The 121,896-nt window shown below is 41.0% G+C and overlaps 1 protein-coding gene across 2 annotated transcripts; it reads left to right on the forward strand.

The window, feature by feature from the left end:
- Nucleotides 1-44,618: 44,618 nt before the first annotated feature.
- Nucleotides 44,619-120,853, forward strand: tpst1 (tyrosylprotein sulfotransferase 1). 2 transcript variants are annotated; one of them, XM_033631858.2, is made up of 6 exons: nt 44,619-44,836; nt 69,769-70,804; nt 93,025-93,223; nt 116,469-116,519; nt 117,150-117,218; nt 120,369-120,853. In XM_033631858.2, the coding sequence occupies exons 2-5, from the start codon at nt 69,948-69,950 to the stop codon at nt 117,183-117,185; spliced, it is 1,143 nt and encodes a 380-aa protein (XP_033487749.1). In that variant the 5' UTR covers nt 44,619-44,836; nt 69,769-69,947; the 3' UTR covers nt 117,186-117,218; nt 120,369-120,853. The 2 variants fall into 2 exon arrangements, with proteins under 2 accessions (XP_033487749.1, XP_033487750.1); XM_033631859.2 differs by lacking the exon at nt 116,469-116,519.
- Nucleotides 120,854-121,896: the final 1,043 nt, after the last annotated feature.

The raw sequence follows: 121,896 nt of genomic DNA on the forward strand, positions 1-121,896 counted from the left end.
TCTGTTACTACGGTAACTGACCGAGAACTTAAGTTACCTCTCTCTCTCTGAAACAGGCTAGAGTTACCCCTCTTTCTCTGGTTTGAGTTACCTCCCTTTTTGAAACGGAAAACTCAGTTTCCCTCATTTCAGGGTTAACAGACTCTGAGTTTTCACTAAACCTGCTTTGTGAAACGGACCCCTGGTCATATTCTCTGTGTTGTTAACTATGTCATTGCTGTTGTAAAATTAAAATATGTCATATCAGCGTCGGTTGGTGAACCATCCATAACAAGTACTGACATGTATATTTATTATAAAAACATGAAATTATACTGAGAGTATTTTCCTTAAATTAATAAATAACATTACAAAGTACTTTGTGGTGTGTTGTGAGATGCGCTGCTCTGCTCTCATTAGACATAGGCCTATTAATAAAGTTGCACTGACAAACAGACAAGAGGAGCGTGAACAGCGCAATTGCATCCTGTCCTAGGCCCCGATCACACAGAAAGCGTTTATCAGCTGGAGGTGGCTTTTTCCAATTGTTTTTAATAAGAATGAAGCTCTTTGCTTGCAGTTTTTGTGTTGCTACGCACCTGGCATTTCTGCACTCTAGGCGCCTGGCGTTTTTGCCGGAGCACTCTGAACTCCTCAAGTTGAAAAAACTTCAACTCAGGGCGGAAAAGTGCTGCACGTCATTTTTTCATTATCTTTTTTCCCATTGTCCAATCGGGTGATTTGAGAGGCGGGCCTTCTGTGGTGGTCATGACAGCAAGTTTACAGTTGGAAAACAATGGAGGAGAAACTAGTGGTAGCGGTTGCTGGATACCCAGAGCTATATGGCCCGGTGATGGACAGCAGGTTGTCAAACTGCCCCTGAGTCATCCTAATATACGACTGGAAACAGCCATCATGGAGGCGAAGCTCCTGAACCAATTGGTGGTACTCCCCCTGATCCACCCTCTTTTTTAGGGTTTCATGTACCCACACAGATCTCCGTTTCCCTGTGCCTAAGAAACTATTTGCTGACAGCTTCTCACCGTCAACTAGAGTTACAGCAAGGACCCTCTGCCTGAACACTGGCGTAATTAGCTACTAATTACTGTTAAAAAAAAGAAGGGTAGATTGATCACACAGGAAGGTTAGTGTAATGAAAAGATGGGGTGGTTGCCTGGCAACAATAAAGTGGCACAGCAAGCTTTTTTTTTTTCTTTGCTAGTCTTATTAATTGTTTAAAAAGCAGTGCGGTGCTCCTGGTGTCTGCAAAACACTTCCTGTGTGATCGGGGTCCCACTAATGTAAGTCATTTTCTGTTAAATTTTTGCTGTGTTGAAGTTTGTTTTATCAGTCAGTCATGTAATAACTTGTGACTTAAATGTATAATATTATGCATTACACCAGTGCAGCACAAATCAGAGTTAGTAGCGACCCAGCTCGCTAACTTTAACTAGCGCTATTAGCCCTACTTTGTACAGTAACTGTTCTGCACTAGAGAAAATCAGTTGCTGACTTATTTTTATCTCTTTGGAGACCGACAACTACTCATTAAATTGACAATTACATAGCAAAGAAAGTGGTAAAACAAACTTCAACATGTCGTTATAAGATAAACATGTACAGCCGGTTGTAACCCAGTTTCTCTTTCTCCTCAGGTCCATCTCGTGTCCGTCCCATACAGTCTGTCCGTTCCTTTCGGCCAATGCATGATGGGATATATTGCTTAGTGAGTGACCATCAGTTGTACACTACTTTTCGCAGTGCGTTGTGAGATACTTTGAGTCCACTATATATAGTATAATAATTCCCACTACACATACGTACAGCACTACAAAATGGTGAAGTCACTATATAGCAGACTATACAGTGAGTAGTGAGTGATTTTGGACACAGCCTCTATAGTATACTCTGTACTAATGGAACACTTTTGTCTAAAATACATTTTAATGGAAGATAAGTGATGGCAAAATTGAAAACTATCTGCCTATACAATGTGGGTGAATGCAACTTTGTTTGTATAAAGTATAAAAGGTCATATTTGAAAACTCAACAGTAATAACTTTGACAGTGCTTCTGGAGAGAAATATTATTGTGTTTTTCAGCTATTATTTGATGCTTTAAGCATCACAAACAAAATGTCATTGACCTCCATTGAACTGGACAGTGGCATTAATCTCAGGAGTGCGTATATTAAAATCTTGGTGAATAAAACCTGTCTGGATGGCTAGATATGATAAGAGATAAATTAGAAAATGTTCCTTTTAATGGAACATTACTCTTACAGTACACGTCACATCTTGAAAATGACTGCCCATTTAAAGTGATAAACTGCAAGATTGCCCTTTAATACAAGATTACCTGTCCATAAAACAATGTAGCCAGAACTGTGACGTTGTGACTCCATCCATTTAGCACTGGGTACTAGTTTAATTATTTGCTAACACTGTCCATGTGTATGCACATGTGTGTACTTGCCTGTATTGTAGCATTGGATATATTCTGTTTGTCAAGCTCCATTTAATTGTGTAATGTGTGTACTGGACATGTATCTCAGCCTGGAGTATTGATTGGTTTGGAAGTTCACCATTGTTTACTATCTGTCATGCTGTAAGTCATTAGTAGCTATGTAGACAGATGCTGCCTCTGTTAGTCATCTGTACTCATTAGTGCATCGATCTGATAAGATTAAGGTTGTTGGGTAAACATCGTAACATCCATGATTTCCTGGGGCAGGATTTTTCCATGTTTCCATTAGCTGCTCTGATGTCAGATGGTATCATTATGAATATATCTTTCATTTTGTATTTACTACGTAATATTTACAATTCTCAGGTGTAGGAAGAACTCAGTTTACTACCTTTGTGGTTCACAGTGTCTGTTATATAGTTTTTCTTTAGTTTTTTGTATTGACCTTGGATAAAGCAGAAAAAAAAGTTAATCTCAATGTCCATATAGTAGCTTTTCTGGCGCATTCAATCATGTCACATGATCTTCATCAGCACATAAGGGTTGCTGTTTCCAAGGTCAAGAATAAACTTTGAACCTCTAAAAAAATGGATCTTTGTTGGGATTGTTTGTTAATTTTGTTAATATTTTGGTTGTTTACCTGAAGATATCTACCACCACAAGACTGATGAAACAATCTGTATGCTCAAGGTTGGATTATCAACCAGGCAAACGTCCCAGGGACATAGCATTCCTGGGGCCTTAAGGTTCAAGGATTAATGTACAACAGGCTTTTGGAATATGCATTGCTAAAGCAAAACAAAAACTGATGTGGGCTGTGAAGTGAGTCCTGTTTTAGTGGCCATGCTAGTGGGCTGGCGCGGAGGGAGAGACTCAACAGTTAATCTGTCCACTACTGGTCCAGACTAGATATCTTCAAAATAATAAGAAATATCACAGTGATCCATCCATCCGTCCATTTTAATCTACTTAATCGCAGGCAGCAGGCTGAGCAAAATATTCCAGATGACCTTCTCCCTAGCAATGTCTTTTTAGTCCTCCTTGGGGATCCTGAGGTGTTCCCAGGCCAAATGAGATAAATTATCCCTCCAGCATGTTCTGGGTCTGCCCTGGGGTCTTCCACTATTTGGACGTGCTCGGACAACCTCAGAAGGTGTCCAGGAGCATCCTGATCCAATGCCTGAACTACCTCAATTGGCCCCTTTCAATGCGAAGGAGCTCCAGCTCCACTCCAAGCTTCCTCTAAATGTCTAAGATTTTTGCTCTATCTCCGAGGCTGAGCCCAGCCATCGAACAAAGAAAACTCCTTTTAGCTGCCTATGTCGACAATCTGATTTTTTGGGTTACCACCCAAAGCTCTTGACCATAGAAGAGGGTAGGATAGACTGGTAAAGCCTAAATCAAGAGCTTGGGCTTCTGGCTCAGTTTCCTCTTCATCACCACAGTCCAGCAGAACTGCCACATCACTGCTAATGGCGCGCCAAACCCCCTGTCGATCTCACACTCCACTCATGAACAAGACACTTGAAGTCCTTTGCTTGGAGCAGTAATTCACTCCCAACCCAGAGGGCGCAATCCAGTGTTTTGTGGCTGAGAACCATGTTCTAGACTTTTGGGTACTGACTCTCATCCCAGTGGCTTCACACTTGGCTGCAAACCACCCCCATGCATGTCGTAAATCCTCATCTGAAACATCATCTGCCAAGATCAGAGATTCAATTTTAAGGTCCCAAAATTGGACACTCTCCTCCCCCTAGCTGTGCCTTGAGATTCTGTCCATAAATATCACAAACAACATTGGGGACAAAGGACAACCCTGTCCCTTGTCCCTTGTCTTGGCATTAAGATTAGTATAAACATTCATGACCCCCAGAGGATAAATCCTGCTGACAATGGCAATCACCTGACTTTACCTCAAGCATTAACTCAGAGTACCATTGTGGTAAATACAGCCTCACAGAGCTACTAGCGTGGCTGCAGACTCATGCTCTTGTTTTTTAATCTTATGAGCCCTGACTTGAACAGTCTATCTTATGTAGTCTAGCAGCTCATTCATACTTATGGTAAAACATGTGCATAGATAAAGGATCTAGAGTGTATGTATTTGTGGCTAATTAGTTATTGTAGAGAAACAGGTACTTTCGATGGAGCTCCTCATTAAAATAACAATCTTTTAGGCATTTCAAATGTTACACTGGTTGGTAACTGACACGAACAAACGCTGTAGGTGATGGCTGATGAATGAGGTAACTCTTACAGCTGCCTCATTGTCATGGCAACCAGCACAACAAGGTAAGAGTGGCAGATTTACAAGCTCATAATTCTGTTATGATTTCTATGCCAGAGTCAGTGCGTGTTCCATGTGTGGGTCGGGCTGTGTGGGAAACATTTAAAAATAGTCCTGCTCTTGTATTTTTGGAGGATTGGCATCTGAATTCAGGACATATGCAGAAAATCTCAGAGATGAATCAGGACACTGTGTGTTTTGCTAAAGGAACAGGATGTCTGTCACTCTGGAATATATTCCACACACATTCAGGTGCAGGCCATATGTACTGTCCTCGAGCTGAGAACATAATCACCTCGCTGGTGTTCATTCATGTGCTTGTTATGGGTAACAAAACAACCAGAGCAGTGATGTAGTACTATGTATATCTCTGTATAAGTCTCTATCAACATTTATACCATTACAAGGAAGATACAAAAAGATCTATCAATATTTACAAATGTGCTTTTTTAAAAAGCAGGAAATCACTGACTGAGGCATTTGAAAAAACATCACCAGAGTGATTTGCTACAAAACAAGTCTCCTGTTGAACCTTACAGATGGATGAGATCTAAAGGCCAAAACACACCGGTGCCGTACGATGCACGTCAAAACAGCCGCCCCCATTATTTTCTATTTACAAACCCACACCGGCGGCGGCTCGACGCGCGTCGACGTGCCGCACCGCAACACTTTACGCTATTGTCCTATTTTTCCAGCGTCGCTGCCCTTGAAAAAGCGCTTTTTTGTACTTCCCAGCTCCCGTAGTTAATTAATAACATAAAGACAACTACAATAAGCAATGTACCGTTGTTGTCTAGTCGTCGTGGTCATCCTGCGTTGTGTGTTTTCTTCTTGCGCCCCGTCTTCTTCCTCGTCTTTTGTTCTAATTGGCGGTTGGCAACCAGTACCGTCATATGACGCCGCCGTCATATGACGCCACCAGTATGTTTTGGCCTTAAGAGTCTAAGAAGGTTTCAAGGTGTATTTCTCTTTTCGATCTAATCATCTAGACCAATGATACTAAACTTACGGCCTGTGGGCCAAATCTGGCCCTCGATTTGGTGCTGTGTGGTCCACAGACCATTTTCTGATCAACAGTGAAAATAAATTGATTTACATTGGGATTTATGTGTACTTTGAATGTAAATAAGGAACCAGGGTGCACAAGAAGAGTATGTTTATCAAAAAAATGTGGACACCAAAACAGATGTCCTCAAATCCTAGAAATGTCCAATGTGTTTTCATCCCAACTCATCAAATACTGCCGCTTTGTCAGCAACTTAAATGTCAAAATATGATACACTTGGTACCCTCCTGCATCAGCTTTTGATGTTCTGGGACAGCGTGTCAGTTTACGCTTATTACATGCACTCGTTACATGCATACAGTCTTTTTCAAAATAAACTTACAATGTATGTAAAACACCTAATTTTTACATTTATTTCCTTAAGGCAACAAAAGCATGTTGGCTTAAAAAAGGTATGGTTGTAACTAATGTCATAAATGTAATGTGACATACATCATGTGACATACGTCACTGCCATAGCCCACACATTCTCACCCCGATTGGTTGGGTTTAGGCTACAAAAGCATGTGGTTGGGTTTAAAAAAAAGAATAGGGTTGGCTTTACATTCATACGGGAAGCGAACACCGCCCTCCCAGGTGAAGGACGGTGGTTGGATCCATCCACCACCCCACCAGCCTGCTCTACTTAGACTTTTGCCCCTTTACCTTACGTAGTTGTCCCGCTGTGTTTCCCCCCGACACCATTACACAATAACGGTGACCAGCCGCATATCATGCCGATGTGAAAGGACAGCCTTTTTCATCAGTTTCTGATGCCAAAAGTCACTGCCCAAGCGCCAGTATTCAACAACTTTGTAAGAGTGAGAGTGACCTTGCCATAGCATGCTGCACATACTGGTACACTAGGTAGTTACTAAAATAACCCCACACAGGAAATGAACAGCGGGCTCTTGGATGAAAGTCCGGAGTTTGTTTGACCCATCCACCTCCCGCCCTATAGGGACTTTCTCACTTTTACACAAAGGTACTTGTCTGTGGCACTAAAAACTGCTGTGGTGCATTTCATAATGCCACAGAAGGTGCCTTTCTGTGCTGGTATCTGATGCGAACGTCCACTGACAAAGCAATGGTACTCCATGAGTTTGGCTGTTGCCTGCTGTACCAGCAACTGCCGCTGCCTGGTGGAAACATACCGCTGCAAAAGGTGCCTTTGTTGTTGTCCGTATCTGATGCCAAGATCATTGACAAAGTGGCTGTATTTGACAAGTTGGAGATGAGAGCAGGCTGAAATGCCCCTGTGCACGACTGATCTATCTGGGCATATTGCAACTGGATTTGCATCATTTACACATTTTATCTGATAAAAAATTTATTTACTAACTGACCCCAATGGCATCCTGACATTTTGCAAAAGTGGCCCCTGGACAAAGCAAGTTATGTACCCCTGATCTAGCCTAAAAGTGAAAGAACTGCCACGCAATGCTTAATTGACGACTAGAATCCATATAATGGCGAAAACACTGTCTGTGGGCTTGTCTGTGTGTCTGTGTGTCTGTTCCACGTTTTTCTCCTCACTGACTTGGTCAATCCATGTGAAATTTGGCACAGTGGTAGAGGGTCATGGGAGGATGTGAATGAAGCAATATTACATCAATTGGCCAAAGGGGGGCGCTATAGTAACCGATTGAAATTGCAAACTTTGAATGGGCATATCCCATACCCCTATGTCGTTGGCACATGAAACTTTGCACAGAGATGCCTCTCCTCATGAGGAACAAATTTGCCTCAAGAACACATAACTACCGCTTATATAGATTTTGAATTTTGAATCGCCATTTTGAATTTTTTGAAACACACTTAAAATCGATCTCTTCCTAGGAAGTTTGACTGATCTGCATGACACTCAGTGAACATAATCTAGGGACCAATATCTAAAGTTCCCTCTTGGCAAAAGTTGGAAAACTTACTAAAACTGAGCTTCTATAAGGCAATGAATATTGTGGAGGGCGTGGCTCATCACATAAAAGTGTATAACATCTCAAGGGTTTCACCGATGACCACACAACTCTGTAGGCATATGACCACACATAATCTGAGGGGACCCCTCTATTGACCTGATCAACCAAAATGGGGGCGCTAGAGAGCTAATTTCTTATCTAGGCCTAACCGCTATATCGATTTTTACTGAACTTGGTAGATATGTAGAACAGGACGCCTCAAGGTGACTGGAGAAATTTAACTCTAACTGGCAACTGGGTGGCGCTATAACAACAGAAAAATGCTTAAAAATGGCTAAAATGCGACCGATCGCTGTGGCTCCCCCTGTGGCCCAATGTTGTTGTTTTTTCTTCTAATTTTTGGTATGACTAAGTCATGGTATGGTATGCTGTACATAATCACGGAAACTGTCAGTGTGTCATTCTGTCTGTCCCACGTTTTTCTACTCACTGACGTGGTCAATCTATGTGAAACTGCACATAGGCATTGAGGATTGGCATAGGTAGAAGGTGACAAAGCTACCAATGGGTATGGACTAGTATACATGTATTTATGACATTTTGGATGACACAGCCTTCATCAGGTGTGATCAGTTATAATCATCACAAAAAGCTCCTTTTGGATGCTGCGTAAATTCTCATATGGGAAGACAACAAAAATAGGTCCATTGGGTCCATAAATCAACTCCTGAGTCAAAGAATTAGAAAAAAAAACTTTAAGTTTATGAACATAAAAATACACTATTCATAATTTATTGACAGAATGTATTTTTGTCAACCCAACCTTACGACCAAACGCTGATCCAGTATGAACATACTTTCTGTGGATACTAGGCCATTTTATCCATTATCTAAGTCTAAATCTGAACTTCTGACAAGTTGTTATATTCTGGAATACACGCTACTAGCAATGCTAACCAAGTAATGGGAACTTCAAAAACAGCATGTTTATGGTTTATGGTCTTTTCACTGCCATTCATTCCCATACATTGCAATCCAGTGGCCCTGCGTTGTGTTTCGAGAGACAAGACATACATTTTTAATGTCCAGTGCGACTCCCCGCCTCTGAAAACTCCCAATAAACTTTTAAACTAACTGTGTTGATCTTAAGTGGGGCCAGATTCAGTAACCGCATGGCTTATTTCTTTCAAATCTGGAATCAGACAGCCCACATACATAATGGCCCATCCACCAAGCTTCCAACGCTGTGAACCAGTACAACCCCTCAACAACAATCAAAAACGCCCTGGTGGACATGTACCATTACTTTCTCTTTATCAACAACGGTTTATACTCAAATGTACCAGAACAAAGGAAACACCCAACTTAATCTCAAGCAGCTAACCACAAAACTGTCTTTGCATGATAAGCCCAAAGTGGATACAGAGTGAGTTGTGAGAGCTCTTTGCTGATACATTGTCATATAATTTATAAAGAAATGTTGGTATTTTGTTCTGAATAAAACCAGTAGACAGTAAATTCAGACACTTTGCTATCATGTGATTGTAGATAATTTTACTTCTTCTGATGTGTGTCTTGGTAGTTCCATTAAGAAAATATTAGATCTTTAAAAAGATTTATATTTGGGGCACATTTGCTTGACTACCAAGGTGTTCTTTCCCACTTCTGATTTTGGATTCTCTGGCTGCAGTTACCAGCTAAATAGCAGTGGGATGAAAACTCTGAAATTCCCTTTAGAGCCCTTGCACATTGAATTGTACGCTGATTGTTTCCACTCACTACAAACTGATATGTCTATAACATAGAAACATGCTGTATCAAGCCAACAAGCCTTTTAGTGGTAGTTCTGGATGTGAGTTGTAATGACCAGGCTTGTGGAGCACATTTATAAAGCCGTATAGTGGAGTAATACTTTGAATATGACCTGCTTGTCTGAATATATACGTGGCAGTATGGGGGTTATTTTTGTATCAGAAGCTGTTTGTCATCTGCTATCACTGCACACCCACAAGTAGTGACTCACACAGCAACATTACACACTTTATTAATTTCGTTGTTTACTGTACTCCAGACGTTTGTGAGTCTGCAGAGGGTTGATTTCTGAGTCCACTGGCCTGCGTGCCGCCCTCACTGCTCACTGTTCTGAATCATGCTGTTGTCATATTTTGCCAGCTCTCTGTCTGTCTTTTCGCCTCACTTGTTTCCTGTCGGGACACAGTTATGACAGTTAACAAAGCCCCTGCACTGTTCGTAATCCCTTACTCTTTCTCTTTCTCAATAGGAGTTCAGTCAAAGTTCAGATGAGTGGAGAGCTAAATGTCTCCCCACACCACTCATCACATTCTGCCATTCCTATCTCCTGACACTAACTGTGGTTAAATACAGATATCTTCGGATGCAGATGGGGATTCTAAAAACATATGCATAGGTACAAAAACTCCAGTGTGTCATGGCAAAAGCTACGTTGCTGAAGTCCAGCATGTTCTCAGCACCACGTACTATTTATCTCAATTTATCAACTTCAGTGAGGTACACTGTTTGTGTGACATCTGTACTTATATGTACCTGATTTGAACAAAATCTGTAATAATCATAAGTGGTTTATATTTTCAAAAATGTCACTCGCCGGGGTTACATAACTGAAAATAAGTTCAAGTCATAAACTAGATGGTTTAGAATATGCATTAAAATAGGCACTGAAATAATATAAATGGAATGTTTAGTGTATATTAAACAGAGGTCTCTGGAGAATATAGTGAAATGACTTGAGAGCAATTGTGAAAAACTGTACTATTGTAGCGGCACTGTGATGCAGTGGTTAGCATTGTCACCTCACAGCAAGAGGGTTCCCAGTTCAAACCCAGGGTGGGGGAGCCCCTCTGTGCAGACTTTGCATGTTCTCCCCACATCTGCATGGGTTTTCTCCGGGTGCTCTGGCTTCCTCAACAGTCCAAAGATGTGCAGGTTAATTGGTGACTCTAAATTGGCAGTAGGTGTGAATGTGAGTGTGAATGATTGTGTGTCTCTATGTGTAAGTCCTGTGATAGTCTGGTGACCTGTCCAGGGTGTACCCTGCTTCTTGCCCAATGTCAGCTGGGATAGGCTCCAGCTAATGGTAACACCTGTCAAAATGCACTTGAAACAAAACTTTTACTTGTTGCTAACTTTCAAAAGAAAGCATTCAACAGTAAAGCAGGCAGAAACCTAGAAAAGGCAAAAAAAGAGAGAAAACACAACAAAAAACAGAATTTGAAAATACACCCTCCTCTTGCAGCTCTCTATTCTCTGTCTGAAGCCCCTCTCAGCAGACAACTACAGGCAAATGCACTGCTTCATTCAGCAACCTAGTGTTTCCAATACATTTATTTACGTTTATTTATTTCATTGCAGAGTTGCACACAGCTCATTCGCTGTGCCCCTCCTTGTTCCAGTCTCTTGTTGTTTATCAGACCAAAAACAAGACAAAAATTAGCTGCTGGCCACTCATCCATCCCTTTGCCTCACTCCCTTCTGGTGTGGATGGCTTCCCCAGGAGGAGAGCAAGCAGCATTTTGGGAGATGGTCATTTGATTGTGGACTTTCCACGTCGAGGTATGACATACATGGTACCCTGGGTTTGTTGGTTGTTGAAGTTCTGGGATGCTGCATCAACTTCTGCCTGTTACATGCATTGTCTGTTTTCAAAATTACTTCAGTTTTCACAGAAAATGGACAGTTTGTATACAGTCTCTTTCAAAATAAATGCACTAAGTCAGTACAACTTTGTGAATCAATGTTTTTTTTCCTTCAACAACAAATGCATGTGGTTACCTTTTGCCAACACATGTACGTGGTTGGGTTAGGAAAAAAGAACAGGGTTTGGCTTTACAGTCATAAGGGGGGCAAACGCCTGTCTCCGGGGTAAAAACAGTGGCTGGTGGACCTATCCACCACCCCTCCCACCTGCCGTACTTGGACTTTTGCCACCTAAATTTTTGTTGCTGTCCTGCTGTATTTCCCCCTGGCGCTGCCAAGCACCGTCAAACAATAACACCATCCAGCCACAAATCGTGCCGACGTTAAAGGATGGCTATTTTCATTGGCATATAATGCCACTGACCAACACCAGCATTCGACAACTTTGGAGTGAGACCGGGTTGGGAATTCAGCCAGTGCAAGCCCCCAGTCCTGGGTGTCACAACAGGCTGGTGATGTGCTGGGTCTAACTTGTGTAACAGCACCAACAGAAAGTTTGCTGATCTGGCAGGGGGTTGGGGCTGTCAGTCCTTTGTAGCTGAGGTTTGCGCTGGCTGGATTCGGGTTGCTGCGGCCGCTGCTGTAGTGGTCTGTAGCAGCAGGGAGTGAGGCAGAGGAAACGCTGTGATACAAGGCTCTAGCTAATGTTAGCTACAAAAACATGAAGCTGCAGCTAGGGGCCTTTAGCTCTGGTAAACAGAAGTCTAACCTGTTAGCAATATTTTCTCTCTGTTTTTGAAATGCTCGTCTGACATTGATTGAGTTACCAGCGGCAGGTATGTTTTGTTCAGTCCTGCCAGTGATGTAATAGTAGGGAATGTTTTTCTACAACATCAACACTGTTGCAGTCTGAATGGTGTAACGTGCACTAGTTTGCACATCAGTGTTGCGTAATATTTCAACATGCTGCCTCTTGTGCACTAGCTGTGTATGCATTTCTGCAGGGAAAAAGAAATATTCACATTTTAGGATCACTAAACGTCTGACTCAGCCTTCACCAGCTGCTTGTAGTATTTTGGTTCTTGTTTCAACTTCCCCAAACTTTTTAACTATGTTTGCAAGTTAAGAGGAAGTAGAAAATCTCAAAACATATGAGTCAGAGCGCTCTGTGAGTTTGTATGGGGTTTGTCATAGTTGATTGGGCAAATAACTGAGCTGTGTCAGCGCACTTCCTGCTGGAATGTGGGGCATTGGAGCTCTGGGGGCTGTGATGGAGGTTGAGGGGAAGGTATACGGAAGATGACATGGTGACAACATTTGGCAGCACATCCAGAGATTTTCAGGTTCTCTCAAATTTCGTCTCTTTCTGCTGTGTTTTGTTTAAACAACATCTGTGAAACACTATTTCTGTGGAATACTGGACATTATGTTGAATTTCCAATGTGAATCATTTCATTAAAGGTAAATCCACTCCCATCTGTGATTAATACAAGGCCTTTAACCAGCCTTTGGTGTGTTTGTACTGGTTCGAGTCTCCTCATTTACTGGAATACCATCTTTAGATGAGAATTTACAGTAATAACATGAACATCTGTTGAGCTTGCACAGATTGTTGAGAAAGATACTGTAGTTCAGTTGACTCTTGTCAAGCTGCAATTCTGTGAGTGCTCTGAGGTCTAATAGATAATAGATATACTAAGAGAACTAGATACTGTGCTCCAAAATGTAGCCATATTCATTCCAAGACAAGTGACTCTTTTTTGGCCCATATGCAGGCAGACTTCCTGCCAGCTCACTGCATACATACATTTCACAGAAATTATTTACTGATACAGCTCTTCAAGACTTTTCAAAATTTATTGGAACTAAAGACTGGTTTTAAGTCATTTGGGGATGTTTGTGATGCTCAGCAAAGAAATAATTCACCATTTAAAAGCTTTTTCTTTAGTAATGATGAAATGTGGCCTCTACACCTAAATAATCACCGACCAACCCAGTGCTGTTCCGGGTGGCTTGAATTAAACCTACTGTATAACCTTGATTACATTCTCACAGAATATGCTACAAAACTAGTCTTTAACATGTAGTCACAGAGGTGATGTCAGCCAAAGATCAACATAGTTGCCACATTAACATTGGCATTGTGCGTTTCGATGTGACCACGGATATGTTACATTTGTACGTTATTACGTATACGTTGAAACTTCACTTTTCTTTATGTTTCAACAGTGCTGTGGTTAACATGGTTCAATTTAGGCACAAAAACCACTCACTTGTGGTTAGGAAAAGACCGTGTTTTGCTGGCACAATCCTGACTGAAAAAGCCACAATGTCTCTGTGAGCAACAACCATTTTTGGTAGCATTATCTGGGCGGGAAATGCAGCAATGTCTCAGTTAAAAAACAACTGATTTTCATTGCACTGTCCTGGCAGGAAACACAGCAATGTCCCAGTGGACAAACAACCACTTTTCATTGCACTATCTGGGCAGGAAATGCAGCAATGTCTCTTTAAGAAACAACCACTTTTCGTGGCACTGTTCCAGCAGGAAATGCAGCAATGTCCTAATGAAACACAACCACTTTTCTTAGCACTATCCGGGCAGGTAACGCAATGATGTCGCTGTGGAAAAACAACCACTTTTCATTGCTCTGTCCTGGCAAGGCATGCAGCAATGTCTCTGTAAAAAAACAACTGCTTTTCCATGGCACTATCCTGGCAGGAAATGCAGCAGTGTCCCCATGAAAAACAGCTACTTTTTGTAGCACTATTTGGGCAGGAAACACAGCAATGTCTCGGTTAAAAAACAACCACTTTTTATTGCACTATCCTGGCAGGAAATGCAGCAATGTCTTAGGGGCTGTCCACACCAACGCAGGTATTTATAAAACCATGACTCTTTGCTCACGGTTTGGCCTTTCATCCACATGTAACTGCAATTTTGGGCCCCTGTAACCAGAGTTATTTGTAACTGGAGTCCAGGGTGAACTTTTTGGAAAAGTCCGGTGTCAGCAGTCATGTGTGGACAGGATAACCGCAGTTATTTTGTCTCGTCTCCATTGTATGACGTCACAGTGTGCGACGTAAACAGAAACAGCTGTGTTATTATCCGATCCAGTGTGTGCGAGAGGCGATTTGAGGATGGACCTAAACAAAATACTGCTGCTATTTAGCAGCATATCAGCACTTTGTGGCTGTATCATACAACTAACGCTACTCAGTGACATGATGACACAGTGATTTTCACGAAGCTGCTGAACTCTGGAGTTCGTTCTGTTGAGTGGGTGTGGGGGGGGGAGTTCAGAGATTGTTGTTGTTTTTCCGGTAATGACGTTTTACTGCCTTCTGATTGGCTACAATGGCAGTTAGGGGTTATATCGCCGCCTACTGCTTTGGCATGTGTATTACATTGCTTGATAGTGGAATTTGCGGTGTCATGTGGACGGAGGTATTTTATTACACCGCTCGTATGGACGCAGATTTTTTAAAAACTGGAGGCCAAAAAAGTTCGGTTTTAAAAATACCCGTGCTCGTGTGGACTAGGCCTTAGTTAAAAAACTATCGATTTCTGTGGCACTGTCCCAGCAGGAAACATAGCAATGTCTCAGTGAAAAACAACCATTTTCTGTGCTACTATCACCAGTCAAAACACAGCGGCAGGTTGCTAAAAAAAATGTGACCAAGAAGCTGCTCGAAATACAGCATCAATGTGTTGCTGGTTTTGTTGTTAGTTGGTTTCAAACATTGGTCTGTAGCTTGGCAGGCGTTTCACCATCCACCATCCCCTCCACCTCACTTTAGAAACATTTATATGGTACGTATGTAACATGCAAATGTGTAGAAACTTACAATGCCAACATTTTAGTCTGGCAACTGGGCTGCAAAGACAGAGCACCAATTGACAGGACTGTGACATACTCATGACACTTAATCATTCAAGTCTGAGTTGGGCACAAAAAAAGACAGCTCTAACCCAGTCTTTATGACAAGAACATACAGAGATCACAGGGAGGCTTAAAAGATGTAAACAGTCATTCTAAAGTCATTTTGGATATAATTAAATGTAAGGTCAGTACATGCCTCTGTACAATTTTAATGTCTACAACAGTTGGTTGTCTGGAGGCATTTAGGCATTTATACAGAGAGGAGTGACTAGTCTAGACATACAACATCAGAGAAATACTGAAGAAAATGTCCTAGCAGGAGTAAAATCACCACTTCCTCAGCTCTAACTTCCATCGGCCCGGCTATCAGTTACTGCAACGTCAACCCAAGACGTGATTAGTGGTGGCCCTGTCAAACTTAATGAGCATGTCTGGACGACATATTGGACTTTCTGAAGCTATCTCCCCCACTCAGAAAGTGGACTTGGAAGCAAAATCTCTGACATGGCACAATCAGGAGGTCCTTATTGGAGGAGTCTATCGTCTTGATTGAGCTCAAGTTTCGCCAATGAGGCACCAGCCAGGGCCAGAGCTCCCTGGGGAATTAGCAAAGTGGGAAGGAAATACAATAAAATGTCAGGGCCAATTAAACTATAAATGCATTAGGTTCAGATCACCCGTTGCTAGCTTATTTGCAGCGAAAGGATTCTAGGAAAGTTGCTGCCACCCATTTTGCATAATGTGAAAATGCTGTAAGTGTTTGCTGCCTGGGTCAACATGCTGAACATAAATTCTGGTGCAGCAGACTCCACCCTGGCCATTATGGCCATTAATTCACCTCTCTGTGGAAGGCCCAAGACATGGAAAAGATGAGCAATGTTTTAATGGAGTGCAGAATTGGCTCGATTCACCAATGTGCTTCATCACTCCCATCAGCCATTAGCCATTACTGTAACATTTTAAAATTTTAACACATTAGTTATCATACAGGCACGTCATAAGTGACAGGCAAAAGAAGTAAACATAAATATGACTTGCTGGCTTCCCTGACAGCAGATCGATGACTGGCTTGTGTGTATGCTGGCTCAGACAGAAGCCATTTGTGTTTACTGATTGATGGCTTTGTTGGTGGTCTGCTAGTCACAGTTCAAGGATATAGGAGCAAACTTCCTGATATTGTTAAGGGTTCCATAATGGACCTATTATACTAATGCTTTCTATACAAAACATAGCTGATCATTGAGCAGGGTAACAGGACATCCGTATCCACAATGATCAGTTATTCATATCAGATTCATTCCCAGCCACCCTTACCAAGCTCTCCTCGGCCATGAAGGTTGGATGTAGCCCCTACACTGGCTAAACAACCAAAACTGGATTTTTATCGTGGACAGCTTCAGCTACAAAAAAGTGATGAAGCTTTTGGCTGGATATGTGGTGAATGAAATGTTGCTCCATGAGTGGCTCTCCATATTTTGGGCAGAGCCTTGGGAAAATACTGGTCACAGGCAACAGAAGGTCCCCTGGTAAGTAGAAGCTATCTAGCAATAGCTACACTTAACTGCGATTACCCTAATATTCACACAGAAGCACACATCTCAGTTTTGGGGGGATACGCAAATACCAACTTTATGGGGTGTAATGGAAAAGTAATTGGCAGGGAGTAATAGGTAAAATAATATTATAACTTTTAAAAATAAAAGTAATGAGTAATGACTAATATATTACACTGCTTAGTTTAACCAAAACCGTGATTTTTTTTCTTTCCAGTTTTCTTGAAAAGACACAATGCATGTAACAAGTGGAAACTGACATGCCATCCTTTAGCATCCAAACAAATCAACCTGGTCTCACAAAGTCGTCGAATACTGGCACCGGTCAGTGTCTTCCAGCATCAGGCACTGAGGAAAGAGGCGTACTTTCACGTTGGCATGATTTGCAGTCGGTCCTCGTTACTGTTTAATAGCGCCCGATGGCATCAGGAGGAAATACACTGGGACAACAATGAAATATAACGGGGCAGAAGGAGTAGGGCTGGTGGGAGGAGTGGTGGATGGATCCAACAACCACCAACTTTCACCTGGGAGGCCGATGTTCACCTCCCATAGGACTGTTAAGCCAAACCCCTGTTCTTTTTTCCGAAACCCAACTACATGCATGCATTGCTGAAAGAAAAAAATGTCAATTGGCATCATTGTAGCAACGTAGTGCATTTATTTTGAAAGAGACTGTATGCAAACAGTACATTTCCTGTGAAAACAGAAGTGTAAAGCAGACAATTCATGTCATAGCATGGCATCCCAGAATGTCAACAACCAATGCACCCAGGGTACCTTTCACGTTGTATGTCAGCGTGGAAAGTCCATGGCCAAATGTCAATATGTGACGAAGCTGAAGTTGAACTAATGCTAGAGGGGTACCTAAATGGACCTTTTCCACTATCACTTTTGGCCACACTGAGTCAAGCCATGCCACACCAAGCTGCGCTAAAGATGGACCTTCTTCAGAGTATGCTCAAAAGCCAAGCTGCCTGCCCTCTAGCATGTAGCAGTAACGTCTTGCCAACTGCAGAAATCCCCCGACGTCGCTGCTTCTACCCCTCAAACAAGTATGTTGTTTGTTTGTTTGAAGGTTTTATTTCAAACATGTTAAAGTAACAAAAGGAAGAAAGAAAGAAAGAAAAAAATGTGAGCAATACAGTAAGTCAAACAGATGAAGAAAAAGAAATATATACTTGACATGTTCGAAAAGGGGTGGCAAGACTCCACTCACTTCTGTCTGCAGGAGACCAGAGAGAAAGACATTTCTAAAAGTCTCTTTGTGTTCAGCTCTCAGTACTTTCTGCTCAAAAACTTCACATTTCCTTATTTTGCTGCTTCACAATAAAAGTTTTTACATAAGAAAATAATGGGGGACTTTTGTTGAAGAATCTATAAGAAATAGAATGTGCTTATTACTGAACTGGCAGAACTTTGTTAGCAGCTTTTCTTCAGTAAAGGCAGGTTTAATGATACTGCTGGGAGGAAAGTGGAAGCGGAAACAGACAACAGGCGCCTACTGCACCTCTGCAAACAGCTCACCTCCTACAGGTAAACTTTTTTTACCCGCCCTGCTGTGGAAAAACACATGCAGCAAAAATTACAGGGGATAGATCAGCCCACGACTTTAAAACATCATCACTTAAGACAAGACACACCATCAAGTATGTAGCCCTGATGTACTGGAAATGCACCCGCACTGGGCTGACGGCCCAAATCAAACCAAGCCATGCCAAGCCAAGCCAAGCCAGCACGTGAATGTCAAAAAGGGGTAAAAGTACCATAGTTTGAAGAGTAGGGCCACTGACCAAGCTGCCATATAATGAGTATGGAGTGAGAACAGGTTTGTCAGAATGCAATATTCTTAATCTACAGCAAAATCAAACTTTTTTAGTTTTGTATTACTTTTTGCAAACATCCTCCATGAAATGTTGAAACCCCATTATAAATGTTGCTTTCCTGATATTAACCTTGGATTAGGCCTGAATAAACAAAAATATTGTTAATTTAAATCAGCCTTATTTTATGTTTGAATACAAATGCAGTTCTTTTATGTCTCTGCTGGGACAGCTAAGTACTGCATTTTCCAAAACAGACAATCACTGCCATCTTCATGGAGTGGTTCATGACCCATCCACCAACCCCTTTAGTCTCTATTAAGACAGGCCTTTCACCCGGCTTTCACATGATACCATTCAGGACAGCTATATCACTTGTGCATTGAGACATGGTTGGATGACACGTCTAGTTCATTTGTTACATTTTTTTGTTTTTGTCTTCTTTGGGGCAGCACAAGAAGCAGTAAACACTACACTGACATTTTATCAGCTGATATATTAGAAATAATTTTGTAAAACTTTGATCTGACCTGAAGACAGAATCTACATTATATTATTATGAGCACAAATGCTTCATTCTACATCACAAACAATAAACTGCCCTTTCTTCATAAGGCAAGAGTAGTCTGAGTCATCAACTGTTTGGAAACAGGAGCAGAGTGAGACCTCTCTACATACACTTATAGACACAAGTCAGGCAGCTGGGCTCCATGTAATTTAGTGCAGCATACATTGTTATACATGACATGACACAGAACGAACACTGACTGCCAAGATCCAGCCTATAGATAGTATATGGGCTGATATGCTGCTGTAAACTGACACGACTGCATAATGTCAGTTCAATCAGGAGAGACTTCATTTAGGGCAATTATTTATTACATAGAGGATGAATAATGGTAAGTTCTTTGGCAACTGGACCCCATAGTGACATGTATATTTAGGGGGTAGGGATTCCATGATTAGTTTAGCAATGGATTCTAGACACTAGTGGTGGTGGTGGTGGTGGCGGTGGTGCTGATGGTGGTGGTGGTGGTGGTCATGGTGGAGGTGGAGAGAGTTGGCTGAAGATGTGGACGATGGGATGTAGAGCAGGACTGGGCACAGCTGTGATGAAGACTGGAGTTGAATGAGGTGGAGGAGGGTTGCATTGATTTGTCCTGAGATGGAGGAGAATGGTTTTTTAAAAACTTGGCAGCAATTACATGATTAGCATAGGGAGATCATGGTGAAATCTGGTTGGATGAATTTATAGCAACGTCCATAGTCAACTGATAGAGTAGAAGCCGGAGAGCGCAGCAGAGAGATTTGTGCATGAAAACTCTCTTTAAAAGTCTTCCTGACTAAAATTTACACTCAATTTTATTCATCTGAGAAGTGACAAAGCAAAGACTTTTGCTTGTTCACATGAATGTGAAATTTTATGGCTAACCCAGGAATAAAATGGAATATAGAGACTGATACGGTGGGGGATGTGAGCTGGAATTAAGCCCAAAGCTGCTGTGGTGGGGACATTGCATCTGTGCATGGGGCGCCTGCTCTACCCACTGAGTTACTGGGGTGCCCCCTGATCATGTGCTTTTGTTGCCTAAATCCAACCATGTGCATGTGTAGGCAAAAACGTAACTGTCAGAAAAGGAATGAAACGTCAATTCACAGTGCTGTACCGGCATATTGCATTCATTTTGAAAGAGACTGTATGCAAACTGTACATTTCCTGTAAAAACAGAAGTGTATTTTGAAAACAGACAATGCATGTAACAGGCTGAAGTTGACATGCCAACACACCCAGGGTACCTTGCACGCCATATCTCGATGTGGAAAGTCCATGACCAAACCTCAATATGTGACGAGGTCGGAGTGATAATGTGTTGGTAGTTCTTATATTGTTTTTGAAATAAAAACCACTTATGATAAATAATAAATTGCTCTACTTCAATTTGTCAATATTGTGACACTTTACTGCTGTGGTGTAGTTTCTGCCTTTAAACTGCCGTGGAGGATTTCATGATTGGTTCATGATTGGCTAGAGTGCAAAATGTTGTTCGTTCAGTAGCCAATAGACTTTCAGAGAGGAGCAGCACCAAATGCCTGGGGAAAAAAAGACAAAGTCCCGAGTTCCACGTCCAGGGGTATGTGGACAATGGAGGAAAGCTGACAGAGGGCCCTGAGCCATGGGCATGAACCCTGTCACCCTCCCACCCTTCCTCTGGTTCTTTAGCAGAGAAGCAGAGTGCAGTCTGGGTCAGTGGGGCTTGCTGGATGCTGCTTAGGGGCTATGCAATAAAGCAAGGCGGCTGAGAGTCAAGTCAGGGCTTGTGGAACATGCTGGAAGCTTTTTGGGGCTGGAGAGGCAATCATAGAGGGTGAGAGGAGGAGAGCCAGAGCATGCTGGAGAATCAGAGGGAGGACAGGAGGTCTGCAGGGTTTGTGCCCAGGGCCGAGTGCCCACTGTTGGCTGTCCTTCAGTGTTCACACTGAACCCTTGGATGTGGAGCCTCCACTGTGCTCTGCAGGCCCTGGCTCACCTCGAGCCCACTATAGCCCCAGTAATGTCTCAAACCTGAACAAACAAAACATAAGAGTTTATAAAATATGTTGTTTTGTGACAAATTAAACATAGTCATTTAATCCATAGTTGATATAAAAAGTACAAACATTTACCTTTTGTCAAGGTCTTGCTAATGTCATTCCTCTGTCCTCTGCCATGAGGCTGACATGTTTGTGCTATTTATGCATGTAACCTGACAGGATCAAGAAATATTGACCCAGCAGTAATGACCATTCCTCAGAATATGAACATGTGCATCATTATGATATCATTTGCTGGCACTTACCAGCCAGTTTAGGTACACTCAGATAATAAATTAAACATCTCTATCAATCACATTAATTTCCTGCTTCCTGGAGTTCTTGCTGCTCAGCCAAGGGTAACTTTAGGTCAAACCATTCCCTCCACAACAGTAGAAGAGCAGTACTATGAATATATACCAATACCAACTCTTAGAGACCTTTCTCCAAACCTCAACCTTCCAAATAAACTTCTGAATCTTTTGAATCCTCATATACTGCTCTAATATTTCCCAACAAGTCTTTTAAACTGAATTACAAAATATGACATTTCTCAATTCCTACCTAACAACCAAAGATATTGCCTGAAAGCTCCTGACCAAGGTAGAAATATGTCAACAGAACTTATCAAAAACAAGAGACCATCATGCATTGAAATCACACCTTCCAGGACACCAATCCTCAGCTTAAAAAAGGATGGGTAACAGTTAGCCTATGTGGTATGATTTATAATATGAAGTAGGCTACATGTCTCATACATTTCCTTCACATACTCTTCATCGTGATTGTAGGTGCCTTTTTTTTTTTTTTTTTGCAAACTTCATGTTGCATAACATCATTTCATGTTATTGCGTGGCTCCAAAACAAACTAAAATGGGAAAGGACCAGTGATCTCATTTATAACTATTGCTTACGCTCAAAACGAGACCTGATCTATATAATACAGATTTGATGGGAGAAACTTTGACCCATGCTTACGAATATTTTGGAGGCGGGAATTTAACAATGTAGATGGTAAGGTGGGAGCCTGACTGCAGAAATCATCGAAAAAATTTTGGCGCACGACAATTTTTGCTTTCGTCCATACCAATTTTTTTATTATGGATCCTACACATTGTTTTATGATAAAGACCCCAGTTAATTTTACTGTAACCTAGGTAAAAACTCTTTAAATTTCTTTAGTCACTGTGGACAGACAGACAGACTGCAGCAGGTGATGGAGAGTTGAACAGTGTATCAACTACATGCTACATAATGCTTTTAGAGATGAGAAATTTTCAACCTTAGTAGTAGAAGCACAATGTTCACAATTGAAAGGTAATATACTCAGAAGTTACATTATAAAATTTGGAAATGCTGACTCCTAAAATGAACCTGTCAAAAGGTCAAACACTTCGGGGGTGTAAGTAGCGTAGTGGATAGTGCCAGCGCCCCATGCACAGAGGCGTTGCTTCGCTGCAGCAGCCGCAGGCTCGAATCCGGCTCATGGCCCTTTGCTGCATGTCAGTCCCCAGTCTCCCTCAGTCTCTCCATTTCACTCTCTGTCCTGTCATTAAAGGCAAAAAGCCCACAAAAATAATCTTTAAAAAGGTCAAACACTTGTACACTTGTCACTGACCACATACTGCATGTGCATGTACTGCAATCAGTTCACTTCAGTAATGTTAGGACTGTTAAGGCTCAGAAAAACAGCAAGCTTGAACCCAAAAGCACAACCTACAGGCAGACAGGTTAAGATAAATGTTCCAATATCCAGAAAGGGGTTAGGCAGATAAGATCAGTCTGTGGACCAGGTAGGCAGAGCAAAGGCTGAAAAGGTAGGGCAGATGCAAAACAGACACTCTGTTAAAGAAAGAGTGGAAATATCCTGATATATATGCTGCAAGACTAATGAGGGGAAAGGGCAACAGGTGAGCAGGTGGGTGAAGATGGTCAGGTGATGGCAATGGCAGGAACAGGGGTTCCTGCAGGGCATGTATGTCAAGGAGAGTTAGTATACAGCAGGGAAAACAGAGCAGGCAACGGAATGAATACTCAGAGCTGGCTCAAGTTGTGACAAGTACAGTTCGTGTTAATATTTTCTGATCCATCCCCACCCCTTCACGAGAGTGCAGATAACTATTAGTTAAAATATAACATGTAGACTGATTAGCAAAGGTATGTAGTTTTTTTCCTATCTTTATTCAAGAGAGCGGTATATCAATTTGAAAGCATTATTTATTGATTTCACGTTCAGATTTTGTAATTTTGTCCCTCAAACCCTGCCCTCGCACTCACATTGCCTCTGTTTGCGCTTAGATCTACTCTGTTAGATACAGTGTTGCTTGCACAGATTTCCTGCTCCAGCTTCAGCTTTTCTCCTCGCGCTCAAGCTGCTTCTGTGCGCTCGTGGAATTTCTGCTCTCAGATTTCTGCCTTGCGCTTGGATTTTTTTGTGTTACAACCCTTTCAAAATCTCCCAACCAATAGAACACTAGGTTAATTGTTGACCAATGAAATGATCCCTGCCTCCTTGTGGGCGCGCTCGCTTTAGTTTTAGAGCATTCCGTCTGGGCGGTACTCTTTAACCAGGTTCATCCACTCCCGCCCTGCAGGGCCTTATTAAATGGTCTTCCCTTGCTTTCTTTATGAGTTTTGGAATAAAGGGACTGTTAGTTTACACACATGCGGCCGTATTGTTTATATATATGTATATATATATATATATATATATATATACAGTACAGGCCAAAAGTTTGGACACACCTTCTCATTCAATGCGTTTTCTTTATTTTCATGACTATTTACATTGTAGATTCTCACTGAAGGCATCAAAACTATGAATGAACACATGTGGAGTTATGTACTTAACAAAAAAAGGTGAAATAACTGAAAACATGTTTTATATTCTAGTTTCTTCAAAATAGCCACCCTTTGCTCTGATTACTGCTTTGCACACTCTTGGCATTCTCTCCATGAGCTTCAAGAGGTAGTCACCTGAAATGCTTTTCCAACAGTCTTGAAGGAGTTCCCAGAGGTGTTTAGCACTTGTTGGCCCCTTTGCCTTCACTCTGCGGTCCAGCTCACCCCAAACCATCTCGATTGGGTTCAGGTCCGGTGACTGTGGAGGCCAGGTCATCTGCCGCAGCACTCCATCACTCTCCTTCTTGGTCAAATAGCCCTTACACAGCCTGGAGGTGTGTTTGGGGTCATTGTCCTGTTGAAAAATAAATGATTGTGCAACTAAACGCAAACCGGATGGGATGGCATGTCGCTGCAGGATGCTGTGGTAGCCATGCTGGTTCAGTGTGCCTTCAATTTTGAATAAATCCCCAACAGTGTCACCAGCAAAACACCCCCACACCATCACACCTCCTCCTCCATGCTTCACAGTGGGAACCAGGCATGTGGAATCCATCCGTTCACCTTTTCTGCGTCTCACAAAGACACGGCGGTTGGAACCAAAGATCTCAAATTTGGACTCATCAGACCAAAGCACAGATTTCCACTGGTCTAATGTCCATTCCTTGTGTTTCTTGGCCCAAACAAATCTCTTCTGCTTGTTGCCTCTCCTTAGCAGTGGTTTCCTAGCAGCTATTTGACCATGAAGGCCTGATTGGCGCAGTCTCCTCTTAACAGTTGTTCTAGAGATGGGTCTGCTGCTAGAACTCTGTGTGGCATTCATCTGGTCTCTGATCTGAGCTGCTGTTAACTTACGATTTCTGAGGCTGGTGACTCGGATGAACTTATCCTCAGAAGCAGAGGTGACTCTTGGTCTTCCTTTCCTGGGTCGGTCCTCATGTGTGCCAGTTTCGTTGTAGCGCTTGATGGTTTTTGCGACTCCACTTGGGGACACATTTAAAGTTTTTGCAATTTTCCGGACTGACTGACCTTCATTTCTTAAAGTAATGATGGCCACTGGTTTTTCTTTAGTTAGCTGATTGGTTCTTGCCATAATATGAATTTTAACAGTTGTCCAATAGGGCTGTCGGCTGTGTATTAACCTGACTTCTGCACAACACAACTGATGGTCCCAACCCCATTGATAAAGCAAGAAATTCCACTAATTAACCCTGATAAGGCACACCTGTGAAGTGGAAACCATTTCAGGTGACTACCTCTTGAAGCTCATGGAGAGAATGCCAAGAGTGTGCAAAGCAGTAATCAGAGCAAAGGGTGGCTATTTTGAAGAAACTAGAATATAAAACATGTTTTCAGTTATTTCACCTTTTTTTGTTAAGTACATAACTCCACATGTGTTCATTCATAGTTTTGATGCCTTCAGTGAGAATCTACAATGTAAATAGTCATGAAAATAAAGAAAACGCATTGAATGAGAAGGTGTGTCCAAACTTTTGGCCTGTACTGTATATATGTATATATATATATATATATACATATACACACACACACACACACACACACACACACACACACACACAGTGGAAACCGCTTATAGTGATCACTTCCGTCCAAGTCAAATTGATCTCGATAAGCGGATAAGTATTATAACCAATTTTTTTTTCTTTTTCTGAATTTCTCATGCAGATTACCATCTAACTGATATTTGTATATTTGTTACATGAATATTCCTCTCATTCACCAGCTTTCTCGTTGTGTATACATACATATTTATATATATATATATACATATATCGTCGGGGAAATATGTAATCTTGGTTGCCAGTGTTGTTAATTTCTCCCTAATTTCAGATCATATTCCTGCTGGAACATATCTAGTTGTTAAGACTTGGTTTAGGAGCTTTCCTTGGGGATTTTTCACAGTAGAAAGTGTCGCTATTCTCTGTTATAGTTTCAACTCAACTTGGCCATTTCATTGGACTGTCCAGGGGAATTGATTTATTGACCCAAGTATGTCCGACTTTCCTCCAATAGGTGGCGATATGCTCTTTCAGCTTGTTAGTACTGAATCTTTTTCTGGCTGGCCTATTACATCACAGACCAAACAATTGACAAAAAAAAGTTAGCTATGGTTAGCTGGTACCATGGTGGACAACTTTAGAGCTCTGTATATTTCGTCCATCCAAAAATGCACAGCTCTGGATGTAGATTTTGCCGTATTGTTACTGGCTTCATCTTCATCTGTTACACATTTGATGCCATTTGGCTTCCAGGTCAAAGCCTGAGGCAGAAACTGTGGAGCATGCGCAGAGCACCTCAGCCAGTTTGGGTCTGATTGACTGTATACATGCAGGAGTAATTTGACTCCCAATCACATTATCTAGTGTGTTTGTCCAACTTTGAGAAATTTGCTTTAGTACAATTTCAGTCGGACTAACACAATAAATTGATTTTCTCTAATGTCATGTAAACGTACTGAGTGATTCCCCCGGCTGCAATAATGATGCAGAGACACAGAGATATGGCAGACCCAGAAATGCTGACCAATCAGAGCACACTGGGCTTTTTTGGGAGGGGAGCTAAAAGAGACAGGTGGTACAAAGGAGCTTTTCAGCAAGAGGATTTACAGGGGTTCCTTCACAGACAGTGTAAAAAAAGGAAAGTTTGTGAACATTAAACTAAGTAGACATGATCTAGTAAAGACCCAAAATATAAATCACTGAGCCTGAAAACTAGCATAATAGGTCCCCATTGATCTCACAATTCAGTCTCCCCACTGCTGTGTCCACTGTACTGAGCAAAGATCTGCACTAATGGTATATTTTTCTTGTGTTGAAGCTTGAAGCTTGAAAGCCAGGCAGCTTTACAATCTACCACAACACCCAAAGAACGGCTGTAAACTCCCATTAAGTCACACGAGGACATGCCTACATCTGGAAGGGGTTGGGCAAACCCTAATGTTTGTTGTGCAGCCAGTGGCTTCGGCAATTTAAAAGCTTTCTGGAAGTGTACAGAGGCTTGATGCCCAAGACGGAGTCAGAAGAGCTTCTGTTTGATGTAGGGTTAATGTGTGACAGACACATTAGAGGAAAATGCGCTCTTATCACAGTCATTGCCAGTGAGAGCAGTATCACTACTATAGACTGACAGGCTAATGAGAAGAAACATTAGGATGCCTTCTACAGTGATGGCCAGCACTGGTGAGAGGAGGCTAGAAGCCTTTCTAACAGCATCAACTTAACAAGCAATGCAAGAAAGAAGCAGACTGACTCTCTGGTGTTTTCTCAGTCAGTCATTAAAGAGATGTGCTGTTTAGCACAGGATCAGATAGCACCTCAGCTACTCTGTATATGGAATTACTTGAACTCTATAAAGTGATTGAAACTGACCTCAGTCCATACACTGTGATTATGTGAGGGTGTCCATCAAAGGTCTGCCACAGAAGTTTAGACTGGGCCAAGGAATGCGTCAGCTCCAGTTAGTTATATAATATAACTCATTAATAATGCATCATAAGGGGCTGCTTGACACACATTTCTGACCATACAAGTCAGCATCCAAACAAGTGGACAATCAGATCCTCTTGGCAATGATGAACTGGCAGCTTATGAGGTTAAAAAAAAGCTCTAGACTGAAGCTGTTTATTACCATTCCCGAAAATAAAAAAGTGTCTGTATTTGTCATGTAACATGACACGCTGACAAATAATTTGTGAGAAACTGGTTCGCACACTCTTTTGATAGCACCTCACCACCCAGGTGTAAAGGCTTGAATGGTAATGACATGGCTCAGCTTGGAGATAGTACCCCTCAACGGATAAATGCAAGAAGTGCGTGACTTTAAAACAACAGATGAAAGATAAAGCCCTAATCTGCTAAAAATGAAAAGATTGTCAGAATGTACAAGAGCAAGCATATAACATGTAACCACTTCCATCACTTCTTGTGTGAACAACTATTTATACAATCATGAAAATCTTTGAGGAGAGATATGTTTGGCCTCATCCCCTTTTTTAACTTAAAAACTACAGAGACAGACAAAAGACAAAGAGACATCAGGGAGATGGTGTGATGTAGTCAGAAGGACTCTATGACATACAGGCTTCACGTCCTGCCTTTGAGTGTGGCATTGCTAAACAAGCATAATCACTTTTGCATTTAAAAGTTGTTTGTTTCAAGTGTGCTGAGCCCTTGACATAATTTTTTATGTTAAGTCAACAATTTTTTATTTTTGAGTTAATCTGACCAGAAATTATAAAGCCAATTCTGCCTAATTAGTATAAGGCCAATAAACAACACTATCATGGTGTATGACATCTTGTAGTGTGTTTCGCCTGAATTGGGTGAGTTTCCCAGCATGCTGTGAGACAATATATTTAAGGCCATAAACCAAAGAAGACTGTGTTTAAATGTGTTCTAAATTATGCACATTACCCATTACACAGTGATTAATGTTTTTATATTTTACAATCATTCTAATGGGTTACAGTTAATGTTGAGTTAAGTCGTTTACACAATTAGTGACGTCCAGCCTGTGTGGATATTAGAGTGTCTAACATTAAGTTGTGCTGAGGTGAAATAAAGAGCACTTCCTGGTTCAGAATTCATCTCTTTGCCTTATTCTAGCAATCAAGAATCAAGCTCTACACAATACATTTTCATAGTTAAATGACATCATTAAAACATTGCTGTAAAATGTGTACTCAATGTTTTTATGTTCATATGACATAGAATTAAATGCTTAAATAATAACAGAGAAACGTTATGTTAAACTGACAGACAGGGGTCATATGTCGCATATATTTTGTGTCTGGTGTACTCAAATCTTTTATGTCACTATATTGTACTAAACTTAAAGTTTTGAGTGCAAGCTGTTTCCAAAAAAATGTTAAGTTGAGTGAGCGAATTAGGGTCTACAGTGCTCGGGAGGTGTACCTGGGCCGTCATAGTTTGACATGGCAGACAGTTTAATTTGTTTTAGTAATGAGAGCATGCACAATACCATTTAGCCATTAATGATTTTATTATTTACAGTGCTTTTCCTCCTGTGACATATAAAAATGTCTTCTCTGAGAAAGGCCTATTTTTGGAACCATCATATGAGTTGTTCTTAAGTTATTTTAAGGTTATGTTTTTGCATTTTTACAGGACAGCTGGAAAGAGACAGGAAAGTGGGAGAGAGAATAGGGATGACACGCAGCAAAGGGCCAGAAGTTGGAGTCAAACCTGGGCAACTGCGTAGGGCCTATATGGGGCACACACTCTGTTGAGCTAGATGTTCCCATGAGTTCTTCTTGAGTTGTGAGGATTTACTGGCTCTGCCCCTGTACTGTGGATTTACTCTTTTAAAAAGGCAATTAATTATGCCACAACTTAATTATTAACAGAATTCCATTGCTTTTTGGTTGCAGTCTTTCTCAGTGTGTCCTATATGTGTGGTTTTATTTTTTCAATATTATGCCCAAGTGGTAATAATTCTTATTTTGAGAACTTTTTTTTAAAGGATGCTGTAGCTGAAGTCACAGGACAGTTATATATGTGGTATGATACTGTCCCAATGCAATAATTGCGAACAATAAATCTCCTGATACTGTAGATTAAATCAACAATGAATCATCTCTATTGGATGAAACTTTCCAGCATCTTGCACATGGTGGCCAAAGGTATCACAGAGTAGGTGTTTTCAGCTGTCAGCTACAACTTTGATATGTATGCATTCTCAAGCTGTTCTTGTGCACTGTACATACGTTTTCTACAAAAAGTAATGCACCAAAATTTGCACATATCTCACATAATAATGAGCCAGTAATTCGTGCGTAATCCACATACTCGAGAAGACTGCAAACACATGACCAGTGCCCTGACAGGAGTAAACAAGGACACGGTCCAGAGTGGTCTGTAAGGAGGTAGGTTGGGGGGCAGGCGGCCTACAAAACACAGGACTTTCCCCAGGAGACTGGTGTTCAGAACTGTGTGAACTTTTAATGAACTTTGAGTCATTTTAAGGTACGCCCTTATCATGTTTCTTTTCCTAAAGCTAGACTCAGTAACTTTACTTGCCAAAACCTAACCAAAGTAAATTTACATTAATTTAGTAACTTTACATTAAGGAAGTAAAGTAATTTTTGGGGCGCTAATTCCTAGGATTCCATACGAACCATTGAATGAGAGTAAGTTGTAATTCTATTGTAATTCTATTTTTGTGACATATTGTCAGCACTGGCCTAACATACTGTTAACATTAAAATGTATATTATTTTACAACTCATTCTCACTCCTAACTTGTCACATATCAACATTTGGTCATGGATTTTCCACATCAAGATATGACATGCAAGGTACCCTGGGTTCGTTGGTTGCTAGGATGCCAGATCAACTTCAGCCTGTTACATACAGTACATTGTCTGTTTTAAAAATACACATCTATTTTCAAAGGAAATGTACAGTTTGCATACAGTCTTTTTCCAAAAAAAAACCACACACACTATGTTGGTACAACACAGAGAATGGAATTTTTTTTTTCTTCAACAACACATGCACGTGGTTGGGTTTAGAATGAAAGAGTTTTGCTTTATATTCATACCGGAAGTTAACACCGGCCTCCCGGGTGACAGTTGGTGGTTGTTGAACCGATCCACCAAACCCTACTCTGACTTTCGCCCCCTTAACTTATGTTGTTGTCCTGCCACATTTCTCCTTGACACCACCAGGCGCCGTTATGGCCACATATCATGGCGACATGAAAGGACAGCTATTTTTTTGGCAGCGTCTGATGCCCAAAGTCACTGACCATTCGTTGGTATTGGATGACTTTGGAGCGGCCAAACTTCTCCCAGGAGGAAACTGATGTTTTGGTCCGGGAGGTCTGCTCGCAGTGTCTGAGTATACGGAACTGCAAGCAGACCTCCACGGGCTGATGATGCAAAGGTAGCCTGGGAGGAGGTCACCACAATTGTAAATCAATGTTGCGTTTCTCTCGTGCACACGCGCTCTCTCATTCTCTCTCGCAGTGTCACTCTGTTTCTTTTCTTTTAACCTTTCTAAGATGACAGATGCTGAATATATACTCCCTATCTGATGCTGTGGCTGTTTGTGGTTGGCTGAGAGGGATGTGAACTCATTAATTTGCAGCTGTGTTAATCAAATCAGGTTGGGTTTCCATTACGCGTGCCAAACGTGCCAAACGGTGCCAATCCCCTTTGATCTGACATCAGATGTGACGGGACAGTCGATATAGAGATACATTTATGTGCTGATTGCAGATAGTTGTATTGAATAGTGGTTAATGTGCCTGACATTCTGGAAACCTACCTGTGAGGTTTTGGTGATGTGTGCGCACTGTCCGCCGGTCAGCCAAACTTCGGCTTACACCGGCTGCACTCCTCCTGCGCTGACAGTAGACCTGGTTTCAGCTGGTGAGCTTTTAGCGCACCTTTGGCGAAGCCTTTTGGCACGAAACTGTCAAAAACGAAACCTCCCCCTGCTGCGCCGCCACACCCATCTCAGTGCACCTCGGTCTGCCAAACTACCAAACTGAGCGCACCTCGGGTTGCGCTGCTCGAAACTAGCTCTGCGCGGGGTTCGCCACCCTGCGCTGCGCCGGTAAACTAGAGCCCTATGTGTTGTTCATTTTTAAAACGGCAAAGTTCCTGCGAATTAGTAATAAAGATTAATCTCTCATGCATTTCAATCAGGAGAAAAACACATTTATGATTTGAAGGTTTTCTCAAATGGTCAGCAATACCACATGAATGTTCAGTTCATCAGCTAAACTTTTTGGAGAATATTTTTAAAAAATTCCTGCATCAAATAATGCCCTTGAGTGCCATGATTTTTATTTTCCTTTTATTTCAACACATTTATACATTTATAACCTTGAAAAGCTTGTGGTCACTGTTTCTGATGATTGTGTAACTGTATTTCTTTGCTGTGACATATGAGATGTATGGATTCTAATAACTGGGATACTGCTGGCTTAGGAATAATATGGAGTCATTATTCATCACTCATCCATGTCTTTTACTGTGGTCTCACATGCCTGCTGTACCCCACCCCCTCACCCCTTTTCACCATCTGCCCAAACAACAGACAGACCCCTGATCAGCTTACTGTGAGATAAAACCTGACCAGACTCACAAGCCTCGCACTTAACCCGTCAAGACGTGTGTGTGTGTGTGTGTGTGTGTGTGTGTGCGTTTGTGCGTGTGTGTGTGTGTGTGTGTGTGTGTGTACATGAACTGGTCTTATAGAGAGAAACATTTTTTTTTCAAAAATCATTTAATTGTTCAATAAATCATCATTTATTTGTCACATTAACTCATACAAGGTGCAGCTCTAGTGAAATGTGATCCCATCAGCTCCTTAAACTTGGGCATTGCAATTTAGTGCTCTATTGCCTCCTCTTACAACACCCATTCCCAGACAGCTGGGAGACTGTGTAAAACATAAATAAAGACAGAATGCAATGATTTGCAACTCCTTTTTGACCTTTATTCAATTGAATATGGTTCAAAGACAAGATATTTAATGTTTAAACTGGTATTTTATTGTTTTTCGTAAATATACATTCATTTTGAATTTGATGCAACATGTTCCAAAAAAGTTGGAACAGGGGAAAACAAAAATACTGGAAAGTTGTGGAATACTCAAAAGACACCTGTCTGGAACATTCTATAAGTAAACTGATTAACTGGAGACAGTTGATAGTATCATTATTGGGTATGAAAGCAGCATCCTTTAAAGGCTCAGTCGTTCATAAGTAGCATAGCCATGAGGTTCACCACTTTGCGAAAAACTGCTTTGGCAAATAGTCCAACAGGTTTAAAAAAAATTCTCCACACACAATTGCAAGAAATTGGGGGATTTTTCTATCTACAGTCTCATCATATCATATCATCAAATGATTTAGAGATTCCGGAGAAATCTTTGCAGGTAAGGACCAAGATGACACTGCATTAAAAATAAACACAGTACATCACTGCATGTTAAGACTCTACCATGCAAAGTGAAAGCCATATATCAAAAACATCCAGAAACACTGCTGACTTCTCTGGTCCAAAGCTCATCTGAGATGTACTGACACAAAGTGGAATAGTGTGCTGTGGTGTGGCGAATCTACATTTCAAATTGTTTTGGGAAATTATAGACATCGTATCCGCTGGTCTAAAAAGGAAAAGGACCATCCAGATTGTTAACAACTCATTAAGCATATTTCCCATAAAGAATTATTGCTTTAAGTAAGTACAGCAGTTTTCTGGGCACTTAAAAGTCCAGTGTGTGGGATCTAGAGGGATTTAGTGGCATCTAGCGATGAGGATTGCAGTTTGCAACCAGCTGAAACTTCTCCAAGTTAGAATTCCGATCATTGTTGAGGAGATTTTTCACAGAGAGCTGATTATCCACAGAGTTCTCTTCCTCTCCAAAACAAACCAACCAGGTTATATAAACCAGTAAAAACAGTGAATAGAGCAGTTTCACTTTACAAAAATCAGTGTTTTTCTGATGCTGTCATCATGAGATGTCCCTGTCTGGAGGCAGAGTTTGGTTTGTCCATTCTGGTCTACTGTAGAAAAATGGTGGTGCAACATGGTGATCTCCTTGGATCAGAACCCACTCCCTTGGTAGATATAAAAGGTTCATTGTTAGGTAACAAAAACACAATGGTTCTTATTCACACTACAGAAAACATACTTATTATATTATATTCCATTACTGCCAATATATCCCCCTAGATCAGACCTTTAAGCAACAAAGTGACATTTCCTCTACATGAGTAACATTTAATGATTGTGAATCCCACAAGCTTGTAGCTACTGGCCCAAAGCAAATCCCACCTGGTACTAAACTAAGTCTTTTTTGTCTCCTAGCTGAATTAGAGTGAAAGCTGTGCAGACTGAACCTCTTTGTCTTCCTCCATTGTCACTTAGAAGGCAAACAGCTTGACGACACAGACTGCTTTCGTCTTTGTATTTTATGCAGGCCACTTCACCTTGTTAGACTTTGAATAGTTGGGTATCTAGGCCAAGAGCTCCTTCTCTCATTTCCTGGCATCCTTTGCTGGCAGGGGTTGAAAAGCTGTTGACTAATCAGCACAGATGCACTGCTGCTAATTGGGAAGCAGCCGGAGGGAGCTGGTTGTTTCAGACAGAAAAGCCTCAGGGGCTCCAAAGGACACAAGCACAACTTCTGACATGCAACCATGGTCAAAGAGCTCAGACTGTACATGGCCTGTCTTTGTTTGTCTACATTGTCTTCCTTTGGTTCATGTTGAATGAATCAAATCTTCAGACTCTACTCTTCTGCGTACCAGAGGAAAAGGGTAAGACCATAACACATTTGGCAAAATATATTTGTAACTCAGGGACTTTCACAACTTAGAGAGAAGTGAAACCATCATAAGAATATAACATCTGTTTGGCATTAGAGGAGAGATAGAGATAGGAGCCAGCAGATAGAGATTTTACACATATCAACATTACTTGATGAGGGGCAGCCTAAGGGGAAGAATGTTTACTCACCCATTTTCCTATGAATATACTACAAGAAGTAGTACTTTATTTGGCTCTTGGATTAATCTAAGTCACCTTGAATGCTTGGATGATGCAGTAGCTGTCTTTTCTAAGGATACTGTAAAATAAAACTGACATCTATCTTTTATCTAACTAACATCTTTTCTCAAATATTGTGTGGTTGGAATTAGGAAGATGTGGTCTTTGAAGTAACAATTACTGTGTTTTCAGGCCAGGAGATCTACACAGGCTGCTCACTGCACACTGTCTTGTTTGAACCATGTCGAGCATGTTCAAATAAAACTTTTCAACACTTGCACTGCTTATAACTATGTAAGTAAGATGTACAGGCAGATGACAAATTAAATTACCAAAGCTGGGTCTGTGCAGGTGGCAAGAGAGCAACACTCTACCAGGAAGGCACAGGGAGACGGATAATACCACTGATTTCCACTGCCTCTCCCACTGTTCAACCTTGTTTTGCTTTTCTGCAGGTAATCCAGGCAGTGCAAGCTCAGTGGTGACATTTCCGTGCAGTTTCTGACAAAGTCATTTGTTTCTAAAGTTAAGGCGTTTATGTCTAATAACAGGGAGCCATATGCTTATTGGTTGGCACTGGACATTTGCTACATTGTATTTACATTTCATTTCTAAATGTTTTTCTGTATCACTTAAAGAAACACTTACCTTTCTGGAAATTTCACGCTTTTCTTTGTTTAGGTTAAAATGCTATTAATAAGCTGATGGCACATTAAAATGTAAGTCAATTCCACCAGAAATAAAAACTCATAATTGTACCATTCTCATATGGTTCTAAGAAAACTCCGACCAATCATTGAATTCTGTCTGTCTTCCCCACATGGAGGCCTCCGACTGATATAACTGCTCGTGTAACATTGTGATGTGAAAGGACAGCTTTTTTGGTCGGTGTCTGGGATCAGAAGTCACTGACCAAGCACCGGTATATGACAACTTCTGAGTGAGTGAAGGAACAGGTATTATATTAAACTAGAGGACCTAGGGCATCCTGGTAACAACCATGTCACGCTATCTTGTCAGAAAGGAGGGCAAATAATGTTCCAAAGTTACATTAAATTTTGACTAGGAAAAAAAGTAAACATTGCCATTTTCCAAAATGGCATATTTAAGTATTTCTGCAGAACAGTGGATCCTAAACAGTCTTTGAATTGCATAAATTGAGTATGACTGGAAAACTGAGAGATGACAGCCATATGCTTCTTACAATATTTCAGTTCTGCACACAGTTTTACCAATATCTGATAAAAGTAACCTCAAGATTAAATAAATAAATGAAGATAAATGCATTTGTTCACTCATGAGTTAATCTGAAATACTTTCCCTTTGTATCTCAGAATAAATAAGAATTTTTCTCAGAATTACTTATTTTAAAGTAATGGGTTAGTATCTGATAATAATGAGAAACTTTTTCTTTGAAATAACAAGTTAGTATCTCAAAAATAGGAAACTTTCTTTAAAATAATTAGAAATGTTCTCCAAATTCTTATTTGTTTCAAAGAACTTATCTTTAAGTCTGTATCTCAAAATAATGAGAAACTTTTTCAAAATAAATACTTAGTCCCTTTAAGTCTCCTTCTTGTTATTTTGAGAATATTTCTCATTATGACTTACAGGACTTTTTTTCATCACACTGGCAGAAATGGGCTTCCATACTGGGTCATAAAAAAACAAAAACGGTATATGCTACCTCTTGCTCCTACTTTTCATTGTTAATGTTACAGATTACAACTCTTCATGAACTCAGTAAGTTTATACAAGATTAGACCTAAATGATTCCTGTTTACGTAAAAGACAGGAAGAACTAATTGAGTCAAGTCACGCCAAGCACTGGTGATAAGAGCAGCCCCATCAAGTAAGCAAAGAAAAACTCCTTTAACCCTTTAACAGGAAAGAAGCTGGAGAAATCCTTAGGATGGACACACACAGGGGGGAAACCCTGACAGGTACAGTTTCTGGGCATTATCACAAATACAGATCAGTGGTGCGAGTTCAACCAGGCCCAAAGTTACTGTATCAATTACCACTGACGTACTCAAGTCCACCAATGCCACTTTGGCTTTAGGGAAGATATAGCCAAACTTCTGTAATGTTTCTTCAGTGATGAAAATGTGAGTGGGAATACAGTCTGTGCCAAAGCTGTTGAAATTATTGCTACATGCGAGTAAAAGCACAGAGCATTTTAATTTTCAGCACTCTGAAGTTAGTTTCATCAGCTCACATAATATTAATACTGGTGGGATGTAGATCAAAGTGTGGAGGACTTCTAACTTAATGATTGAAATGATTTTCAGGCTCTGAAAGACCAAAGCAGCATCTATTATCATCACTGTCTGTACAGTGAAGGTGTTTATATGAGTTTTGGTTTCAATGGTCCTTTGAAGCACAGACTGACAGCAAAGAATAATTACAGATTTAAAAGGCAGCAATCTGGGACACAATGCAAAAAATCTTAATCTAAAAATGCCATAGACCATTTCATTCATTCTTACTATTAATTTGAAATCCTCGTTTTAATGAAGGCTATGTGTGCCCAGTGCAGATTTTTGTGGTTTTCACTGAAGTAAAACAAAAGACGAAATTAGTCATTTGAGTCACTTGAAGCTATTCTGACTTTGGTGACCCCCTGAATGTCCATCTAGTTTACAAGTTTTCTCTTATCCTGTGAAATATGTGGCAATTACAATCATTTACCGTCCTTGTTTTATGGTGGCTGATCTCGTCCTCTGCTCGGAGGGTAAGGAGCTCCCAAATCTCAATGTTTTTCCAACTTACAGACATTTTTGGCCACTGTTCTTCCTCTTTGAGTTAGCTGCTAACTGCTTCCACCTGCTTTTAAAATCTCCCACAGTGGGCCACACACATAGCACATTATCAAAACATCATATCCATCCCATCCATGATCCTGTTCTGTCGGGTGTCCCTTTTACATCCCAGCCAACATTTGTAAGTGGGGCCCATGTGGGTAGTAAATGGGTGGTAAAATGGGCCTTATATGGGATTGTCTACAGGTTCCATATTTGCCTCATGCCCATAACCCCTATGTGTGGGTTTACCCAGATCAGATACCCATTTTTGGCCTATCCTACCTGGATACTTACCTGGATACCATATGGTACCCAGGTACTCCTACCATAACCTATGTGGGGCCTACGTGGGTAAACCCACCCATGTGGGCAACTGTCATGTGGCCAATATGGAACATGTTTACAATCACATATAGGGCCTATTTTTCAGCCCATTCACAACCCACATGAGCCCCACTTACAAATGTTGTCTGGGACAGACACTATTTTGGCACTGCTACTACCACCATTGCTGGCTCAAAGGTGAGATAACTCTGTCCACCCATTCCACAATCGTAACTTTTATACAGAATGGCGAGGCGGCATAACGACGTGATATTCCTTTCTTGAACAGGTAGTGTAAAAGGGGCTTTAGAGAGCGACTAGCAAAGCTATAGGCTCTTCTTATTTCATTGCTAGTCTTGTATCCATCTGTATTGTGCAGTGTGTTGTGGGACATTTACCGTCTTTTGCAAGGCTCTCAATACTCTGCTAATGAAAGATGTTGATCAAGATTGTCAGGTTGCCACTGCCTGTTGTAATGCCACTGCCACTTAACTTTCAGTAATGTTCTTTGTTTCTTGGTCAGTCAGCAACATTTTTGTTGCATCTCTCACAACAATGAACTGAAACCACCTAACCAACGTGATGCTCCATCATCTTTGTTGATGTTTGGACCTTCAGAAATTTGCAAAGTGCTCTATGATGGAAGTCTTACACTGTTGTTTTGCATATATTACAAAGAGAGATGACCTAATAAAACATTGAAAACAGATGAGCTCACCATCTGAATTTAAAAAAAGAGTCAATAAATCCTGATCTTTTCCAGAAGGAAAGAAGAATTCTTTTACAGTGCTGATATGCCAGTTTGGCACAACACAAGGCTGTACTGACCAGTACTTATCATTAGTTAAAACTTTGTTACAGCAGTGTTGCAGAGGCAAACCAGGACATCAGTGAAAAGTCCAGAAGGACGTGGGAGTTGAGACCATTTCTGGTTTAATTACTAAGGAACTGCTACTGGTTATAATCAGCTTGTCTCAGCAGTGTCATGTGTGGGAATAGAAAAGAACTCATGGCTGCAGTAAACTTTGTTTAAGCACAGTTACAGTCAAAAAGAAAAAAAAAGACACACTTGTCTTGCATTAAGAGAAGTGCTGCGTTGCATGATCTTTGTTGGTATATCTCCAAGAAAAACATGGACCCCACAACAGCAAACACTGACACATACATTGAAGGTAGGGCCAGTAAATTACTCTGTCAATCAAGGCTACATTCCTTTTAGAACACACAGGCTGATGCTCCTCTCAGGTTAAGAAAACCTTGATGAATGCAGCAACTCTTAGTGCCAAATTACCAGCTCCATGCTATCCAAACCGCAACAGATAATTAGATTGACATGTCAGAGCTAAATATTTTCTGTTCCTTTTGAATAGTACAAAATGAAGCTTGTAACATTATATATCCTGAACCTGTTTGTGATCAGTCAGCCCAAAAACAAAATGAGATGAATGAAGAAGTTTTTGTTTTCTGTCTGTTTGTAATGATATTCCCAGCTGAAATTACAAGTCAGACATTTGGAAAGTTCACTCAGGTGATAACATCTCAATCAATTCCATCCAGTGCAGATAAATATCTGTTTAGCCTAGCGTAGCACAAAGCCTGGACTCAGAAGCTGCTAGCTAGCTGCAAATGTCTTCTTTACAAGTTATATCTAATCTGTCTCTGGGTTTGACTGGTGAAAGGTCTGGTTCTTTTATACAATCAGATTTTTATCAATAACATAGCATTCCTTTTTTCTGCATTACAGTACACCTAGTTTAGTTTAAGCCAAACTTTTTGGCCAGTGCCCTAGTTTGTGTTCTATATGTGATTTCTTACCTCAACACCTTGACCTTTGAACCTCCTCCCAGAGGAGATGGGCATTGTTGGACACCACACATTTCCTCCCATTTTCTCATGACTGCCATCCGTTCTCACACTTCAGCAGCCCCCCTGAGTAAAACTCTCCAGGGGGTGCATTGTGGTGGCAGTTATTTTTTGCTTTCATCTACCTCCACAGCCCTTCAAGGAATGATGAGTTGTACCACCTCGAGGGGGAATCTCAGATCAAGGAGAAGAAATCAGCAGTGGTATAATAGCCTACTGCCCACATCTCAAAGGAATGCAGTCAGGACTCATTTCCACACTGTGCATTGTTTCTGCTGTAAATGAGTCTCACGGGAAATATGAGTGTTGGCCAAACTATATAATCAGATCAAACCACTTGTTATTGTTGCAATCAACACTATGACACTGAGCATCTTATTCACTGGTCCATAGGTGTCAACTGCCCATTCACTGTCTAGATATTTGGTTGCAATAGATCAATATATGTTTAAATATTTAAATAAATATCAGATATCCAGTCATCTGATATGATGATGTTCCTGCTTGACCGCAACTGCAAGTTCCTTTTTTGTGTTATTCCACTTTTTCTCTTGGTTGTTTTGAATTATTTTATATATAAAAGAGGTTGTAAATCAAACAGTTTGAGGGTGGAAATGAAGATGTAGTGTCCTATAATTTATAAATTACTGCTGGGACAGAAAAAAGTTGGAGGAAAAACTAAGTGCTTTTCATTTTTAGTCTATTAAAGTGCTTGAACAAGGCAAGTTGAAACAACATCAATTAAAACAACAATGCCAACAACAAAACAAAACGAAACAAAACAAAAACAGTAACAGTGGTATAAATAAAATCAACCTGTATTAAAAGCCAAATTAAAAAGATAGGTCTTTAATTTCATTTTAAAAATAGCTAGGGAGTCTGCCATTCTCAGATCCAAAGGGAGAGTGTTCCATAGTTTAGGGCCATAAAAACAGAAAGCAGCTTCACCAGTTCTCTTGTGGGACACTTTACGAACAGCTAAACGACAGTTAGTGGAAGATCTGAGAGTTCTTGTTGGGGCATAGTGTATTTCAAAACGTTAGAATCAGTATCAGCCTTCAGAAATGCCACATTGTTCTAACTCTAGTTGCTCTCAGTTTTCCCTGTGTCTGTGCATATCAGTTAACATACACTTTTGAACTCTGAGCGCTGGAGATGCTGAGTGCTGGTCTCTGCTGACCATTCACTGTGACTGAAACCAGAGCGTCCGTAATAATGGCATCATTGATCACTAGCCACCTTTTTTCTGTCGCTGCTTTCAAAGCATCCACTGCCATGAGAAATATTTCCGAAACAGAGAAGCAATCTTTATCTCAGTGAGAGGCTTGATCTGCCCTCCCCTCACCCTCCGAGGCCTGATGTGCTTTTAGTCTGCCTCAGTCTCTCTCTAATGTGTTTGCTTGCTGAAGGGCTTCTGTCACAGCAGCTGCTTCACCTACCAATGTGAATTCAAAGAGACATCAACTCATGTAATGGAGGGGCACAATTTTGCACACAGGGAGCTGTTTAATCTACTGTACAGTGTCTTTATTAGTCAATTTTACATTATATGAAGTATGAAAGACGTTCACATTTCAGTATGGGTATTAATCCAGACAGATTCCAGAACATGAAACCCCTCCTGGTAGTTCCAGAATCTGATTTTGTCTCTGCTGACCTGCCTTGTATTTTCTGATCCGTGATTATCTGTATTAAAAGTGGCAAAGAGATTGGAACCAAGGATTACCAACTGGGCAACTGCCCTGCAGCCCCTTAACCCCAACAGTCCTGAAAACTCCTGGTTAACTGTGTCAGTGGGTTTGTACTAATTTATTGGAAAATTTGTTTTGTAATATGCACAACAAAACGTATATCACTGACATGATAAAATGGCTGTGTCAAAATGTAGTTTTAAGTTTTGAGTATGAAATTATATTATTTATTATATACACCCAAAGACTATAAAAATAATGGACATAGCTACCATGATGTCACCTACTGTGTGCAACCTCCAAGGCTGAAAAATGGAGTTTACAGCAGAAATAAACATGTTTACAGCCTGGCTAATTTACAGCGTAGCTAATTTCAACATTCATGACAACTGTGCAGGGGGATGAGGTTGTTTTTTTTTAATAACTTACGTTTACATTTTATAAAGGCCCAAAGTTATACATATTTAAGGGCGGGGCCGCTTGATTGATATTGGTTGTCTACGAGGCGTTGCTGTACTCTGCGAGTCAGAGCCACACCTCACTCCTCCACAGCTCCACCCCCTCATCCAGATACACTTGTGAGTCAAAAAAAATAAGACTGCAACAGCTGAAATGCCGAACTCGCCCACCCTTATTTATGCATAACTCTAAGCCCTAAAATTGGCTATAGAGACCAAAACCATTTTTTGTATCAGGCTGTAAACATGTTTATTGCTGCTGTAAAGTTGGGCATTTTAAAGCTATAGTGCGTAACTTCTGTCACCTCCCAGCGGATAATGCGTTATTACAACTAATAAACCGACGGCACTTCCATGTACACAGAGTAACACTCGCCACACACCGTGCACACAGAGTAACACTCACCAGTCGCCACACATCGTGTACACGGAGTAACACTCGCCAGTCGCCACACATCGTGTACACAGAGTAACACTCGCCATTCGCCACACACCGTGTACACAGAGTAACACTCGCCAGTCGCCACACACCGTACACAGAGTAACACTCGCCACAATCCGTGTACACAGAGTAACACTCGCCAGTCGCCACACACCGTACACAGAGTAACACTCGCCACAAACCGTGTACACAGAGTAACACTCGCCAGTCGCCACACACTGTGTACACAGAGTAACACTTGCTACACACCGTGTACATAGAGTAACACTCACCAGTCGCCACACACCGTGTACACAGAGTAACACTCGCCAGTCGCTACACACCGTGTACACAGAGTAACACTCGCTTCACACTATGTACACAATGCTATACAACGTGGCAAACATCAGGCGGCTAACATTACATTACGTTCATAGCACCATTTCCAAGAAAATAATAAAGTACTAGGTCCAGTACATGTAACAGCAACTCATACTACTCATAATATAATTATAAACCAAGTCACTTACTTATCCAACAGCAGCAAAGCAACATCTGTGTCTGCCCTCAGCCCAATTTCTTCCTTCAGGGCTCTCCACCGAGGAAAAGCGACGCCAATACAAATCCTTGTTTGCCTTCTCCGTCGGTCACTTTCCTTCTTTGCCAATAGACCTTCAGCCAAACATCCAGGCTTTTTCATTGTGGTAGGATCCACTTCTGAACCGTGTCTCAGCCGCTTCTCCTCCATGTTGCTTTCTCTTTCTACCTGCACGCTACCTCTTGCTATGACACTCTCCGATCTTCCTCCCCCTCCCTTCTTGTTGTGAGGAAGCATTTCCTGTGCGCCAGCGCGGGAATGTCGCCGGTCGACACGCATACTAAAAATGATATATATTGAAAAATACCGCGAGATGTTAGAGGGGCCGATTGGCTTAATCAGCATTGTGTCATCTCCTCTAGAGGTGGCTTGGGTGAAACGGACATTTACGGACCTGTAGAAGTTACGCACTATAGCTTTAACATGGGGGCCTATGGGTACTGATTCCCCTTTGGAGCCAGCCTCTAGTGGCAATTGAAAGAACTACCGTTTTTGGTACATCTGTGTTGGCTTCATTTTTCAGCCCAGGAGGTTGCCTCCTGTATACATCTGGGAAATAGTAGAAATATTAATGGGTATGTGGTGACCTGCCACTAAGCCAATACTGGGCAAAAAAGCCATAGTGGCATGGCAGGGCCCTGTATCATGTTAATGCAACCATGATTTTGACTGTTTTATGTATTAAGCTAATGGTCTCTCTTGTGCTTCTGTTGTAACTGTCCATTTACAAACATATGTGTGTTTTTAAGGAGGACTGTTGTTGTAGGAATATTCTTTGTTCTGTTTAATGACACCAGTTTATGGCATTGACACCTGCATGGCTTCAAGTTCATCATGTTCACAGGCGTTATATGGCTATGGTATTTAGGTGGGGAACAACACCTGAGGCTAACCACAGACATGCAAAACTCAAATGATTCAGTTTTCATCACATGACTGACTATGATATATGTAGCAAGAGCGAGGCTCTTGGTGTTCAAAATTGTTCTTGTACTCATGAGACCCAACACAAAAATCATCAAAAAAAAAAAAATCCCAAACGATTATTCAGCAGGGTCGTGTGCTTAAGTAAAAGGAGCAATACCACCATATAGAAATACTCAGTCACAAGTAAAAGTCCTGCAAAATCCTTAAAAACTTTACCAAAGTACAAGTAGGCTACATAAGTATTAGCATCATCAAAATATACTTGAAGTACCTAAAGTAAAAGTACTCTCTTTGCTGAATGGCCAGTTTCATAATAATATAACTGGATTATACTTATTGTTGCATTAATGTGGTCATTACTTTAATGTTGCAGCTGGAAAAAGTTGAGCTCATTTTAGTTACTTTATATACTGATGGGTACCATTCCTAATATTATATCATGATTCATTAGTTGATGTATATTTTGCATTAATAACATACATCTGCAAAGTATCATAGCTGTCACATAAATGTAGTGGAGTAAAAAGTACAGTATTTGGCCCTAAAATGTACTGGAGTAGAAGTGTGAAGTGGCATAAAATGGAAATACTAAAGTTAAGTACAAGTACTTCAGAATGGTACTTAAGTACAGTAGCTACTTGAGTAAACGCACTTGGTTACTTTACACCACTGAAATTCACTGTAGTTCATTTAATAATTTGGTATTTTAGTAGTGTATTTTGTTGAAAATTTCGAAATACTGTGATATATATCTATATAATAGAAATAATTACGTTTAATTGATCATTGCCTTCTCGCTGAACCTGAGATGCATCATAAATGTAGGCTACTGTGCTTTTAAATCTCCTGTAGTTCCGCCCTACACCGTGTGACCAATCAGCAGCTCTGACACACAACCCTCTCTGAATTATAGACTAATCACAGCTCGTCTTTCAACACCAGTTGAGCAGCCCAGTTGTAGCAGTCTGGATGGTATCACCTTCAGTCTACCAGCGCAACAAGCCTGACCACCGTGCGACTGACACGGTCTGCGTACACAGAAAATGCCCCGAAAGTGACTCGAGAGGACGGCAGGACTGTCCGGACATTGGCACTGGATTCCCCGGAGGTTGTCTGACCGACAGACCCGAGTCTCCTGCGCCGTATCCGCAGCATTAGGTAGGTTTTTGGCGCTGTTGTGTTGTTGCAGTGTCCCTCTCCACTCCTTCCCTTTCGCCCAGGAGCTGCGACAATAAAACGCACATTTTTGGCTGGCGGGTTTGAGTAAACGTAATACGACGTTTTCTTAGCTTTATCACAGCTGCCTCTCCTCATAAACACGGGTTACATAATTGCTAGTGTTTGGCATGTTACCTTTCAAGACTGGAAAGAAGACCCCGGTTGATATAATCGTAATTTAAGCTCATGTCAAGTAAATACATGTAGCAGGGATGTATGTTGACAGATAACACCGTTACATGCCGCCCTCAGGGTACCGTTGCGCTGAACAAATCTGCGTTGTTTATCGACAGACGTAGTTAGGTTACACACCTTGAGGATCAGTGAAGACATTTTACAAATGTTAAAAGAGGCAACTCCATACGGCTGGGCCACCAGGCAGTACCCGTTTCTGTTAAATTCAACTTAAAACATGTCCTCGGTGCTATTCTTAGTACCTCTTTCTGTCCTAAAGAGACACAGCTGAGCTGACTTTAAACCAAATCTTAAGTTTAGATTTTATGTACATTTGCAGCCTTGGTGGTTTATATCCGTATGCCGATTTAATCAGAGGACCATCTCATATACGGGACCTTACATTGACTTTGTTTGAACTGTGCTGCTTTGCTGATGAACAAGTCATCTTTTAATGCAGTGTTTTAATAAAGTTTGGTTTGAGGTTACTTCTAACAATGGATAATGGAATGTGTTGGGCTTACATATGTACATGTTTGGGCCTGTGGGTGCAGCAAGGGTTGGAAAAAATGACCCGGCCTCAGTTAATCACATTGGTCAAGCTCATGCAAAGCAGCCTGCACAATATCTTAATTTGAGGTCCACACATACTGGATTATTTTCTTTCCTAGGTCCTGACAGAGGCCTAACAAGTTACACTTTATCCTGTTGTTGAACCAGAGAGATGGGGTCTCAGTTATGTGCAAAATTCAAAAAAATTCACATTTAATGTTTCCATCTTTCTTCAGACAGTAGTGTGTTAACCTGCCACAGTTTCCCAGGCTGCTTAGTGAAATCATTATCACCACTGATAGCTTCATATCCATCTCCATTGCTATAGAAGATGTCAAGACTAGCAAGAAAATATAGGAAATTTGTGGCTCATCTCTCAGAAAAAAAGTTCAGTGGATTTAAAAAAATGAAAGATACAATTGTAGCCTGCAGGCCTACAAAGATGAACGTCTCTAAAAAAATTACTTTGTAGCAGTAAGTTGAGTGAACAGTTTCTAGTGGCCAGTGAGGGGCATAGACTACCAGTGTCTTGGTAGCCAGGAGCACATCTGCTGTGTGCAGGTGGTCTTGGGGGAAAAAGACTCAAGTTCAGTTGAATTCAGTGTATATCTCAGTGCTGGCCGCTCTCAGTGGGTCGGCTTCCACAGCTGCAGAGCTGGATCAGTTGGACTCAAACTCTCTTATACTCTCATTTCCTTGTCTGAAAAGGACACCCACTGCTGCATCACAATTATTACATTCAGGCCAGCAGCTGTTTGACCGCTGAGCCCAGCCAGGGTTTCAACTGCAGAACGGGGCTCATATTTATGAAGTTGCTCAAAACAGCGCTTACTGCTCAAGGACTTACTGACATGGGGGCCCCCATTCATCAAACTTCCCAGAATGGTAGTGCTGATGGGCACAGACGTCAGTAGATCTGCACAGCTTGTTTTCACTGTGAAACACTTGATTGATTGATGACAGTTTGTTGACTGATTGTGAGAGAGGACAAAGTCTTCAACTGTGCTTATGTCATTGTCCGCATCTACAAAGTTTACAGCAGTGATACTTAGCCTCACACCAAGAATTTTTTATTTTTTTGTACTTCTAATACATATTAAGTTGCGTGGCAACTGCCTTGACAACAACCTACCCGTAAGAGCCTTCCTCATAAAAGCTAAGTATTCATAAAAGCAGCTGCTGCCGCTACAGTCCAGGGGTCTCATTTATAAAACACTGCATAGGATCCGTACTAAAAATGTATGCACAGACAAAAGCCAAAAATGGTGTGCGCCAAAAAATATTCTACAATCAGGCTTCCACCTCACCATCTGCATCACCAATTTCCTGTCTCCAAAATGTTTGTAAGCATAGGTTTCTCCCATCAAGTCTGTTTTACAGATCAGAACTTTTCTATGCCTCATTGGTCAAGCTGTGATGATGGGCAGCTGCTTCGAGAACATCACTGTTAGAGGTGCAAGCTAGCTTGGCACCATGTAAACATCAGCATACTGTAGCGAAACAATGGAAATCACTGAAATTACCAAAGATTTCTACATATTTGGACAATTTACCAGTCATCTGAAATTTGGTGGAAGTGTTATCGCAGGCCCAGTTTTTCTTGTAGTTGTCCTTATAAGTTGCTGTGTTAAGTGTTGTGTTGTACAACTGCAGGTGGGCGTCAACTGCTTCATACTGCCATGTTGGTGCTTCTGCTTTCTCTCTGCCGCTTTCCCCTCATGAAAATTACTGTAGGCTGCGAGTTATCGCACAGCGGTGTGAAAGCAGCTTAAGGTGCCGGAGTGCATAAAAAAGCATCGAAATAGAGCCTGTTTATAAAAATAAAAAGTACCAGAGGAGGATCCCTGGATCCCCTTACAGGTGTCCAGACTAAGCTCCAAATGTCATCAAATCCTAGAGATGCCCCTGCGTACACGTAGGGGTGCTGCTGACGGGCCCTTAAACTTATGTCATTTTGCAAAAATTGCCCTGAGGCAAATCAAGTTGAGTATCCCTGGTTTCCAGCTTATATCACAATATTTTTTGTTCTTTACTGCTTTTTATAGCATTGGCAATTTTATTTGAATTAAAGCTACCGAGCACAAGGGAAGTAACATTGTACAAATTGATGGGAAACAAGAAAACATGAGTGATAATGAGAAGTGTCCAGGAACAATTGAGCTCTGAGCCAACAAGTTTGGTTACCACCTCCACATTGGTCAGGTTTTTCTGGTGAGCTGCTGTATCTCTGAGAAATGAGTGGGCCTATGTGTGTCTTGTTAGATGTAGTGTAACTGCACGCAGGCAAAGCTCAAAGTGTTTGATGCAGACTAGCTCTTTTCCATCCAAATGACCAACTGATAATAAACAGAAAAGCAACATGCTTTCTGTGAGCCGGCAACCTGCAACTGCTTTCATCAGTTAAAAAATAATAGATAATCATTATTGTAATAATTTAATTTCCTGTTGTTGTGCTAATCGGTTTATGGCTTTTTGGTTGCATCATTAATGTTCAGCAAGCTAGTTTCCTGTAAAGGGAAATAATCGCAACATGATGAAACATTGAAATATGATGAAACACATTGCAGAAACCTCAAATGATGACATGTCCAAGTGTCAGTCTGGCCTCTAACACTCAGAGATGTTGATTATACAATGAGCTGATCAGCTGATTGACAGAACAGTATCAAATATTTTGATAATCAACTAATTAATGCCATTTTCAAAGCAAAAATACCAAACTCTGATTCCAGGTCTTCCAAATGATGATTTGCAGCTTTTCTCTGTTTTATGTCGTTGTAAATGTCACAGTTTGAAGTGATGGACCGTTGGTTGGACAAAACTTGACATTTGTAGACATCATAATTGAACTTGACAGATTAATCTGTATGAAATTATCATTAATTGCATCCCAGCAAAAATAGCTGCCATTCACTTTTGAAATTTTACAGTAATAACTAAAATAACAGTAATAACCAAATTATTATGAAAGAGCAATGCAACTGGGAGGAGGGGTTTTGATTGCTGCAAACATAGTAGAGCAGGCTAGGTGATATTACTTTACTAATACTTAGCCAATATTGGCTTACTTACTAAAAGAGATTGATATTGTTGTATTATGTTGGCCACTAAGTATCAAGAATTGCTTAAAAATAACAAACAAAAAATAAACTAAAGGATCTGCATCACAATTGTAATATTATATTTATTTTAAAATTTACTATATGTAGCCGCTTGGTACAGGATTTTTTTTAAAACTTCAAAATATTTGCATCAGTATACAGAGAGGGAAATAACAATTTCAGCATGCCAACTTTTTGCATTAAGAATATTTCCAATGCAGCTATTCACATGAAATTTAGTCTAGCCATTGATATTAACTTAATTAAAATTATTAACTTTATCAAAATTATGTGGATTGTCATTGTAACATTCCAATCCATAAAGAAATGTGGAATAAATTGGAATGACACAGGGGAAAAAAGTATTGAACACACTAACCGAAATGTATTCTGGTCAGGGCTCGACAGTGCGAGCGTTTCACTCGCATTTGCGACTAAAAATAGGTGTGTGCGAACTGTAAAAAATATTTAGGGGCACATGTGCACATAAAAAAATCAGTCGAAGCAGCCTATATTTTTGTCAATAAAAAAATACGATAATCTAATCGCAAATATTGAAGGAACTCCAGCCGCCTTCCCTCTTCCCCATGTGACACGGTTATGGGCGGTTTTCCATCCACTGTTGGCATAATGAATATAAGTCCCACTGTTGGCAGGGTGGAAATATGTCAAAGTGTGGCGGAGGCAGGGACAGTTTTTGCTATGGGCAATGTGGGCGACCGCCCAGGGCGCAATCTATGTGAGGGCGCACGAGCGCCCTCCAAAACAAAACAAAACAAACAAACAACAACAAAAAAAAAACTCTAGACGGTAGTCTAGAAAACCCAGTTTTCTAGACTACCGCTCATTTCCACGTCAAGTTAGTGGAGTGGCCGCTGGGGCGCCCCTATTATCACGGCGGTTGTGGGTTGAACGGGGGTCACAGACAGGAATATGGCGGAGGATCATAGTGCGCAAGATAACGGCTTACCGCGACAGAGAAGGTCCAGTAATTTCCTCTTTCGCTGGTGTCATGACTGCCCAGTAGTACCTGGACAACCGAGCCGTGGTGGCACAAAGGTATGTAGCGTGTCAGAGGAGAAACGAGCCGTTAACATTTCTCTCTTGTGGCAGGTAACGGTCCACAAACCTCACCGCACTTTAGGGACTGTTCTTTACTTATGGAGGGACTGTCAGGGGAGGAGGGTGGCTGGTTGATTTTTATCTTATTTATTTATTTTATTTTGATCCCCCCTATGTTAATCACTTACTGATGCAGTTAGGGACCTTTCTCCATGGCCAGGCTGTCGGCTGGGTGGGAATAAGTCAAAGTGTGGCGGAAAAGAGGGACCGGGAAAAGAGGCTCCGTTCTCCCCGCAGTTAGGGACCGTTTGCCACGGTACCGCTGCTGGGCAGGGTGGAAATAAATCCTGCAGAGTTTCAGAGGACCCCGAGAATGTTTTAGGATAGTAATAACATTATATAAGATAATCATATTGCAAAGATAATATATATAAGATAATAACATTAAAGACAAAATTAAATTGCAATTTTTTTTAAAACTTGATGATTTTACCTTTCTTTACATTTTGTATACAAATTCATTAAATAATTTTGCTTGTAAATGTCTATTTGCATCACGTTTATTACAGAAAACACATTATTTGATCAATTTATATTGTGCCCCTAAAGTTCTTTGTGCGCTCCTTACTTTTTCAACTTAGGAGCACATGTGCTCCTTGGGAAAAAGTCAGCGTCAAGCCCTGCTGGTGTAGAAGGTTTTGTTTTCAATGACAGCTTCAATATGCTTCCTGTACAAAGAAACTTCAGTGTTCAGGTGGGATTTTGCCCATTCTCTCACTCAGACAGTCTTTGGTGAATCTTAATCTTCAGTTCCTTCCACAAGTATTCTTTTGGCTTTAAATCAGATGATTGACTGGGCTGTTCCAACACCTTTATTTTCTTCCTCTGGAACCAATAGAGGGTCTTCTTTGCGTATGTTTTCGATATGTTTGTCCTGCTGGAAGGTCCAGCTGCATCTTGTTATCATTGTCCTAGTGGATGGCAACAGATTCTTCTCAAGAATTTCCTAGTACGTAGCTCCATCCATCTTCCCTTTGATCATTTGGATTCTGCTGGTAACATACGAAGAGAAACAGCTTCATATGCTGATGCTTCCACTTCCAAACTTGTGTCGTATATTTCAGGGTCACCTGCAGAGCCATTACTCCTCCAAACATGGTGCGTAGAAATGTAACTGAGAACTGTACATTCTGATTTACATCCTTCTCCAAATGTTGTGTAGCAAACTTCAAACAAGCTTATTGAACGAGCTGTCGCACAGAACTTTATTCACAGATCGGAATGTTACAGTTTCTTTATCTGTGTAGCTTTATTGAGTTAAACCAATGACTGGTTTACATTTCCTGTGAGTAGCTGCATTGCAAATATGTTTAATGAAAAAAATGATGTGTTGATTATCATTTCCCCCATTGGAGGTATACCTGACTTCCATGCAGCCACTGGTTTGCATTCATTTAAGTGCAGCATGAAAATGAACTTCCAGAGACTCAAAACTTGCTCGGTTCAGTCTTCACTTAGGCTACTACTGCATTACCATGTCAACGATATCATCTTTGACAGGAGCAAAAACAAAAGGTTGTGGTGATGGATTACCTGTCATAAGCAAGTTTCATGTCCCAGAACGTTGATAAGTGATAGCACAGTAAAATGAGAGAGTTCACTGCCTCTCTGGACAACTGGAAAACACATTCCAGTATGATTTTAAGTAATCAGTAGTGAATAATGTAGGGTTTATGGTAAACACTGAAAACATGCAAACCATTAGCCTAGTTGAGTCCTGTAAGAAGCAGAATCAAAACAGTCTCCAGAGCAACACTCCCACACTGACAACCCTGGCAGCCCAGATTGTGTCTCACTGCCTTACAAATTGTATTCATACTAGTTGAAGAAAGGCTGCCCACTCAGTACACAGGCATCCTTCCCCCTATCACACACTCATGCACTGTCTAGTCATTGGCAGATTTACTCCACTGTGTTTCTCAGCCAGTCACTTAAGTGATTAGTGTTGTGTCAATTACTTTTTATACCCCCTGCACTGTGATAGTGAGTACATCCGCCGGTTCTCAGCTGCACCGTGGAGGAGAGGTTGATTTATGTGAGTGTTGCATTGCTTCAACAGGGGCTATTGAAACAAACTTATTTCGATGCATGTGGGCAGGACTGCTGTGGTTTGAAATGTGACTACTTCCTGTGTGAACTGCATGCGTGCTCTGGTGAGACAAGGGCTGACACTGTGAGTTTATTGACGGTGAGTCGTTTCTGGGGAGGGGGAGTGAGTCAGTTTACCCAGTTGACGTTAGAGAAAGCAGGATGATTCTGCAGAAGGCAGCGTGGTGATACAGTGTATTACACATCTGCAATCTTGTAGGATCAAAAAGGACAAAAAAATCAGAAATGCTTCAGTTTACTGGATTAGGGCTGGGTGATATGGACAAAAATTAATATCTACATTTAGACACTACGGTGAGGTGGCATAACAATGTGAAATTTCTGCCTTGAAGAGGCAATGTAAAATGGGCTTCAGAATTGATCTTTTCCACCCCTGTTGCCCAGTCTTTGTAGGTTTCAGCCGTTCTTCTGGTTTGTCCCAAGTTAAATAGGTATTGAGGACTGCTAACAAAAGTTGAGTAACTTATTTTTAATGGTGGCTACAGATATATGTATATTGTACCAAATGCAGTGCCACTTAAAGCTCCCATGAGTCTTTGTCTTTGTAAATGTCAGAATGTTAATTATCTTCATTTGGTAAAGTTTGTGTGTTTGTTTGAAAGACTAATGTCAGCAGCCTGGTTCTGCTGCTCCCCTGAGGTAGTTGCCCATGAGATGGTTGTGCATTATCAGCCTTGCACAACTGAGAAGCTCTTGTCATTGGCAGAACCTGAAACTATGCAGCTAATTATTTTTGCAAATGCTGACCTTTCATTTAAGCTGAGAAACCTGCTGCCTGCTGTTCCTTTTATTTTTCGTTGGAACTGTTAGTGACGTGATATCAGTTTAGTATAAGTCATGATAACATCTTGCTATGCAAAAAGCAGTTTCCTTGTCACAAGTCAGAGCAGGGCAGTTTTATTTAATATCCTTTAACAAGGTAATCTAACGTTGTTAAAGAATCACAATAAAGCAACCACTCCCTGTGTTATTCAACCCTTGGGTCATTATCCCTTCCTTATCCTTTGCTTGTGATTTCATGTGAGTGTAATATTTTATGTGGAAAAACGGACACAGGCATAACAAACACCTCATTAATTTGGTTCAAACATTTAGGCTGACTGAATATAATACAACTCAAGTCAGACAACTGTTTTTCCGTTGCTACAGGCTCAGTGATTAAACAAACATTAAAGGAGATGGATCTTGCCAAGGGGCTGGGTTTTTCCTGTCTAAAGAAATGTCAGGTTGTCTCAGCTTTAATTGCACACCATCCATTCTGAACACGCAGACCAGGTCCCTGCAGGTCATAAACAGTGTGACAGGTGCGTAAGCAAATGAAATCCCTCGGGGAACCAAGGTTGACTCAAAGTTTTGTTCAAATAATGGGGGAGGAGGACAACTGTGTTTGTCCTTATCCCTAGTTTATTTGCTCTGTAATCTCTGCAGATAATGCCTGGATGCAAAAGAACAGTAGGCAATGTAGGCCTATTAAACAAGTATTTCAATACTGGAAATGTGGTCTTTTCACAAAATTTGACTGTCTGTGCAGTACAAGAACTCAGATACTTTTAAAATTGGTGCTATGTGACCAGAGAAAACATAGAAAGGGGCTGTGGCAATTGCTTTTGCTCAATAGTTAGAAAACGTACAACTGGCAGAATGCACTGCGCCCCAATGGACCAATAAATGCCCCCAATAGTGGGTAATGTAACACAAATTGCCCCCCTGAAAACGATCTGGTGGCCAGCTGGTAACAAATGATCTTGTATTACAGTTACACAGTGCACTAAAATATGTTTCTGAAAATATTTGAGGTGAGACATAGGCAACATAGTAACAGAATCTTGGTTTATATTTGATCAGCACTGCTTAGTTTTACCATTTTTAATTTTTCAGACAGTACAGGAAACAGTATGGCGCCCTCTTCCTGTTCAGAAATTATTGTATTACAGCCAAACAGTGCACCAAAATATGTAGATGAACAAATTGTAGGCAAGAGATGGGCAACATAGTAACAGAATCTTGGTTTATATTTCATCAGCACTTCCGCGTCTCATAGTTTGGTCAGAGTTTGACCTAAAAATTTGAGAACGAGAGAGCTGCCTCTCTCTGTATCCCGTTTATTCTCTTTGTGTCCATGGTGGTGGGCATCCAAAAATGCTGAAGTACAATCTATAGTTCGAGCAACAGCCTAAGAAAAGCGAAAATCCGCTGGATGATGCGAAAATGGAATATCTGGGTGCTGGCAAGATAAAGGGAAGTTTTACATAATTCATTTACACACACTACCCACATTGTGATGATACAAAGCTGGTTAAAAATCTGCAGAGTATTACTTTAAGAAGCAGACAGTCACACTGTTGGATTAGTTTGTACATACTGAATCATGACTTCATTCACACTACAATGGGTCTTTCTCCCTGTCATACAGTCTAGCTGGAGGTTGACTGAGTTTTTTCATAACATGCGATTTATGACAGAGCCTGAGGGGCAGAGGTTGTGGATAGGGTAATGGCAACAGTCCTGCTGTTTGATCCTGCAGTTGTGTGGAAGTTCAGGAAAGTACCAGATCACTGATCTGTTTGGGAATTAAATAAGGGATGGATCATTTGTCAGTAAGAGAATGACAGTTGGAGAATAGAGTTGCACAGGCATGGCTGCGGCGATGACCTCTGTTCCTCCTTGTCATTGTAATTTAGGGTCCTAATATTATTATTCTTGAGTCCTGGATATTGGTGACATGCTGAATGTTGTGAGTTTTTGAAGGTTAATGTCAGTGCAGATGTTTTAGGATGGAAGCAACTGATAACTTTCACTGGAACTTTTTGGTGATAGTCTGTATTTTAACAATCAGAAACAAGTGTTCCTTCTTATGTATTCTCATGTGTTAAGTTTTAGCAGGTGAAAAAAACACCATTTGAACTAGGGCAACTGCACTTTGTTTAAACGGTTAATGGTCTTTCTCAACAGAGGGTTGGGGTGTGTTTAATGTAAGAACATAATGTCCATAATCATAGCATAATATGGCATTTACTTTGATGAATTTTCTGTTTATCAGAGTACAAATCAGACAACAATAAGAACAACATGCCGACTCTTGTCTACTCGCTCCCTTATTTTCCATCTCCGGCTGTCGATTGTGTAGTGATGAGGGGCTGTCTGGCTACTGCGCTGGAAAGCCGCACCACAGCACGCCGGCCATGGTGCACCAAAGGAAGGATACATATGTTGCCGAAGTCTGCTGTTTGAAGCAGAGTTATTGGACATTTTGGAGGTGCATCGTCCACCAGCATTGGTCGCTCTCATCTCAGCTCAGCACTGACACTGCCCCAGACAGTTATTCTAATTGGACTTTTTGACTTTTTTGACTGAAAGTTGTGCGCTTCCCAGCGTCTGTTAGGGGCTGGTGCTGTTGGAGGGTACAAACTGTCAACACGCCCTGAAACTGCATTTCAGATGGACCTCAGTGTGCTGAGGCTGAGAGACAGTGCATAAGAGGCATAATTGACCATGTTGATTGCAACCATTCACTGCGCATAGGCTACAAATGCCATTATGAAAATAAACAAGACACTAAACTAAGGTGGAGGACACAACTACACAGAGAGATATAAATAAGGCTATGATGCTATCTTACAACGATGTGTCATATGTCATCTTCCTGTTTTAGCAACAACCTTCTATTTTTAACTTTGAGCACAGAATTGTTATTTGTCAAAAAATGTTTGGCGAACAGTGTTGCTACTCATCCTAGTCAGGACATGACTCAGAGAAATATGAAATATGATAAAAATGCTAAAATACAGTAGAGGAGATGCAGCCCTAATTGAAACACCCTAAAACATCAGTCTCAGTCTGTTTCCAGGGGAAAGTGTGGTCACTGTGCCAAAAGGACACAGTGTAATTGATGCAGAGCACCAGAAACCAGGCCAATCCAGTATCAGCTGCTATAATGCGGAGCTCCAGCAGAAGTTTCAGACCTGCAGGTTTTTCAGCTGCAGTCCAAACATTCCCACCCTTAGGCAATTAAAGGAAAAGCAGGTGCAGCTGTAGATGCTGCTTCTGATGTACGCCATCTCCAGGCAAAGAAAATTTTGATATTCTCTTGTGAAACTGCTCTTACCTGCTAAACATTACACAGTAAGTGTTTGAGTGAGTTCCAAGCTACCATGAGGTGCTTTGCATAAAAACATGAGTCAATGCAGGAAGAGTGATAGCTGGCTGATGTATGCAGCTCATTATGTGTTGAGTTGTCATCCTTGTAAAAATCTCTCACCATTGATATGGAAGCCTCTAGGGCTGTACCCAGCTGTAATATAAAATTTTAAAGTTTGAATGGGCTCAGGGCTGCACGATATTGGAAAAAACTGACATTGCGATTTTTTTTTTCTTTTGCAATATATATATATATACATATACATATATATATATATATATATATATATATATATATGTATATATATATATATATATGTATATGTATATATATATTTATATTAAAAAATACAAGAATTTTCACCAGATGACTTAAAGTAAGAAAATTAAAAAATAGTGGTGGGGCTTTCACTGACCACAACTGCAGAGGCTACCAGCTTCATTTGAAACAGGCTACATTATAAAAGGGCCGTTATTTATCATTCCCTCTGTATCTTTATATTTTTACTTTTTATCCATTCCTTGCCTTGCCTTGATATAGTTAATGCATCGCACCGTCATTTCAAAATCAACACTTCCAAAATTTGTTTCAGATTAAAAGCCCCTTATAACCTCGGCTGGGAGAATCCCTCCATTTTCTAAATTTTCTATTGTGAAACATTTGCAGGAACTTGTTGTGGAGGATTCAGTGACTTGTATGTTTGCGTACGGTACTTCAAATGTTGCTCCTGCCATCTGGTGGCACTTTTTAGGTGAGGACAGGAACAGACGCAGTAACTCAAATAATAGTAAAAGTAATAAAAATAGGACAAGAATAACCCTGCATCACACACGTCATGAAAGACGACTGGGGATAATTGGTGTGTACCATCGTGTAGTGTGTCATGTCTGTCGACCAAGTCACAGCAAGATTTTATAACTCCACAATCGTGTAATGTGACATAGTGACTTTCTGAAAGGGCAGAAAAGTCGTGTAGTGTGTACCAGGCATAAATCCTCCATTACTGTTTCTCCCTCTTGCATGTTGCTCATTTTCAGTATGTGACTGCAGCGTGTGCATGAGAGAGGGAGGGGCTGCTGAGTGCTCAGACAGTGAGCGACAGAGAGAGGTGAGAGGAGCGAAGCAAGGAGCGTTCTTCAGAGCTGCTTTTCTGAAGCAAAACAAAAGTTTACATGTTCTAAAAAACATGAGAAAACATTGCATGTCCTGTGATGTGACTAGCGCACATGCGCACATCGCGATGGCGATGTTCAAATGATATATTGTGCAGCCCTAGCTCAGTGGGATGTTCAGTGTGTTCAGCTAACTGCGCTAATGACGGTTTGGAAGTGTGCAGTATTATTTTTCGGCAACACTAGATATCAAATAAAAGCCAGAGACTGAATTGTATCAAGTTGCTGTGAGCTGCAAATTTACCACCTCTAAGCAGAAGAGAAAAAATAATGTTATCTCAGAGCCTTACGGTGCAGTCTCTCCTCCTTTGTGCCACTGCATCGTGTTTGCAACAGCCTGTACAAAAGAGTATTGTGTCAAGGTTGCTAACTCCACAGCAAAAATTTGGGGACCAAATCGTCCCCAGAAGTATGCACAGTCACCATGTCATTCAACTAGTTAAAAAAAAAAAAAAAAAGTCAAACATTTGTTGTTTCCAGCTTCTCAAATATATTTGGCTTTGCTACTAATAAACTAAATGTCTTTGGGTTTTATAGTGTCGGTCAAAAAAAATAAATAAAAAAATCTTAAGATGTCACTAAGAACTTCAGAGTTTTTTTTAATAATTATCTGATGTTTTATAGAGGTTACGATAAATTGATAAAACATTACAAGCTTTACAACATTCCTTATTATGTAAATGACTACACTATAAGATACAATCTGGAACATTTATCACGGCCACACTTGAGCAGTCATGTCCGCCAGCCTCAAAGCAGATTAAAACACACCATGCTTCTGCAAAGAGCTGCTGGCGCCAAAAATATCATCTTTAAAAGGGCTGTCTTTACCCAACTTCACCTAATTTACAGTGTGTCATTACACAAGTGCTTTATTTATCACAGTTGTTTTTCTTCCACCTTTTCCTTTATTTCTTCCTTCGTGACATACCAAAATCAGCACTGTTGTTAAGCAGCTCTACTTCCCTGCTGCTGCCAAGATGGCTGGTATCATGCATCATCAAATAGATTGGAATGGAAATGACTTCACTGTGTGCTGAGGTGGCTGTTTGGTCAAAGTGCTTGTTTTGAATATTGGAGTACCATTAATTAGAGCTTTGTATATGCATATTGGACACTTGATAAGAAATAATTCCAATAAATGATATTATTGTCATTTTAAGACCATTTTATGTCACTGACATAATTATAAAGACAAAATAATGCAAGTACACCCTTTCAAAGAGCAGTGAGCTGTTAATTATTAGGAATATTCAGACACTGAAATTGAAATATTAAAAATCTTTTTAAAAACGTAATTAACAACTGTTAATAAGTACAAGACAGTATACAATTACAGTACCTTAATAGGAGTATTCCAAAAATACTCAGTTTGAGACTTCAAAAAAATCTTGCCAAAAAAACAAAACAAAGTGATGCCTCCTGTCAATAATAGCCAAGTTTAGTGAAGCTCCAGAAACACTGCGGTTACCTCCATAATCTGGCCCATGTGCTGCAGTCGACTCCCGGGGATGGATGGCCATGGAGCTGGGCTGTTTGCTGGGGGATTCATCGAGTGAAGGATGACGTCGGAAAATAAAAGTACAAATGATGAACTTTTTGGCTCGTTACCAAGGGTTGGCAAGCTAACAATTATCAGGACTGTGACCCTTCCACTCCAAAAGTGTAGCTGTAGGCTACTGGTAAGCAACACTGTGTCATCGTTGAAGTGTTTTATTTGTGCAAGCAGGCAAGGGTGGAGAGAAAAAAAGTGAGAATCGCTGTGCCCAGGTCTTATAATGGTTGGGAAAACCCTGCTGTTTACTCTGGCATCATGTTGGCTAATATGTTGGTGACATTCTTATGTAAACATACACGTAACTCAAAGGCAATATCAAGGTCAGCAAAATGATTGAGGTCATGTCTACATATTGTAAAGCTATACTTATATGAGCCTGCTGATGTCATGGTTTCAAGAAGCATCACTAGGAAGGAGAGAGTTCTAAATATAGTGAGAAGAGTCATTTCGATGAGCTTGATTATATTGTAAAAGGTGAGGCGTCCTGGCTAACCCCCAAATTTGGTTTATTTTGAAACCCTCCAATCTTCCTTGAGAGGTGACAGCAGCAACAGACTTACTCTGTTCAGCTGACAGATGACAGATTGCTCACACCAGCTCATTTTCCCCCGCCTATGCCAGACGGAGTGATCATTCATCGACTAATCATTGGAACATTTAATCGAAGAAACCTTTTAACCTGGCTGGCATTCTTATCAAGCACTAAATGTCAGAGCAGAAATGACTGAGAAGTGAGAGGAAACTTTGCAGGATCCAGGTTTCCTGATATTTTCTTTTCCTTACCAGTATCCCAGACCTCTCACAGCAGGGCTTCATGAGGTGCAGAGTCGCCCTCGTTATTAAGTGTTGATGTGGTTTGGTTTCATTGTCGCTCCATGGAGAGCGGCCTCAGCCTCCTCTGCTTCCCCTAACAGATCAATGGAAAAAATATCCTGCAAGGAGGATACAATATCAGTAACAGGAGAGAAGAGCCTCAATTAATTTAACACAAACACATTTTAGCCCCGGTGCAAGATGTAACACGACTCTGCTCTGAATCTCAACCGCAGTTTGTTATCAGTCAGGCATTCATAATGCTCCAACTCTGAAGAGACTACATCTCAAAGCTTTTGGTCCATTTCAATTTTTTATGTCCCATGTTTTGACAGGTATATCAATTATGCTACGCAGAAAATTTAAGACAAAAATATTGTTGCAAATTAATGCAGCACTTGTATCGTGGGCGATATGGATAAAATCCCCTTCAGTGTTTCCCACAGAATCAGAATCTGTGTGACGGTAGCTGACGGGGCGGGGGTTCTACAAACTTTATTTTTTGTGTTGTTTAGAAATTATCACTGTTTTCATTATCATTATTTGGAACCGCTTGTCCTGTTCAGGGTGAGAGGTGGCCTGACACATACAGACAGACAATCATTCATGCTCACATTCACACAGAAAACCCACACTTACATGGAGAGAACATGCAAACTCCACACAGAAGGGCCCCGGCCAGCTTATGGATTCGAACCTGGCACCCTCTTGCTGTCATTGCTAACCACCAATAGCTCGTATGTAGGGTTCCAGCAATATACTGCTTTCAAGGTATAGCATGATATAAAAGTTGACTGTTATAACATCGTGTACATTGCTTATCTACGATATTGGGGAAAAAAATGCAACTGGATGTTGAATCTCCCCTTTATTTTTGTTTTTTTTTTTAAGAGGAGGCTTTTTATGCATACTTCCATTAACAAAATAAATGGTTTCAAGTTTAAGTAATAGTAATAAAACAATTGTTTAACCATAAATAACCCTTCCGTTTTCATTCCTTTGAGGGTCATATCATCCTTTGCGCGTTATTTTCTGAGATTATTTTCGTACTGTGAAAATCTCATACCATTGTTACCCTACTCTTATGTATTTTTCACATGTTTATATAAAGCACAAATTATTTCCTATCTAAGAAAAGAGCTATAAAATTTGGTTAACCTTGACTAACATGATGATACCAGTGACACATCTGTTGTCCTTCTCACCCTCCACCTCTGTGTATCCCACCTGTCATAGCTGTCTTTCTCAGTGTTGATTCATCACCTGCTTTGCTTCCTTTCATTTGCTGCAGAACTCGACACATTCTGTTCAGTATTATATTATAGATGATTGTAGTTAATCAGTTATTTCAATTTTTTGGTTGCCTGTCTGTCTCTCTATTGGTCTTTGCAGCTGCTGTTATGGTAATATCTTCCTTGAAACAGTGATGTTAAATCTCAAGGGAGACTCAACTGAATTGCACTCAGCCTCCCAGATTGATTGTATCTAACTGCAGGAGTGAATCTGAGGGTGGACTTTCCCTTTAAGGGCAGTTGCAGCAGCCTTGGGGAAACGGCAGGCTCCTCTTGTACTCCCACTAATAGACTAAAGGTGTTGGCAGCCTGGCATGCTTTGTGACTTTCCCCTCCCTTTAACACTGAGTCATCAAGGAGTAGACACAGAGATGTGAGAATGCGTGGGTGGGCTGCACAAAAAGACAAAGCCCACGACAGGAAAAGAAAGAAATAAACATTGTCAGATGCTGTGCTCTAAGAACTTATCTTGAGTATTTACACATTTTCAACATTCCTCAGTCACAGTGCAGAGGTAACACTTGAAGCATTTATCTGCAGCTTAGTCTTTCATGAGCTCCCTCTCACAGGGAGGCTAATGCAAGGAATTAGCTGCAGTGTTTTGTTGTGAAATGCTCCTCACTTGTATGACTACGAGTTAACAGTTGAGGATGTTTGTTTAAAAGCAACAACAGCTACTTGGCTCATTAGGCACAAGTAACCCACTGAGAGGAATTTGGCAATGTGGTGTCAGAGGGGAAACAGATGGCAGAGTGAAGCATTGGCTTGCCCTGGTCTGTTCCAACCTGATTCAAGGACAGTACAGAATATATGGACTTATGTCAGTTAGGTTCCTCCTAACAGATGATGTGATATTCAGCACATGAGCTATTGTATTACTTAAATGCAAAATTTATTTTGATCTTGTTGCTTTGGTTAGCTCTTAAACCCCAGTAGCATCACCAGCTGGGTACTCATGTGTAGTCTTACAATGTTTAAACAACAAATACGAATATTTTGCTGTCACAAAAGTAGGGCTGTACCCAAATATTAGGATATTCGAATATTCGTTTCTATGGGTAGGTATTCATTATGAAAATTTGGTATTCAATATTCGTTTTTTTATTTACTTATTATTTTATTTTATTTTTTTACATATTTTTTGGTGCTAAATGTAGTCTTTTTGTTGTTGGTAAATGTAGGTTATCAATAAAAATCAAAACTTTTAAATTTCATTGTTAAAAATGTGAAAATATAGTATGGCCTACCAACTGAGCTTGTGCACAGGGCACGCTTGAGCGCATCTGTCTGAGGCTGTGGATCAATGCCAAGTTTTACCACTTTATCACTATTCCCTCTAACTTGTAGCTGTTTGTTCGTTATCTTTTGAATTTAATATGAATTATGGAACCGTTTTTGTCAACATTTGTTTCTCCCATTTTGCACAATAAATTGTTGTTTAAAGTTTCAACAAGTTTTTTTTGGAGTGCGTGACACAAGTGTGTTTTGAAAACGACCGTGGACTGTCACCTGCTCAACGCATCAGTACCTTCGGATGCCATGACAGTAATAGATTATAGATTAATAGATTATAATAATAATGTCAAAATATCATTTACAGACCGATTTAATAGACGATCACTGCTGCCCAACCCGCAGGTCCATTTGCGGGTCCCGCGGGTTACGGGTCGACCCGCGCATCACTACTCAGCTCAGTCTATAAAGGCTGTAGGCTACACAACAGTAAGGCTATAGACATTATATTCTATTCAGGCCGGCAGGACCAGCAGCGCATCGGTTCTACATTAGGGTTGGGTCAGTATGAGAAAAAAAAAAAAACGGTCCGTTTTTTTTAAAAAACCGCCTCAAGTCGGTAATACCGGATTTTCGCCACTTGGGGGCGCAGTTGACCTTAGGACAACAGAGTGATAATAACAAGTTGTTTCTTTTATTCCTTACAAATACATTTTGCAGCTTACTCAATCAGTGCAAACAAGGGTTGCCTCCTTCGTCTGGCTCAAAGCCAAAGTGTTGCCATAGTGGCGCATTCTTTGATTTCGTCGAGACTAAATTGTCTGCCATTATCGACTCCCCATCACTATTAAACAAACTCCAGGCTAAAGTAGAGGCGCATGCGTACTCGCACCTCTTAGCTCAGTCCCCGCCCCACCCCCCTCTCTCTCTACTGCTTGCTGTGCGCTTGGTGAAGAGGTGCTCACAGACTCGGGCGTACTATAAGCGGAGCGGACTACGTGTAAAAATGTCTGTGAAACTTCCCCGCGATGTGAAAAATACATGCCGAACAGTCTTTTGTGTGACACTGGTGCGTGGAGCGGAGTCCGCGCGGTCGTGCTTTGCGCGCACAGGGCTTGCGGACGTCCACTTTTACCGGGCGGACGTCTACTTTTACCGGGCGGACCTCCGCGGCGTCTGCTCTGTGTACGTTCTGCCCGAGTATGCGGTCAAAAATAAAACCCGGTCCAAGACGGAGTACCGGACCGAATTGGTATTACCAAGAACCATTTTATTGCAGCACAGAGTGTCTGCCAGCAACCAATTACTTGCAGAGGCTTCCTACAACTTGTTTCAACGGTTCCGATTTAATCAGAAGACAAATTAAACAGGATGACTAGCCAGTGTGAAAATCAAAAGAAAGCATAGAATAATGTACTGAAGGAGACTGTTGTGCCATCACATTTTTTTGTGGTTTGAGAGCAAAGATCCGGTTGCCGCTATGCAAAACTCCGCAATACAATTAGGTCCGGGTGTTGTTAGCAGTTAGCACAAAGTTGACAATTGACGCAGCACCTTTAAACGTGATGATTTATTCACTGTAAGCTGGAAACACACTTGCAGCTCTTCATTTCATATATTAATAATGTTTGCAAATGGCAGCGGTGCTCCATTGTCAAAAAATGCAACTAAATAGTAGGGTTCTCAAACCAAGATGACAAATACACCTTGCCTGCTATTGTTCAGGAGAAAATAATCTGGACGGGCAGAAGAATGTATTTGACTTATTTTGTTTGTGAGTCTGTCTTTTTGTGTGTATGGCTGTGACGGGGGGAGAGCCATAGGAGCAAGCGAGAGAACCAAAACTACGAAGCCAGTCCAACATAACAAGCAAATGTGGGGGCGTCAGTAGTGTAGTGGATAGTGCCGGCGCCCCATGTACAGAGGCATCGCCTCGCTGCAGCGACCGCAAGCTTGAATCCAGCTCGCGGCCCTTTGCTGCATATCGGTCCCCACTCTCTCTTTGTCTCCCCCTTTCACTCACTGTCCTGTCATTAAAGGCAAAAAGCCCACAAAAAAAAAAAAATAATAAGCAAATGTGGCCCAAATCAGATTTTCTCCAGTCAGGTCTGGGCCACTTTCATATGCCGTCCTAAATACATATCCGATCCCTGGCAATCTCACCACTGTGACAACGGTCATATAAGAATTCATTGGTGTTTTTCCTATATATGCATGTTTTTTCACACTATACTTAACTGTGCAGGTGCAGATAAGTCACCGTAGTGATGATGTGGTCCATTGAAACTACAGAAGGCTGCTGTAGCCATACTACTGCTGCGGTAGGCTGCCCCAGTCATCAGCCAATGAAGCCTGACTGGAAGACGCTTTCTAATGGGAACAGCTCGCCTACATGCTACTATAGCGTTGTCCTGAGGCGCTGATGGAGATAACAGAATGTAGCCCTGGACATACTATATTTTGGAAGAACTGTTCCTTCATGAAACCCTCCACATCACAGCCCCAACACTCCTTATTCCTCACCCGGCCGCATCCACATCGCTGTCTCCACAGACCTTCCAGCAAAACCTCATTTAGACTACAGCCCATTATCCTAGAAACAAATACTTCCAAAGGGCCATTTCCCTGAAAATATGCTACACACTCTCTCAAACAGAAGCACGTGACTAATTAAAATGCAGAGATTTGGTCACACTGATGTCAGATATGGGTCACTTTAAACATGAATGTGAACAATCTAGGCAGAAAGATCGGATCTGGGAAAATCGTAATTAAGCTTTAAGCCCTGTCGTGAACATAGCTAAAGCTCAAAAATGTAATTATTTATTGGCTGAGAAAGTAGAAACACTACAGTGTAACCTGTAGCTTCATAAATCTGGCTAAGCCTATCAGCATGCGCAGATAGTGATCTACTTTGGGAGAAAATTTCATTAGGCTTGAGTCATCAGGCTTAATGTATGCTCTCAGGACTTCTGCTAAGATATAGCAGTCAGGAAAAATGACAACAAGAATCCCCATATTATTCTGGTTGTCCCTGAGATTCAATACCTCGTATTGAATATACGCAGGAATATACGCTATATAAATAGTCTCTTTTCAAAGAAAAGGCTCTACAGATTCCACAGGTCAACTAGTATTTTGGGAACACTGCCAACAGTGAAAAGTTTTTGCCAGAAATCTCTAAAGATCTCAGTGATTATCCAAGCATATATTTTTGTTGGGGAGGGAGTAACCTCATGACTAGGATTTAGATAATTGAATTCGCACATTGGCTTACCATGATAAAGATAGTGATGGATGTAATAGCTTTTTGACATTTAGATAGTCCCTTTTTGTCTGTGGTATCATTCAAACTTGCAGTCCTCACATATTTTGAGGGTGAGTCAGCAATGTCTTATTCATTTCGACTCCTGTCTTCAAGTGTAGAGTTTAAGCCAGTATGTGGTTTTGTCAGGGTTGGGCACAGATGGAAATTGTTGATTTGTGCCTTCGTCAGCAGTCGACATTTTCTGCCAAACATGTAGACTACTCCAAAAAACATTTCTAAACATAGCTGTATTTTAGGACCTTTGGATCTTCACGTATCCTCAGACTTTCATATACTCCCAGGACATAAAATGGTATTCAGCAGTTATGTATTTTCTGGAAAGGAACAAAGTCCTTAATTAAAACTTCATGAGTTAGAACAAAGACGATGACAGTGTCTTGCGTCATTCTGTTGTGCTCTGCCCAGACGAATATGCATCCAAACAGCCCCTTAAATACCATGAAGGGGGAGTTGGCTGCGCTGGGTTCATTGCTCTGCTCTGATGAGCAGCAGCCTGTCACATAGTGATGCCAGAGTCCCTGCCGTGGCGCTGCTGCAGAACAATGCTGACAGAGCCTGTTAACCATCATGCTTATGATGACGTGGAACGTGTGTAAACAGACAGCAAGTTAATAAGGTAACTGGATTGCGAGGCTAAAACATTTAATTGTAGACCATATAAGCAAAGCTTTTCTTTATTAGACTTTTGGGGGGGGGGGATATATGCTGTGAATTTGACCCATCCTGTTTAGGAGCAGTGGACAGCTGCCTCAGGGGCCAGATGTATAAACAGGCGCTATAAAAAACCAGTGTGTGCCAGGAGTGTGTATCAGCCATGCTCAGTGACATTTGTTCTGGTTGCAACACAATCTGCAAAACTGCACTTCTTCTTTGCAGTTCTTGACAGGTCTAATGAATGGTGGAGTGGACACAAGTATTGATACGCATACAAGTGATTCAGGGTGTTTTTATAACTGTGGACTTGTGTGCAATGGCTTGAGTGCTCCAACTAAACATGCATCCAGTACATCTCAGTTAGGAACTGGAGCATCTGAAACTGACAGGAACATGTGGGGGTCTCACAAACCTCACAAAGAATGGCTCCAGGCCATGCCTAGTGGTGTTCTAAGATTTTTGGTGAAATCCGTTTGAGAAGCCAATATCTAAAATTCCACTGTCAGAATTTTATCCCAGGCTGTCTTTGACCACAACACCAGTGTCAGTTCTAGATCAATTTCAGAGAGGGTCATAAAAATCCGGTCATAATCTATTTTTACCGGTCATTTTAATTTTCCTTTTAAGATATTCAAAGATATTTAGTTTTCATTCGTTCGTTTAATAAATCCAACAAGCAAGTTATAAAGTGCGCATTAATAAGGTCATGAACGAAAAGATGAACAGACATCCACACACCCGTGCCATTCTGGACACACCGGACGCGGAACTGAAGCTATCTGACTGTCCACACAGGCCGCTGAGCAGAGCAGAGTGCCCGCGGAGGCAGCGTTTCAGTTCGGCGTCTGGTCTGTTTTTCACGCGAGCAGTAAAATACCGTGTTTATAATTTAAAATAACACAACAGTGCATAACCAAACACATTTTTCAATACCCTAATCACTTCATTACAATTTTAATTTTGTGTCACTGAGCCTACAGACATAACTACATAAATAAAATGGTCAATAACAATATGCCCAGTGTTTATCCAACACGCTCAATACATGGATATGCAATGACAAATTGTAATTAACTTATTACGTTATAAAAAACGATTAAAATATGGACTTACCCATGTTTAAAATGACCTGTTGAAGTGAAAAAACGAGTACTCACGGGAACAGATGAGTGGAGTCGATGTTTAACCGGCGCGGAGAGCGCAGGAGAAATGCGCTGCCTGTGTGGACAGTCAACTTCTGCGGCACTACGCCGCAACACTTTAGCATCCCATTACATAAATACACTGTTGCTGGTTTGCTTGAATGAATGTGTTTTGTTATCATCTGTGCTTACTATTTAAAACTGCAAAGTAAAACTGATATAGATGATTTTATAGTATAACATCTACTCAGGCTAGCCCCTACTGAATTGAGAAATTTACTTCCATACGCTATCATAAAACTTCTAACACTTCTTAATTCAAGCAAATTGTTGTATGGTGGCTGCAATTTGTTTACTACTTAGTTTACTCGGTAGGAACATTTCCTAGCCAAACATCTTACCCTGTCACTGTTACACAAATTACAAAAAAGTTACTTACCTTTAATTCTCCTCAGTAGTTTGGCTACATTTTCCTTCGCTCCGTGCAGGTGGTTCAGAGTCCGCTTTCTACACTTAAGCCCGCCACCAGCGGTGTATTGCTCTATTGCATCCAACTGGAAAATTGAGCCAAACTTTGGTTCCGCATCTCTCGTCAGGGTCAAATTATCGCAAAAAATCTATTTATTAATTCCGTAGTCTCTTCTTTCTGAGGGGGGGGCACAGGGGGGTCCAAGCCTGCTGTCAGGGGGCGCACGTAAACGGTGCATGGGGAGGTGGAATGCATTGGCTGAAATGTAGTCTTGAAGCCCATCAGCTATTGTTTGATGATGTTTTAGCTTCATAGTAGCCTCTTTTAAATTTATTTGTATTCTTAAGTGGAATTGACCCGTGCATGGAAGAAGTCTTGGGCCGGATATCCGCTGGCGACACCATAACTCCTGCACTACTGGCTGTTACATTCAGAAGCTCATTGTACTCTCACAGATAGCCAATGGGTTTTGAGATTGTGACCACGTTTGCATACCGACACTAGCATTTAGCTCAAAATACCACAATGCCTAAGTACAGCTTCTCAGAGCTGCTAGCATGTCTGTTTATTCTTTGTCTGTGTAGTAATACAGCATGTAGCTTTTCTTTTTAATTAATCAGTTGTTCAGCAGTGGAAATTAACTTTTTTAAACCTCTGAATATGAGGATGCATCCCTGCTTGTAACTATCTCTCCTTTCCGGTCCTTGTTGTCTCGGAGCTCCTTTGAAACCCTATTTATACAGATGCTGAAAAAAAAAGAAGTTGTTTTTTGCAGACATTCCAGAGAAACTGTAGCTTGGGAAATCAGGTTTCTTTATTTTTTTACCCTTAATACAGAAATTAGGTTTCTACGTGGTGCAGAAGGCCCACTGGCACCCAGCTACTGAGATGCATGTTAGCATATTGACTCTGATTGCTTAGCCATGTGCTTTGGCGTCCTAGGTGTGTTTCAGCTAAAATATTTTAATTGGATGTCTCATGGCTAAAGGCCAGAGGTAATAAGATGGTAGATTACTTACCATCCACCATTTTTCCCAACATTTTTCATTCAGGTCAGGTTAACCTAAAAACAAACTTACAACCGACTGAATGTCATTTGTAAGCGAAGCACTCCTGTGCACTGACCTGCTGTGGCATGCCTTCGCCCTCCTCCTCTCCTAGCCAGGTCGTTTGTTCAGGAGAGTGACTGTGGCTGCAGGGCCAGCACAGAGAAAACCCTTTAACAAATAAGCTGTAGTAAGCCTGCAGCTTTTACTTAACAACAGCAGAGGAAAAGCTGTCAGCCAGCCCACTGCGGTGTGTAGAATTTATGTGCGGGAAATGTCTGTGTGTGTGTTCTTGTTGTGTGCAAGTACACATCACCCTATCTGCAGAGTGAGTTTGTGTGCATCCCTGTGTTAAACTTAGATGCTGATGGCTAAATGTCACAGATGATGTATGCACTACCTGAGAATCAAAGCCTGAGCGATGTCTAGCAGGGTAAAAACGAAAAAGCTATTTTTGGTTAAATGCACAGATTTGTTCTTCTACATTCTTGGTCTCTTGTCAACAGAGTCTTAGTCGTTGATCTTTCAGTGGGCATCATAATCTTTCAAATAACTCTCCATAAAACATCTGGGAGACAGGGTTCATTAGTTTTTCTGGTGGTAAACTCCATTGTCATAATTGTGTTTGAAGCAGTTCTGTGTCAACTTAGTAATTCAAGGCTCTCTGCAAAGTGAAATTGCACAGTAATGTTGGCCTGAGTTCAAAAGGCCTGTCAAATAAAGAGAATGTGGTGATCACTTTGCTTGACAAATTTCTCCTCTGTAAATTTGTTCTCAGATTCATTTGATGTGCATGCAATAATGACAGTGGAGTGTCTTGGTGCCTGACATCTGTCACATGATTTATTCTTTAATCTGGGACATGAAGTGGTTCTTTTGATTAGGTTTTGTTGGTAAGATTGCTTGATGAATGTTGTCCTGGTGTATAATCAGAACTAACTGTCTTTTCTGTTTTGTGCCACAATCCAGGCCTCATGGAGCTGGGGACTCGACGCCTGCTGTGCACAAGGGAGCTTGATCCATGCCCGGTTCCCAGCAGACAACCATAAAGGGTGGGGACCTTGATTACCCTTCAGTTCCTTTTTCCCGTCCCTCCCCCTAAATTGCCCCTGTGGTGATATTGTCCTCTCCCGTCTGTGGCGTGCAACATGATTGGCAAGCTGAAACAGAACTTGCTGGTGGCCTGTCTGGTCATCAGCTCAGTCACGGTCTTCTACCTGGGCCGCCATGCTATGGAGTGCCACCATCGCATTGAAGAGCGAAGCCAGCCAGGCGGGATCCTGCCTCTATCAGCGCTAGGAGGCAGCATGAGGACCACCCTACGGACAGGCCAGAACCTCAGCACACCATTTGTTTACAACAAAGACATGCCACTCATCTTCATCGGTGGAGTGCCCCGTAGTGGGACCACGCTAATGAGAGCCATGCTGGATGCCCACCCTGAGGTGCGCTGTGGTGAGGAAACCCGCGTCATCCCTCGTATCTTGGCCATGAAGCAGATGTGGAGCCGCTCGGGGCGAGAGAAGATGCGCCTGGATGAGGCTGGTGTGACAGATGAGGTGCTGGACGCCGCCATGCAGGCCTTCCTGCTGGAAATTATTGTCAAACATGGAGAACCTGCCAACTTTCTCTGCAACAAGGACCCTTTTGCTTTGAAGTCGCTTTCCTACCTGGCCAAGATCTTTCCCCGTGCCAAGTTTGTACTCATGATTCGTGATGGCCGGGCTTCAGTCCACTCCATGATCTCACGGAAGGTAACCATTGCCGGCTTTGACCTGGGCAGCTACCGGGACTGCCTGACCAAGTGGAATCGGGCCATAGAGACCATGTACACTCAGTGCCTGGAGGCAGCGGATAAATGCCTACCTGTGCACTACGAACAGTTGGTCCTTCATCCTGAAAAGTGGATGAAGACACTGCTGAAGTTCCTTGACGTTCCTTGGAATGATGCCGTCCTCCACCATGAGGAGCTCATTGGGAAAGCTGGGGGAGTGTCTCTTTCCAAGTGAGTAATGCTGACACCTCCTGCATTTCCTTTTTTCTTTGCCTAGCCCAAACCCCCAGTCCTGACCCTTTGTTCTGCACTGATACTAGGGATGTCAGTTTCAGTTAATTTTCTATTGATAGCTCAACACCTATTACCTGGTAACTAATTGGTTAATTTAAATCAGCTTAAGCACTGCATTTCAAAGCGCTGTTCATTTACTAGTGGTAAGATTTGAATGTTTTGTGATGTCTTGCCTCTTATTTTATTTTCTGTTGACAAACTGCCATCTAGCCCTAATAACATATGGAAATATAGTGCCCACTGCCCACCCTCTGGTCTCCACTGGCTAGCTTATGTTATGGCCTATTCCCACCAGATGTGTGTTGGTTGCACCTCCGCTCTGGCACGGCAGCGGAGCCGATAGGATTCAGTTCTAGTCAATGTGTGTTTCCACCGGCTGCGGCTGTGCTGCGTTCCGGCTCCGTCTCAGCTCCGGCACTCTGGAGCCCTCCGCAACAGATGCGCAGGACTTCTATTTTTGCCAGTCGCCGGAGCACAAGGCAGCAATTCAGCACAGAGCAGATCGTGTGGGACAGGAAGTCGTGCACAGAAACAAAATTAAACATCCGGTTAATTTTCAAAATAAAATACACAGTGTTCACGGCGGATCATACTTCCCTGCACTACACCATGAAAACTACATAATGGGCAGAGGCAGGCCTGAAGTCAACAGATCAGAGGTTTTCAGACGTCCTTTCACCCCGTGAACACCATGGACGAGGAGATATTAATCATGGCAGTGCACCGAGATGTCTTCCAGCGGAGCTGCACTGTTCCGTACAGCAAACACAGCTGGTGGGTATTCACGGACGGCGGAGCACGCAGCGGATAACCAGCGCTGCCGTTCCGCAACGGACACGCATCCAGTGGAAATCCGCCATTAGCCTTGGCTGCTCCTCACTGCGCTCTACCCAGGTCAGGTGGGAGCTAACTAGCAGTGCCGCTCGTTTGAAGATAACTGCTGGAAACATGGTGGCCACCCTCTGCTTTTACCTTCAGGGAGTTCTGGTGACTATTGCTCTGTCTGTGCACAGATTACATCCAAGGCGCTCCGAGAGTGTGGTGCAATGAATAACTAAATGGTAAATATATTCCAGTAGTACTCCTAATGAATGGTCTAGTTCCAAAAATAGAAAATAAGTACAAGGCAGCAGTTGTTGTTATTTTGGCATGCTGCCACAGATAAATTAATCTGTGGGAAACCCTGAACTTTGTTAGCATCACTAGCCGTCCTCACTCTGCAAACGATGCTAACAGAGCTCATAGTGATAGCATAGTTACTAGTGCTAAAGGGGGTCAACTCAGGGGTGGCATAATGTTTCCATAGCAACGCCGTTAGGATGAGACAGTGTTACTAGTGGTGATCGCTGAATAAGCAATGGTGCTAACTCGTAGCGATCTAAATCACCAGTTTCATCATGATACAATATTATATTGATTATTTGGACAACAATACGATATTTGCCAATATTACAAAGTCTGCCACAATATGATTTCGATTTTATGTGATTCAGGGGCCTGTGATTGATAAGAGATAACACAATCTGTTAAAAAAAGAAGCTGCCACCCCTTTCTTTTTTACTTTTGGCCATAAAAGGTAAAAAAAAAAACACATATAAATAATGAGTGCAGTAACGTTTACTTTAAATTGAACTAACACAGTTAGTTCAGGGCTTTCTGTCAGAAAGTCCTTTCTAGTAGTTTTTTTTTTTTTTTTAATGAAAACCATCATCTTTTTCATGAAACGTCAGGGTTATCTGGCTCAACGCCCTACTGGCAGACTTCTCCAAATAGCAATAAAACATGGATTAACAACAAGATTATTTAACAAAAGTATCAAATTCAGCTCAGTACTAAGTGTCAAGGTTCATAGACAAAACAGTTGTTTTTTGCTAGTCACCCATTATTAGCTTATAAATGCATGTTTACATTGTATAAATTAGCCCAGCGGCTAGCTGACATTTTTTCCTCTACTCACAAGTTAACAAATTATATATAACATTGTTATTTTCTTACTCACAATTGGTTTAAGTCACTTCACTTCCCAACAGAACAGCATGTTTGAATTTCAGCCTGCATGCAAGTTTTTTCAGCCAAATATTTTAGAAACAGAGCAGCTAATGTTGCTGTAGTGAGAAGTCAGTGGAGCGTCTTGTTTTATCTCTTAACGGCATTGTTTACATGCAGCATTTGCTTTGTCCGTTGAACCTTATTTTCTCCAAAATCAAAAATATTTGGACATTGCTGGGTTTTTTTCGTGACTACATAACTTAATCCTCATTGTCTTTCTCCTGGCTGCTTGCCATCTGCTAGCTGCTGTTTGATGGTGACACACAATTTCAAAATATTGATCCAGAATGATGGATTGTTGCACCTCTACTAGATATCTTCCACCAGACCCAGGTGGTGCACAGTGCGGTAAACTAAAGAGCAGCAAAATTAACCTATAGACTGTTTCAGACTTGACCATATAAACAATCTGAATGTTTCCCTTTGTATTTCCTGTTGGAATGCTTTGCAGTGTATGTGGATGACACCAGTTGACAGGAAGTAAACATAGACCAAAGCTGTTGCCTAGCAATGCAATTACAAGGTCTGTAGACTGACATGCATAACCGGTCAAAACTATTCTCCGCTATTAACAAATTTATGATTAACCATCAACATGCCTAACTCATAATTTGAATGTGAAACATCCAGCAGGGATGCCAGTAGATCCTCACCATGTCTTGTGTTTTGGAAATAATTTATATCTTATAGGGATAAATAGGATGTACAAGAAAGATAGTAAACCATCAGTGGCCCTGTTTAATTAGGTGGACTCTGTAGACCGATGTGGTAGAGTTTAGTTGAACTTTTACATTTCATTGTTTATATTGTAATTGCACTAATTGTTGCCACAGAGTAAGACATCAGTCTGGCTATTGTCACTGTGTCTTTGATCTGTCTTTGTAGCTCTGGGAGAGACTTGTCCATGCTGTTACATCCAGACACAGCTCTTTAATTTTAGAGTAATTACAACATAGGTCCTTGTGATGCCTTTCAAGAATAGGTTTTCTTTTTAAGCATTTCCCTGAAACTGAAACTGAGAAACTCCATCATCGTCTTGTTGTCCTTTATTTGTTGCGTTAGGGTTGAGTTCACTATCTTGTAAAATTGGGGTCAGTGACCCCTTGTCTTAAACAGTGTATGTTTAAACTAAGCTTGAGGGTCATTTAGGTACTTCCAACACTTCAAAGTGGTTTCTTGGAGACACTGAATCACCATCCACCACTGTGTCATGAGGTGATTCTGTTTCCATTCTTTTTTGTCAGAGGTTCTTTGACATTTTGGACACTTAACCCATTTGGAATGCGGTTTCAGGAAGCTGCCTGCTATCTCCATGATAACAAATATATCCCTGTCAAAGCTGATAATGAACAACAATTTCTACAGAGACTTCATTTTAACTAGATGCTTCCTCCACAGCTGCAGATTTATTGAATAGCTCATTGCTGATGTAATGGTGGTTGAGTAAATACTTGCTGTTGTAGGACGTGATTTTCACCAGCCTCACAAGCTCAACGTGGTGAGCTGGGCCTGCCATATTTCACATTCACAGTGCAATAGAAATGAGCCAGGACATGCCCATGTCTACTTAATTTTTAACTACTTGGCCTGGAGGGCAGAGAAAGTATGGATCTGCTTTTAACCTGAAGAAAAAAGACATGATGGTAGTGGTTTGTCAAGTCATAGATATCACTTTGTATTTAATCTCACTTCCTACAGGCCTTAAAAATAAGCATGCACCTCTGGCCTTGGAGTATATCCTTCCCATGATTTCACAAAGCCTCCAGACTTTCCATCATTACATTTCTTTTGGAAATTCAACATCCTAAGGCTGCGCACAGTGAGGAACCTAGTCATTAGTGAACACATGAGATTATGTCTGCATTACAGTGTGTAAGCAGGTTTTCCTAATGGCCCTGCCTGGTGTCAGAGTTGTTTTGGTTTCAGTGATTTGGAAGGTTGGCCTCTGGAAGTCATTGAGGAAACGCTGAAGGGGTGCAACCCCATTCCTTGCCTCTGTCGTCCCCCCCCCTCCTTGCTACCACCCTCTTCCTGCCACGTAGCACCAGAACACACTCCATATCCTCTGGAGACGTTTGGGCCACGTTTTGTGACTGTCTGCATATGAGAGCAGTAATGTCATTTCTTGAAAAGCTTTATATCCATTCAGCAGTTTTCCCTCTAAACGCCATTTGCCTTTACTGCACTTCATTATGATCTCATCCCACTTCCTCTTTAGTAAAAAGGGAGGGTAGATTTCCTTCCTCTAGTTTAAAATGTCTAATTGGCTACACATTTCATTTCTCTTTCCTTCTGTTTTCCTTCTTGAGTTGCATGACTTTGATCTGTTTAACTGCAGGTGGAAACAGCGGCAGCAGGGTACAGCAGGGGTCAGCAATTAAGTTCAGCCACGGGCCAGTTTTTTTCTACAGTATTTCATTGGAGGAGCAGTGTTTTAAGGCACAGAGTAAGCCTGCATAATGATAATTAATTTAGAAATAACAATAAATATAAAACTGTTTTTTTCAGGATCCAAGTATCCAAGAGCAGATGTCTTTTTTTTTTTGTTTTTTAGATATTTTTGTGGCCATTTTGCCTTTAATCGACAGGACAGTTAAGTGTGAAAGAGAGGGAGTGACATGCAGCAAAGGGCCACAGGCTGGAGTTGAACCTGGGCCGCTGTGGCAACAGCCTTTTATATGGGATGCCTGCTCTATCCACTAAGCCACCGACGCCCCGCAAATGTCATTTTTACCGCTCTAAGGTAGGCATTATAATACCAGTTAGTAAAAAAAAGGTGTTGGTAATGTTTTTGTCATTAAAAAAAACCTGGTATCAAGAAAAAAATTCACTGATATCAGATCTGACATGTGACATGATAAAAGCTAACCTCAATACACAGCTACAGTGATAAATAATTCAGCCTTTTAGAGGAATGGTTTTTTTTCCAGCCCCTCTCCTTTGACGTCACACTGCACTGGGATTCTCCCTCAAGGACTCCACAGCAGTGCTGATATTTGCTGACACATGAACTCAAATCTACTTGTGGTTGAAGGAAGGCCTTTGTCAGTCCTGAGGCCCACACTTCATAAAGAAGAGCTCAATCTGAGTCATACACCTGTATATTAATCATCCCTACAATGAGCTTTAAGCACACTGAGTGATTTGATCATTTGAGCCTTAATGTGGGTTGAAACATTTTAACCAATTTTAAAACAAATACCAAGTTGCTGATCTCTTGAGAATTTTCTTCAAGTTTATATATTGACCTCTGACCTGGAAACAGTTACCATGCCCTACTTTTATGGTTGTAGATAAGGTCATGGGAAAAGACAGGCCCCAAAGAATGAGTTAGACAAGGCAACCATGGCTAGATCTACTGCCACCACAAGTCAAGTAAAACCCTGGCGTTTAAGAGGTGCATAACTGTGCATGATTATGTATGATTTCATTCCTTTTCATCAGCATATATTTGAGCTACCAGGGCTCAACAATAAGGATTGCCCGATTGCCCGGGGCAAGTAAAACTCGCGGTTGGGCATGTAAACTAACAACTCACTTGCCCGATCGGGCAAGTTGCTAAAAACAGTAAAAGTTAATAACTAATTGATAAAATAAATGTATTTTAAAACGTGCTCTTCTGCTCTGATGCAGCAGTCTCTCTGCCTGAAGTCACAGGTACAGCTGTGTAACAATGTCCTGCCCGCAGCCCCCATTGATATTATTTTGCGCGACGGACGCTTCATATAATAACATAACAATATACTATTTATGGTGTTATGTCATCGTGTCATTTCTGTCTCTACATGGTCACGCGTTAACAATTCTCTGCTCTCTGTATGGCGCACAGCGGAGTTCCGCCACACACACAGGTGAGCACGCTAGAGCGGCTCGGGCCGCATTTTCCTGACCAAACCTGACCCCAAGCCCGATGCAGTTTGTCAGCTGACAAAGTTATTGAAATGGACACTGTGTAAATAACCATCAATAGACTGCTGTTACGCACAGACAAACACGCTGCTCGCACAGCAGCTCAGCACGGCACTCATACTGAGCTTGTGTCGCGTTCAGGCGTTGTCACGTAAATAACAACTTCCAACACTTAAATAGGTCATAGCACAAAACAGCAGCATGTCAAGTGACTTTTTACTTTATTATATTAAATAAAATTGTATGTTCCTAAATCTTGAGACACCTCATACAGTACAGGCCAAAAGTTTGGACACACCTTCTCATTCAATGCGTTTTCTTTATTTTCATGACTATTTACATTGTAGATTCTCACTGAAGGCATCAAAACTATGAATGAACACATGTGGAGTTATGTACTTAACAAAAAAAGGTGAAATAACTGAAAACATGTTTTATATTCTAGTTTCTTCAAAATAGCCACCCTTTGCTCTGATTACTGCTTTGCACACTCTTGGCATTCTCTCCATGAGCTTCAAGAGGTAGTCACCTGAAATGCTTTTCCAACAGTCTTGAAGGAGTTCCCAGAGGTGTTTAGCACTTGTTGGCCCCTTTGCCTTTACTCTGCAGTCCAGCTCACCCCAAACCATCTCGATTGGGTTCAGGTCCGGTGACTGTGGAGGCCAGGTCATCTGCCGCAGCACTCCATCACTCTCCTTCTTGGTCAAATAGCCCTTACACAGCCTGGAGGTGTGTTTGGGGTCATTGTCCTGTTGAAAAATAAATGATCGTCCAACTAAACGCAAACCGGATGGGATGGCATGTCGCTGCAGGATGCTGTGGTAGCCATGCTGGTTCAGTGTGCCTTCAATTTTGAATAAATCCCCAACAGTGTCACCAGCAAAACACCCCCACACCATCACACCTCCTCCTCCATGCTTCACAGTGGGAACCAGGCATGTGGAATCCATCCGTTCACCTTTTCTGCGTCTCACAAAGACACGGCGGTTGGAACCAAAGATCTCAAATTTGGACTCATCAGACCAAAGCACAGATTTCCACTGGTCTAATGTCCATTCCTTGTGTTTCTTGGCCCAAACAAATCTCTTCTGCTTGTTGCCTCTCCTTAGCAGTGGTTTCCTAGCAGCTATTTGACCATGAAGGCCTGATTGGCGCAGTCTCCTCTTAACAGTTGTTCTAGAGATGGGTCTGCTGCTAGAACTCTGTGTGGCATTCATCTGGTCTCTGATCTGAGCTGCTGTTAACTTGCGATTTCTGAGGCTGGTGACTCGGATGAACTTATCCTCAGAAGCAGAGGTGACTCTTGGTCTTCCTTTCCTGGGTCGGTCCTCATGTGTGCCAGTTTCATTGTAGCGCTTGATGGTTTTTGCGACTCCACTTGGGGACACATTTAAAGTTTTTGCAATTTTCTGGACTGACTGACCTTCATTTCTTAAAGTAATGATGGCCACTCATTTTTCTTTAGTTAGCTGATTGGTTCTTGCCATAATATGAATTTTAACAGTTGTCCAATAGGGCTGTCGGCTGTGTATTAACCTGACTTCTGCACAACACAACTGATGGTCCCAACCCCATTGATAAAGCAAGAAATTCCACTAATTAACCCTGATAAGGCACACCTGTGAAGTGGAAACCATTTCAGGTGACTACTTCTTGAAGCTCATGGAGAGAATGCCAAGAGTGTGCAAAGCAGTAATCAGAGCAAAGGGTGGCTATTTTGAAGAAACTAGAATATAAAACATGTTTTCAGTTATTTCACCTTTTTTTGTTAAGTACATAACTCCACATGTGTTCATTCATAGTTTTGATGCCTTCAGTGAGAATCTACAATGTAAATAGTCATGAAAATAAAGAAAACGCATTGAATGAGAAGGTGTGTCCAAACTTTTGGCCTGTACTGTATGTAAGCTAGACAGACATTTCACCTGCTCATACTGTGCACACATGTACTGTATGTACTTAGTCCTAAAGAGCCCTTCTGGTGCCAGTAGATACATAGAAACATCCCAGTAGGCTGTGCTTTGCAAGCATACAAAAAAGTTTCACGCATGTGAAAATTATTTTTCATGCATGTGCTTCACCTCCGCTGCTACAACTCCATCCTAGGGGAAACACTGCTGTGTGCGTTTTGTGCAACAGGTGGATGTGGTAGTCTACTGGTAGAGTAGAGAGAGAGCTAAGTAGCGTTGAAGTAGAGTAGAGCAGGGCAGAGAGATGGAAGCAAAATATATTAAACCCAGTGTTAATACAGCACAACTGGAGAGAGGGGTGAAAAATAAATAGAGGTGGGCATGGCTCAAGTAGGGCGCAAAATTATAGACGGAGAACGATTGACAAATTTTTCACTTTAAGCCCTGACAGTCATTTTTGTGTAGGAATTAAGCTACAATACATGACGTATGTTGTTTTAATTAATGAATACAGTGTGAATAAAGATTACATAACATGAAAATAACTGCAGTCTTTGTTATTTGATAGGCGCTTAAATTAAACAATTTTTATAGGGCAAGTAAAAACTGACTTCGGGCAAGTAGATCTCTGACCAAAAAAACCTTAGCGTTGAACCCTGGCTACTATAGCTGAGCTCACACCCAGTGTTCAGACCACAGAAACATTCTGCTCCATTATTAACAAAGAGCAGTGCACAAAACATTCAGGTAACAGCTTCTCTGTTTTAGCTAGCATTGAACGTCTTTTTCACTGCTTAAAAATTACATACTGCCGGTGACAGATCATATCAGCTGTCACTAATTAATGTTAGTTCCAAAGTAACTTGATGAAACCCCAAAATTTAGCTAGTCTGTTGTTCTCTCTGCAAGCCAGTTTCTGTACTTAGCCAAAGATCTTTCCTGAAGCAGGAAGCTCCACTACTCTACAACTGTAAGTGGCCTGAGTGTTTTTATAGTTCTTGAAACTCCAACATAGTAAGGAGTCGTCTCTCTAGCTGATTATATCACGTAATTACATCCTCCAACTCAAATTTTACTGATACACTGTAGGGAGGCATGGTGGTGCCGTGGTTAGCATTGTCGCCTCACAGCAAGAGAGTTCCTGGCTCAAACCCAGGGTGAAGGTTTGCCCCCCTGCGTGGAGCCTGCACGTTCCTCCCATGTCAGCATGGGCCCTCTCTTTCTGGCTTTCTCCCACAGTCCAAAGACATGCAGGCTAGGTAATTTGTTACCCTAAATTGCCTGTAGGTGTGAATGTGAGCATAAATGGTTGACCCAAATTTAGAAGGAATCAGCTCTCCAGCTCTTATTCATTGTGTCAGATACATATTCAACCATCTGTTAGGTGAATCCTTACATCTTAGAAGGTAAATCTTGCAAACCAAGCATAAAAACCCAAAAGCTCTTCTTCAGTCGCTGTCAGCCGGGTTGTGATTTCAAGCCAAGATACCATGGAGACTCTCAAGTGCTCTTTAGCCATGCTTCTACAACTCTGGACTACTATGACTCATTGACAAGGACCCTCGAGTTTCTCAAAAAAACAGCCTGTCTCTCCGAACATTCTTTCATCATCAGTTGTGTCCAGATACAGGAAAATCTGCTGTGGTCATGTTTAAATAAAACAGAGATTGTGTGTTTAATCTTTTCTTTGCATAACTACAGAATCCTAGAACGCTTGAAATTGGAAAAACAAGCAATAGGCCAAAATGCACTAAATGTCTGCACGGGGAGGGAGCGCGATAAGAGCTCTTTGGGATCCAGATGCAGGTCTGTGGTCATTTAGTGCACACGTCACCCCTCCACAAATTGATCCCCATCAAATATTAATGAATGGGGACTTTAACCGGAGCCCTCAGAGCTGAGCTGCAGATAGGCATGGAGACACTGTTTGTCCTGCATGTCTACATCAAACTACACTGTTAACAGGCACAGTCAGGGACAAAGTCCAAGATGCTTTTTGATAGAACATTGATTTCCAGGTCAAAACAGATTCACAATGGGATTGTTCCATTGTGAATCCTTTGACAGAGCAAAGTCACAAAGTTCTTCACTGGAATAAAAGTGTTAAAGATAAGATCAGAAGAGCAACTATTAATTAATTTACTACTTTTCTATACAGTGTATGATGCTGCTGCAATAAACATCACAAAGACTGACTAACGTGAGATGGGGATTGTTTTATGAAATATGTCTCCTGATATACAGTCTACAGAAGTGTATGATTTAAACTTTTCCCATGGTCTAGTGTAAACAAGTGAACAAAACTTGCAATAAATCGTAAAATCTGCTGTGGCTTGGGAGGTAAAGCTAGTTGTCAACTAATCTGAAGATCGGCGGTTCGATCCCCAGCTCTTGACAGAGTATCCTTGGACAGGATACTGAATTCCAAATTGTGTGAGTGAATGTGACTGGTTCAGTGAGTAGTGCCTTGTATGGTAGCCTCAGCCATCAGTGTATGAATGTGTGGATGAATGGGTGAATGTGACATGTAGTGTAAAAGCGCTTTGAGTACTGGGAAGAGTAGAAAGGCGCTATACAAATGCAAATCGCAAACAATATCAAATCGCAGTACTTGTAGAATTGCAATACTTAAAAATCCATCCACCCATTTACATTCACTTATCAGGGACTGGGTCGCAGGGGCAGCAGGTTGAGCAAAGTACACCAGACGTCTCTCTCCCCTGCAACGCTGTCCAACTCCTCCTGGGGGATCCTGAGGTGTTCCTAGGTCAGATAAGATATATAATCCCTCCAGTGTGTCCTGGGTCTGCCCCAGGGCCTCCTACCAGTTGCATATGCCCAGAAAACCTCTAACAGGAGGCGCCCAGGAAGATCATTATCAGATGCCTGAACCACCTCAACTGGCCCCTTGTGATGCGAAGGAGTAGTGGCTCTACTCCGCCCTCCCTCTTGATGTCTGAGCTCCTCATCCTATCTGTAAAGCTGAACCCAGCCATCCTACAGATTTCAGCCACTGCGATCTCATTCTTTTGGTCACTACCCAAAGTTCATGACCATAAGTGAGGGTTGGGACATAGATGGACAGATAAGGTTCATCGAAAGCTTCGCCTTTTGGCTCAGGTCCCTCCCTCTTAATCATCACAGTCCGCCGCAGCACCCACATCACTGCTGACACCACTTATGAACAAGACCCCAAGATACTAAAACTTCTTTGCTAATATAAATTGTAATACGTATTGAATTGGCACTCAGGTATTGTGATACAATCAAATTGGGAGATAATCATATCATCCTAGCCGTATTAAGCTACGGCATTTCCGCTTTGTGTTTGTATGAAAATAGTCTTTAAGGTTTCTACGCTGTATGCGTTCTATAGTTGTTTTTACTTAGTGGCACAGTCTGCATGTCTGCTATCACAGGCTTTGGCCCAACATCATACCTCTCCCCTAAATGGGTCCTGATACAATTTGATATAAGAGGAGGCCAGCCACAAGTAGCCTTCGGGGCAGCACAACTACCTTTTACCATCATAAACATTTTGCCCCACCTCCTCTCAAGTACTTTACCCACAGTGCATTAAAGTCAACCCCCATGACACCTGGCAGAAAAATGCCTCGTGCCCACTACAACCACCAGCACTCTTCACTCTCCAACATCCCACAGCTTCGGGTCTCTATCTATATGAAAATCTCAATCAGTGGGCAGCCAGGCCCCAGAGCGGGACCTTGTCTTAGCATTAACATCAATTATTTGACCTTGATTTAGTGGAGGCCCGCCTAGCTGAGTGACTTGCTCCATTACTTATCCCAGAACAGGGAGCCATTCCATCCCTCCTCCCTAACTCTCCATCCTATTTGTGATCTTGATGTCTCTATCCAATTCTCTCTTATCAGCCGTTGGTGATACAGAACACCACCTTGGGTAAAGGAGGTCCAGCAATGAATAATTGACAAGCTGGAGGCCATTAAGAGCATCAGCCTGAAGGGAAGTGGTCATGTGATGGGTGGAAAGGTTTTTTGTCACATCACATTTAAAGCGAAGAAGAGAGAAGTGTATGCATCACTCATTCAGCAGTGTGGGTGCAAATTATTTTAGATTGATGACAGGAAACAAACAGATGGGATATTTATATCTGTGGATTGTCTGCCTCATGTTATTGTGCTGTTAAGTATCTGTGTCTGGCCTTCATTCATAGTTCAGCTGTAAACATTGCCCTTTGTAGGAGTAACATTCAAGCCAAACACAATTAGGGCTGAACAACTCATCACAAAAACTGGTTCAAAAACTTTCCCAATTGCAAGATTATGTGAATCTTAACGAGTTATAATCTTTGTCAACATTAAGCCAACTGATATGTTGTAAATTGGCCATATTGTAAATATATAGCATATAGCAGTTTTTTTTTTTAAATTCATGTTAATGTTTTCTATGCTAGGGTTGGGTATTGTTTAAAACAATACCAGTACCCTTAAGGTGATACCAGTAGAGTAATTCATTTGATACCTTTTTTTTTTCGACTACATTTTTTATTTTATTTTTTTTTATATTAATCACCCTGAGGGGAAATTCAATTTTCAATTTGATTCCTGTCATATGAATGGAAGCATTTAGTTGCGTAAAATACCACCAGACCCCACAGCTGTGTAGTATAGCCATACTTAATAACATTTTGGTGGCATCTTGGTGAGCTGAACTGCTACCTCTATCAAATACAGAGTGCTCAACTTCACCACACTGCAGACTGTAGCTGCTGGGGTAGTGGGCCAATCACACATCGTATCAAATGGAAGACTGCAAGTGGTGATTGGCTGCGACCAGTAATACCATAAATAGTCATTTTTTTCCTAGAATCAGATATAGAAAGAATGGAATGGAGATATTGTTTGACTGGAGAAGTTTCAATACTGCTTTTATATTAGTACATTTTGGTCAATACCTCAAAGGTAATGAGCACCAATACCTAACCCTACAGTTTGCATGCCAGCATTAAGCTGAGGACTTTCTTTGATAAAGAGACTCCTCTTTGTGTCATTCCAGTGTGTGGAAAGATAGTGAGTGGAGTGTGTAGATACCAGGGGTGTCATGATTTCAATTCTAAATCAAAAATCGATATAAATAGAGCTTTTGATTTAAATTGTCAAACTCAAGTGCAGGTTCAGCAATTCCCAAAATGCCACTTTTGAATGCCATGATTATTATTGACCTCTAGTACAGTGTTAATTTCGTTACCAAAAATTGTGTTGAAAATTTGTGGCAACGGCCTTTTTTCCGTGACGACAATCAAACAATGATGAGCTAAAAATAGATCTTCATAGTAAAAGCTAAGACAAGATCTATGTCTCATTTTAATTGATAAGACAAGAAGTGACGACAATGTTAGAGGTACTGTCAGACATTGAAAGCCAAGAACAGCTATGCTTGCAATTATCTTCAAATGTCGCATGAGCAACAGGCTGGTAAATTCCAGTAAATAGTCTCCCCCCCCCCCCCCCCCCCCCCTCCATTACATCCTCATTACGTCTATGAGTGCGTTTACATGGACAGTTTAATTCCCTTTTCATTTGGAATGAATGTTCATTCTTAATAAAAGTGATCTTGTAAACACCTAATTCGGAATGAAAATGGCCAATGCGATTGAAAATTCAATCCGATGTAAGGGGCTGGAATATTCCGTTTCTAATTCCGAATGAAAGAATTTCTTGCACTTGTATACACTCATTCATGTAGTTCATTCTGGTCTTTCTGCGCATGCTTGTTTCCTTGCCCGTCTGGCACGATGTGTATAGCACGCATAGCAACAGGCTGAGATGGAGCAGTCGGACTCGTTGCACTCACCGGTTTCCATTCGCCAAAGCACAGTCATCTATCTCCCTTCTTCGACCTTCTACCTCCCTGCTCCTCCTCAACAGGCGAAGCATTAGCAGAACAAGGTTGTTGTCGTACTGCTGCTTCAAGAATATAAGCAAAAAAAAGCCCAAAAAAGGCACTAAGAATGGCGTCGTCAAGCACCTTGTTATCCGGAACGAGGACTGCAGTGTTTTCTTCCAGTAAAAGTAAACACGTGACATCCGCCTCGCCCCCTATCCAATCAGAAACGTTCCCTGCCCCAAACCTTGCGCGGACCTCAATACAGACGGTTAAAAGGCGATTAAACTGATCTCCTGTGTAAACCCTCATTCGGAATGAATATTTCCCATGTAAACTACCTGGGAAGACTTTAATTCCGAATGATTTCATTCAGATTTATTTCATTCTGAATGAGAAGTCATCATGTAACCGCACCCTATGATAGACGTAGGCATTGGCAAGGTAACGTTAGATACACAGAAGAGGAGAGCGAGTGTAACGTTACAACCAAGACAGTCAAATGCAACCCTGGAGTTTTAAAACTCAACAGTGATGACTCAGTCAGTGATGACTGATGAGTTTTAGAATAAGGTTACAGTGCTCACGTTAGATAGTAGCGTTAACGTTAGTAGTAAGTGGAAACGCACACGGAAGATAAAGTTAATGTTTCAGAGGCTACGCTACAGTAGGCTAACGTTAGCCATTAGCAACTGGATGCTGTGTTGTCATATAAAACGTTATGAACTGAACTGAACTTCTTTATTCATCATTTTTATGCGCAGCACAAAAACAAAGACATTTCATACCCCAAGCAAAAAGAAACAAAACATTTAAAAACAAGTTGTGCAACATATAAGAAAGAACATAATAGTACAATAGTAAAATGAAAAGGGTCGACATTTCACAGTCAAAAACTCCACATCCTGAGAGCAGAACTGGGAGATCCTCTTCACATCACAGCACCATGAATTGTTTGTGTATATTGCTAGACCACCACCACGGAGCTTACCAGATGATGCAGCCTCCCTGTCTGCTCTATGTAGTGTTAGCCCCATTAGCTCAACACCAGAGTCTGATATGTTACCACTCATCCATGTCTCAGTGAACATAAGGACACAGCAGTCCCTTACTCCTCAGTGAGTGGATCTTGACAGTCAGATGTAATCCATTTTTGTGTCCAGCGAGCGGACGTTCGCCAGGAGGACACTGGCAACAGCTGGTTTGATGGGGTTAGCTCTTAGCCTAGAGCTAACCCCTCTGCACTTCCCCCACTTCTGCGTCTTGTCACAGCGCTGCCGGCGTCTCCCCATCGGGACAATTCCCGGCGAAACCGCGGTCATCTCAGGGCTAGCTCGACGCAGCAGGCCAAGCTTGTTACACATCTTGAGCTCTCTTGGTTGTAGCGTTAGATCACTGCAGCAGTTTCTAATGTCTGTTAGAAACTTGCAGCTGTATTGCACTGAAGAATTTACTTCTTGTTGCACCTGTTTATAGTTTTTATCCACAAGCATCCCTGTTACTAGTTTATATCCACAAGCGTCCCTGTTAGTAGCCTATTTGTTGTCTCACAGAGTCGGGGCAGATGCTACGCAGGCGGATATGTCAGTCGGAGGCCTCCATGTGGGGAACACAGACAGAACGCTCAGCCAATCATTGCATTTGGTCCAAATGCAAGTAGTAGTTTTTATTTCTGGTGGAATTCACTTACATTTTAGTGTGTCATCAGCTTATTAATAGCATTTTAACCTAAACAAAGAAAAGTGTAAAATTTCTAGAAAGGTAAATGTTGCTTTAAGTAAATAGTCATATAAAACATTGTGCTCATAAAGACGTGCCATTGTCATCTGAAGGCTTTGTTTCCGGTAATGGTTGGTATATAAAACATTGGAATATTGGTCTAGAAAAGCAACAAATGATTGTAACTAAGATTGTTTTTGCATTCTAAATTTGTAATGGTAGCATTACTGGCAGGAATGTATTGCCTTTCAACAGGACTGTTTTGTTTGGTCAGCAGGTGTGATTATGCCTCGACTAAACCAGTCTGCAGTACATGTAGGACACACAACTGGCAAAACTGTTTACAGCTGTTTTCATAAATCCCATGTTTATGTATAACGTAGATTTTATAGGTCGTAAAACTGTTTCCCAAGCCTGAGATTTGGCAGTGCTCTGACATGACGTGACAAGGAAATTACTCATTTTCAAACCATGACTCATTGTGTATTCTCTTGTGTGTGTGTGTGTGTGTGTGTGTGTTGGTGTATCGAGGAGATCCTTCTTGTGTCAGTAAGATTGCCTGCATCAAACATGATGGTGAAGCTGAGCTGCGTTCACTATACTCGGTCTTTGTCTTTATCAGTTTATGTTCCACGTCAACACTTAGCAGCCTCCTGGGTCTTGATGGAGTTACCTAAAGTGATTCCCTACCCATTTGTTGCAGAGTGGATATTTGGATCATGGCCCGTCTCTCAGAAACCATCTCCACCATCCTCCTGAGATGACAAAACCAGCTCACTCTATTAATCATGCAGGAGACTATACCCGTACAGTGTAAAGATTCAATTGCAAAGTAAATGGATTAGAGGAAAGTGAATAGCCATATTGAGGTATAGAGTCAAACAGGAAACATAGGGATAAAGAGGCTGGACTGCAGATGGTAAACAGTCATGTGTGGGGAGAGAGCGTGACCTGAAAAATCCAGCAACAGCCAGGAGGGATCAAAAGAAATGGCTTTTTGGTTCCAAAAATATAAAAATTCCTTTTACTTTTTTCTGCTTTTTGTCTCTTCTATTACAGTGAAGTGAATATTTTTGGGTTTTGAACTTTTGGTCAGACAAAACAAGTAATTTGAAGACGACACTTTGTTATTTGGGGATTTTATAATCTGCTTTTTTTTTTAAATTATTTTCTGACAATTGACATTCTGACAAAATGATTCATATAGAAACTAATTGGCTGATTATTTGATAATGAAAATTATTATTAGTTGCAGGTCTACTGCGGATATACTATTTTTTTTTTCAACCTTGTTCCATGCAAACATGCTATGTTTTTAAAAATCATTTAGTGAAAAGACCAAAATTACCCCAGGTTTTTCATACAATATATATTAGTAGCAAACTAAAAAACATAGTATGCATAAATGTAAGGAATTGGGTTGGAGCCTAATTATGAGGCAAAATAAAAATGTATTTCACCTGATGTTTGTCAGTCTGACCAAAGAAAGCTTTAAAGTTTGCTGTACCAATGCAGAATATTTTGTAAGCGGTGGTCGTTGACTGGATGGCCACATTCAAGTGACATCATTATATCTTTCAGCTTAATTAAGGAATTTAGTCATTACACACCTGGACCAGAGAAACTTGCTGGGTTTGCGGTAGATTGACATTGTCGGACATCCAGTGTCAGCCCAAAGAGTTTCGGAGACACACGGGTATTTAATGTAAAATTGCTTTATTGACTGATTTTACTGGTTTAAGTTACTGGGTCTGTTTGTTTTAGAGAGGAAGAGACCTCTGTGGATTATTCAGCTCCAGATAAAAACCTTGTGAGTGATGAACACTGAAGGAATTCTAACTTTAAAACAAGCTGATCGCCTAGGTATACGCTGAGCTATTGTTAGTGGCAGCTCAGCTAGCAGCGCCTCCTGATATCTGGCCACTGAAGAGCGTCAGAGAAACACTGATTTTTAAGAAACTGCTTTATTCAGTGTTTTTATTTGTTTTAAGTATCGGGTCTTTGGGGTGGAGGGAGAGAAAACCTCTGCTGACAGTTATTCTCCCAGTAAAAACCATGTCAACAATGAATACTGGAGGGAGCCTGATCTGAAAATAAAAGGCAACGGTGGTTGTTTAACAGCGAGACAACAAGTCACATGATCCTACGCAACTTCATGATTTCATCAGTCTCTGTCTTTAGTTATTTTTTGAGAGACTCCTTGCAGCAGGAAGTTACATTGTGTGAGGAAGCCTCCCACTTTGGTAAAGTCCCTGTATTTTTATTTCACATGCCATGCTCTCAGGTATGTCATTTCGCTGGTGACATTATGCTAACTGGGATGTGGTTTTTGTTTTTTGTTTTTTTGAACAAAATAAAGTATAGCACAAAGGTCTGATATACACTTGATTGACAAAGCAGGCATTCCAATCATGAATGCTTTTGATCCAGTAACTCAAACTATGCTAAAAAAAACAATTAACAATTAGGAAATGCACTCAGAATTATCCATGCACTGTGTAGTCTAAAATTCAGCCAGATATGTGCACACTTTTTAAAACATTTTTTTTTAAAGATATTGGGCATTTTTGCCTTTAATCGATAGGAAATGCTGAGTGTGAAAGGGGGAGAGAGAGAGGGAATGACATGCAGCAAAGGGCCACAGGCTGGAGTCGAACACGGGCCGCTGCGGCAACAGCCTTGTACATGGGGCGCCTGCTCTACCACTAAGCCACCGACGCCCCAAGATATGTGCACATTTAAAGGAAAGAAAACATCCCAATTACAGTATGTAAGGAGGGACTAACAGGTTGCTATCATTGTGCCCCATGGTTTGTTAGGTTGCTAACATTGCGGTCATAAACATCATCATATATCTGACATCAGATCCCTCCTGCTGGTCAGTGGTGGTAAATTATGCTCATTCCATAAAACAAAAGATGTAGTCCAGCAGCACCAATCCCCTCGTTTGTTGAATATTTAATTTCAGACAATGAATAATTTACCTCAGTATGACATAATGTTAGATTCCTTTTAAAAATGGTCCAACACCCATGGCTGATAATGTGAAAGGATGAGTGGAGTATTATTCATCTTTACTATTAACAACAGACACTTAGTCTAAGTTAACTAACAAGAAGCCTGAGTTTCTCAAAAAACGAGTAACGGGACAATTTTATCAAACAAACTCTTTATAAATTCAGAAGTGCTGCCACTGTGAAGAACTCCAGATGTCATCTTTGGCGAGTTATGTTGACTCTCTAGCTTTCTTTTAAAGCTTAAAGGGATAGTGCACCCAAAAATGAAAATTCAGCCATTATCTACTCACCTATATGCCGATGGAGGCCCTGGTGAAGTTTTAGAGTCCTCATATCCCTTGCGGAGATCGACGGGGGGAACGGCCAGCACACCTAATGGCAGACGGCGCCCCAGACTAACTTCCAAGAACACAAAATTGAATCCAGAAAGTATCTCCATACTGTTGATCCGTAGTGATCCAAGTGTGCTGCAGCCGCGACATAAAAAGTTGTTTCGAAAAACGTCATATGAACTCTGTTTTTAGCCTCACTGTAGCCTGTAGCTCTGACTGCTTCTCTGTGCTCAGCGTTCACGTGTGCACGCCTGCGCGAGACCAGCGCAAGCATGAGCTTTGCTCACCCGTGTTTACATCACGTGACACGTGCACTGCAGGGGGAGACAGCAGGGGCAGCCAGCCGCAGAATACCGGAGTCGAGCACTGGAAACCTGGTGGTGTAGTTGTTTCAAATGCAAAGCAATGCCAACGGGTGAGGAAAGTCTTTGCTGCTCAGACTGGGAATTGGCGATGCCTGCACTTGAGAATCTGGACATCAGTACTGACGAGACTGTTGCTCTTCAGAGACCGTGCATCACCGATCACCCTGAGCGTGCACACGTGAACACAGAGCACAGAGAAGCAGTCAGAGCTACAGGCTACAGTGAGGCTAAAAACAGAGTTCATATGACGTTTTTCAAAACAACTTTTTATGTCGCGGCTGCAGCACACTTGGATCACTATGGATGAGCAGTATGGAGATACTATGTGGATTCAATTTTGTGTTCTTGGACGTTAGTCTGGGGCGCCGTCTGCCATTAGGTGTGCTGTCAGCTCCGCCCGCCGATCTCCACAAGGGATGTGAGCACTCTAAACTTCACCAGGGCCTATGGGTGCCTAATATGGGTGAGTAGATGATGGCTGAATTTTCATTTTTGGGTGCACTATCCCTTTAATGACCTTGCACAGATCTCAAAATAGTTCCCCTTGGACCTATTCATTGGGATCAAACTGAATAACTGAGCTGAAGGAAGCTGCTCATCTCATATGTTGAGTTTGAGACAGGCTGAGCACGAATGGTTAATCATATGAAATGTGATGCATGTTGACAGAGGAATTAACTGATAGAGTGAAGGGTAATTTATTCAGCATATTTAACAGGGACCTTCTGAGACAGAGAGGCCAGGAAATGATCTTTAATATTGTCTCTTGATCAAATTACAGCATATTATATCCTCACAGTGGACAGAACTGAGAGATGGACCGGTCTATTGCAAACTAGGCCATTTGGAGACAAGCTGAGCTAACGACACTAATGCTCTGACTGATTACAGATGCTAATACCATGCAGTGAGGGGTGGTCACTAAATGTTGTTGAAAGTGTGTTAACTGTTGCACTTGGTTGTGCAAGGCTCAAAGGGAACTGTGTGCACATTCAGTACTGCTAATGACAGCAATTCAGAAACAGGGGGTGGGTCTGTAACACACGATATGAGCCAGCAAGAACTAACATAACTGTGACTTGTGAATTACTGATAAGTTTACTAATTAAAGATAAGGTAGAACTTTTATATCCTGAGGGAAATCGTTGTGCATAAAATTAAATATAAGATAACAAGGTGCAGATCCAAAATATACACAGTGCCAAAATTAAATACAAAGTACAGATCAGAAACATAAGCAGGTTAACAATAAGGAGCAGTCTTAATGGGTTATATATATAGTAATGTATGAGAAGTGGCATATAGCTAAGAATGCAGTAGAGCTGTCACCTTCTAGATGAATGGTCGCATGGTTGGTGAATATGCTATTGTCCAACTGACCAAAGTCTCAATGGTCGGACAGTCACTGGTGTCACTTTAATAAAGCCATGTGTCCACCAAAGCCTTACTTTACCCAGGTGGATATTAAAGTTGTTGTTCAGCACTTTTATTTGTCCTCTGTGATGGTTGGTCTTTGCGGTATTTGTCCTGCCCCTTCTCCACTGTGATTGGATGGCTGGTGACAGTGATGAGCACAACGGCTAAATAATCACAGAAGACATTCAGTGTTGGATTTACCATTATGAATTCATTTTGATAAGTCTCCAAAAAGACACTACACCTTAAGGCTGGATTACAGAGCTTCTGGAAGGAATACAATCACACCACAGTCATTATTGGAGGGGCAGGATGGCCAACATAATATATTAACGTTATGTTATATATGACACTGACCAACCCAAAGTTAACTTCCACAGTGTTCAGTATGTCAGATTTTTCTCATCAGTCTTGTTCAAAGCTTGGTAGTGAGATGGACTCAAAAATACAGCTCAGGTGGAATAGCATTACAGTGCGCAGTTTATTTCAAAATAGTATCACATTGGAGATCACATTTGTTTTTCAATCGAATTTTTTCCCCTTTGACCAATCTATTGGTTGAAGATTAGGTCGAATTTCAGTCCACCAAGATTTTCTTTGGTTGATTACAGCCCTTGAATGTATAATCACAAATCTAAAATACAGGTAAGTGTATTTGGTTAATGAAATGCATTTTTCCAAGATATAAGAAACCTTGCTGCATAAAGTAACAGGTACATCATGTAGAAAAAGACGTAACCGCTTGGTTGACTCACTTGGTATTAAAACCTGGGAACCTCTGGGCATTGCAAATGAATGCTTAAACAACCCTCAAAACCTTCAAGTCACCCTTCACTCAAAAATGTGTTTGTCTTCTGTTTACATCCCCTAAAATGTCTGACCCTGACTAGAGGGGCAGTGTTTGTGCAATTCGCTAAAATCTGAGATTCAAACTTACTCCACACAAGATAGATTAGGTATGTCACTAATACGCAAGCCAGTTGCTGTCAAATACAGGAAACACACATTAACAGGGAAAGAAACTTTGACACTACACCGGCAAAGAAACCTGAAACCTCCAGAGCAGAGCAGACTTGTCAGTACAGAGAGCAGAGTTTGCATTAGCATTCTGAAAGTTTTGACGTGAAACAACATAACTAAATAAAAGATGCTAACTACACTTACCATTCAGTAGTTGCTGATGTTGGTGCACAGCAGATTCCTCATCTAAGCCTTGGTCTGACTGAGGCTCAAACATGCATGGCAGAATCCCTCTGATGTGTCTTTTCAGCCCTACTGATGCACACTGTTACTGGTCTACCTGTTACCGGTCCAGCCCTAGTTACACCGTTCCAGCGCTGGGAAGGCTGAAATCAAAACCTACCACAATCAAGAGAAAGAGTGGATCTGCTTTTAGCCCCTTCTCAGAGTTTTCATGTAGAAAAACCATGTTAAATTAAGTCTTAATAAATTAGTTTGTATTTTTACGTAATTTAAACTGTGTCTGGAGGAGAAGTTGAACCAATCCAAAAACTGATCAAGTGACAAACTATTTCAGATCACAGCTGAAATCAGTGTTTTTCTGTGTCTTGCCAGGGTGGAGAGGTCCACAGACCAGGTCATCAAGCCTGTCAATGTGGAGGCCTTGTCCAAGTGGGTGGGGAAGATCCCGGCTGATGTTGTGAGGGACATGGCTGTCATCGCCCCCATGCTGTCCAGACTGGGCTACGACCCCCACGCCAACCCTCCCAACTATGGCCGGCCTGACCCCAAAGTCTTGGACAACACCAGAAGGGTGAGTACTGGCAGGTTTTTACCTATGATCATAACTGAATAAGTTACTCTTTGGAATAACTAACCCAAGAGTCCGTTTTTTGAAAAGGAATACTTAAACAGTTTTGGGAACTACGCTTATTTGCTTTTATACGGGAAGTTGGACGAGAAGATTGATAGCACTCTCATAAGAGTGCTATCGATCTTCTTGTTGAAGATGGCGAACAAGCATAATAACCAAAATGCCAGACACTGCTCTTATTTTGAATTGGAGCCCATTTACTGTGAATAAAATATACTTGATATATATTTTTTCCAAAGTATAGTGTATTATTCAGGCAGTACTAAGTATTGTGCTCTCCACAGTGATTTTCAGCCTGCACTGAAATACGTGGAAGCTAGTAAGTAAGTAAGTAAGTAAATTTATTTATATAGCACTTCTCACAGAGAGGACTCACAAAGTGCTTCACAAGATAAAATACAAAAAAATACAATAACAGAAACAATGCAAAATACACAAAAACAGATAAAAAGTAAAGTGCAGCGAAATACAGAGATGATACAATGGACAATTAATGCAACACAAGCCTAAACAGATGTGTTTTTAACTGCTTTTTAAAAATGTCCACGGAAGAGGCCGCTCTCAGCTCATGAGGTAGTGCATTCCACCATTTCGGTGCAACAGCCTTAAAGGCTCTATCACCTTTCGTCTTTAATCTTGTGTGAGGGACAGTAAGTAGGTGGCAAGTAGTGTCTCTCTGGAAAGTGGGGTACTAACAGTATACTGATGGGTTAACAAGAAATGCACTCGCAGTGAACTTCCAGTAACAGGACACCTATAACTACAGGTTGTGTAACTTATTTGAGAGTCAGTTGAGCACAAATGCAACTTGCACCTTTTTCTGACTTTTACACAAGATCCCAGAGGAACAGTGTCTCATTAAAAAAACCTCAATATAAAGAGGATTCATCCACTTTACATATCAAAGTCTATGTACAGTGCTTGTCACGAGGAGTGCTACTCGCCCTGTGAAAACAATTGTAAATCATCTTCTGTGGCTAACCCTGATGATGTAATAGTGATGTCAGTAGGGTTATCTCAGCTTGGGTTTGGACCCTGCAAATATACACAAATCCAGCAACTGCTTTGTGTGTTTCCCGCCATCTTGCAGCGTCGCCATTACTGCAGTGGCAAGTCATATTGCTGCTGCCTGCTGACAACGAGAGCAGTAAGGTTGTTGATTTTCTAAATCATCCCAGAAATTGATGACAAACTTCAGCATAACATGAAAAGACCTTGACGGTCGGCCAAATAACAGTTAAGTTATCCATGGTTAAAAAGATGACTCCCACTAAACGTATGCTGCCTTGTTGAAAAATGCCAATGTAGCTCAAATAGATTGCAGGTTCACACTACTCTATCAAAAGTGATTATTATCGGGGGAAGTGCGCTGTAAGAATATGGGGAGCATATTTTGAAACTCTTTTATAACATCTTTATTTGAGATTTCAGGGATGGCATATTTTGATAGACCAGTATATTCTGTCAATTAATGCTCCCACTACAGGCACTACTAGCTCCATTTATACTGTTAGAATGCGCGTAACTGCAAAGGTAGCCTATCTCGATATGTAGCACATATCAACAACAACACTTGTATTTGGTTTAACAATCATGTTAATTGGTGACTTTGAGCTGAATGCATCTGTAAATGGTTGGTGTGGGTAATAAATAGATGAGTACGCATTTAAAATTGATAAAATTGAAATGGAAACTAATGCTATATTTCACAACAACACCACAGTTAGTTCATTGAGTTAATTTATTCTGTTGGAACACCGCAGCCTCTAGACAGTGTAACATTAGCCCAAAATACGTTAGCTACATTAGCTAAGCACTGTTACCTAAGCTGATGTTCCACAATCATTCTTTGTCCAAAATTGAAGTTTGCCACTATTGTTGGAGCAGCAGAGAACTGTAAGGGTTCTTCCTGGTGTTGTCAAAAGTACCATACTATAGAACATAAAAGTAATAGTAGAGATTATACACTTCTTAACACAGCTTGCATTCAAACATGCCTGTACTTCTGAGTACTGCAGCAACTTTACATTATATGACATCCATTAAGCTGACATTTTGTCCAAGTAACTTACATTTTTTCCCTGAAAATATGCGTACATTTGGTCTCTACTAGTTAAACCACCACCCTTAAGATTAATGGCTGACACGCTCTTAACATTACATAAACTTTGTGCATGTGCATGAGCCCGGTCCTCTTTGCTTTAGTGATGATGTCCTTGCCAGACATCAAACCCTTGGCTATTTTTGGAGCAGAATATGTTTTATTAAATCCTTTTCCTCAAGCTGGGCTATCAGGTGACATGCACTGCAGCTCCTCTCTTTGGGTTGCATACTGTATGTCTGAGCTAAAGGACACAATTCTCTGTTTTATTTTTACCTCTCAAGGTCTGCGGGGGCCGAGGTTTCAATGTCCTCCTGGTGCTTAGATACTCAGTTTTTCAATGTGTGGAAATGGGCAATAAAAGAGGTGCTAACATCAGTAACACTAATTTGGAGACATTGGTAAATTAGTGTAAATCATCAAGACCACGGGGAAGGATATGACTTCATATTGTACACTGAGCCTGGAAACATTAGCTGAGGATCCTTGAAAAGAGCATCTGTAGTTTCCATTAGTATGAAATTCCCGCATGTAATGACTGTATGGTAAATGTTTAGATGTCAACTGCTGGTGAACTGAAACAGTTCTGTATTATGGTCATTGCTGATATGAAAACAAGATTGAAAAATTGTGAACTGTTTAAGTGTTGTTTACAGTTGTATAAGCAGTTTAGTGGTGAAACAGACTGAAGTATGTCTGTTCATTGACTGTTAGCATGTTTTCCAAGTTTGACTTGTCCTCAGTTTGACTGCAGTCCAAACATTTCTGCTTCCAAGCATAAAGGCTGGAACTCTTTCCAGGTGTCTGGGTATTTTCCTAAAACATCTCGTCTTTCCAGCCATAGCGCCTATTATTATCCATATCATAATAATATTGATTCATACTTATATTTCCAAGAAAACCTGAGACATAAAATGCAAGTGTACCAGAGAGAACTGAAGTATTTTTCAGGGGGGAAATCAGGGTACAAAATATGCACCATCCACTGGCCAAATGCTCTTAAAATAGGCATGTGGCTGTTATTGCAGATTTGCTTCACACACCAGCCACAAAGACAATAGTAATATATTGAGTGACTGGTAAAATATAAACATTCACGAGCCATTTGGCCCATGGACAGAAAAGTTCATTTTGCACCTGACTCCTGGTGTCTAACCAGTTTATGTAAAAGTTTACTATGAAGTTAAGCTGTTACGTGTCAAAGTAACACTAATGGCTTAATGGTTGCTCTGCTCTATTAAAGTCTCTAAATTATATGGCCAAAAGTAAGTGGAAGTGGTTTGGGCTAGGCCCAACTTTTGGAAAGATCCCTTACTGTTTCAAAATCACCATATAGAATAGCCTTACTGATGCTGATATTAAAGTTTGAGAGTCAAAAATACTAAGTATATCGTAGTGCTAGCAGCTATGTGCTACTGTACTTGGGCACAGTGGTGCATTGAGCTTAATACAAAATTAATAGAAATTAATAGAAATGTACAAATTACAAAAAACGTATTTACAAGCAAACATAACAAACGAATCAATTAAGTGTTACGAGTCTTTGTAAATTAGAGTCCTTTTCAGATGTTTTTAAATAACGATAATGTAGATGTTGATTTTAGAGATGGAAGTAGGTCGTTCCAAAGAGATGGTCCTCTGTTTTTCAGTGAATATTGATTTAGGGAAGTTCGACAATACTTAAGATAAAAGTCCTTAGAGTGTCTTGTGGAATATATGTGAATGTCTAATGAGGACTTGAAAAAGTTCTGGAAAATGCTGGGCAAGTCAAGAGTTGGATGTCCATATGCATACATGAATATGCAAGTCTGGTATATTTTCATATTAAAAATTGATAGAAGTTGATATTTTCGAATAAGAGGTGGAGATGAGTCGCCTCTTTCAGCAAAGGTAATCAATCTCAAAAGTTTCTTTTGAATTATAAAAATCTTTTTAAGATAAGTGGGATGTGGCAGCCCAACCACGCCTGTAAATTATACCCCCGCACCCCCGCGAGGCGGGGGGGGGGGGGGGGGGGGGGGGATGGGCTTCAGAGTCCAAGGTTTTTTGGGGGGGATTTTTACCCTAAGGGGGAATGTGTTTCTGTTACGGCACTGGGCCCAACAGTATTACAATACATAATGTGAGGATAAACTAAGTTGTAATAAAAAGTTAAAATATAGGAATGATTCCAATGGAGTGGTCAGACTTACACTGCCATCCTGAAGGGCCTGAAAGCAGAGGATCAGTGGCTGTTATAGTAGCACATTAATACCCATAGCTGTAAGACAACTTTGGTTTAGTGTTGAGGTGGCCACTCACTTTTTTGCCATATAGCCTAAAATGCTTAATCACCTTAGCTTTGATACTGGAATATTTGAACAACGTCAGTCTCAAACTATGACTGCATTAAAAGGATGCAATAGGCAGTTGTTAGTCTTGCTTTCCATTTTCACAGTTGTCTCTGATCACACATGTACTGTACAAACACACAGTACGATGGTGAGGGCAAAGTAGAGTTACACAAATAAGTGGGTCTGTGTTCTTGTTAAAGCTAGTATTTCTCTGTCTAAACCATAGTCTGTAAAAGAGTAATGGACGTAGCCACTGTGACGTCATCCATGGGTTTGTGGACTCCTACTTTGAAGCCTTGAGTTTTGCACTTTCGTTGTCGCCATCTTGGATTTTCGGAGCCAGAAGTGACCATGTTTGGTAGAGAGGGAGGAGCGCTCAACTGAATTGCATCAATGTGATGGCGTAAGTCACAGTGACTGAAGCCAGTTATCTCATCAGTGTTTGTGCCATATGTGTGTTTAGTGGTGTGTGTTTCTGTGTCACAGACAGGAGGTCCTCTCTTAGCCTGTGATTTATCATGCAGCAGTGATGTTTCAGCAAAGCATCAAGACTTTTTCCTGCTACTTGCTATTCCAGTGGGAAGTGTGTCACTGGCCACAGAGAGCAGTGACTTGTACTTTACATCAGCACAACTACTCAACACCCAAGGGTGGGAATCTGCACACTCAGTCAAGCCGAAATATCCAAGACAGACTGTTCACTGTGAGAGGAGGGGGTGGAGCAGTAAACGGGCATTTGAAAAGCTTTCTGTATAAAAGAGCATCAGCCGTATCAGACTGACTTTGTAAATATGATTATATTGTTATCTCATTTCTGCTTTCTGATGTAAATATAACAGTGTGTGTTGGACTGTTTGATGTCCTCAGAGTGATGATTTTATACTAGATGTTACTCAGTGGGTTGTGTGGTTTGATTTTCTCTTTGTGGAAAAGTTGAGAGCCATTCCGATAGTGCTTGGTGGGTTTGTCTTTAATCCAGTTTGTAGTTGTAGCCAATATACTTTTCTGAAGCATTTGGATTGTTTTTCCATTTGTCGGAATGGGAACCAAAAAAGGGGAGTGAGGACGCAAAGAAAGACTGAATTTGGTGCAATTTGTCATGTTGTCAAGACAGTTATGAGTCCATCGGAAAACATTTGCAATGTGTGGTACTTTTTGGGGGGGAGGTTGGGTATTGGTTGGAAGAATGTGTCTGACCACAAACAGAGATGGAAACTACAGACAGGTGACTAAGTGGCAAAGTACTTCTTTCCATGCTCGTCCTGAGATTTAAACTTTAACCCATTTAGACCTAATCTCGCCTGGAAAAAAGGCATTATAAAGCCTGTATAAAACCCCTAATCCTGAGCATATTCTGAAAAATGTAAAAGAACTGACCTCGCCTACTAAAACCTTATTTTCTCAGGCTCTGGAGCAGATAGAAACATGAAATAAAAAGCATTGGAGAGCTTACAAGTGTAGCGTTTATTTGTACTTACTTGTTTTACAGTAAGTAGCGGTATGTTGATACTGAAAGGAAACAGGAAACTGGCTTCGCCTCTCGGCGCCCATGTTAACCGATTGTGTCATCCACACCAGCTGCGCTGCGGCACTCACCCACGTGGGGTTTCAGCCAATTGTGGCGCATATCATCAGTCACATGCCTCCAAAAAGACGATAACGTGGAAATACACATACATGTGTATTCCGTCTTTAATCCCTTTCATTCATGGGTATCCCGTCCTTAAAGAGATATACACATAGATGTGTATTCCGGTCTAAATGGGTTAAAGGGGAAAGTAATTTTCTTCTTAAACTAACTGATGTGACGCTTGACCCAAATCATCCACTCGACCAGTACAACCTCCTCGCCCCTTTCCTTCAGGACGCTGGTATAGACTACCCATGTGCTGAAAGAATTGTTTTAGCAAGACTTTTGTTCCTACAGCCACACAAGCTCTAAATAAGTAACCTCCTATTCATTTCACAAGAAATGCAGTCTGTGGTGTGCAGAATGCTAATCCATATCTTTGTCTCTTTTGTATAAATTCTGCAGTATTCTGTATGACACACCTGTTTGTGTTATGCACTCTATGTAGCCCCTTTCGCACTGGACAAAAAACCCACTAACACCAGCTAACATCTGGCTTTTGTGTTTAATGGGAAAGGTGACAATCAAAACTCATTCCTGAGACAAATGACTCTGCAAGCACATGTTTTTGTCAGCTCCAGCTCCGATCGCTTCAAGTCGGAAATGATGGATATATGACACGGTTTGGCGCACAAATTTTCACCTCTTTTCCAATGCAAGGCAGTGAGGCACTGCCAAAAAATACTGTTCGTCTCCATTCAAGCAGTGCTCAAACATCATTCAAAATTATTTGGCAACAAGTTTGAAAGAGACTGAATAAGTAAGTGATATAAAAAGGAAGCAAACACCATTACATTTTCACTGGCCGCCTTACTGCTTTCTGTTGTTTACTAACCTGTTTTCCAGCGCATTCCTGAAACCAAACATGACATACCAGTAGAAAAGAAACAGAAGGGCATACTCATCTTCCACAGAGCAGTTTACATTGAGGCGGCAGTAGCTCTTGGTTTGGGAACCGGAGGGTCGCCTGTTTGTGTCCCCGTCCGGACCAAATATGGAGCGTGGACTGGTGGCTGGAGAGGTGCCAGTTCACCTCCTGGGCACTGCCAAGGTGCCCTTGAGCATAAAAAAAGATTATATCACCTGTGTTTAAAAAACCTGCATATGCACCAATTTTGGTGGTAAAATTATATATGTCTCGTGTTTGTGCCATGTATGCACCTACTGTGAAAAAGAATTTCCTCCTTGAGGACAAATAAGCTATCTATGTAGGTGAGTTTACTGTTCATACTCATGCGAATATGTTGGCCTTCTAATTCGAAGCTACCAGTGTCATCATAACTTCTTTTTAACAACATGACTAAATTACACAACATTCATCATCAGTTATATTGAATGCATTGCTAAATATTCATTGCTGTACAGTATTGATAAAATTAATATTGATGCATCCCATAGCCAATGCGTCCCAGGAGCTGCCAAGCATGATATAGGCATGAAGACAACTTGTGAGAAATTTCCTCAAAAAAGTATATCAGTTTATGACTTGCAGCTTTCTGAATACTGAATGACTCATTTAAAAAATGGTTGTGAACTTGTTCCTTCTGGTAAAAGTTGGATTGTTGAACTATGAATAGTGAAAATGGTGCTCATTCTGTCATTCTGAGGCACAAATGTGAAAACCTAACAGGGTCCGACATTAAGGTTTTTTCCTACTTGCCCTGCCGGGCAAGTACTTCTCAAATCTACTTGCCCCATCTAAATTCTTACTTGCCCTGCCTAAGAGGTTCTTTTTCTGGCTGTGTGGTGCATATTTTCGCTCATGACTTATATCTTACGTCAGCAGAGACGCTCAGCCAATGGAGGCAGCAGCACATAAAAAAGCAGCACACTGCAACTGGCCCCTCCGAGGACAGAAACAGGAGAGGAAATACACAATTACAGGCCTGGAGTTAAGTCATTTTTAGGGCAAGGCCACTTTGGCCTTTGATAAATACAAATTTATTGGGGCATCACGGCCAAAATGTGGGGCACCAAGGCCAAAACCAATGGCGCAATAACAATATGTGATAACTACATTGAATGAAGACAAAATAATATATGTGATGAAAAATAATACTGAGTTTATTAAAACTGGGTGTGCATGACTGGGGATATATCTCGTTTCTTGTTTTGATTCATGTCCCTTATTTTTTAAGTCTTTGAAATCTCTTTATTCTTTTGTTATCTCCTAGTTATTCTTTATTGTCCTTTCTCAGCACATTACATACATTGAAACGAAATTTGACCTCTTCATTTGACCCATCCTACTATATACACTAGGAGCAGTGGGCAGCCGCAGTGCAGCGTCCGGGGACCAACTCCAGTTCTTTTGCCAATGCCAGTGGTCAGGGTCACTGACAGGAGTATTCACCTAACATAGCCTACATATCTGTAATTATATAATTATTTATATGTCTCTATGGATATTTTTATATAAATCCCCAATATTTAATTTGCCTTTAAAAAAATCCTCTTCCTTCATTTAATTTGACAGTGTTTATTGTATTGTATTATATGTATTAATTCTCTACAGGATCTTGTATGTTCTTTAATGTGTGTTCAATTTATTAAAAGAAAAAAACAAAAAAAAAACAAACGTTTTGGTGAACCCTGCAGCAAAGTGAACCCTCTTCTTCAGAGAGGATCTTTGCCTCCCAGTTTGTTCCTGGCGACAGAGCAGAGTGAAGCGTCTTTCTTCTCAGAGGATCTTTGTCCCATGAGAGCAGGCAGCTGTTCTCCGTGTCCGCATTTAAAACAACTTTCGTTGGTGATTTGACAGTCACTAGAAGCACATTATGACCCTTTGTCAAAGTTTCTGTGTGGTACCTGTGTTGTACATGAGCTAACGTTAGCGGGTAAGGACTGAGAGGCTGTCCGGTATGTGTGTGTGTCCGAGTCGGTGCTGCTTGCCCGATCGGGCATGTCTGCGCAGTGTCTGCTGGCCCGCCGGCTATTTTTACTTGCCCCGGGCATTCGGGCAACCGTTGTCAGACCCTGCCTAATATTTGCTGTTGATTTTTTTTGTATGTCTACAGTTGTTTTTACTAAAATTGGAGCATTCAATGGAGATTTTATTCTCAATTAAAGTCCTCAGTAGAATTGCCTGAGTGGTGACAAGGTTAAAACCTCTGCTCAAGTGTCAGAGAAACTGCCAGACTTGATTCTGGGAAGACAGGTTTTCATACTGGCTAGATGAAATATATAAGAATAATAAATAAGAATGAAGTATTTGTTGGCTTGTTTTCCATCAGTTCCAGAATCCATTAAGAAATATATCTGTTTCATCTCAGTGTATTCAGCACAGAGATGAGTCATGGGCATGTTAAACCTAGCTTAGCACTAAGACTGAATGGAAACCCTGTCAAAAACACTTTTTTCTAGCAACACAAAAAAATTACCTTAACATGCAAGCCAGCATGCTTGTCACCAAATCATGCACCCATGCAGTGTTTACAGAAGAGTAATGACAAGGCCAGGTGTATAAACATTTCCCACACATAAAGTTATGATCCGGTGGAAAACCTTGCCACCTTGGTAAAACTGTGCTAACAGTCTAAAGACTGTTGAAGCAGATGGAAGTATTGGTGTGCAGAAAAGGTTATTAGGACCTAAAGGCAGTTTACCCAGTGTCACAAAGTAGTGATTGAGTTTAGAACTGAACCATGTGAAGGCACAACTTTGAAAATGTGTACGTATATTTGTCTGTGTGCACATAGATTTAGTTGTGGATCTACATAGAGCTTTACGCATCTAGCCCCATGACTTTTGAGATTGTAGAGACATTGCAAACAGCTGTTGTTGATCAATAGCTCCATTGTGTTGAAGTAAAAAAAAACCCACAATGTGTCATTGTAAGAGGAGTACAAAGAAGCACATTTTCCAAAAAGTTACTTTAAAGGTGAGCCTACACACTGTATGTTACCAATTTCCTTTCAAGGCTTCCATCTGTCAGTGTGCCGGTCAGATATCAAATCCTCATGCTGTTCCATCTGTGTTATCACCATGTTGTGCATGTTAATGCATTTCAAATGTGCCTGTGGTCCTGTTTACATACTTTGGATGCAGTAAAGATCCATGTCTGTGTGTGCTGCTTCTTCTTCCGCCTCTGCTTTTTGAAATAGTTAACACTACGCATCAGACGTACGCGTCCTGATGACAACATGTGTGTGCTGAAGCTCTGATTCATGCTGTGTACATCTGCAGGTTATTAATGTGACTCCCCTGCATCAAACCCAGCTGCAGGGTTTATATTATTGTTTGCCCCCCCCTTCTGGGCAGGAGTTCCTGCATACAGAGGGGGATCTCCTACCAGCCAGGGCCAAGTGAACAAAGTTTCTCACAGGGCTCTGTGGTCAGTCTGCTTATACATGTTAGAATACAACATTCACAGAGCTTTATAATCTGGTTTAACTCATCAGCTCATCTGCATTTTGGCCTGTTGTTTATCTTGAGCCTCATGGGGTCATTTACCTCCATAGTTTTTGAGAACTGGCCAAAATGTAGCATCAAGTATTACAAACTTTCAGTTATCAGAAGTTGGCACATTTTACTCTGTTGAGGTATGTCAGAATTTAAAGCTGCTTAAGTTGATTGTATTGTTTTGTTTGTTTGTTTTTTGTCCATTTGGGGGCAGCAGAATAAACTGAAACACAACAATGACATACTGTCATGTATTCAAGTTCAACATGTTGCCTACATTATTTACACACCCAGCAGATGCAGAGCAACATTAGCATTCATTTGGAGTCATGGAGTCAGTTTTTTTTCTTTCGTGGCTAAATGCTCCTCCATGTTCACTCGCTAGTAGCTTTACTTGCTAGTAACTCTATCTGGCATGCATTTGGTGTTTGGCAGGTAGCTTTAAGTTGGTTTATCAGATTTCTGTTGGTTAAAACAGCTGCCTGCTGCTGAGACAAGGCTGAGAGCAGAGTTGAGGGCTAGAAAATCGAAACAATGATCCAAATAGTCTAAAAAGTTTTACTGGTTTGTGATTCTCTGTGAGCCCATCACTACAAGTAACTACCCTTACGTAACACATACTCATTTGATCCATTGTCAATGTAAAAAACAAGTAATAAGTTAATGTAATAGGTTAAGTTTTCTTTTTTTATGGCTGCCTGTGTCAACCCTTTAAAAATGGCTCTCCCACATATGGCCGCTGGCGATCGTTGTTTGCATGATTTTTTTTATATCTAAAATAAGAACAATAACAGCTAGATAGAGCATTCATTTTTTAGCAGCAGAAAGTTAAAGCCTCTGTCTTCAGAGTCATCATGTCATGATGATGACATGGTCATACCTTACCTTGTGTGCATTCAAACATGGTATTTCACCATACTTATGTCTGTATTTCCCTCTAATGGCCGAGGGAGATCTCCGTTTCCATAATCCTGGATGTATATTGATCTAAACTGAAAACCATAATAGATAAAGCATTCATTTTTTTGCAGCAGAAGGGTAAGGTTTCTGTTGTCCCCATCATCCAATGTTATCTTACCATATGTGTGGTGCAAACGTAGTCTTTCGTAGTAATTATGCAGGAGATGGTCGTTTGCATAATCCTGTATATCAATCTGAAATAAAAACTATAAAAGCAAGAATATTCATTTCTTGCTGCAGAAAATTTAATGTCATATCATGCCACACAAAAGCTCCCAGTGGCACCAGAAGAACAATGAACCTCTTTTTACTCTATATCTCAAAATTTAAATAATGTACATAGTACAAAGAGCATATGGTGTGTAAGAAGTATTTTCTTTATGTTTCTGCTTTTAAAAATATTTTGGATCAGTATGTTTTGTGTTGGGGCGGCACGGTGGTGTGGTGGTTAGCACTGTCGCCTCACAGCAAGAGGGTTCCTGGTTTGATCCCGGGTGTGGGACCCCTTCTGTGCAGAGTTTGCATGTTCTCCCCGTGTCAGTGTGAGTTTTCTCCAGGCACTGCAGCTTCCTCCCACAGTCCAAAGACATGCAGATTGGGGACTAGGTTAATTGGTGACTCTAAATTGTCCATAGATGTGAATGTGAGTGTGAATGGTTGTCTGTCTCTACATGTCAGCCCTGCGATAGTCTGGCGACCTGTCCAGGGTGTACCCTGCCTCTCGCCCAATGTCAGCTGGGATAGGCTCCAGCCCATCCCCCCACCTCCCACCCACCCCCGCGACCCCCAAGAGGATAAGCGGTTAGAAAATGGATGAATGTTTTGTGTTTTTATGTTGCAAAATGTAGCTTTTGTCAAATGAACAAAACAGGGTGTAGAACAGGATTTTTCTCTGCACACAGGGGATCTTACTAAATTCAAGACCACACTCCATTAGTATGGTAGCCCCCCCCCCCCCCAAATAAAATTCTGTGCTGCATTGCATAAGACATCTGGCAACCAGCCCTGAACTAAACCACTGTGTATGATGAAGCCACATGTGGAAATGCTCTCTCTCACCCAGCCCCATCCAAATATTTACCGTCTGTCTCATCTTTTCTTCAGCCCTGATTTCACCACAGAATGTGCAGCCTGAGCAGAGGAATAGTTTGGAAGCAGCCATTGAAAAGACTATTTGTATTGTGGAGATGGGGGGGATCTGGATGGTTAAGGAAGCTTGACATGTTGAGAGCAGCCTTATCTTGATGATGCTTTGTTGATTTTTACTGTGAGTGAAGACCGGTCCCAAACGTAATCCTTCTAAGCAGTTTGGGCCCTGTGGCTAAAGCAGCTAACAGAGTCAATGCATATCTACCTAAACCCCCTGTGTTTATATTGATTGAACCCAAAAAGGTCCCAGATTCGTTTATAGACATGCAAAGGTAAAGAACAGGGCCTAGACCGCAGAAAAATCAGACAAAAAGGTTTGTTTGTGTTTTTGTTCATTGTAGTTTAATGCACTTCTTATGTTGCTTACATATGAAGGGTATTGATAGCTATCAGTGTTCAAGGAGTTGAGTCTATTGTGCCTGTAACACGGTAATATAGTGTCTCATCTTGGGTGGGCTTCAGGCTTCAAATATGTCAGTACCAGTTAAGTTAAATGGGGTCGGGTCTAATAGATTCAGGTACCAGCCTCAGTTTTAGATCACTATAACAGAATATGTAGCTAAGAAAATTCTAAAAGAACAAATTGCATTCATAAATGACTTAAAATGTCAATGCCTGGTCTTGTGCTGTTTGTTGAGGCTTCATCTCTGAATGCTGGTCAGTGGAGGTTGTTCCAGCTTGCTGTAAATGAGGCTTGTTGGGCCTGGCTCTTGAAGCCACAATCGATAGCTTTTAAGTGGCTTTGCAGTTGTTCTGATCCCTGGTGAGAAATGGATATTGGGATCAATAAGTTCTCAGTTTCTCTACAGCAACAATAATAATATGAGTTAGTGGAGGGATGAGAAATGAATGTCTGTAGAGTGTCTTGTCAAGTGTGTTGGGCTTCAGGTCTGCGGCTGGACCTTTTCCTTCATATTGATGCAAGGACAGTTAATGATGTGCAGGTTTATCATATCCCATTGATCCCGGGCCATTGTCAGCTCTTGGCCATCGTGGAGCTCTTTGGCTCTTAGACTTCGACAGAGGCAAAAAGAAGGTGGCTGAAAGATTTATTAATGAGGACCTTGCATGAAGTGTGTATTGATCGATGTGTCTTACTCTTCAAACTAGATCAAAAGTTGAAATGAGTTTGTGTTTGTCAGACCTTTTTTTTTTTTTTTAAGATATTTTTTGGGGCATTTTTTGCCTTTAATGGACAGGACAGTTAAGTGTGAGTGGGGAGAGAGAGGGGGAGTGACATGTAGCAAAGGGCCACAGGCTGGACTCAAACCTGGGCCGCTGCGGCAACAGCCTTGTACATGGGGCGCCTGCTCTACCACTAAGCCACCAACGCCCCGTGTTTGTCAGATCTACTCATTGTAAAAGTACAAACATCCTCTCTTATTGTGGCCAGATATCTTATTCAAGACTTTGGTTTTGATTTGTGTTCGCAGGGTCTTGCTGAACTTACCCTGCCCTTTTGTACAGTCAGTCACATATGAGTGTGCTCAAATAGTTTTCTGTAGCTGCACAGATAAAGCTTAAGTCCTACAAATGCCTAAACAAAGTGCTTTTCGGATCGTTTTGGATCATCTAACAGTGTCTGAAACCTGGTAGAACCAGGTGGAAACTCACTCGGCTCAGGACGCCATCACTTCACTATATCTTTACTCAGCAAATAGTAGTTTGCTACTATATTAATGCTCTGAATGTTGCATACAGAACCTTTTAAAGTAAGGCAATGATTGAACCTCTTTATCAAGGAACCCTTTTTTTGTTCTTCACACAGCTACTTCCATTACATTTTGTATTGCTAACAGGGTGCAACACCATGAATAACGAGAAGCTCTTCTACACGGTGTACTGCTATCCTCATTTGCACAGGGGAGCGTACCTATGTTCCCCGGGTTCTATGTTCCCCGGGTCCTATGTTCCCCACTTTGTATGGGACCCCAAAAGGGTCCTATGTTCCCCGCTTTGTATGGGACCGGGGAACATAGAACCCTTTTTAATAATAAGGGTTCTATGTTCCCCGCTTTTCCCCAAAAGGACCCAGGGAACATAGGCCCTTTTTTTTTTTTAAAAAAAAGGGTCCTAACCCCTAACCCTAACCCCTTTTTCTCAAAAGGGTCCTATGTTCCCTGGCAACAGCGGGGAACATAGAACTCTTAAAAAGGGTTCTATGTTCCCCGGTCCCATACAAAGCGGGGAACATATTTCCTTTTGGGGAAAGCGGGGAACATAGGACCCTTTTTTTTTTTAAAGGGTCCTATGTTCCCTCCCCGATCGGGGATCATAGAACCCAGGGACTGTAGGGATGACCCCTTTGCACAGTTAATTTTGTTGAGAGGTACAAAGGACACCTTTGCCTTTGGACACACAGGATGACATGTTTTAAAAAATAGATTACATTAGAGTACATTAGATTACATTAGTTTATTTGTCCTATTAGGAAAATTTTCTTCACGCTTCCATACATCTTTCATACCCCACAGATACAACATACAGAGAGCGAACGGTATGGTGCTGTGAACTGCTCTTTGCCTTTAGCTCACCAAAAGGTCTTGTATCGTCAGTCTAGTTATCAATACCTGTTTTATGCTAATAGCCTACTAGTGCCAATAGCTTTCGTACACACAAGAAGGATACTTTGAAACCTTACTTTGAAAAGTATAACTATGTTTTCTCACAAAACCTTTTTCATATGTCATTTAGCGAAAGAAGCTCTCTCAAAAAAAAAGGCTTGTCTTTGTGGAAGTTACTGTAAGATTCATTCTAATAGTACTTGATGGGGTTGTCTCAATCAAGTTTGAAGTTGTAGCCAATATACATTTCTGAATCATTTGAATAGCAATTCCATTTGATTGTTTCTCACAAATGTTGATTGTTGACCAAAAGCAAAAAGTAGCCGTAAACGAACTTTGCCAAAATAAGAATTTTGATTTTAAACAAAGAACCATATGATCAAAGGTTAAGGTAACATTAGGGCTGTACCTAAATTATGCCAGTCAAATCAGATTTGGCTGTTCAATATGAATATTCAACTATTTGGTCCTTTTTTTCCCATATAGAATTTGAGAGTTTGGATAGGGCTCAGCAGGACGTTCAGTGTGACAGAAAACAACTGCTCAACTTGAAGCAATCTCAGTCAACTGAGGAGTCTCCGAATGACATTCAGTCCTGGCTTTTAGTGCTCGATGATTTTCGTTACTTTTTAGCTACATATACATCTCTGTTAAAAAAAAATATCAACTTAGATTTTATATTCTAGACCTGATATAAAGGTCCAGTATGAAGGATTTAGGGGCATCTATTGGCAGAAATTGTATATAATATTCATACTATGTTTTCAGTAGTTAATAATGAACTGAAACAAAGAATTGTTGTGCTTTTGTTGCCTGGGTTCTCGCATCGGTCACCATAATTCTACATACTAGGCACACAGGAGCAGTTTTAGTTGGTTGCAATATCTGCAACCTCTATCCTATATGCCACAAAACCTGACACATTAGACCTGATGTAGGGTCAGTCCAAGGAGTTTAAACAGTTGAAGCGTATTAACGCCCCCTGGCAAAAGGAAATGAAAATCATAAAGCGTCCTATGAGGTTTTCCCCCCCAAAAAAATCCACACAGACTGACATTTGAAAACAGTGCAATATGACTTTGTACAGTCAGGTCCATAATTATTTGGACAATGATACAGTTGTCATCATTTTGGCTCTGTACACCACCACAATGGGTTTTAAATGAAACAATGAATACGTGCTTAAAGTGCAGACTCTCAGCTTTCATTTAAGGCTTTTTTCAAAAATGTAGTATGAACTGTGTAGGAATGACAACCATTTCTTCACACAGTCCCCCGACTTTAAAGGCTCATAAGTATTTGGACAAACTAACATAATCATCAATTAAACAGTCAGTTTTAATACTTGGCTGCAAATCCTTTACAGTCAATGACTGCCTGAAGTGTTGGACACATAGGCATCATCAGATGCTGGGTTTCTTCCCTGGTGATGCTCTGCCAGCCCTTTACTGCAGCCGTCTGCACTTCCTGCTTGTGTTTTGGGTGTTTTGCCCTCAGTTTTGGCTTCAGCAAGAGAAACGCATGCTCAGTTGGACTCAGGTCAGATGATATGACTTGGCCATTGCAGAACATTCCACTTCTTTGCCTTAAAAATGTCTTTGGTTGCTTTTGCAGTATGCTTCAGGTCAATGTCCATCTGCACTGTGAAGCATCGTCCAATGAGTTTTGAAGCATTTGGTTGAATCTGAGCAGATAATGGTGCCCCAAACACTTCAGCTTTCATCCTGATGCTCTTGTCAGCAGTCACATCATCAATAAATACAAGAGAACCAGTTCCACTGGCAGCCATACATGGCCATGACATAACAGTACCTCCACCATGCTTCACTGATGAGGTGGTGTGCTTTGGATCATGAGCAGTTCCTTCCCTTCTTCCTTCTCTTGTCTTCCCATCATTCTGGTAGTTGATCTTTGTTTTATCTGTCCATAGTATGCTCTTCCACAACTGTACAGGCTTTTTAGATGGTTTTTGACAAACTCTAATCTGGCATTCCATTTTTAAGGCTAACCAATGGTTTGCATCTTGTGATAAACCCTCTGTATTTATTCTAGTGAAGTCTTGTCTTGCTGACGAGCAGCAGGATGAAAGCTGAAGTGTTTGGGGCTACATTATCTGCTCAGATTCAACTAAATGTTTCAAAACTCATTGGACGATGCTTTACAGTGCAGTTGGACATTGACCTGAAGCATATTGCAAAAGCAACCAAAGACATTTTTAAGGCAAAGAAGTGGAATGTTCTGCAATGGCCAAGTCATATCATCTGACCTGAATCCAATTGAGCATGCATTTCTCTTGCTGAAGCCAAAACTGAGGGCAAAACACCCAAAACACAAGCAGGAAGTGCAGACGGCTGCAGTAAAGGGCTGGCAGAGCATCACCAGGGAAGAAACCCAGCATCTGGTGATGCCTATGTGTCCAACACTTCAGGCAGTCATTGACTGTAAAGGATTTGCAACCAAGTATTAAAACTGACTGTTTAATTGATGATTATGTTAGTTTGTCCAAATACTTATGAGCCCTTAAAGTCGGGGGACTGTGTGAAGAAATGGTTGTCATTCCTACACGGTTCATAGTACATTTTTGAAAAAAGCCTTAAATGAAAGCTGAGAGTCTGCACTTTAAGCACGTATTCATTGTTTCATTTAAAACCCATTGTGGTGGTGTACAGAGCCAAAATGATGACAACTGTATCATTGTCCAAATAATTATGGACCTGACTGTATCATCAAAATCTCAGTCAAGTCACAGCCTTAGTCATGGCCAGTCTCCTGAGGAGTATCAATGTGCACTTCAAATAGAAGCATTTTGTTTGAGGAAACAATATCCCTTGAAACCTTCCAGCCTAGACCGCTGTGCAGCTGAGACATTCTCCCCTGCCGATCGTGGCGCGGCACTGGCAGCTTTTCAGACGCACTGGGCTGTTTGCACATTTAACCCCCCGGGACTGGGGCTTAGTCACAGGGAGCTCCAGCCATAATACTGAGGCTGAACCACCGCAGGATTTAGTTTGGCACTTCCAAGTTGGACTGACCTGCTGCTTGTACCAGCAGGCACCTTGGCTGACCCAACTGTGCTGGTCCCTCCCAGGCTGGGCTCTGCTGAGGCATGCTGTGGCAGGTTTTCAGGGTTTCTGCTCACCTACAGAGATGTCTTGGGAATTTGAATCCTTACACTTCAGTGGCTAGGGTTGGGAGTTGGAATATTTCAGGCAAATTGGCTTATTTTATCAAGGGATTTTTGTTTTGAACATTTCATAGAATGATTGAATTATCAAAAACAAAAACAAAAATCAATTTGACAACACAACTTAACACAAGGTGTACTTACTAGCTTTTTATGTAGCTACAGATACAGAATCACTCCAACACTTGGTGTTGATCAGTGGAGGGAGTTTGATCAGCAAACACCTTAAGTTTAGTAGAGTTGAGTCAACTTTAAGTTTTTAGGGACTTGGGTAGATGTAAACATGGCAAACACAAACATAAAATGCACAAATTACCATTAATAAACAATACAAAAACAATAATCTAAAAATATAATGTTGGGGAAAGTTCCAACAGTTTACCTTTTAAAGATTTCAGTAACTTCCTCCCAGAGGGTATTTGATCACAAATGGTAATAACTTGGTGGTAATGGTAATAGTAATGTTGAATTATGATAAATTTCTAAACTTTCTGTCTGTAATGCATTCATTTTAGCAGTAGTCAGACTACTGATAAAGTCAGCTCATTCTCTACAACTCGTGTAAAACTATAAGCTCTCCTTAAAACTCCTCATTTTTTATCTTCCAAAAAAACATATTATCTCTAATAAGCCAGTTTAAAAATGTTTATTTCTTTCTAGCAGAAAATATAGTGCCAAGAAATTATAACTCTTCTGTTGATGAAGACTGAGATGTGGTCAAAAGCTCTGGTAAAATAATGCAAGATCCACTCAATAGCATTTTCTAAACTGCTATTGCTAAAGTCAGTAAGTATCTCAATTAAAAGATAATGGAAATTATCTTGAATTCTACATTTTGTGGTATCCCAGCTCTGGGATAATGACAGGAAGGCAGTCAGTCAGCTGACTGGGGACTGAGCCCTGTATTGGCAGCCAGAAGTCCCTTTGATCACGCTGAGCAGTATTTCAACTGGTTTATCAGAGTCAATAGAAGAGGCTGTAAATCTTCCACCGTATGAGTATCGCTCCTTTCATGAGCATTTGAACAGATCCCTCAGAGGTAATAAACATTGAGGTCAGAGTCAGCTGGACAAGAGCAAGCTGACTTCCTGTTACTGCAGTGATCCCATCACTCAGACATCAAGTCTGGTCTTTCCCAGAGGCAGCCCTTCGTCTCTGTCCTCTCTCCGAAGGACAGATTGATTCAGAGCATGCAAAGCAGACTGCTCAGCCTCTTCTTTACATTTCCTTATCATACGCTGCTTTTTTTACCCTGAGTGTGTGACCTCGTGCACTACCAGAGGGCATTCTGCTCCACTCTTCCTTTGTGTGCTCCTCTTTTTCTGTCCAAGCAAAGGGTTTGGACAGGCTCAGAGCAGTCTGGCCCAGAGCCTCTGCACACTGAGGAGGAAAGCTGCAAAATGGCACCCAGGAGGAAATCAGAAACATGCGCTCGCCTCTCTGTCTCTGGTGTTGGAAATAATTTCAGATTACGTTCAGTTTCTGGCCCTGCGTCGACTTCAGGCAAACACGCAAGCATGCATGAAGGCACGCAGGGGAATTAAGGAATGAGTTTTGTGTTTTGGGGAAGTTTTAATCTCTTGAGCCCAGGAGGGGGGCACAGGACTTTTGACCCACTCCTCCAGCTTACATTTAAAGGAATTTAAATGAAGTGAAAGATTGATTATCTTAATAAATTAAACTGAACATTCAATGTGTATTGTCTAGTGACTCTCCTATGGAAACCCATCATTCATTAAAATGATGAAAATGAAACATTCCAAACTGGATTGTTCAACTTTTTGATATTAAAATAATGAGTACTTACACACAAATTCTTAATTTTAATAGTTCAGTTGATCTTTGCCTGAGTGTTCTGGCTAAATCCTCTGTTTGCCTGTGGTTATCTTTGATGTTTGGGATGTTTTGGGTGCAGTTGAGGTTAGTGGTGGTGACACAAAGGGGAAGTCTAAGCAACAGAATCAGTGCAACAACATTGAGAAACCACGAAACTTAACATACAGCAAACCAGTGTTTTTCTGTGTGAGAATTGGGACACAACCTTACTTTTGGGTTTTTGATTGTTACTTTTCAATTAGGCTTTGGAAATATAAAAGATCGTAGTCTTGTCTATTAAACCTTGTAATATGCCAACCTCCCAGTGACTACATTTTTTTAATAGCATACATAACGGATGTCAGAGGTAAAATCTGATGGAATATGTATTAATTTCACAGGAGTCGTAGTGAGTAGCCATTTTGTTTTTCAAAGTTGCTAAGAGATCTCTTGATGCTAATCTAAATACTTATTTTTAAACCATAAGTCTCATGTAGTTTAGATTTAGAAGGGCTACAGAATTGACTTGTTCAGGTTAAGACACACCCAATATTACTGAATGAATTTACTAAAAAATAGAAAGCTTATCAGTACGTGAGCAGCATCTATGCATTTTTGGAAACCAAGAAGTGAGACAGTCCTTGGGATACAGCTGACCCCTTTTATGCCTGATTAAATTATGTTTTTGTAGAAATCTGACTGACAAATACCTGGGACACATCTTTAAAGGACCAAGATTTTCATAACAAAAATATATTTTAACAAAGATGATTGTAACTACATTTTTTACACTGGTGTTATCAGTATGTACTGTTAGTTTTAGATTTTGAAGGCTTTTAATTAGGGCCATCAGTGTTAACATGTTGACGCTGTTAAGGTCCGATTTTTCACACTTACTCGCACACACTCACACACACTGAGATTGCTTTGTTTGTTTGCTGATTGAAGACACCTTTTGAACTGAACTGAGCTGCGGTCTATTTGTTTCTGCAGTGCTGGCTTTTGGTTATATACTTAATCATTTGCTGCATGCTTTGTTGTTTTGTGGCCTATAGTTTGACAGAGCTATTTTCTTCCAGTTTTATTATAATCAGTCAGACATGACTCTGACTGGCACCCACTTCATTCAAAAGGCATCAAACCTTGCATTAATTTGATTCCAGATCAAGACACTCTGGAATAATACGGTTTTAAATATGCAACAAAAAATGTGAGAAATCGTCATTAACTTTTGAAATTTGGTGATTTAAAAAAAATATCATTCGACAGCAGCCTTACTTTTACCAAATTTTTACTATAATGAAGCTGTAACCACGCAAGACGGAGTGCTGAGAGTGCTGTGGCCTCGTGCCTACAACTGAATCACAGTCCTGTTGATAGTCAGTACAAAAGCACACAATCCAGTGATATTGCTTTTATACAGCAGCTCCACAAATGCCATGTATTAGTTAACTGTAAAAGGTGACAACAGATCATGATTTGTTTGTTTATTTATTCACTTATTTGGCTCTGCCAATACAAACAGTTCTGAAACTAAACAGCAACTGGACTAATGCCAAGCACATACGTTCCTGCATATTAGCTTGCTACTTTGTGTAGGTCTACATGTTACAGCAGGCTGGCTGTAATCTTTTACATTTATTGTGCAGATAGTGAAATAAGATCCTTCTGACCGTCGCTAGTGGTATGTGTTATTCATATGAGTAACAAGTGTCATAGACTCTGGCTCCATATGCATTTCTCTTTTATTTAGATGATGTTTCTGCCTTCAGGCCCTGTTCAAGATCAGCAGTCACATTTGGCTGAGTTAATAGCTTGATCAGACAGGACGTTACAGCATCGACTGATGTCATACAAGCAAACCTGGAGGTTTGCAGTGATGTTTTCAGGATTCTTTGATTTTATTCAGGATTCATAAGTTAACTCAAATGTTATTTGTGGAAATATGTTGGTTATGTATGTCAGTTTAGTTGACAACTGTTAATGTTGGCTAATTAACGTTAAATGTAATTAACAGGGGAGATCACCTATAATGTGTTAACCAGTGCTGTTGTTGTTTCTGTCACCACTGCCTCCTGTCCAGTTAGATTCCTTGGTCAGAGGTAACTGTCGTATGGTATGATAAAAAAGTAAATCAGTTGTTGCAAACAACTTTGGCAAATTTTGTAGTTGCTCAGTACAGTTAGCAGTCTCTGTCTCATTGCTGACCCCTGATGGACTGTGGTAACTCAACACATTACTGCTGCTGTTGTCTCCTGTTTCATGTCTTTATCTGTTAAATTCCTCTGATATTCAGCTTCTATCCGTCAGCATACTGTTGTTCCTCACGGCCCAACCTCTTTTCCACATTCTTCACTATCTCTGGCTGACAGAACGACCTCATGCTGCAGTGTTGTTTTCATTCAACATGAAGGTGACTTCCTGTATAGATATTGTGAGTTTCTGTGGAAACAACAAGACACATGTTAGTGATAATCCTGAAGGATCCGGGAGTAGTCAACTTATGTGTTGACTGCGTGGCTGAGGCCAACAAGAGAGGAGAAGCCAGAGTTTCTTTTCCTGGAACAGACACACAAAAAACATTCCCTTCATAGACAGTGGACACCCTACTATGTCCAATAGGATATTGATCCTCAACTCCCCCCAGCCACCCCTCCTCCGGTCCATCCATTTCTCTGCTCTGTGCCTCTTTTCAGCTCTCAGTCTGGTCCCATGTCATCCCCCCGGGGGGGAGACTATATGTCACCAGGAGCAGAGCATGAAATTCCTGGCATGTGTCCAGCAGCCTCCATCTTTTTAGGTTGCAAATGTTCACCTTGCACGACACGGTGTCACAACAGAGCGCTCTGAGTCAGATACATGCTGAGATGGATTCATCTGTCAGGCTGTGTCAGCTCAGCTTGGATTTGAAGCAGCAAGTTATGCTTTTGTACATGTAGAATGATGCCTTAATTGACCTTCACCATGGTAATCCAGATAATGAATTCATGCAAATTCAATGAATTTGTGGAGCTCTAAACCTCTAAAGTTGCTCCTTTGTTTTTCCAGGTCTTTAAAGGTGAATTTCAGCTACCTGATTTCCTAAAAGAACAATCACAGGTACAGTAACATTTCTGCCTGTCATTGAGCTTTTTCTTTTTTTCAGCCTCTTTTAGTGTCTGATTTGAGTTAAACCATCTGCAACTCAGAGGAAGATCTTGTTACAGATTTCCATCTGCTCACATTTACCCATCTTCTCTTGTTTTTGACTTGAGTTTCTTGCCATATAACGCAGCCTGTTACTGTTTTCTGGCCTCAGCTTCATAATTGTCTTCATGTTTTTGGTCTTTAGTTGTTATTTTGTTTGATAGTCTGTTTGTGTTGCTTTGTTGTTTCTTGATTTAAAAGCCTGATGTTGGGAGAAGATCACTTCTGCCCTCCTCTGGTAGTCAGACAAACCTACATCTGTTTTCTACATGTTTTAGGAACACACGTCAGAAGAGTCTGTCTGCTTTTGATTTGCTAATAATGCCTTTTTATCAGCACAATTAGCCTCTTTGTTCAGTGATTGAGGGGGGAGGAAAAGAAATATGTTAAAGTCAATGATTCAGCTGACTGTGAGCTTCTCCTTGGTGGCTCAAGTTGCATATTCTGGTATTTTCTTAATTTGTCACAGAGCTTCCTGTCATCCTGAGAGCAGATAGTGTAACTTCTGTCTGTGTGTTTTCTGCCTTTTGTTCCTCCGTACAGATTCAGAAGTCTGCAGAGAAACCCAACCCCAGTTAGGAGCAGCAGGAGTGCCATCACCACAACACACAGGTACAGATGGACACAAGTATAGTACTTTGTACTCAACTGCATTCATCTGAGAGCCTCAGTTAGTAGTTCCTTTACAGATTAACATTTCATATAAAGAATCACATAATTACCTCATAATAACCTGAACTATTTAAAGTGATACCACTTGTTAAGAACATGCTCCACCTCAACCAGCTACAGTAAAATGATTTTCCATCAGTGAAAATTATGATATAATGATATAAACATTCAGTGAATTTTTAAAACCAGGACTTTTACTTGTAATGGAGTATAATATGGTATTTTTACCTGTAAGGTTCTGAATACTTTACTAATAGATATCATTTATCGTGCCTGGTCAGACATCTTCCTAGCCCTGTCTCAACAACTACTTTTGTTGGACTACATACTGTGGCAGAAAGTATTTTGATATGTGATATGATTGTCATTTTGAGACAGTTTTTTTTTTTTTAACCACTAATATGATAATTATACAGCGTAATAATGCAAATACACCTATTCAAAGAGCAATGGAATTTTTATTCTTAAGCATATTCAGACATTGTGACTGGAACAGCAGCGAATCCATAGGGGGGTGTCGCCCAGGGCGTCATTTAGGCTAGAAGCGCCTCTGGACTGGAATATGAAAAAAATATTTAACATATTTTTTAAAAAGTAATTGACGCCTGTCAATATATACATGAAATAAAGTACCATCATGGAGTAACCCAAGATTACATAGTTTGAGATTCACTAATAATTATGTCAACAAAACCAAGTGATGTCCCTTGTTAAAAACAGGCAATCTTAACAAATCTGGGATCCCCACACTTACCTCCATAATCTGGTCGGTGTGCTGCAGTCGGCTCCTGGGGATGGACGGCCTGGGAGCTGGCGCTGTGCTGGTGGATTTACTGTGTGGAGGATGATGTTGCTGGAGGGTATAACTACAAACAACAGACTTTATGGCTCGTTACCAGGTTAGCAAGCTAACGACTGTCAGGACTGTGCCTGTTCACCTCCAAAAGCGCAGCTGCAGGCTACCGCTAAGCTACACTTTGTCGGACTTGCACAAGTGGGCGGGGGTAGAGAGAGAATAAAAGGAGAATTGCTGCGCCCAAGTCTTATAGTGGTTGGGAAAACTCTGCTGTTTATTCTGTCACCTGTTGGCTAAAATGTTGGTGTCATTCTTACACTATCCTGTTAGTAAGCTTATTTGCACCTTTTCAGGTAAAAAAAAAAAAACGCCTACGAATGTGTAGGAGATGGTGTTCAGGTAATCCCCAACTTCAACCCGAGCAGAGATCTGATCAGCCAGTAACCTGAGAACATGTGTATGAGGTGTGCAGCAGATTTATTGGTATTGCATTATATAATACATCCCATCTGCTGCTCCCCTAAACACTGCTGCACTTGTCATCCCCCAACGCTTCATGTCCTGGTTTGCCTTTTTCTTACAGTCTAAGTGTATTGTGAGGGGCTCGGTTATTTCAGTAAATGAATGTGTAACACTTGATCTAATATTTCCTTAAAAGCAAATAGCTTGATATAATTTTTTGGACTCTAAATCACATTCCCTGGTGGCAAAAGTTTCAAGATGTATTGGATGTATTTTTTCGTGGCAACTGGTGAATAACTGTCTTACAGTAATGGGAGAAGCATTGTGATCATTGACTTGACTAACAGCGCATATACCAGCAAGTTCAGCATTTAAAACATCCCACTTAAATCAGCATACAGTGGCTCTTAATTACACAACTATTATCCCCAAAATTAACTTTAAGTGTCAAAAGAGAGACAGTGTCAGCGTTCTATATTTTATTGGTATTTGATTAGCATTATTGATGTCTTGACATAGAGAAGAATCTTTATGTTGGTGAGGGTGGAGTTAATATACAGATGGGTATTATAATCTACACATTATAATCTACAGTCTAGATTGTAATCTTCACATTTTAACTTGCATCTTAAGATGTCAGATATAGATGAATGAATGTGAGTAAAAAGTGACATAAAACGACATTATCAAACCAAGTAGCTCAAATGTCAAAAATACAGTAGTTGAGTAAATGTATCAAACTTTTCTTAATTTAGTGATAAAGACCACCTGACCATGCACTTTTTTTCGCATGTTGAAGTAATTATTCTGAGTCCCTACAATATTACTGACGTCATGGTCACTGTTGCAGCGTTCACAAAAAAATAAAACAATGTGCTATTATTATCAGTAAGGCTCTTATCTAGTTTTTACTCAACTATACAACTATACTCAACTATATATAGTTTAAAAACATATTTTTATAAAGACCCTTTCAGTGTACTGAACAGCCCATTTTACAGTGAGAAAATAAATGTGTGCCCTCTGGTGTGCACAGTATATTTTTGACTTTTCTGTAAAAAAAAAAGTGAAAAAACTCAGAGTGTAGCGTAGCGGTAGCCTGCAGCTGCACCTTTGGAGTGACAGAATCACAGTCCTGATGGTTGTTAGCTTGAAAAACCACTTTGAAAAAACATACCATAAAATCATCTTTATCTAGTTTTACCCTCCAACAGCTTCATCCTCCACTCCATAAATCCATCAGCAAACCATGAGCTCCCAGGCCATCCATGCCTTGGAGGCGACTGCAGCACGTGGGCCAGATTATGGAGGTAACTGTGGTGTTCCCGGAGCTTCGCTAAGTTCATTGTACTAGTCCCAAGAGGCGTAACACCGTTTCATTTTGGCCAAATTATCTTTTAAGTCTCAAACTGATTAGTTTTGTGCTACATCCATAAAGGTAATATAATTTTATTTATAATGTTTCTTTTACACATAAAAAGTATTGACATTATATAAAGTGATAGGTGTTACTTTTTTAAAAATATGTATTTTTTTCATATTCAAATTCCAGTGTATAATCTTAAGAATTACAAATCCATTGCTCTTTGAAAGGATGTACTTGCATTTTTATGCAATTATATTACCATTATGTCAGTGTCATGTCAAATGACAATAATGTAGTTTATTGCAATTATATCAGGGACAGTATATTACCCTTTCCAGCTCATGTGTTTATATCTCTGACTGAGTCATAGAACATCATCAAACAGTCATTGAATGTTTGGTCAGAGTCACAGTGGAAACTCTGCTTTGATTTTACCATGACAAGAAATTCTCATGTCTCTGAATAGGAACAGGAGGTGCAGTGGAATAGGAAATCATGGACATCATCTCACCCATCTCACCATCTGTATTGGGCGTCGGCACATTTCAAAGGTCATATGACCACAGAAGGACCGTCTCCTCACCAGAGTCAGCCCCTCCTGCGGGCTACTGCGCCTCGTGTAAGGAGAACTTTTGGCCTTCGATGTACTGTACAAAAAATAATACTAATACTTCTCACAACCACAGAATGTCTGCTGATTGTTATTTTTCGTGTCACATCACGCTCATCGATTTTTAGAAATGATTTCTGGCTATTTAGAAAAAAAACTCTGTGATTCTGTTGTAAGAAACTGCAGTGGACTGAAATCGCAAGAAGCATTTATGAATGGAGAATTAGCTTTTGAAAGATGCAATACCTATTTTAATGTTAATTTTTTTTCATGCCTTTGTATTGTGCAATGTCATGGGTACTGATCAGTATCAACGTGATAAACATTGTTTTTTTTTTAAACCTGTTGTAAGTGTGGTTATATTTGGTTGAGTGGTGAGTGAAAAACACAGATGGAGAGTGAAAATAACAGAACATTGAAACTTAATGTGAAACATTTAAGTGAAAATGTTTCAGTAAGCACAAGGTCCTGATTATTGCAGTTCAAGTCCAGAACGCTTCATGATCCTGGACAGTAGTTGATACATTGGAATATTGTTAAGTGGAAACTGTTTTTACACAAATAAGGCTGGATTACCAGCCTGGCAAAGGAAGAAACTGCCCCAGGGCCTCAGACCCCCAGGAGCCCCCAAAAGCCCCATGTTCACAGTGGGTCAAGAGGTTCTATGGAATTGTTTTCAAGACCTAGATTTTATACTGTGGTGCATATTCCTTATTAAGCTGTGTTTAATCAAAGTAAAAGCAACAGATAAAACCTGGAGCCAGATAGAGTATTTCTAGCATAGCAGTATGGTTGTACCGTACTAGCTGATTTTTGGGTGTCTGGGCAAACGCTGCTATATACAGTATAGTCTGCTGTGTGGACTTAACCTACATTGTCCAGACAGGGAACGTAAAGAAAATGTTATAATTTTAGTGGAATATCATGTAAATATCAATTTACATGATTTTATCAAAATGTATTTGCTATACGAGGTTGCAGCAAAGGGCTGTACAGAAGGAGAATTTCAGGTTCAAATCCACTCGTCAGCCAGGGCCCTTGTGCGTGGATTTTGCATGGTCTCCCCGTGTCAGCATGGGCTTTTTCTGGGTACTCCGGCTTCCTTCCACAGTCCAAAGACATGCAGGTTAGTTGGTGACTCTGAATTGCCCGTAGGTGTGAATGTGAACATGAATGGTTGTGTGTTTCTATGTGTGTGACCTGTCCTGGGTGTACCCCGCCTCGCCAAATGACAGCTGGGATAAGCTCAGCACACCCGCAACCCTGTATCAGCACAAGCAGTTAAGGAAAATGAAATGAGGGCTACAACTAATGATAATTTTCATTGTCAGGTTATTTTCTTGATTATTGGGTTAGTTGTTTGGTCTATGAAATGTCAGAAAAT

This window comes from Epinephelus lanceolatus, chromosome 4, assembly GCF_041903045.1.
Source record: "Epinephelus lanceolatus isolate andai-2023 chromosome 4, ASM4190304v1, whole genome shotgun sequence".
NCBI lineage: Eukaryota > Metazoa > Chordata > Actinopteri > Perciformes > Serranidae > Epinephelus > Epinephelus lanceolatus.

What these genes read in the sequence shown, in the direction of transcription:
- tpst1 (XM_033631858.2), top strand. Translation starts at nt 69,948, where the DNA reads ATGATTGGCAAGCTGAAACAGAACTTGCTGGTGGCCTGTCTGGTCATC. An exon ending in GGGGGAGTGTCTCTTTCCAA is followed by an intron (nt 70,805 to 93,024) that starts GTGAGTAATGCT and finishes GTGTCTTGCCAG; the next exon opens with GGTGGAGAGGTCCACAGACC. An exon ending in TCTTGGACAACACCAGAAGG is followed by an intron (nt 93,224 to 116,468) that starts GTGAGTACTGGC and finishes TTGTTTTTCCAG; the next exon opens with GTCTTTAAAGGTGAATTTCA.